The following is a 144,179-nucleotide window of genomic DNA, read 5'->3' on the forward strand; positions in this document are numbered from 1 at the left end:
GTCGGTGTGGCTGACGGCAGTTCCTCTGTCCTGCAGCTCTGACAGAGATGTATCTGTCCAAACACAGAAGAGCCTAGTATGAATGTACTATATGATGTATATGTACTTGTACATACACACCCCTGCAGACATTATAAAGTCACAGCTGACTCACTGAAACTACAAAAGTCTCTTTATGCCTGTTGGCATGACAAAGTCATTATTTGTTCAGGCTGTCCACATCAGAGACACAGGACAGTTAAAAGTTAGCATGTGCTGCTGCCTGTGGGGTAATATACAGCAAATGCTTAGAAGTGGTTTACCAATGATTAGATCTACCAGGGTAGTCTTGAGACTTACGCTTCATGTCGCTGTCCTCTGGGCCTGTGATAGCTGGAACATTCTGTGATTCATTTCGGACTCTGAGGGTAAAAAGAAACAAACATGCTGAATATAATGAGACAGTACATAATTATATATACTTTTGTTTTGGTAGACAGATCCTTGCAGTACTGTTTATTCTCCTCCAGAGCTCTTCTGGCCTCCTGCTCCAGCCTGAAAACCTCTTTTACAGTATCTTCCAACTCCATTTGCTTTACTTTGCTACTGCCAAGATCTTTGAGTGAAGTATCCAGCGACTGTAACAGAACAACAACAAAAACATATTAACACTTGTATTGTTTATGACAAATGCAAAAGATGCTCGAGAGAAATGCTTGTTCTGTGACTAAGTGATTATGACTGCAAAATGATTTGAGGCTCCAAGACAAACAACTCTCTGACCCCACAAACATATTGTGCAATGTCAAAAATACATGAAGTTATACTCTGAAAAAAGATCCCATTGCCAGCAGCCCAGAGGTCAGTTTCTAATGGACAAATACCATGAATATGAATGACAGGCCCTGTGACAAGAGTTACTTTTGACCCTTTGAACTGTGACTTAACTATGTAATGTTACATTACAAAGACTTTGTAAATTCAACTTTGCGCTAATGTTTCTCCTTTTAGAAGATGGAGACAGTATGAAAAGCAATTTCCAGACTTTGAAAGTGCCTGAGCTTGATAATCCATCAAAGTAAACATGAAGCCATTACTGTATGTTAAACTCGCTGGTAATCAGCTGACACAAACAGAAGGGGAGTCGAGGTTTTTGACAGGAAATGAGGCCAGAAAGTCACATCCATGTCTCAGATTATCTTCTTTTTATAGGTCTTGTGTATTTATTTGAATACATAATGAGTAGTGTGCTTTACCACGTCATGTAGTAATGGTTGAGAAGCCATCAAGTGGTTGACATACAAATCGTAATCTGTCTGGAAGAAAAAAGAAAACGTTATTTCAATCTTTGCACTTTTTTTTTAATGTATCTTTGTAGATGAAATTAAAACTGAAATAGTGGAAATAATAATATACTTTGATTTACTGCTCATGGGTTCGACACACTATTTTAACCTACACAAGTGTGAGGAAGCGCCAACTCCCTCACTATCTAGCCTTTTGTTAAGAAAGGTGGATCACACAGTTTTCTTTGTCTTCTTTATAGTTAAATAATACATTGACAAAGAATTGTACTCAGCATTAGAGTTAAGTTTATTTCTTAAAAATGTATGAAATGACATGCTGTAATAAAAATCATAACCTGTCAAAGTTTGAGGCCTTTCAGGAAGATTTTGAGTCCTTTGTGGAATCCATCTTGAGCTTAAACAGGGAGCACGCCTCAACAGTAGCTCTCTCATGTGGTGTGTGAATAGGCGGATTCTCAGGTTTGATTGGATATTGACTGTGTGATGAAATTATAGCTAATTAAGCTAAATACTGGATTATGTACAAATAATTTGTTTCTTTTGAATGTACCGCTTTTATGTCAATATACTGTAGGATTTATTGAGGCCTAGTTGGTAGAGTTAGTAAAGAAAACATTGTATATGTGTTGTTAATCCTGTCAACTCTCAGTTTTAAAGTTCTCACCTGATAGGCCAGTTTGAACTGGAAGGGAGGGCTCTCAGGTTATATCGTTTTTCAAAGAGCAGCACCAGAGCAGTTGTGAGCTTTGTGAAGACAGAGGATTTTTCCCTCCCTGTATTTTTCCTTTGTTTCATGTTTTTTGAGACAGAAAATGAAAGTCTGCCTTATTTTTTCCGCACACTTCCCTGCCAGCGCGATGTTTTGTCTTCCTAACATCTCACCTTGCTATTCTGCACCTCACCTTACAACAACAAGCTTGCATTACAGCTGATGGTGGAAACTGTTGATATTTATTATAAACGTCTATCATACATATCCAGCTACTGTGTGTTAAATAATACACATTTTCCAAGTTACTGTAATATTTTAGCTACTGTTAAATCATTTGTACATATTGTGTTTGTGCCCTCGTACACGATAATCAAAAGTACTCATTCCTGTAGTTTTATGCTGTCGAATAATAAACCAGCGATTTCGGCTGCATGACAACCTCACTGTTCGCTCATTACAACAGGATTGTCAAGCAATTATCGGTTTAATTTCTATTTTGTTATATATATATAATAGTGCAATGCAAAATTATGAACATGCAAAGCAGTTTTACTGACAGCGTGAGCAAAGCTATGTGCAAAAAAGAAACTCGAATGACCCTGAAACTTATGAATGAGCAGCAATGCAACCGTTGACCTCTGATGACCTGCCCCCAGACGCATCATGACCAGGTTCCAGCGGTTGCTCTACTTCCGCTCGCTACACCAGGGACTCACTCTCTCTTGGCTCTAATAGAACTGAAATGCGTCTGACGGCACATGCTAAAAATGTGCTAGTGGGTACAGAGGAAATGGAAAAACCTTAATTTCCCTCAGGATGCGTCCAAATACTGGTGAGCCTTCACATACATCATCAAAGACGTCACTGAACACCGCAAGGCGGTCTCTGCTGGGCCAGCTTTGCGCTGACAACCTCCTCAGCTCCTGGGTACGACAGGAACACACAAAACGTTAGCAAGTTAAGATGTGAGTGAGAATCTGTAAAATTGACATGTTAGAAAGAAAATGTAAAAAAAAAAAAAGTGCAATTACATTGTCATGGTTTTTGTGGCCATTCTCACCTTTTGTAGTTTCCTCTCGTGCATTTCAGCAACATTAACTATGAATTGCCTGCCAAACCGTTGTTTCATCTTTAGCTGGCCTTCAGTATTCAGGCCTTTCTGGTCACAATGCTGCTTCCCCTCCGGATCAGATGGAGAGTTGGACTCTCTCTGGGCGAAGGCTCTCGGCTGGACCGGCAGAGAGTTTGAGGACTGGTTAACTATCTTAGGTAGACTTATACCTTCAGGTTCGTCTGCATATGATGAGCAATCTGCAGCCTGATCTTGTCTTGACCTTGACCTTGAGACTTCAGACTCTCTTATCCGTGTCTGCCGGGGTGTCAGAGGGTTCGTGGTTTCTTCTAGGCTCTGAGGCATCCCCCAGAAAGACTGCTTTGTCTCCTCGTGAGGCTGACTCTGGTTCAGGCTGCGGGGCCCAAGATGACCTGAAGAGTAGGTCTCGATATCAGCCCTCTGACCAGCTTCAGCAGCCTGCAGCAGCCTGTGGATGTCACTCCTAAAGCACGCAGGCGTTGGCCTACTACTGCTGGACATGGCTATGACGGCACAAAATAAATCATTGCAAAGTTTGTTGAAAGACACACAAGGTGACAATACATTTCCTATATTAAGCAGCAGAATATAAATAAATAAATATAACCCAAAATGACATTGAATTTCTATAAACTGCATTTACTTAGTTGGCGCTTTTATCCAATGTGCTTCACAATTAGATAGATAGATAAATAGATAGATAGTAACTTTATTGATCCCGAGGAAAATACAAGTTTCCTGCAAAACATGTTAGTAAAAAGGCAGTAAAAAAGTTAGTAGTACAAAGTACAAAAAAATATGCCAGATATAAAAATACAAGGAGATGAAGAAAACTGTTAAAACTGAATATAGTGCAGGGTAACAGCTGTGATACACGACTATTAAAAAAGTGAATATAGTGCAGAAAAGACTGTAAAAAAGTGAGAATAGTGCAGAAGAGACTGTTAAAAAGTGAATATAGTGCAGAAGAGACTGTTAAAAAGTGAATATAGTGCAGAAGAGACTGTTAAAAAGTGAGTATAGTGCAGAAGAGACTGTTAAAAAGTGAATATAGTGCAGAAGAGACTGTTAAAAAGTGAGTATAGTGCAGAAGAGACTGTTAAAAAGTGAATATAGTGCAGAAGAGACTGTTAAAAAGTGAATATAGTGCAGAAGAGACTGTTAAAAATGAATATAGTGCAGAAGAGACTGTTAAAAATGAATATAGTGCAGAAGAGACTGTTAAAAAGTGAATATAGTGCAGAAGAGATTGTTAAAAAGTGAGAATAGTGCAGAAGAGATTGTTAAAAAGTGAATATAGTGCAGAAGAGATTGTTAAAAAGTGAATATAGTGCAGAAGAGACTGTTAAAAAGTGAATATAGTGCAGAAGAGACTGTTAAAAAGTGAATATAGTGCAGAAGAGATTGTTAAAAAGTGAATATAGTGCAGAAGAGACTGTTAAAAAGTGAATATAGTGCAGAAGAGATTGTTAAAAAGTGAATATAGTGCAGAAGAGACTGTTAAAAAGTGAATATAGTGCAGAAGAGACTGTTAAAAAGTGAATATAGTGCAGAAGAGATTGTTAAAAAGTGAATATAGTGCAGAAGAGATTGTTAAAAAGTGAATATAGTGCAGAAGAGATTGTTAAAAAGTGAATATAGTGCAGATGAGACTGTTAAAAGTGAGTATAGTGCATTATTATCTGTCCGGCAGACCGTCCTCCTTTGTCCCTAGAGATTAGGCCTAAATAGCATGAAATAGGTGAATAACAATGAACTCAGCAATATCTGAATAAGACTTTCCTGAAAAAAAAGACTGAGGTAAAGTAACATCAAACTAATATTATTCTTAATCCTAAAATCAGATTGCCACAATCAAGAGTCTTTGTGTCTAACAGTGCTTGATATTTAGCTTTTACATTATTTTAAAATATTGCTAAAAAGCTGTTTAAACTTGTGAACACAGCAGACATACAGAAACCCTAAATAATAACCCACCTTGTTATTGTAGGTCTACTTTTGTGCAGTCACCACAAAAAACAAACTTTCTTCCTGACCACAACAGTCTCTTCTTGGCTCGGTTGCCAAGGAGACCGACGCGCGTAATGCCTGCGTTGCGTTCAATGTCTTGATAATAATCGTACCCATGAGCTTTGAGGTGCTATGTCTCATTTAGAGGCATAATGAGGCAAATAGGTGAAGTTAAAGGGTAGTAGGCCTATACAGTGAATATAGTACTCAAACTTTTACATTTGACACATTGTGCGCTGTACGTTAAAGTCCATGTTTACAGAAAGCCAAACATAACTAGATACGATGTAATACCTCAATCATATATCTTATACTGTATATATCCTAATATGCCTTGTACAAAGTATTTCCTTTTATAATTGTAATATAACTTATTATTTTTAATGGAGCTTCCCAGCAAAAAGCATTCCACACCATTTTACCTGTATAACCGGCGTGACAATAAACATCTTGAATCTTGAATTAAAATGATAAGTATTGAAATATTCGGGAATTAGCTTGTTAAGTCATAAAACAGTTGTGCCCCATTCATAAAAATGATGAAAATAATGTTTTGTCTTTCAATTATTTGAAATGAAAATATTAATCCTTGCAATTGATTACAAAGATGAAAGAATTCAACCAATCAGAGGACGTGGAGTTAATTTTGAAATCCATAGTTTTCAAGTAGGAGTATCACCAACCGATAAGTTTTTCATTTAGTTTCCATGTTTCCTTCCTCTTCCTTTTTTTTCCTCTTGCAAACAAACTGTCAATATAATATATTAAGTACATGTAGGCCTATAAGCCAAGTATACTTAGACTTTTCTGTATACTTGTCAGTATAAGCCAAGTATACTTATGTATACTTTTGTCAAGTATATATTTGATAAGTACATAAAAAGTAAACTGAAAGTACATTATATTCTCTTATTTTAAATGAAAAAATTCTATTAGCACATAAACTTCTTCTTGGTAAAGATGTAAAGATTCATTACAAAGCAGGGGCGGATTGGAACATTTGGAGGCCATGAACAAAGGCAAGCAATTGGACTTTCCTGAATCCCAAATCCCAACTCATGTTAGCCCATCTTTTCCATAACCCCATTCCACTTTATTTTGCTACCCATTACCTTAAATTCTTTACCAGGGTAAAAAATAAAATCCAACAAATCCCCCCTATTTCTTCTGTTTTTTTATTTTATTTTGACATTCCAAAGTTTCCTGGGGACTGCCACAAATCCTTGCACGCAGTAACCCAATTACCAGACAAATTGTGTAAATTTGGTTACTGGGGAAATGTGGTTAATGCAAAACTCCTGTAAATGCTTTAATCAAACTATTATCTTAATCTGGTTATTCACAATAATTGGGCTGTTGTGTTCAAGTAAACACACAGTAGTGAGTCTAATCTACAGAGCGACAGAGAAGGAGGAGAAATGAGGAGAGTGAAACTCGGCCTCGGGGCAGGAACGGCCAGAATAGGAAAGCACCCAGATGGCAAAGCTGAGCATGAGGGAAGAGAAAGTGTAACATGTTATGCTTCATTGAAACGAGTACGGCTATGCAATGGAGTTTGTATATATTTGAATTCTCGTGTCCAGTAGCGTTTGAAGCAACGATGTTAAATAAAATGCAGTAGAGGATGGAAGATCAATTTATAAGAACTGGCACCGACACTGTGCTGCAAACTTTTTCATTGATGAGATCCTATGTTCAAAGACAACAATATCCACCATATATAATTTTAAGGTATGTTTTATGTAGCCTACCCCTCAGATCCAAGCAAACTCAGAAATACAGTAGGCTACAGTGCAGCAGGGATTTCTGAGAAAATCGTTCCGCTGCATTTCCGTTGATCATAAGATAGAACAGGATGGCAGCAGTATTACTGTATTTCCTGAAGCAATGAATGGATAAACTAGAATTACCGCCTTGTGGTTGTACGCCTCCGCCAACCAGTCAAGTTGCAGTTTACATCCATTTCTGTTCAAAATGTCATACTTCATCACTTTATCCTAATAGACATTTGTGTGAAATTGTCATAGATAGCATATGAATTCTTCATTATGGCCAAAAAATTCTTTTGTGAGGTCACAGTGACCTTTAACCTTTGACCACCAAAATCGAACCAGTTCATCCTTGAGTCAAAGAAGACATTTGTGCCAAATTTTGAAGAAATTCCCTCCCGGCGTTGAGATATCCCATTCACAAGAATGGGCCACACATGAGGTCAAAGTGACCTTTAACCTTCAAAATCTAATCAGTTCATCCTTGAGTCCAAGTGGACGCTTGTGCCAAATTTGAAGAAATTCGCTCAAGGTGTTCCGGAGATATCACGTTCACGTGAATGGAACGAACGGATGGATGGAAGGACAACCCAAAAACGAAATGTGTGCTATCACCAGCACGGAAGCATAATATAAAGAGTTATTAAGTACTAATAATGGAGGCTAAAAATGGGGCCAAAGTCATATTACAAATTTCTCAGATGATATTACATTATTGTATATTTTTTTAAATGGGGTGGTGCTGATTTTCATCAACTACTCTGCATGTACAACGTTCAGCACAGACTCAATATGTACAGTAGACTGCAGTCTTCTCAGTTTGTCCAGCAAGAAATTAAGGGAGGATGTTCTCACTATTGTCAGTGATTTGAAGATCCCAATTCATATTTATATTTTGACTTTCATAAAAATGTATAAATAATTGACCTTGACTTATCTCTGGAATAATTAAACAAATGGACCTGATTAAGTGCAATAACGTGTATGCATCAACAGTAAAATAAATAGGTCATTCAAGCAGGAAATAAAGGATGATCTGGCACAGAGATGTATTTTTCAGGTATTTAATAAAAGTCATTTGGGCTACTGCTCTTACGTTTACAGTTGAGACATTCCGCAATTATGCTGGGTAACAGTAACATGTCTAGACCGTTTTGTTTATCTTAATGTTTACTTTGTACAAAACAAAAAGGCCAACATTATTTTTCTTTGTATAAAAAATATAAGTTAATTTAAATTTAACTCTAATTAAGAAAATAACAATAGTAATAATAGCAATAATAATAATCATCAATAATAATAATAATGGTAAAGATCATAAGCTAAACATAGTGCAGACAATGGTATATAACTGGTGCTGAAAAGTAGAAGGGACAGTGCAGTGTTATGGACTTAACCATGTTCTCAGGTGGGGTCGGGGTGGGGAAAGAGACAGTCAAAAGCTTTCTCTCACTCTCTCTACCACACATGCATACACACACACTCGCACACAGTGTACACACCCAGTCTGAAAGTGCACAACCGCCATTCAGTTTAGCGCCATCAATCAGAGCATACAGTACATCTCAGTCTGTACAAACTAATTCCTAGATTGCACACAGTATACACCTATTACCGTATATGCAAAATTATATATAAACTTCAGTTTAGGTGCATGCTAACTTGTTGCTCTTGGTTGAAGCTTACTGGAAGCAATTCTGAAAAGTAAGACAGAGCACATCATGGAAATTGATGGCGCACTGAAACACACGCCGCCACCGAGGATCTGCAATCAACAAAACATTCGTCAAAATGTACATTCACACCATTGGGGGGGCCACAGTACCAGTTGTAAAACAAATTATTTGAGCGGTAATTTCAGTCTTGGAGGGACAATGTCCACTGGAATGACAGTTTCAGACAAAAAGAAATTGTCTTTTGGAAGATCTCGGAAACTCATTTGAAAGAGTCCAACTGTACCTCCTTGCATGGCGTAAAGGGGGATGATTTATTCCCTGCCACAGGCCACGGATAAGAGGGGAACTTCTGTTACACAACTGCAAAAAGTCAACCAAACATTCTTGAGTTGCAATCCCAGAGATAGACATATGATGCACTTTAGCTAAACAGGTTTGACATTATGGGAAAATATGAAGCTGACCACTGTTGAGACTTCTCTTGAGCTGCTGTGCCCGGCATCAACAGCAAAAAGTGTTCAGTGTCATAAATGTTTCACCCTATACGGCTTTAAACCATAGACCGTATATAAAGATGGACGACACGACAGCTCCCCAAAAGTGAAGCCAAAACATCTTGATCGCCCCCTGGTGGCTGGCTGCAGTATAGATCATAAGTCCCGCCCCTAAGTAAAAAGTCAAAGTTCACGTCAAATACATTTTTCCCAAAGATGGTTTCTGTCATTTTAGGTAGTTCTTATCACGCTGATGTATGTTCAAGTGTTGGTGAGACGTCATGATTGACAGCTGTGAGTCCCTCTCGCTGACCAGCTGTAGCGGTGCTCGGCTCGTGATTGGTTCTGCGATACAGCGGATCCACCGCCCGATCACTACTGCATAGACTCTGGCTCCAAATGACTTCATAATCTCAAGATGGCAGCTCCAATATCGGGATATTTTGGCTTCACTTCTGTACAGTTTGAGGAAGTGGAGATGCGTCGTCCATCTTTATATAAAGTCTATGCATTGAACCTGCGAGGATACCCGTCTATCTCAAAATTAGACTGTATAGCCTACGACTCATTCCACCCCTCACCCTATATTTAATTTATACCTCAATAATTCATCTATGCCTTAACCATGTGATATAAATTAGGATGCTGTCTAGACATTACATAAGGTAGTCAACATGTAAAAAGTTTGCTGTGTCACTGCAAACAAAGAAATCTTTAGAGAGTCCACTGGGACACTTAACCAACTTGTGCAGTATCCTCATTTTACTTGTGTTTTATTCATGGTTGTAGAAATTATTACTGATTAATGAGGAGAAACCAGATTGTTGTGTAAAATAATTCATGATGTGATAGTGGCGTGAAAAATGTTATGAAAATTCAATAGTATGCAGGCTTACGATACAATAAGCATGCATACTACTATACTATAACTGATGCTATTTGTGCATCTTCTTGTGACCTCCAAACTTAATTACTGCTGGCCTGGGGTCAGATCCTGTTAATCAGAAAGTAGATGTACTATGCAGCAGGTTCCTAAATGCCAGGAGGGGCCGGGGGCAGTGCTGCGGGGGTCCACTTCAGGGAGAAACATTGTGACTCTCTTGTGACTGTGTTCACAAGTGTCGACATTATCTAACTCTCTCCCGTCACAGTTCATCCACGTTTTGTAGAACATGCTGCGGGGGGATTTCTCCACGTAGAATAGGCTGTATGTCTTTATTCAAGTACTGCAAAGGATTTTTGCTCAAAAAGTAATAAAAAAACATTCTGACTTCCACCTTCTCAGTAAGGTGGCATTAAACCATACATCTGCTCTACACATTCCTTCTGTCTCTGGAAATACCTTGCTGAAGTAGTGTCGCCTACGATAAACCTACCACAGAAGGCAAACAGTACCATTTCAAAAAAAGCCTGAACCAACAAGATTTCACATGTCTAGCCTGTGAAAGGTTCAGAGTAAGGCCTCTGCAAATACAAGACCATGAAAGAATCAGCTCATAAAAATAAAAAAAAATCATAACATAACATAAAATAGCCAAAATAAAACAACCAAAACAAGTCCATTCTACCAAATGAATTCCCAAGCTGAGTGGATGTAGAGTGACGGGTCGAAGTCCCTCCCCATCGGCTGTCTGTCAGTCTCTGGGATCGGTGAAACTGTCAGTGTTGACACCTCCGTCACCCAATGAGGTAACTGTGTGTTTTCAAAGTCAAGTCGCCTTTAGCTGATCCGTCTCCTGCTAACACAGGATGTGGGTTCCCCCCCCTCCTACCTAGTTCTAGGTCTGTGGCAGGATTCTAGTTGTATTCCTTTGGTGGGCCAGCAACCCCTTTGGTAGTCAGTTGTCAACCTTGACAGGGCCTGAATCACACGGTCGGTTGGGCACTACGTCCTGTTCTTCTCCCCGTGTTATCTTCTCCCACTGGCCCAGGTTATCCCTGCAAACACAATATATCTCTATCAGATTCAGACTCTGCATGTTGAAGGTTTACAATCAGGGCTGTGCTACTAATGCAGACATTTCATTTCTTAAAGGTGCTTAATACAAAATTTAGAGCATATCTATTGCCTCCACACGCTCTCAACATGGCGACAGAGGGTGGTTGCTACACTTCCGCAACGTCTTATTAGCTGTTATTGCTGTATGAGCGCAGTACGGCAAGCTCACATGCACAAACATGCACCAAAAGGCATGCGTGACCGACCCGGCTATGTCAACAAAGCACAGAGAAACACAACGCAGAGGGAGAGTGACTTCATTCTCTGCTCAGGTAGACATTACTCCACTTTATCTTTACATAGCAAATAGTTGTTTGCTGCTATAATAATGCTCTGGATATACAATAGAGCAGGGGTTCTCTAACTTGTTGGGGCCAGGAACCCTTTACAGAACATTTTCCAAGGACCCCCCTCATAATCTTAACACCGTTTAAGCATATGCTTACTAACATTTATACTCTTAGATGACATTGGAACTATTTATATTTTCAAACTTTTCAACCTAAATACTTCAGACATGCTTCAAAGTGATAAACAGAAACACATATTAATTTAAATTATGTTAATACCACTTATATGCTTTTAATCGGAGGGTCATTTTATTTAAATTGCATTGGACTCAAACTTGACAGCCTACATTAAAAGTCATTGATCTTAAAAAGTTTCAGAAAATGAACGGTAGCAAGACTGGCATAGTCCTAATAAACCCAGCTATTTAAATTTACCAGTCTAAAGCTGACTTTCAGTAAGTGCTTCAACTTAAAAAATAATGAACTTATTGCTGAGTGTCACAATCATATCTGAGTTTCTATTTGCCCAAAGCTAACGTGGGTGGGAGAAATGGACACAATATCCTTGTTTTATTGGTGCAAATGGTCCCCATCTGTAGATATACACTTTTTAATGATACAGCACAATTTTGTAATTTATAGCAAATTGTTTCGCGGAGTCCCTGACAGAGTGCCACAGACCCCACTTTGAGAATCACTGATATAGAGCACCTTTAATGCAAAAACATGGCGAAGAATCTGAAATAAGCGGATAAAATCATGTCAGCATGAATCAAAGACATTAAAAAACGTCATCGATAATAGGAAAAATTATTTATGACAGTTATTTCAAACAAATGAATGAATGTAATCATATTTTTTTTTCTTAAAATGACAATTAGATTAGCTAGTAATGACCTTTTGATTTGATAAAGCTATCATCAGATGTATATTTGTTACTCATCCAGAGCTGTCAATCTGGAGTTGCCTTGTTTGAGTGAAAATGAAATGTACTACTGTAGCTACTGATGGGGCTAACTACTGTAGCTGGCACACACACACACACACACCAGTATAACACTTTGCTGCCACAAGGTGGTGCATCTGATGTTAATAATGGTATGGACATAATATTGTTAGAGACAGTCAGAACTTTAAAACAGATAGCTGAAATTACGCAACTGTAGCAATGATATTAAGACAGAAAGATCAGAATACCAGAATATAAAATTATTGTTCTGAAGAGATCCATATTAAATGTCAACAACAATACAAAAGCTGTATTAAACCAAACTGTATTAAACAACTAAACATAATTAATTTGTATGGGCAATTTATTCAAGAGAAAAATGTCAGGAATGATGCTAAAATTAACAATGGTCAAACGCATGTCACCACAGCCAGTGTGATTCATTAGTCATCTGCAGTAGCGGTCCCATCAGGTCTTGTTGTCATAAAGGTAACCTCTCCCCCCTGCGCTATAATCAAGCCTGACACACGGGTGCAGAAAGTGCTGCCCTTTGCTGCCATTCACTTAGCCAGCCTGATACAGTTTACACGTCTGTGGCAGATCCCACAACAAGCAGCCGGGCTCCGCAGGGTCTAGGCCCGCTGCCCACCCAGGGCCCGGTGCTGACGTACAACCGGGGCTTAAATATTACACTGCTCACTTTGTTTGCATTCCCCGCTGATCAAGGTCACAAAGTTTTAAAGACCAGCGGGTTACCCCAGAGGGGCAGGCAAATGGACCATATGATCCTGTTCAACAAGCAAAAATCATACATATAAATACATTCATACACTCTTATTGAATGTGAAAAGCAGACACACACACACATACACACACACTGATGCACCGTGGAAGAACAACCACGTCCTGTTAGTACACTGCATTCTGTATTGAAATTTATCTATGTGAATATTTTTTTTCAGAAAGTTCTAGCACGAGTTATTTTAATCCAAATCAGTGCAGTAGCATGTGTGTTTTGTTTTTTCCTTGGAACTGTTGGAATGTGCACCTATACACACACACTCCTTATCACCTCTAATCTTATTTGTCTGGCCAACTGCTGCCAGTCAGACGAGGCCAGCACACACGTCACTTGTTGCACTTCAAGCTGTCAGCACATTTATTGGCCGTATCAGATGTGAAATCGGCATGACAATATTGTGTGAAGTAACTTTTTGATTGTTTTGTGTTTTTGACCTATTTCACAAAAAAAAGTATGAATTAAAACACCTACAATTATTTAGTTATTTAATATTTTGTTGCTAAATACATACCCTAGATACATTCTCTGTCACCTCAAAAGCTTAGTTTTTTGTCAAGGATGAGACTTTCCCTCATACTTTAAAACTGTAGCTTTGAATACTTACTTGCAGGCTCTTAGAAGAGGACTGGACGGAGGGAATAGCTCCGATAGTGTCGTGTAACATGGAACCGCAACAGCATTGTAGAATCCCACCTTAAAAAGGACAAAAACTATAATTACGGCTGTCGCCGGTGCAGAGGCATAAAAACCCCAAACAGAAAAATTAACCAACAAAACAGAAATAATTAGGCAACAGAAGCAAGTTTGTATAGAGTCTGTACTAACATTTTCACAAATGTCATACATACATTAAAGTGGCAGTAGGCAGTATATGTTTGGCATCATTGGGCAAAAATTCCATAATAACCTTTCAGTATCTTTGATTTAAAGTAATTATTTAAACTTTAAGTCAACTACTGTACTAGTAACCCTACTTGAGCGAAACTTCAAACTTTTTGAGTGTGTGTAAAGTAGAGGGTGAGCCCGGTTAGAGACTCGTGAGTAAAAGCTCTGGTCTTACTTGTCCTTGGGGAACCTCGTCCTTCTTGTCTCTGTCCATCATGGGGATCGGCTGCAACCCAATCTTCTTCATCTCATCTCCCTGTGGAGGAACAAAATAAGGAGAGAAATTGCCTTTTATTTTTGCATACTGTGGCAAATCTTCTCACCACTAGACTGCACTATTTAGCACTTTACAAGTAGGACAGCTAGGTGTAGCAGCATTTCCAAGTATTAATAGAGTTCTGTTATACTGGAGGCACTAAATGACACTACAATTGTTTAAACTCCAGCAGTATCCCACTGTACCTCAGCCCAGAACTCAGCATAGATGTCGTTGGCTGTGAGTCGTGTGATTTGCCATTGCTTGGTTACAGAACACAGGTCACATGCTGTCATCATCAGACCAATCACACGGTCCCTGGAGGGGAGCAAAGCCTTGTTATAGCCATGAGGAAGAACTCAATGTGCCGTTTATGAGAGCACCAGGTCCATGTGTGATGCTATGAGACCTGACCTGTGTAAGTGGTTGTCCAAGTCCAGCGCACTCGAGGTCAGCAGCTCTGACAGCTGCTGGTGGTTGTTGAAGTACAGGGCGAGATCCGTGGCGATGATGGCCTTACGGATGATCTCCAACACCTGCTCGTACTCGCTGGAATTCAGGTTGGAGAAAATATTGTGCCCTTCCAGCTATGAGAAACAAAGAGATCAATAAAAAAGCAAAAGCTCCACTTATGAGGCGTTCAGCTCAGCTAGACCACAACAGGTTGTAATCTCACGTTCATCTCAGCTCCACGCAGATCCTGGACGTTACAGAAGAGGACACTCAGAACTAAATCATATGATCCTTTCAATAGATCTGTAATTGACAGATTGTGTGCGTGTGTGTGTGTGTGTGTGTGTGTGTGTGTGTGTGTGTGTGTGTAAGCATTAGATTTCTAGAAATTATATGTAAATGTAAGTTTCAAGGCCTTTCTGTGTGGAGTTTGCATGTGCTCCGCGTGTTTGAGTGGGTTTCTTCTGGGTTCTCTGGTTTCCTCCCACCATCAAAACATGTATCCCCCTCCCAGGCGCTGTAAATGAGGGGGTTGCATCAGGAAGGGCATCCAGTATAAAACCTATGCCAAATCAAATATATGGATCATAAAATCAGATCTCAGAAGACCCCTAACGGGAACAGCCGAAAGACGAACAACATATGTTAATTTAAAGGAACAACATGTAAGACTAACAGCTAGCGTTTTAAAGGGGTAACAGCAGTCCAAATTCAAAACATTGGAGCCGTGGCCTGTCCGCTCCTCCGGTGTGACTGATAGCAGTTAGCTAAAATTTTCGCAATTTGAGGGTTACCTTCTAGACAGGACCGCATTGGTCTCTGGCCAGCAGCAGTAGTTGGAATCACTTCACCGGCTGTTCGTCTCAAATACTCTTGACTCTGCCTTGATAACCCAGCTGCACACGGACCACAGAGAGATGTGCCGAGGCTTTTCAGGTCGGGTTGAATCTAACCTGATGTTATCTCTGTTGATCCAGTTCATTTGCTTGCTTCCATGGCTGCAGAAGACTGTGTTAGCATGCTGATTTGTTTCATACGTGGCAACGGGGTGTTGATATGGGCAGTGGACGGGATCACACCGACCAAAAAAAACAAAACTTTGTGGACGGAAATTTCAAAGAAGAACATAATGGTAGTATGTACCAGTATTTAGATTTAGCATGTTTCCTTAATCTCTGATGACATACCATGGTCATTCTATGATTTATTTCAGTAAATCTATTACATATTGGTCATTAATGTGAAAACTATCTGTTTTTCTTACTGCGATTGAACAAATTAAAAAATAAAAATTAAAGAGGTTGATTTTAATCTGTGTTATTTTAGTCTCTAAAAGTCAGCTCTAAGGTAACTATGAGGTTTTGAAGCATTGTGTGTTTTTTCAAAATTTGAAGGCATCGTTTTACTATGTTTTAAGTGACCATCTTTCTTTTATGGTGACCTGCTTTTGGCTTTGCTGATGGCGTTTGTCCACGTATGGCATCATTTTTGACATCCTCCCGTTGATACTGTACGTTGTATTATTTGGTAATGTCTGTGATTCTTTTGCATGTGGTATTCCCATTCATTTGCCCACCTTGTCTGCAAGTCTTTAGATATGCTGATATGCTTAAATAATGAAAAGGTCAAACATGTTATGTAAGGCACATCATTTCATAATAAATAGTAGAATTTAAACGACGATAAATTAATAAAAAAAACGTTGACTTGTTGAGTTAAGTTCTGCATAGTGGAGCTCTACCTGTAGGATGGAGACGGTCTGAGAAAAGTGGTGTTGCTCCATGGTGGAGGAGGAGTACAGAGCAGCAAGCGGATGGTCAAACTTCTGCAGGTATGTGTTGCTGTACCCCCGATGGTCCAGATCATGGCACAGGCAGGCGATCAACAGACCCTTCTTCTGTAGACCAGAGTGGAAAAACAAACCTTAAAACCCAAAAGGAACCCCAGATCTTGTTTTTATTTATTTTTGTCTTGGAGCAGTACAACCCAGATATCCCAATAAGGAGCAAACCTCTAGCTCTGTGAACATCCCAGTGGTTTTCTGTAGGATGGCGTACATACAGTGTACCACCGTCACTGCGTGCTTCCAGTTGTGGTAGGGCACACGCCGGTAGTTCTTCCGTACAGACATGGTGAACCGACACAGCTTCTCTAGCTCAAAGCTGCCCACGGAAAGAACAACAATGAATCAACCGGAGCTTTGATGAAGACACTGACATTGTCATGGCCCAGTGTGTGACACCTTACCTGGTCTTTCCACAGGAGTTATGAACCATGTAGATAAAGACAGCAGGCCAGATCTCCTCAAAGGGATTAATGTCAAAGTGGAACCTGGAGGAGGGAGGACAAGATGGGAGGAGAGTCTTAAATTAGCATGTGCAGAGGGATAGATGAGGGGACCTGTGAGGTCTGGGTGTGTTAAACTGACCCCTTTCTGTACTGTGTACCCCCCCTCCCCTCTTGCAAAGCTTCTGGACTCTGTCATCGTCACTTTCCCTGACATGTGGCTGTAGACCAACCACACTCACAGCAGAGATAATGCCCAAAACCTGAACCTGAAAGGGCACTCACATTTCAATCTCTTTATAAATGGGTGCAGGGAGGTTGAGCTGGGTAAGGGTCTTCCATTCCTCCGATGTGCAGATGCTGTGATAAGACAGTTTTTCCATCGTCACTCTGTAAATGCATTCAGAGTGCCGGATCCTGTGGTACATCTGCAGAGACACACAAAACAGGAATTAGCCTTTAAAATGTTGAAAGATAAACTATAAACACCAGGAGAATATCTTATATCTTTGTCGAATTCTTTAAGTATCACAGTTGGATTTTCCAAAAGGGGTCGGACAAAGTTAAATTATCCGCAACAGTCCCGTATCATATTTTATCCGTCTCCAAAAAGTGTCTCCACATCTGGTTTGTATCCCTGTCCCCTTCCCAGACAGACTGGAATAAGACAGGTACAGGCGCCAAGCCTCACACCTTCCACCATAAATCAGCATAAATCAGGAGGCGGCCCAAGTGAGTTTCCTAGAGACGCGAGGCATAAATTACAGCTAAACATAAATCCAGTGTCAGTGGACTGCTTGTCTTAAAATATTAACACGCCTCATCAATTTTAAAACCAACTGTGTGACGCTGCTCCTGCGTAAGTTTGTCGCACGAGATGACGGTGAGTCAGGCCCCACAGAGAGGGGAGGCTCTGACAGACGGACCACACAACGCAGGCTTCCACAGTTGATTCATGAAATGTCTGTGTGTTCCATGTAAGGGATAACCATCACTGCCAAAAAGACCCGTTTTTATTCATATTTTGGAGCAATGCACACTTTAAATAGAAGCTGTTGGCACTATCTTTGTCAACCTTGGATAAAAAATGACTGACAAATAGGGAAACCCGCAGCCTAGTAACAGCTGAAATGAGCCTTCCAGCTACAGTATGAATTTAGGGCAGTGATGAGGCCACTACGTCAAAGGTGCAGTTTTCTGAAAAAAAAAAACCCAACAAAAAAACAATCAAGTATTCATGGCCATGAAGTATTATATAATCTACCAACATTGCAAGAGATAAAGAGCAAGCTTGTGCAGACAGATATAAAGAGGATGGATTATATTTTTTGCTGTTGGAGATATATCCGTTAGTCGTTTAAATATTTTAAGACAAATTCACTTTACTCACATTTGCACAGTGTAAGGCCAGAGCACAAAAGACAGCAAACATCTTAAAGTTGTTCTCATCTGTTTTAGTGAAGGCACTTCCGCTTAGCTTGTTCACCATCTGCACCACGCCTATAACGGTCCCCCTGCTCACGATGGGCATGCACAGGATGTTCCGCGTGGTGTAGCCGGTTTTGAGGTCCACCTCTCTGTTAAGGAAGACGTACAAAAGTATGTTCATTCAAGAATTCATTTAAGTGAGTTTATAATGTGAACTATACAGTAGGGATGCACTGATACCGATATCGGGCCGATACTGACTCAAATAGCTGGATTGGGATCTATTCAATCCAATTCTATGTTTATTTACTATATACATTATAGACTGGAACTTTAATTCCTGTTTAAGTTTTGACCAATTTGTTGCTACATTGATTGCAACCAACTGAAGCCTGTCCCGTGTGTTTAGTGTTGGAGAGCTACGATGGCCAACGCAAAAATGTGAATGACCCTCTCTAGAGCTAGTTAGAGCAAAACCAGTGCGTAGAGTGTGTTTATGGGGGAAGTGAGTGGTGAAAGAAGAGAGAGAGCGGCGGCAACGGGGGCGAGTAATGTTATCAACTCCGCCCCAAGCAGGAAAAGTTAACAGAGTTTGGTTTGTCTGTTCTGGGCTACTGTTGAAACACGGCGGTGCGAGATGGCAGACTCCATGGAGAGGACCCGCTCCCTACGTAGATATAAAAGGCTCATTCTAAGGTAACAAAAACACAACGATTCTTATTATCAGGTATACACTAAAGAAAACAATAATAGCATATTCCATTTCTGCCAATAGATCCCCTTAAATGTTACACACTGGTCCCTTAATAATAAATAATTAAATAAATGTGTATTTATTTGTTACATTTTGTTTTATAAAGTTAAGAAAGCAATGTGTAAGTGAAGCCTGATGTTGCCTAACACAAAGAATGATCCCAGTCACTTCCACACAGTGAGGTATACTGATTATTAATTAAACACCGTTATCGGATCGGTACTCTGTATCGGCCGATACCCAAAGCCCAGGTATCACTATTGGTATTGGGACTGAAAAAGTCGGATCGGTGCATCCCTACCATATAGTAGAAGTGCAGCATGTTTAGGTCTTAACTCCTTGTGTACACCGAAGGCCTCTATTATGAGTATGACTACAGTGTTTTTATCCTAAATACAGGAGAATAAGCAAAGTCGGCTGAAGAAGACAGTTTATAGCTTCAAGACCATTAATCAGATTGTCGATAATCATATATAATGGAAAACATGAATCAAAATTATTCATCGTAGAGTCTGTTGGAGTTTACCGGTTGAACCGGGGGTCTGCATAGGCATCTGGGATATTTAAGACTTCCCCTGTCTGAGCCACTTGGCCAGCTATTCCCTTCTCTATAGAAAACCTACAGGGAGAGAAGAGAGGACAAGAGTTAGCTTTGTGGACGACATTTCAAGGCTTCTCAGTCTGTCGGTGCTGGGTGGATGGGTGAAAATCAATAATAAATCAATGATATGAAAATCCATGTGAAAACCTGATTTCACAAATGCAATTTACAGCTCAAATAGCACAGATGAACAATTTTTATTCAGAGGGTAAAAATGATGATGCTCCATTGCAATGGTACAAAATCTAGTTAAAGTAATTACATTTTTCCCCTGCTTTTCTATTGACTTTCTATTAGTGGAATCATTTCTATCTGAGCTTTCTTTGTCACAAGAGGACCTTGTTTACTGTTCACTATGGTGAGCAATGCAGGAAACACTTTTGGATGTGGTGTGGAGACAAAAAAGAAAACATTTGAAAATTAGTTTCAAGTGTTCTTCAAAATAAACTTCTCAATGAAAATCTGTATAGATTAAAAACTGAGACTTATATCAAAGAAGAACACAGCCTATCAAAATCAAACGAGTATACTATTTAGAGAAAAGGGTAAATCTTACACACCTAATTTCTTTGGTTTTCCTAAAGACAGGTTTGCCTTCTTTCTCTTCCCCGATATCGAACAGGTCAGAGTATAGTTCTTTGTTGTTGTGATCTACCTGGAAGAGTGCACACCTGTCCGCATTCACCAGGTTTTTTGCATATATCTGCAAAACAACACCAGGGACATAACTTTATTAGCAACACTGAAAAAAACATGAAAACGCATCTCCAAATGAATTAAATCAGATACATCGCTGCAGTTTTAATTGTTTCTTTTTGATGGAACAGTTAAATGTAGAGAATTAAAAGAAACACACAGTAAAACTACAGGTCATTACAATTCATTCCAGTGTTTGAACCTGATGACTTGAATGACCTGAGATGACACCACAGTCACAAGGCAACAAAGTACATACAAACAGAGAGGTGGATTTTAGTAACAGGAAAATCATGTTTTACACTCAACCAGATCACATTTGTTTTAGAATATTGCAAGCTGAAAAACTATTTTAGGTTGAGCCAAGTCTAAACATGTATTTAGTATGTTTTAACTGATAATAAATGAGAAGTAGTGTTACTATTATTATCATATATTATTAATGCCAACAAACATATTGACAGGAAATATTAGCAGCCTGTGTGTATTTGTATCACAGCAGCATTACTACTCTATTTAAACACACATAACACACACTCCCAGGATGTGTAGCCTTGAAGACAATGTGAATGAACACATACTTGCAGAAATCACACTCACCATAATATGTTCAAGTAGAGAATCTATTGCCACAATGTTATCAAAGTATGTTCTGTGCGAAAAGAAGAAATGGCGCATTGAGATGTTGACAAATGGGAAGCTCTGATGACGTTCACATTCAAGACATGAAAGCTAAGAAGTTGCCTAAAATGCAGTAATTTCTTTCTAGTGTGTGAGCAAAAAGTTGTATTTATCGTTTGACCTGACATGAGAAAAGATGCTAACTCACTTTACTCACTTATTTTATTTTGTTAACATGGTGTAAATACACTTTTAATATGTTTTCATCAGCATTATTTTAGTGTTAGGTGTACTGTCCCAAAAGCAGTTCTTACTTTGACACATCTAGTAGGAAGTCATTGAGCTCAGTCTGTTTGGCGAGGCCTCTGCACACCTAGAAACAAAGAAAAATAGGTCACGACCCGACACCCAGACGTATCACACATTTCTCAGAGAGCAGATGCAGCATCCTGCTTGTACTGTCAACAAACCCACTTGCTGTATACACACTTGGCTGTGGGCCACCCTTCATGAGTTTCAGTAACAACAGAGAGTGTTTTTGCAGCGAGTAGCTAACCCAGGAGCGCAGTGTGCTGCAGCGCTGCACCTCTCACTGAGGCTCAGAGGTCCACCGTGGCCAGCGCTGCAGTGGGACGCTGCTTCCCTGAGGTGTTATGCTATCTGTTCTTATAAAAACAGCGCTCGAGCGTAATGACGTCCTCGGGGAGCTGTTTGTTGAATCTGTGGCTTAGTTGATTGGACTGGGCCCAGTGACAACCCAGTTCCTGTACACAGTGGATTTCCCCATTAAAAACACCGACGCAGAACCAGAACAAACAAAGTCATCCAAGATCATAATAAGTGGGACAGGTCTCCTTGTTCCTCCCAGACAAGTCTTTAGTGAAATGTTACAGTACAGTTTGCTCACCTGTACTTGATGAATGGCAACTGATGCCCACGCTAAATTAGCTGTTGCAACCTGGAAGAGAAAGTGAAGATTAGCTCCAAAGAACTGCAGAAAAAAACAATAATATCAAAAAGTTATCACACATTTACAAGGTTTAATCAGTTCTTATCACAGTTCCTCTTTTGTTTATTTCAACATGATTATCTGTTCTGCACATCAGGCAGTCTCATAATCATAGAAGAGCCAGTTAGTCTACAGATTCAGAGACACTCACACCTGCAACACTGCTGCATCTGCATGTTTAGTATTGCAGATTAAAATTTAAGATGCACTAATAGATGGTTTTATCTGAAACAGGGGCTCAAATGACTATGTGTATTGTGACGGGCGTTGCTCTAAGTAACAAACCAACAGGGAATTATTGCATGACTCCGCAGTTCCCCTCAGCTCTGCAGAGAGTTTTAACGTCTTTCAGCTCATTGTTTTGGTTTTTACGACCTGCAAATTTAACATTTTTGGTTCACTCTCCACCGCTCTTATCAATCTCTTTTCCAGCAGCTGTTTCAACACAGTGGAACATTTACAATCTAAAGAGCCACATTATTCCTAGACCAAACCAGAGCTACAAGTAGAGTGAATATTGGACTATTGGACTCATCAGGTGGTTAGAAACACAACTTCAAACTAACTAAATGTTGCTCTGCGTCTGCTGGATGTGTAAGTAAGCAACTGTTTGCTTCATGTGAGCCATATCACCCTAAAAGGTGATGATATGTCAGTGTTGTGCTTGTTGTGCTGCCTGATGCAGGTTTGAATAAATTAAAGGGTAACTTTGGTATTTTTTAACTTGGTTTTGCTTACTGACTAATAGGGATGAAAAATTCTGAAATTTGTCCAGTATTGAGGGAGAGCGCTGTAGACAGCATCTGCTTATGGGCTGCAATGTGGTGCTATTGGGGCAAGCTGGCACCGTCATTTACGTCCACTAAAGTACTTGTTTTTGCCACTGACAGGCTCTGATTGTTATTATAAGTGTCTGACATTATGGAAAAAGTCTCGCTCAAGGAGAAGTCTTGTTCTGAAATCTGGCGAGGTGACGTGTTGCCGGAAGACGACGGTGGAATAGTGGAATACATCCATAGTGGAAATCTGTTTGGAGTTTGTTGTGTTGGAGTACAGAGAGCGTAGCTTAGTGTTTTCTAAAATGTTTTCAGTGTCATGGCGGAATATGTAGATGATTTCTACAATGTGGATGAGGTCTTTGAATTCGATGGCTGCCCGTATTTATTTGAGCCAGAGTATACGGATATTCAGATGCCACAATGAGACTTCTCCTCGAGCGGGACAAGCCGAAGGTAAGGAAAATGTTTTATTTCTCTGTAGGGTCTTTTCCATAATGTTGTCAGACACTTATTATAACAATCTGAGCCTGTCAGTGGCAAAAACAAGCACTTTTAGTAAACATAACGTTACATTGACGCTGTTCACTTGCCCTTCTCAGCTCGTTTCACAGCTCCCCGTAACAGCGTAAACCCTCAATACTGGACCAATTAAAAAAATTGTTGTCCCCATTAGTCCCCAAAAACAGGGGCAATCAGGATTGGTTGAAAAATACTGAAGTTACCCTTTAAATAAAATGTCACAAATTATTCTCAAATCAGTTATACCTACTGTATTCCGCTTCCCAATAGTGAATTAATTATAAATAAATAAATAAGATGTTTTTATAAAATAAAGTACAAATCTGAGAATCGTTATGTAATTTTAAAAATGCTGTCAATACTTGGTTTGTTTATAGAAAGTTTTGAATTTCAAATGTGAATCTTCAAAGCTTATTCACTGTGACTACTGTATACTGTAGGCTATTTGCCATTTTACTGAATGTATTTCATTAGCAACTAATAGAAGGTGCTTGGAGACAAAAATACAGCATCATTAAGTATTTTACACAATCAACTGAACCCCACAAGTCTAATAGAGATCTTATACAGATCCAGATTAAGGTGAATACCAGGCTAACTGTAGTTCTGTGAGCCTTGCTCCAGCCTCCCACTCTTGGTGTGTTTTGTCTGGGTCAGACTGACCTCCTGGTGGCTGAGGTTGAAGGGCTCCTTGCCCCACTGCCGATGCAGCTCCAGGATGGCAATGAGGTCCCCGATGGCAGTGATGATGGGGAGGCACAGGACAGAGTGAACATGGATCCCTGAGTCCTGCCCTGTGCCGTCGGGGAAGCGCTCGTCCTGCAAAACACAGATCAGTGAAGGTCATTATCACCTGAAAGTGCACACAGTAGTTTAGCAAAAGGAGGTCAGTGTAGCTGTTACATCAACTGATGGAGATGATGATGGAGACAAATCCTAACATATGACCCTCAGCAGAAAATTCAAAAGATTCAAATTGAAATTCAAAGTATATTTACATTTTCTTTTAAATTTTTAGCATGAAGGTGCATCAAACCAGAGGCCTGTACTATGAAGCCAGTTCAACATCCCGAGGGTATCTTTTCGTTATCTGGTTTAAATAACCCAAACAACAACGATTCCACTAAGCGGTCCTACGAGGGTGGTTATCAACTCGGCAAGTCAGCCCAGGGTTTCTCAATCTGGCTATGAGCGTGTTCACATAAAAGGGGCGGTGTTTGTAGCATATGACCAATCACGAACACGGATAAGTCTACTGTCAGCAGGGCGGCACATTTTAAAAAGGAAGAGCAAACTATAATATTAGACAAATACAAAGAAGTTAAAACATAATCCAAGCTAAAAGTAACACAGCTGAAGCTGCCAAAAAAATTGCCGATGTGTGAATGCATAAATTAACAGACTTATTATATCAATGCCCCATCTAGAGCATGATAGATCTGACTATAATTATGTATTTCATTAAATGAATACGATGCTTGTCGAATAGAATAGAAGATTAGAAGAAGCTTCATTATTCCCATTGGGTATACTGTGGCATGTACGACAATTTAACCTTCTTTCAGCTCCCCGACCCCGGCGGTGTGAAACAGATATGGGAGCAAATAAAAAATAAATATAAAAATGTAATTCAAAGCAGTACGCAGGCTTACCTTCATATCTAATAATCACCCACATCATTAAACTGTGTTGCTTTTAGCCTGGATTATGACTTCAAGTTCTTCGTATTTGTGTAATATTATCTTACGATCCTGGCACCGAGCTCTGATTGGTCAGTAGGCGCTGCTCCGGAGCTGGTTAGGTGTTCAATATCAGTTACCATGGCGATCTCCCCCGGTAGCGAACCATTGTCGTAGGACTGAAAAACCCAGGGTTAAACCTGAAGTTACCTCGCTACACCAAATAGTACAGGCCTCAACATATAATGAAATTACATAGAGGGCATAAAGAGATCTGTAATCAAACATCACAGCTATGCAGTGAAATGTTAGATGGGTAAATCTGTTACTGGTTGTGAGAAAACAGCCTCACCCCCATGATGTCCTCTACTAGCAGTGTTTTGTGAGTCTTGGCAACATGAGCGGCAATGGTTGTCCCAAATGCGATGGGGCCGGAGGGGATGAGGCTTGGAGGGCCATCCTTGGCCCCCGTTGGAGTGAACATACATAAACTCTAATGAGAAGCATAGATGAGAACAGAGAGGGAGACAGAAAGGGCGGAGGAAAAAAATGTCAATTACATGAACACAACTGCATTAGTGTATAAAAGCAAATGTCCTCTGCACCTACATTGTTGCATTCTCCCAAGAAGTAAAGTGCAAATCCATCAGCTTTAGTTGCTGTAGAAATAAGAGACACACAGGTTAAATGTGCTTTAAATACAGATGGACAGTGACGGTAACAACTGACATTAATGTATGTCCCTGTTACAATCTCTCATATAGATGTTTCCAACAATAAATGGCAGGTATACCCGAGAGGAAAAGTCTACTAAGGACATAACAGGCTGGTTACAATCTAATAACAATCTATTAACAATGTCCTACATAACGACAAGGGCACTCTGACCGAGGGCTTCGACTTCCATCCAGTTCATCTCATTCCCAGTCCTCCTTTCACACTCATATATAGGTCATGTTATCATACAATGTGACAACAGGGAGACATCAGTGAATACACGGGTGATCAAGAAGTTAATGAGTGGTGTGGTTTGGGTGAAATGATCCTTTAAACTCTAGTGTATTTATAAAATGCAACACATCAGACTTTGTGACTTTGAACTAAAATGCTAGGAAATTGAATCATCATCTAATATTTATAAAGAATGTGTTTATTGCAGAAAATTATACTTGTTTGATCATATGATTCAATTTTCTAGTTTTCTAGACCCTTTAGTCACTAATTTGATTTTTTAATTTACGAATATTTTTTTACTGCTTATGTATTTATTATTTTCATTGGAGCAGAATATCGGTGGAGTTCACCACATCAGGCGATTCAAATGGTGTCAGAAAACTACATGCGGTAGTTGCTTTACGGCACCAGTGTGACAGACATGACCTGAAGCTGAGGATCATGTCTACTTTTACCTGTTTTGATGATGTTGCACAACTCATAGAGCAGGAGTTTGTTGTCTCCTCCAGCGTCCAGGCGCTGCACCATGTAGCTGTTGAGTTCGTACACCACACCCTGCATATTTGTGTCCTGGTACTGCTGGACACAAGACGGACAGATATTGCAACTCCACAGCTTTGCATAAACACTGAGATTGAATTTCAACATTCAGCAAGAGCTACGACAGAGAAAAAACGTGACAACAACCTGCAATCTGTACTGCACCCGGTCTAATGTTACTGCAGCAGAAAGCCACTAAATCAAATGGGAAGATTTATTTTTTTTTGAATGAAAGAGGATTATCTTCTTGCCATTCACAAAGACAGAGCCATTCATCACAACATTACCCTCCACCCCACCGTTACACTCCCCTTCACTGTTGCATTCTAGCCCAGGGATCCCCCCGCAGTCCCGAGAGGAGGCCACCGGAGCCCCACCGCTCTGATTAAAGCCCTGGCAAGCTCCGCTGCTCAGCCTCAGCTTAAAAGTGTGGTTACGTAAGAGGCAGACCTCCTGCCTTGTGCGAGGCCAGAGAGCCGTCTATTTCTGCGCCTGCAGAGAGGGTGAGGGCAGGACGGCAGGGAGAGTGGCGTACTAGAAAGCCGCCCCCACGGGACGCCTTCTATCCTCCCACATCCTGTTTGCACAGACATATGGATGACGCACTGAGGGGTCGAGTGGCCCTCGTTTTTTTTTTTTCTCTGCGTGTGAAGTTCCTCTCCCCAGCTCCAGGGCCCTGCTGTGGGCACTGACACCCGGCCTCCTCGGGGGCATGGTGGTGTGAAGATGAAAAAGGTGTGAACAGACGTATGTGGAGCACAGGGGATCTACTCTTTGCCATAACTTGCTGTCCCACACACGACATGATGAGTTTACAACGCAGCAAAAACATTCATGTTGTTTCTTATTATTCTTGTTCACCATCTATTTGATGCTGCTGACCTGAATGCTCACAGAGCCTGGCCCTTTTCTGGACAACTCCAATGTTAACATCACAAGCATCCCGACTGTGCCGCATCATACGGAAGAATGCACAGGTATGAATTTGTAAACTATTTTCATGCTTTTTATATGAGACAAGGTCACTGATCTAAAGAAAGTAAGCACAAGGACAAACCAAACTGTTGTTAAAGAGCATAGTTTATGTGCACCTTAATGAAGCTTAGTGAAGGGGAATTTTGTCACGATCCCCTTAAGCCAATCATATAATTTCCGTCAAAGACTGTTCTCCTCCCTGCTGTCATTTTAGTACGAATGGACACGGCCCTCCTCTACCTCATTCACTTCTAGTCTTCATCAGTGCCCAAGGTTCCTTCCACAGCCATCACTCTTTACCTCTTCACCCCCACCACTACCAGTGTCTACACTCCATTAGGGGAATATGCCTGTACTAACGTTGGCATCACTAACCCCCTTAATATGACTATGTCACGATGGGGTCTAATCGCCAAAGACTCTCAACAATAAATGTATTTGTTCACTCTAAATGAAGTCTCTCCTGATTGAAATGAAGTAAACCAGGAAACGTTTGCAGCTAGTGAGGAAGGACAGTATTGAGTTCTGTGAGTTCTTGAATTAGCTCAGCCATACTGTCCATTCTTGAATAAGAACTCAATTAGTCACTAAGGTTAGCTTTGGGATTTGGGGGGCATGGTATTAAAATAATAATATATCTACAGTGTGTGAGGCTATTGAAAGAAGCTTCATGTGCCAGGTCACATAAATATAATATTAAGCAAAAACATACCCTGCTGACTTCTTTAGCTGATGTGTCATCTGTAAAGAGAAAAATCACAATGTTAAAAAATGACTTGAAACAAAATTAGATTCTATTTTTGGATCAGATCCGATATTATTAACAGGTGAACGAAACATGAAGAATCAGGTGGTGTATAAAATTAGACTTTTTGCTTGTGCCATTGTAGCTACCCAGATAGTTCTGCAGGGTTTAACGACACCATAGATTAAAACTAGATGACGCAACTTTTGAAAGATAAAATAAAACAGTTTTCCTTGCACAAATGAAAACATGAATTCATAAGCAATAAATTACACCATGTTCTTATTTTCATTTACAATTAACTATCACTTGTGGCCATGTATGGAGGATGGAACCTGCCAAGATAAAAAAATAAATATATAAATGACACGATAAATAAATAAATTTGCCATTAAATGTACCCAAAAATATTAAAAATACAGTAAATGTAGGCTTTATAAAATGGGACATAAAATGATATTTTAATATAGCTTATTTATTTATATAATTACCTTTGTTTTAATTCCCCTATCTATCTACTTTTCCATTTAATTCTCCCTTGTATTAATTATAGGCAAAAAGTTGACCTCATGACACACGTTGAATGACAGTCCACTCATTTGCATAAAGAAGCAGAAATGTATGAAGAAAAGAATACAGAAATAAATAAGTTTGGGGCAAAATGCAAAGGGAAAATCATGCAGTAATACAAATATATAAATATATAAATAAATGCATGAATAAATACATAAATATAATAATTAATAAATAAATGCAAATTTAAATAAATAAATAGAAGGGAAAATTAAATACAGTATATAGATAGGGGAATTAAGACAAGTTAAGTTAAATAAATAAAGAAGCAAAATCTAAAATAGAAATATCAATTTATGTCACATTTGATCAATTAATTAATGTCTAGATTTATTTTTGATATTATTTTTTGGTACATTTAATGGTATATTTATTTATTCATCGAGTCATTAATTTAATTATTTTTGATGTGACTGCTGTGAAAACTCTCCATTTTCACAGCCCCTGCCAATGTGCCACTGAGCAAAATACTTCATCAAATGGTTAAATGGCAGAAGGTAAATCTGTGTAACTATGCAAATGTAGAGGCTGTCATTGCTGAAAAAGGGCATACATGCACCATCAACTTTGTCTGCATTAAAAAGCTGAAAAGCAACACAGAAATCTGGCTCGGACATTCAAACGAATGTTGGGTGGATACTCTGCAGTAAGACACAACACCATAAGCAGCAAGTAAGCGAAACCATATGTTGTCCTCACAACAGTAGTCAGGTGAATGGTAAATGAGGACACGCAAAAAAAAAGATGCAGCATATAAAGCATTAATGTACGACTACATCATGTATAAATTATGTATGAATATATCTACTTTTGATCCCGGGAGACATAGGTTTAAATTATGTTCCTTTTAAAACAGAATTAAGAGACGTATTAATCTAACTTGACAAGTGCAAAATGTTGTGGCCCCGAGTGCAAATTCCTGGTGTGATTTCAGGCTCTTGGAGAGACAGTAGACATATGAGTATTTTCTTTGGACACTAAAGTATGTGATAATAATGAAAGATTTAGCCAAACATAACAGTTTCTGGACTTATAGTCTCGGCGTGCTACTTGGGATGAAAATAAAACCATTCACACCGCCACAAGCGGTTCTTCATTACACAAGGGGTCATCAACAGCATATGAGAACAGTAACTGCTCTGATCTCTTTGGTAACGTTTCATGTGATCAAACCATGCAAAAAGCTGGGCTGACTGAGGTGCTGACTCGAGCTGGTCCTCTTTTGAAACGAACATGTGAAGAAAGAAATTACAGCCAGCTACATTGTTTGTTGTTTTAAACATTCCTCCACTATGCTATGAGTTTCCTAACTTAGCCATGAGAGCTATTTTAGAGTGATCCCCTGGCCGGGCGTGACGTCAATCAGAGGACAGAGAGCTGCACTTGAAAAAGACTTCAAACCCCTTTGAAAAAAGGAGAAATACAGGCTGAATCTTTTTTTATAATGACTGTTGAGGCCAAGAGTATTTGGACATGAAGTTCTGTGAAGGACACATTTTACAAATACAGTGTGCCTATTACCTGTTAGAGAGTAGTCTACCTTTTATATACTACTAGAGAGTGGCCTCATACCACCTGTGTTAACACTATGATAGTCATTGATGTTGCTAAAAATGAGAGAAAACAACCTAATCATACTCTACCCTTAATTCAATACATGAAATGAATGTAACAGGAGACGCCATGTATAGTGACTATGAATAACAGACAAATTACAGTAGCCACATTTTGCTCCCTTTAAACGCTTTTCTTTGATGTATCAATTTGATGTTGTGTAGTGTAATGTAATGTGGTATATGATGTGTACATAGTGTAGGCTAGTATGTACAGTATAGTGTTGAATGATATGTGAGATAGTGAATGTGAGTATGAATGGTTGTTTGTCTCTATGGATCAGCTGGGTGTAGGGTGTACCCCGCCTTCGCCCAAAGTCAGTTTGATAGCAACATGTGCAGATGCCTGGGTAACTGCAAGCTATGAGCGGCATTAAACTGTTTTTTTCCCCCCTCCGTGACCTGAACTCTCAGCTCTCGGACCCCTCCTCACCTACTCGGCTGTCAAAAGAACAACCACCTCTCTCCTCGCCCAAAGGAGGATTGCACACTGGTGAGGAAGAGAGGGGGCCGGATTTGTCAGGACTGACGGTTCAAAACCAAATGCAAGCAGACAAAAACACAAACACCCAGGTCGACAGGTGATGCAGCTGCAGAAACTGCAAACATATAAGATGTTGTGTAACTATAGTGTTACCCACGATTAATTAATTTTAAGTAACAGAAGTGCAGTTCTTGTTGGGTGATGTTGACCCTTGTATGTTGTAAAGCGCGGAGGATTTCACCGCCCTGCCTGTTGATATAGTTTGCCATGATGCGGTTGTTGTTTCTCACCAACATATCATTGCCATTTGAAGGGACAGTGTGTAGGATTTGGTGGCATCTAGTGGTGTGGCTGCAGATTGCAACCAACTGAGTACCCCTTCGCTCACTCCTCCCTTTCCAAGACTGAGGTAACGTGAGCTGCCGAGTGGAAAAACCATGGTAACACCGTTCGCCTCACTCAGAGGCCATCCTTACCATAATAACACTACTTTAGGAGCAACGGAAGTCAGACGGTGGCTGGCGGTACCACGACTCCATGAAGAGGACCCGCTCCCTATGAAGATATAAACGGCTCATTCTAAGCTAACGAAAACACAGCAATTCTTAGTTTCAGGTGATTACACACTAATGAAAACATAGTTATGAATATTATATTCCATCTCTGCTAATATATCCCCTGAAATGTTTCACACTGTAACAATATTGTAAGGGGTTGTGACTCTAGCACCAATGATACAGCACATCATATCAGCAAAATAGTATGGTGATCTTAAAAATAAAATTCTGTTGTGCAAATGAATGATTCCACAAAGACGCTACAAAATCAGTCTGCTATAATGCACAAGAGTGGAACACAATCCAATGCATTGAACATCAGTTTCATTGTGTTATATATCTGATTTTGCATTCATTTTTGCAAAAATCAGATATTGGACAAATATTATTAGCAATATTTCAATCATATCACTCAGTCCTTTCCCATTCCCAGAGGTATTCCCGCTGCCAGGGCGTGTGGGTTCCCCCCAGTACTCAAAGTCCCTCCTGGAGGAATGATTCACCAGCCACTCTTTGTGGTGTTGCAGGTACAATTACAGTCTGGCAAACCACCTCTGCTGGCATCTCATGTGTAGCAGTCCCAGTGGAACCACAAGGTGAGCACTGTGTCCGCACACTGAAAATATAGGAGCCAAAAAGGAAACAGGAAGCGGTTGTACTTGTAGGCTACACACCCGGCAAGGTGAAATGCAGAATCGTCCTGTGCCTGGGAACCACAGAGATATGAAAGCAAGTGCCATTTAAATCTGTTGTGCTGAACCAGTTGCCTGGTTGGACCAGTTCCAGCAGTTTCTTTATGCTGCATGGCTTGCATATTCCTGGTTTTCCTAGAAACCAGAAAATAGCTTGAATGTACTGTGATGTATGTTTGGCTATGCTCTTGTTTCTTGCTGAAGAAAAGTGGGTGAGAAAATGTGTGTGGACTGCTCTGTTTTGTACGGCCAGCACATATCACATAAAATAGGCTCCAAATACATAAAACTGACAATTTGCCTGTCCGGTTTTGCAACAATAACACATTTGTTTCATCAGGTGTGTGTCTGGGGATTCACCCTAATGATACAGCTACCCCCTAGGGCTGAGAAAGAAGGTATATGTACGCGTGTGTGCAAGTCTGTGTGTTTTATCACCATACCATGTGGTCAGTCATCAGAGCAGGGACAGAGGCCTGTTCTAATGCCATCCCATATTTACAGGGACCTGCTGTTGCTTTGAGTAAACACAGGACGTTCTTAGAAAACATACTGCCAGCTCACTAAGCAGTGAACACTAAACACATCTGAGGCTGAACAGACCTCTTCTAGTAGCTTCATCACTCCATTCAAACTTTTCCTGAACCTGAACGACCTCAGTCTAAGTGTTTGTCAGGTGTGCAGCGCTGGGATCAGTTGTGGATATTTGCTACTCGGCCTTGTAAACCAATGCTTAGTTGGTAAGGTTACTTTTGTTGATAAGGTCAACACATACTGTACTGTACTGTACGTCCTGATTCTGTTTTGTTGCCTACAATCCTACATAAAATGTTAAGAATAACAACATTGACATATTTTGTTAACAGCGTGAGAGCGGCAGCATGGTTACTATAGTTAATCACAAATCATAATTTGATATTTTTGTGCATACTATTAGTTTTTTTTGTTAACATCAAGTTTGTTATGTTTCTAGTAGTAGGATAGTAGGATATCGGGCCGATACTGACTCTAATAGCTGGATCGGGTATCGGTGACAAGGGAAAGTTAGTAAACAATGTTTAAGTTAAGCCAGATGTTGCCTTACACATAAATGAATGATCCCAGTCACTTCCACACAGTGAGGCATACAGCTTATTAATTAAAGACTGGTATCGGATCGGTACTCAGTATCAGCCGATACCCAAAGCCAAAGACTGAAAAAGTTGGATCGGTGCATCCCTAGTTTTTAGTTTCACAAAAAGACCTGTTGTGGTACATTAGTTGTTCTCAAATAATTTGCACATATTGATTTCATGGTGAAAGCTTTTGCGTCAGTGTGGGACATTTAGTGCAGCAGACCAAAAACAAAAAAACACAGCACCCCCATTAGTTGCTGCAAACTTCTGTGAACCAATAAAATCATCATTCTGCAACAAGGAGTCAATCAGACAGTTTATATATCCAGGACAGAATCAAACTACAAAGAATTGTAGAATATTTTGAACAGATAAATGCTCTGTCATCTCTTAGCAAATTGCTTGATCAGATATCAGCCTGACGCGTTGTTTCTACTGCAAATCACTTTGTACATCAGACTAAAATGTCCTAATCTCAACAAAGCATAGCATACAGAGACACATTCTACTTGGGTTAATAGTCTACTGATAATTTACTCAAACAATTATATGAAAACATCCACTGCTGCGGCCGAAGTGTGGAGTAGTATCTGCTACATCGCAGTGGTGTGATGTGGTTGTAAGAAAGAAAAAAAAATCTACTGCTGTTACGTTGATATATACTTGATGGTTTGATAAATTCAAAAGGGGAAACACATCTAGCTTAACTCTGCACCTTAATTCAAGTACATACACACCAACACATAAAGCTTGCAGTACACAAGCAAGCACAAAGGTCTATGGTGAACTGTTTGATGAGACAAGGTGAGAAATGATCTGGAGCAGCACCCAGAACAGCAGCCCTGGGCTGAGGCCTTTCACTGGGGAAAAATCCCTCAGTCAGCTAGGTCTAATGTGCACGATACTCGATGGGCGCTGTATTGATCTGCCGCCACAGATACACAGCCTCCCACAGGACTGTCAGCTAGCAGTGACTCAGCGGTCAATGTGTGTCGACCTAGTGGCCGTTCTGCATCAACCTGCTCCAAAAGCAGCAGTTTTCTTCATCCTTCCTGTATCACACTACAAGGCCAGACACTCACTCACACGTCTTCCACAAAGTTCTCCATTACTAATCAGACAGGCGGTCCGACATGTCAGGGATGTACAGCTTTTGAATGATTTTCTGATCATGAATACTGACACATTTTGTTCAGATCGGTGCCGAACTGATTCGTCGATTTATCTACAGAATCAATCAATAATTGATTAATCACTTATGTTATTTGTCAACCAAAAATTCCAAATATCTTTTGTTTGCAGCCACTCAAATGTGAGTGTGTGCTCCTTTTCCCTGTTTTATATAATACAAAATTAGGAATTAAATTGAATATCTTAAGAATTTGGGCTGTTTGGACAAAACCAGTCATGCTGAGCTCTGGAAACATGAAATGGTTATTATTCACATTTTGTTAATCAAATGATTGATCAAAAGAACATAAATCAGCAATGAAAAAAAGTGTTAGTTGCAGTCATAGTTCAGATATAAGTTCAGATATATCTGGGGGAGTAAACAGGTTTTTGAATGCAGTGAAAAATGCGTTTTTGAAAGGCTAAACTCCAACAAATATGGATTGAAGCAGAATATTGTGTTAGATAAAAATATGTTGTGAATTCTATAAATGATAACATCTATCTTGCTATATGTGTGTGTGTTTGAGAGAGATAGAGGGAAGAAAAGATAGACGGTGATAAACTTTTATAATAATTATTACACCGCACACCGGGTTTGTGAGGCGCATTCCTAACCGGGCGAACGGAACGGACTCTGGGGACGTATTTATTTAAGAGTAGGGATGTTAATAATTAACCGTTTAACCGTTAACCGACATTAAGCATTTTAACCGATTAACGCTAACGGTTAAAAGGTTAAAAGAAATATTAATAATTAATTAAAATGCTGAGCGGCTCAGAGGAGCGGCTCGTCACTTTAAGGAGAAAAGCTGGTCCACCTTAAGAGCCCACGTTAAGAGGCGGTGCTGGAGTTGCAGGATACAGGAAGTTGGCTTCCGGTTTCTCAAGCTCGCTTGAGCGGTGCGGAGCGGAGGAGTTGTAGCATTTATTCACCGACAAATAAACTGTACACACACTTCTACGTTCACAGCTATAACCCCACCAACAACCCCACACTCACCGCCGCCACACACACGCGGTCTGTCGGACACTCGTTCAAATTTTGCTGCGCGTAATGCTACAGCTGCTCATGTAGCACAAATACACACACTGTTTGTTGGGCAATCGCTAAAGTTACGCCGGGCAGACACACAGCTGAAAACCTGCTAAACTAAACTAAATGTGCAGTTGAGATTTTTACTGGGAAAGTTGCTGCATGTCCGCGACACTACATGCAGCACCGTGGCTGCCGGACGGGTGAACTGGGGACTCAGCTGTCTGTTGTGCTCATACACTGCAGCTGGCGCACCGCTACATGCGAGGTACGAATCTTGTCGGTTAACGGTTAGTAATCGGTTAACGAGGGGTTGGTTTAAACTTAGACTAGTAGACTAGTCTAAGTTTAAACTTCTGTTTAAATGTCAGGGAAATGAGTCGTTCATCATCCCTAACATAGACACTGTGTGTCTGTGTGGGTGCATCGCAGAAGGCAAAGATGAGTAACGAGGGGCCTCTGGATGGGACCAGCAGACGCTTTGGGATTTATTAATTACCCCATGACAGCGTGTGGTGTGAAGTAAACATTGCCAGTGGGACATTGGTCAAGAGAGGTGTGATGGTCAAATGACATCAGTGGGGATCTGGGATTGTGTTCTGCTCACTGTGTTCAGTAACGGGCTGCTGTAAGAGCGATCTGCTCTGTAACACTGGGACAAACCAACTGCCTTGAAAGCCTAATCTTTAAACATAAACACAACTGTATCAAGCAATATAGCAACAAACAATAATACAAAAAACTAAATTGTAATTCAGTTATTATGACGAGGCACTTTTGTAATATTCCCACACAGATTCAATGCAAAATCAAGTGTGCAAATGTGAAGGCTTTTTCTGGAATCACAGACACAACCTCTACACAGACACACACTCACACACTCTTGCGTGTACAAACAAACTGATTTATGTAATCCAATGTAGCCCATCACATGATAAGTGAGAACGGGACTGGCTGCAGGGACTGCTTCCTGGAAGCAGCGGTTATCTCAGTGAGGATCACATGATGACAGGTCCTGCTGCTGCTACTGCTGCACTCAAAACGAATATCAGATCAATCTGATCTCTTAAAAAGTGTCACTTAAAAAAATGGACATAGAAATACATCTTTAGAATAAATGAGCTACTTCTATCAGTACAAATATATACAGGAGAGGTCCAGCTTCTTTAAAACAAGCGGATAAATGTGTCAAATAATTCCTGCCATAATCCCAAAACAGTGACCATTCAGCCTGTGTGATGAACCAGAAATGAAACAGTGATTGTCATTTTGAGTGGATTCAGTCAATGAGAGGCTTCCAAGCGGTACCTAGTGTCCGCTAACAGTGATCGAACAGAGAAAGAGGACTGGTGCAGTGATATTACTGATGTGATGTAAAGATCAACCCAGAGAGAGACATGTAACAAAGGCTGTCCTAAACAAAATAAATTCTTAGTCGACTAACACTTATACGATTTAGTTGACTAATCGATTAGTTGATTTAATCGACAGATCTGTGAAACTGAGAATCACACAAAAGCACCACTTTAAACGAGAGATGTGCTCAAAATATGTCATTCAACATGAAAAAACAACTACTCAACTGACGAAAACCAAAACGTCTAGGGCTGCAACTCACGATTATTTTCATTGTCGATTATTTTCACGATTAAGCGATTAGTTGCTTGGTCTATAAAATGTCAGAAAATGGTGAAAATGTCTATCAGTGTTTCCCAAAGTCCAAGATGATGTCACATTTGAGAAGATGGAATCAGAGAAGATTTACTTTTTTCTCAAAAAATTACTCCAACCGATTAATCGATTATCTAAATAGTTGGAGATTAATTTAAAAGTTGACAACTAATCGATTAATCGTTACAGCTCTATAATAGGGGACAGCCCTACATGCAACATAATGAGAGAGCTGTCAGGCTGATTGCTTATGTTTTGACTCCGAGTTCGGTCGCCTCTCGTACGGCTCAAGAGCCCAACTGCACGGAGTGGCTAAATATTGTGCCTGCATTTTGTCAAGTAGTATAACAACTTGGTTAAGACAAACTCAGCAACCCCAGTGTGAGTCTGGGGTGGTCAAGACAGAATAAATATACAAAGTCGTTTTAACTGCATGGTGTAAAACTGCACTCAACACCAAGTCAACATAAAATTTAGTAAGGAAATGCATTCAACATGTTTGTTAGACCTCTAGGATACAAACATTGCTTTTTAGTGAGAAACACTGAATAAACTGTAACCTTGTTTGTTTAGAAGAAAAATCCACAGGAAAGGAGTACTCCACCAATCTTAACGTGGCACTCTTTCAACATTGTCGGACTCAAAATGGAAAGTTTATCAGAAAAAAAAAGAAGATCAAAATTGATGAAGCGTAACCAGAGATATCGTCTTTTTTATTCCATGCATTCTTCTTCCTTGTCAAAACCTGGCGCCTACATTACCCACAACGCAACTCAACCGCCGCCTATTAGCTAGTAGGTGCTAATATAGCCTCGAGCTGCAAGCCTCATGCAGAGATGAGGTGCAGGCAAGCTCACTTCTTTCCAACTCCACACCCCCAGATTCCCCCAGACTGACTCAAGTGACATCATTTGAGGCGATTTATCAGACTTCACACAGCTCCCTCTGGAGCCACAAAAGGCTTTCTTCACATATGCAGTCATATGTTGTTTTACATATTAGGATTAATATGGTCTCCGTCAGCCTTTCATTGACAGGGTTTCTTTGAGTGCTAAAGTCTACATGCTGATAGCAGAGCAGCACATTGCATAGCGACTTGTGACCTACATTAATCAGAAAGTAATGGCAGCCTACTTAATGAGAACTACAGGTAGTTGGTCAAATTTGGCAAATGGCAAAGCTTAACAAATGTCTGCATTTCAACATTGAAACACTGCAGTTCATCCCTGATATTCTCTCTGCCACTGCATAAGAAATGTTGTTATAGCTGAAACTGTGTGTCCTCATCCTATACATTGAGGTGGGCAACCACTTTACCAGGAGCTTGATAGTGTGTACCTGTTTGCATTACTGTCAGACACACTTTCCAACACATTTCATTGCACTCTAGACAGTCAACTGTTAAATCTGAAACTTGCTTGAAACATGCAATCCATCATAATGAACATCACGTCTGCTTTTTTTTTTGTTTTTTTGTCAAAGAGATGTTATGGCTGAGTGGTAATGCAGTTCAGACTTTTCAAATCAATCAGTACTTGTGAGTTTCTGCGCACTGATAACTTTAACGTTGTTTACTGCGATGGGCAACCTGACCTGAGGGAGTTCTAAGTCCCTGCAAGTTGATTTTCCGACTCTACTGAAATGTAGGGGTGTAAGAAAATATTGAATATCGCATACTTTTTGTGATACTGTATCGATTCTCCAAAACACTGTATTGATTTTTAATGAATAATTTACATGCAAAGATTAACTCAGTCAATACTTTATTTCATTTGCAAAGAGATGCTCCCTCTCAAAGTAGTGCTATGATGTTGGATGTTACAGGGACTGTGATAAACGCAGATCCCGCTGTTCTGATTGAATAAAAAAGGAAACTTTTTTTACTCAAATTGTATGCATATGATGGTGCGTTCTTTATACTATGACAGTTTTCCTAAAATTAGATTTAAAAAATTGCAATTATATCGCCTAGCCTACAGTATCGCAATATATTGTATCCTGCATAAAAACAGTCAGCTGTCATGTAAGTATGTATAATTTGTAGTAAACAAATTGGTTTACTGTACATGGTCCTTTAAATTCTTCAGTCTTTGCAAAGCATGGGAAAACTTGACCTTTACACTGAGGGGAATTTAGTTTTATGACTCACATTATAACTGAAAACTGATGAAACACACAAACAATATAAGCCGAAAGTCTTTCTCATGTCGGCTCTGTGGTGGAGTTTTGTGAATCAGTGTTCTGCTTTGCATGGGCTTCACCTGCTCTGACCTGAAATATGTGGGTTAAATTAGTTCCTAGTTGGCGCCAGCAGAGAATGATTAACATGAGGGCCTCTATTTTGTATCTGTCAACCTAAACACACACACACACACACACACACACGCACATACTGTATACAGGAAACTGTTTCAAATGCAGGCTCAGACTTGCGAAATCGACATCCCTGCATGGCAGCAATGAACGCAACTGTCTGCAGACCTCATGTAGAAAGCAGCTCCAAAATGTGACAAATCCATCCTTCGCCAGTTTCCCTATTTCACTTCAACACACCCACACCCTGAGCCAGCGCAACCCCCCCCCGCACTTCCACCACCACCACCACCGCCATCCCTACCCCTCCCCTGGGCCCCCGTCAGCCGGCTGCATGTCTCTGGAGGTCGCCTCTGACGTCAGCAGCTCGACTGGGCAGAGTGCCAGCCCTGTGGGCCCTTGATGGATGCGGTTGGTCTGAGAAACAGTCTGCTGTGTGTGGAGCGCACGGAACAGACTCAACTCGGCCCGCTCAAACACATCTAATGACCCGTAAACACCCGACAGGCCCGTTGCCTCTCCCTCTCTTCTGTCTATCACACACACACACACTGGCGATTAAAGGAGACACATGTGAAGATGCATGAAGATGAGTGATTTGTACTGCAAACGGCCGGGATAATAAATACAACCCGCAGAGGCACACTCTGGGTCTTTAAGAGAAAAGGTTTTATTCAGCGCAATAAAAGCAAATGACGGACGTGGCTGCAGCCTGTATTTGTGGTTGACTAGTCGGGAACGCACATAACGAGATTATGTGTGCTAAAAAGTACAAACATTTAACAAAATCAAAATATCACAGAAATTACAACTGTGCGTCAATATCCTGGAATCCGCTGATCCAATCATTATGTCACAGCGATCCAGAGAGCTTCAGCATGTGTGTGTGTGTGTTTCCATGTTTGTCCCTGCTGTGTGTGTGCGTGTGTGTGGGAGTGGGTATACCTGCAGGCCTGCTGCCGGTCTTCCTCTTCAGCCATCTGTCCAACGTCTCTGCGCTCACACTCTCCAACACAAAGTCGTCCAGCATCTGCGGGTGCAGCGAGAGGTAGGCCTTCACTTTCTCATCTGTCAAGCCTGGAAAACACAGAAATAAAACTTATTTTAGCTCACGCACTGCACAGCCTAGACTAAGCAAAATGTGAAAATAAAAAATATATTCTGGGAGATGTTGCACAAAATAATGCTAGAAAAGTATGGAGGAGAGAAACATAAAAGATATAAGAGGATGGAAACGTCATATTACACGCTGCCAACGGCCCACGGTGATCCAGACAGACACCCAAACAAATGCACAGGCTATGAAGGTCGTCTCGTTCTCTTTACTGCGAGGTGAGAGCGGCAGCAGCGGCGCCTATGTTCCAGCTAAAGCTGTCAGATAGCCGGGTTAGCTCGCTTATGTTTACTGTAAAGCTGTGTCTCCAGGGATAGGAGCCCCCAACAGAGGCAGCAGGATAAAGGAGGACTCGATTGTGCTTAATAGGCAATTAGGTTCTTGAGAGCTCGCTAAGTGCTGCTGTTTACTGTCTTTGTTGTCAGGGAAAAAAGCCATTTGCCAGACCATCGTTGAGGGAAAGTTGTTTTTAATACACCCGCTGGCGTCTGAGAGGCCGTCATGATGCACTAGGAAACCATCATGTTTGGGTCACTTGCGCAAATGGAGTGTGTGTCTAAAACAAAGACCTGTAGCTGTCTAAATTCAGCAGTGAGACGTCATCGCCTCATGAGACCGGGAACTCAACGCTGACACGAAATGCAACCGAAAGTAGTAATTCCTGGAGAAGAAAAACAAGTCCTATGGCCGTACTAAATTTACATTTTATGGTTATTGCACACAGTAGTTATATCTGTTATCAGATAAGAGTAGTAAGCAGGCCGTTGATTTCAGACAGCCCTGATGGTTTTCATTTCACTTTTTCACAAAATGTGTTTTTATCAGCAGCATCTGTGTAGACTCCCTTCAAGTATGAATCACAGGAGGACAAGCAGCTGGAAGGCAGGTGTTCTGCCGTCAGACCATAGACTGTATAAGAAGTGGACGTAGCCACAGTGATGTCACCCACTGGATTGTGGACTGCCGTTTTGAAGCCTTGAGTTCGGCATTTTTGCCGTCGCCATGTTGTTTTTTTGCAACCAGAGGTGATACGAGAGGGTGGAGCTAAGTGCAACCAAATGCTGAAAAAGACATTTTCAGGCAACCAAAAAGGTTATACTTAACTTTCATGAACTGAAAACACATTGTGAAAGTCAAAGAAGCCTGCTTTATGGTCTATTTGACTCTAAATGGGACCATAATTTACTAAACAAACACCACGCTGTATTGAAGAAGACTTGAAACTAGTGATTGAGACCATAAACTCATGTTTACAATGTTTACTGAGATAATAAATAAAGTGAGGAGTAGGCTCATTTTCTCATAGACTTCTATACAATCAGACTTCTTTTTGCAACCAGAGGAGTCGCCCCCTGCTGGCTATTAGAAAGAATGCAAGTTTAAGGTACTTCGGCATTGGCTTCACTTCTCAGACCCGTACGTTGCCCACTGCGTCAGCCACACAAACATGCAAACACACTGCACGAAAATATTACAAAGTGGTGCGTCTATCTAAAATCCTGATATCAGGGTGGTGAATGGCTACAGACTTGTGGGCAACAGAACTGTATGTGGAGGGTGGCACTGTTGTGCCAGATGACAAAATAAAACCAGATGGTGGAGTGAGAAGCATCCACTTCAGCTGCAGGTAACTCTTGTATGTCTATGTATGTTAAAAATTTGCATTTGAGGAATAACTTTTAATTTGAATTTAATTTTAGAATCAAAGTGCTCCTGAGTCTGGTAAACAGTCTGAGCAGCTACCCGCGACCTTTGATCTACTCTCCCAGAACAAATAATTTGATCTGCAGTTACGATGGATCATCTGCTCAGTGTGCGAGTGTGTGTGTGTAGGTCGAGCAGGCTAGTGGTTGCAGGCAAATAAGGCAAACAGAGGTGGGGGTAAGTTTGGGGGGTGGAGGACGCTGCGGTCTGACGCTATCCAGACACGAGACACAGATCTTCAGGAGCGGAGCGCCTCACGGGACTCCTGGCCAGCTCTGACGCACATCGGCAGAATACGGCTTAATAAATCAGAGAAAGTTAAGGGGGTGGTGGATGGAGCTGCAGGGGACAGAGAGACACACAGAGGAGTAAAATGGGAGCGCTGCAAATACCCTTACGACTTTGTCCTATTTGAAACAAAGAAGGCACTGTGATTAGTGACACTAAAAAAATAAAAACACAAGGAGGCTGTATCATTTTATGAATACAGGTTTTGTGTTGAGAATTTATTTAGCTATCATATGTGTGAGCACAAGAACAGAAATAGTCAAATGTCCTATTACCATGGGGCAAAAACAAATTGCAGTGCTTAGAATTTTACAGTGGGCATATAACGGTTGCTAAAATGGTGTTCTGGGTACATCAAGGGAGTTGGTGAAGCCTCAGGGCGCTTTCACAAGCTGTAGTCTGCTTGGCTAGTCCCAATCAGAGTAAAAATTATACATTTGGTTCGTTTTTTATTTAGTATGGTTCGGTTTCACAGTGCACAAATTGAAGTGGACCAAATAGAAAATAATAATTTGCTGAGGGGCTTGTACGAAGAAGCAAATTTGTCTTTTTCGTCTCAAGAGCTGCCACTTCTATGAAGGGAATCGTAGACTTTGACTCGGCACTGATCTACTGTGCGCACGAATCCCTTCTCCTCCAGTTTATCTCCAATGACTTCACAAACGTCACTATTTTTGTGGACATTATTTATCATATTCTGTATGTTCTCTTCAGTCCTGAGGTCAAGCAGGTCAAGTCGTTTACCTGTGTCCATCTCAGCTAATGCCCGTGCAGGCAGTCTGCGTTTTGGTTTACTTGGAAACGGTCCGATACCACCTCTCGCAAGCGGTCTCGGACCGGTTGTTTTGTTCTGCACCAGCGTACGATTAGTGCATTCACAACTGTCCAAACAAACCGCACCAGAGTTCGATTAAAACAGACTAAATGTTGGCTTGTGAGAGCGCCCTTATTGGTAAAGAAAGAGCAAACCATGGCTCTCTAGAACAGCCACTGTTCATTTCTGACCCCTGACTCAACCCTTAACTTTTGCTTCAGCTGATGGACTTTTGAAAAGTACAATAATGTGGAATGAAAGCATGACCACATTTTAGTTTTTACTAACATTCATTTACTATCTGTCAGCAAATCAGTATCAGGCCAATAATTGCTTAAGGCTGGCCATAATCAATATTTTTGTTATCCGTTTGTTATATATCACATAAAATGACCGAAACCAACAAAGTGTTAGTCCATGCCCATTTGAATATATGCTTTCATTCAAATAAAAAAAATAAAATAAAAAAGGCTAAATCATTTCCTAAAACAGCTGAGCATTTTAGTTTTGATCATACAGGATTCAAACAGGAGTAAATACTGCATTTGTTGGGGACTATTTTCAGCTGCGGATTAATACATATTTGGTGCTCTTGTGGTTATTTCAGGTAGCAAGACATTTGGTTGGTTTTGGTCTTCTCACTGTATTTTCTGACAATATGAAAAATCACCAGACATATCCTACTAAACCTTGTTATGATGATCCAATGTAATACAATATCACGATGATGCATTAACGGAAGCATGTGCATACGACAGGAAAGCCTTCGAGGGTCGACTTCCTCTTGAACAAATGTAAGAGCAAATCAGTGTTACATATTTTCAACAAGTGAGTGCAGACAGTTTTAAACAGTATCGGTACAGATCCTGATAAAGCTGTGTCTGCATCTGCTCTAAGCATCACAGTTAGTTCAGGTGGCAACTAGAAACATTAAGTATTTATCTGTATCAGTTTAGAAGAAGAAGAAATCACTGGTTATTGTAAAAAGTCAAAGAATGACCGGTTGACCCACTATATTGCAGCATGATGGTGATCGATGGCACTTTTTGTCCTGCTAAAATCCTGCGTCTTTCTGACGACCTTACAGATTTCCCCTCTGATTCCTTTCTGAAGTCTTTTCGAGCCACAGCTCAACCTAATGTGACCGCAGTGACACTCAGAGCTGTGGGATATGCGTCAGTGTCCTGGGCCTGCGACTACGACGGCTAATCAAAGGTGCAGCCAGATCTGTCCCACATGCTGTGGTCCAGAATGGACTGGGAACCACATGTGCTCACTCAATCAGGAGAGAGAGAGAGAGACTGCTGTGGTAGAAGAAGCAAACGCTTGGTCACTGGTTTGACCAGAGTGTTTTTTTCTTTTACCTCAGAAAAATGTTCCTTCCCTCTGGAGCCAACGCTGCTGAAGACAATGGCGTCATCAAGATAAGATAACACAATGTCTGACACGCTGAACATAAACAAAAAAAATCCCCATCATCTAACAGGCTCTTTTTTAGATTCGTTCCATTTTCAAATTTTCCGAAATCTTGAGCCAATCCATGAACTAACTTTCAGTTTTGTCTTCCCATGTTTACATCGTTAAATTGTCTCTATACTGTAGGCTGTGCAAAGGCTGCAGCAGGGGATAAACGCCATTTACTTAAAATGATTACGCTTAAACAGTGGTGGAAGAGGTATTCAGATAATGTACTTAAGTATTAATGTAAAAATACACACAAATAAAAGTCTTGCATTCAAATCCTAGTGAAGTAAAAGGTACAAAAGTAGTATCAACAAAATGTACTAAAAGCATCAAAAGTAAAAGTACTCTGTAGAAAAAAAGTCCCATGTGACATGTGATATATTAGAATATATATTTTTGATTGTTAATACCGATACATTGATGACTAAGTAGCATTTTACTGTTGTTGCTTGTGGAAATGGAGCTAGTTTATGTACTTTATATACAGTAGTTTAGTCCAGTGGTTCCCAATCTAGGGGTCAGGATCCCTCCAAAGGTCAAGAGATAAATCTGGAAGGTTACGAGATGATTAATAGGGTAGGAAAGAAAGTTTTGCTTTACAAATTTTTGTATTCATAATTTGGACGTTTCTCTAAATTGTTTTGGTGAAAAATTGGGCCTTGAATGGCTATTAAAATGAAAACATCTGTCACAAGCTAAAAAGGTTGGGAACCACTGGTTTAGTCTTTCACAATGTGTTCTTAATCTTTATTTGCTGTCAGATAAATGCAGTGGAGTAAAATGTACAATATCTCCCTCTGAAATGTAGTGGTGTAAAAGTATAGCATAAAGTAGAAATACTTGTGTTATGTAGAAGTCGCATAAAATTATACTTAAATACAGTACTTGAGTAAATGTACTTCCCACCTCTGTGCGTAAATGAGTCGAAATGAAGGCGCCCATTCAGACAAATGTATAGGCGGGAAGCAGATTGTTGCGCAGCATGTTTGTGAGCGGCTGAAGCCCAGTTGGCAGAGATTTTTGTGCCTGACTCAGACTTGGGCTTCCTGTGTAAAAACTGAAGCCTGAGTTCATGTTCAGTGAGCTATTGTTGCATAACACTTATCTTGACTACAGCACAGCACAGCGCAGCACACCACACCCTGGGACTGGGAAGGGAAGGCCAAACCAGTCACAGTCTGTCTGGGTCTCTACACTCTCAGTGTGAACGGGGAATGTGTTTACAGCCAGCCTGGGCTGGGTATCTATATATTGTGTCTGCAACAGTTTGTGGTATTTATGTGGAATTTCAGGCATCAAGCATGGTCTGATTTCATATGGAAAAGTAAAATTCTTGTAGAGATGCTGTAAACTGTAAGTAATTCATTCCATCCATATAATAAAATGTGTTTTCAATAAATATTCTTTCATGCTTTGCAGTAAAAAAGCAACTTTAAAGTATTGAAAGAAGCACCAGCATTGAAATCTGATGCTGAGTCAGTTGCGGTGAGATGTCATATATGAGTCGCAACGAGTCTGTATGATATCTAACGAAAGGTTGTTCCTCATTTTTCGTGCGTTTTCCTACGAATGTCCAGCAACACGTGACACACGTGTCAATTTTCACTCCAGTCTTTTCAGAATAGACTTCAGTCTTCACAGGAAACAACTTGGTTAGGTTTAGACAACAGACTTAGGTTTAGGAAAAGATCATGGTTTGGGTTAAAATAACTCCAGAAGTGCGTTACTTAAGTACGGACGTTACGTGACAAATAAATCAACGTTGACTTCTGGTTTCACACGGGGTACAAACACCAGTCTCCTGGGCGTACCCACCCATCCACCCCGACCTCCTCCCTACATGGCATTTGTCCCTCTTTATACTTCCTGGTTCATAATTACGTGGATTACATACAAATTGATTTCATGGGATATATACGAATTACAGTGCTTTACTTTTCGTAGGTATATAGGAATGGTGTATGAAAACAGCCTGATGAGTCACAAGTCATACTAAAACAGGTCAACATTTATCAATGACACACGAGAGGGAAAGCGTCAGAGAGAGTATTTCTGATGCTGCATCTCTTCATAGGAAGCTCCTTCAGAGAATAGGGAAAAAAAGAAACTCCTGTGAAGCAAGGCCTTGTTTCTCTCTCTGTATCCATTTCACAATTTACATTTTGTTTGATTTAAACCTCTCTCATCACTTCAGTCTTCATCTGAGAGCGACAGAGGAACAGAGATGACTGCGCTGGACATCCTCAACTGCTGATCAACTCCCTCTTTTACTTCTTTTTAACTTGATTCTATTTTAAATTCTGAATTCCTCAATATAAGTGTCTGTGATGAGAGAAAAACCATCCACATATCACAAGGTATGCTCTGTAAATCCCATAAAGGTTGCACTGTAATTTAGGTGAACATAGTAACTTGATGACGCGAAGACAGAAGCCTTAGCTTTCCACTGCAAAAAAATGAATGCTCCGCCCACGATAGGTCCGTTTTTAAAGGGATAATCCGTCAAATTACTTTGTTGATTCATCAAATAAACATTTAGTCAATAAAATGGCAGTAAATAGTGGACGATTTTCAATCTCCAGTGGTTGAACTCCTAACCTTGTTGCAGTGATGCGCAGGTGTACATCAGGACACTGTGACATCAGTGGTGAGTGTGGTTACAGGTGGAACAGCCTGGTGTTGAGTAACTTTTTAAACAGTCATGGTAATGGTGATCATATTTGTTGTCCAACGTCCAATTACATCCGTAAAATGGTTAGTTTGAGGTGTGAGGGTAGAGATGGTTAACTTTAGGGGTCAGAGATGGTTTGGTAGGTGAAGCTTGTTGGGTGCAATAGGCACATTACACACCTTGGGGGCTGTTTAACGTCTTAGCTAATAGAAAATTGATGAGGCAGTTGGAAGGAAGGTGGATACTGTAGTCGAGAGTGAGGTGTGACTTCATTTGACCTGAGCTGTTATTTGGGTTACCAGTATTTTGTGCAGAAAAAAGGGATATAAATATGTAGATTTACAGCAAGAATTAGACAAAAGTGTAATGTAAGGTTGCAAATTCCTGGAGGGACTGCCAAAGGAAAGTATTGCTTTAATTGAAACAATAAACTCACATATACAGATATAGGGACATTTTAAGAGCTGCTAAAAACAACAGCCAACTCCTCCTTATCTCCATCACTCATCTCTATTTCCCATGAAGCAGTCAGCCTGTGTGAAGGCGCCTGAACAGAAGTGAACATGTGTCTTCAGCGCTCCTGTCAGGCGATGCCGGGCGGCGATGTCAATGGCAGAGGCCGACCCCGGCGGCGGCGCTGATGTTTAGCGAGCAAGATGTTCCTCCCCGGCAACACATGGATGAAAAATGCACACGAGAGAAAAAGGGAAAAGACCACTTCTCTTGAAGCGCACTCCTTCTGGCAGAGAGTCAAGGGCAAACTGCCAAGGTACTACTTTTCACTTTCCTGACATGAGGCTGAGGCAGGAAAGGGGAGGGAGGGGAGGGGGAGTGCGTGCGTCAGCAGGTCCGCCTGGGACTCCCTTTGCCAGGAGGTGGGAAGAGCATGTGGTTCTTATCTTATCTCTGGGAGGGCTGCAGCCCAGCGTCCAACACTGACATTCAGTGAGCGGCAAAGAGGAGAAAAAGATGAAAACGCTTTGACTCCTTTCCCAATGCTCACCTCACTTATTCATTGGGCTTGTGCCGCTGAACCCGAGTATGTACATATGCAGGGGAACACACACACACACACACACACACACACACATATACATATATATTCTCACACGCCCCACATTCCACAGCAACCAAGGGTGAGGTGACCGGTGCGGCTAAATCAATAGTCAGTCAGTGAAAAGGTGTCAAATTAAGAAAACGCTGTTTCACCCTGAACTTCAACTGCAGTCCGATCACTTCCAGAGACACGCCCCCGCATGGCGAAAACAAACATCGCTGCACAAACATGCAAGCTCACACCTCACACTCAAGAGAGAGAGAGGGAGAGAGAGAGGTGGAGATTTCCATGGAAATGTAATTTGCATTATTTCCACTTCCATGGTCCAGGTCATTAGACGTAAAGGGTAAGGGCTATAAATGGCAAACTGAGATGTAGATAAGGCATGTCCCTTGATCCACGGCCTAATAGTGTCGTCACAGGCAAGCGGCAACACTCTCTGACTGCAGTTACAGACACACAGCAGGTCAACCTTCACCTTCAACTCAACTCAAAACTTTCTTGTGCATTCCCCGAACGACAGCCAGTCGGTGGTCGATCACACAGCCTTAACAGTAAAGCTGGAGTTAACATCCCACCCTAACTGGTGGTTTGATGTAGCGCTGCCTCCGTTCCCCCCCTAGAGCCACATCAGTGATCAGGGGTCATGTTCCCTCCGCTCCACATCTGGACTGATGCTGAACTCTGCAGCCGCTCTGCAGAGGGGCCAACAGGGACCCGGTAATGAGAACCACAGATCTGTGCATCTTCTCCAGCGCCCTGCTCTTTTATGAGCCTTGACACGAGGACAAGTTGTAAAGAAATCTACACGCATGTGGCCTTTTCCCATCCCCTCAGATACCAACCCACGACAAGCTGACGAGGGGTCAACGGACGCCTTGAGGAGAATGTCATCTGTTTCGCCGCTCAGATCGTGCACTGTGCCCTGGCACCGATCCAGTCCTGCACAGATCTTGATATATTAAAAAAAAATGGGTTCAAACTGCATAACAAGCTAATTTTCTTTGGCTTGAAATTCCTGAGAGTTTAAATAAACACTCAAGACAAATCACAAAGAGAGACCGTTTAGCATCTGGAATTATTTAGCCATTCAAATTTCAATGAAGCTTTAATTTTCATATTAAATCATATTTAACACTATATGTATATATTCAGTGACTGTGCCGAGAGGAGTCCTCGCAGTGAGAGAGAAGGCATGCGGTGGGGCAGGAAATGTCCAGCGTGAACACTTCCTGCCTGACAATGCAGCCTTCTTCACCGAGTTAAGCAATTCGTCGACAACCAATTGGGTTTGAAAATGCCTGAGAGATCACATTAGGGCTGACCCTGGCTGACCTCCGAATCTGACCACAGCTATCCACAAACAATGCAAACGCTTCTATATTTCCCCGCAACGTGAGGCTACAAACATCTATTTATAATATCCCCAGGACTAACTCATTGCTTAGTTAGAATCACATGAGCAACCAGAAAGTGAATGAGCCAACACGTCGTCTTACAAACTGGAGTCTGTTGGACAGTCCAGCAACCAGAAAGGACAAACAATGACGAATTAACAGTTGCCAGGGAACAAAACAGAACTTTTTAACACAAAAAGTCTACGTGAACAGTGCTATAAAAACAGAAATACATGTGTGCGTTCATGTGTGAATAAAATGTAATCAAATTATTCTCTGATCCCAGACCAATCACAGGGAAACATGCAGTGAGAAGGCAAACAGTGTGTCAAATTAATCCTACATTTAATCTAGATTAATTGACAGCTGTACAGTGCAACATTTAATGTGAGCTATGATACTCACATAATGACAATTATAGCAAAAGTAGAAGCAGGCAGTCAATGTTGAACCTTTTCTCTGGTTAACATATTTGTGAACGACTTGTTTATAGAATTAAAAAAACAGTATAAGACAGTTGAATATTCAGTCAGCCGCATCTACTGTTGTTTTGTGAGTTTGGAAGCTTTGTGAAATCTCAAATTCTTCTCCTTTTTTGGTCAGTCCGAGGGCGGGATACCTACATACTGTACCTCAATAATACATTCCACGACTGCAGTTTACTGCTATGTGTGTATTTTGGCGTCACTCAGTATCCCAGGCCCCAAACTGCTAACTTGTTATTACAGGGTTGCCACTAAAGGTCACTTGAGGTGCCACTTAAACAGCTGGAGCCACTGATGGAGTTATTCATGTGGGCATACAGACAGTGTAAGTTACGATCACAGAGATTATAAATGACAATAACTCCTAAAGTAGAACTTCCCACAGCAATATTACAAAAATACAAAACCAGATAAAAGCACGTACATGCTAAAAAATATTAAGTAATAATAAGTATATCATGTCACCCGATGTATTTTATTTAGTTTAGTTTAGTTATTTAGTTTTATTTCTCTTTTGTTTGTTTCTGTTTGTCTTGTCAAATTTCACCTGTTGTGTCTTGCTTCACTAAATAAAATAAAAATTAAAAATAAATAAATAAATAAAATAATAAGTATATTATATGTGAATATTTACTGAAAATTACAAATGCATTCACTTAACTTTCTGAATATTTTTCTTATGCAGGCACTAATCATTTCAATATATTTACTTTTCTTTTTTTTATAAAAATAATAATAAAACAACTGTGGATGGTACCTGCCTCTGACAATAAGAAAATATCTAAAATTAAAATCAAAATTAATTAAGTTTCAAGTTTCAAGTTTATTTGTCATATGCATTTAAAAGTACAGTGTACAGTGAAATGCAATGAAATGCATTTTACCCAGGCTCTCTCTCAGCCCTTAAAATCTATAAATAGTACCCTAGATAATTAAATAAATAACAGCTGACATAAAAGCCATAATGATTTTTTTGTAGGACACTAAACATTTATCAAAGCTATGGAATAAGAAACCTGTATAACTTATATGGATATATAACTAGCTTTAGAATATATATATATATATATATATATATATATATATATATATATATATATATATATATATATATATATATATATAAAGTATTGTAATAAATATGAAAAATATTTTTTGGTATAATTATAATAATAAACTAATTTCTATTAACCCTGAACCACAGCCCTGAACTCAAATTTCTACAGGAATATATATATATATTTTTAATTTTATTGTAAGTTAAACTGTATGTACACAGTCTATAATCACTCCGGTTCAAGCTGCAGACTTCTCCTCGCTTTTTGATGTCATGTCTTTTTTATTGCAGCACTGCTGACTGTCCTCTCCATCATAGACCATGCCAGCTCATCATAAACCAGCTCGATATTTTATTATAAAGGATTGTAGAAACGCACGCTACATTTTCCAAATCCTGCCCGGTCCCCCCTTTCAATGAAGTCCCCACCCATCCAGATCAGCCATCAATCTGTCATTCATAAAGTTGGGTATAGACACATGGGCACATAACGCACCGCCTGCAGGACTTGTGCGTACAAATTTCAGTTTTTCATTTTTGTTTCACTCTTTAAACACTGTTAGTCAAAAAAACACCTACTTGCACCCAGGAAACAGTCCGTTAACCTTCTGAAACAGCTTGTTGAAGACGGACCATCTTCCATGTCGGGATAGTGAGCGCACAATGAGAGAGAGGAGCTCCGGAGATAAGTGCGCCTCTTGCAGCTGCAACTATTGGTGCGTCTCGGGCACAAAAAAACAACAAAAACAAAAAAAACTATTCCAGTACATGCGTTGATGTGATGGTGATGGTGTCCTCAATGCTTTTGGTGTGTGTGTGTGTGTGTGTGCACGGTTTAGTGTGGTGCTGCCCCCCCTCCTCCTCCCCCTCCAGCGCTATGACCGAGCACCGCTGGCCGAGGTGTAGCTACAGTCGGCCCGCCTCCTCGGCGTGGTGGCTCCGCTGTGGATGTGCAGCAGCAGCAGCAGCAGCAGACTGGAGGAGTGGAGAGCACGGAGCATAGAGACACGGGGGTAAACACACACACACACACACACACTCAGAGAGAGAGAGAGAGAGGAAGACAGGAGCGCAACTGTGTCAAGTCAGCCACAACTATCTAGCACGACTTCTGCTCTAGTTTTCAAAATAAAAGCCACATTGCATGATTATGTAGGGTGCCTTCAAAATCAGAAGCAGCATCAGAATCGTGTTTATTGCCAGGTGTAAGAGGTATACACTAGGAATTTGCTTTGGTTTTGTTGGTGCAAATAAGCAGTATAATAACAAAAGAATAGATAAAAACGTTAGACTAAAATAAGAATACAAAAAAATTCGAAATTCTACCAATATGCAATATACAAAATAAGCTATAAACAAAAATAAACATGATATAAAACAGATAGTGCAAATATTGCTTGTTAGGAATACTGAACATAATGTTTTATCAAGAATTTTCAAGAATTTCCTCTAAACAGAGTTTGATGCATATGGCTAACTTGGCCTTTATGCACAATCTTGATGTGAGATATTAAACTGTTAACATTCATAAATACACCACGACAGAGCGCTTAAGAATGTGTCTCATCTTCTAAAAAAAAAAAAAGTCGCTGATTACCAATATTTCCAAAGATTTCATCCACTAAGTTTTTTTTCTATACACCAATCTGTTATTTTGAAGGGTAAATCGTGTTTATTTCCGGTGTTTTTACGCACTTGACGCGTCTGGTGAGCGCACTCTTGACGCTGTTGAACTGCTGTTCCTGTTCCTGACTTTGGCTGCTGCGTAAAAGGAGGCCGAGCCGAGCCATGCGCAATGCCCCAGAGCTCTCCAGAGACACGCGGCTGCTGTTTCTCTGATCCACGGCTCAGTGGTCAAGGATGAGACGACAGACAGACCGACCTCCACATTTACAGCATGGCAGGACAAAATTAATGGAGCGTCATGCAATGCAATGCATGCATGCAATGCCTAAAAAAGGTCCAGCAGTGTTTAAAAGCATCTTGCTGCATCTTGCAGACAGAGCCAATCAGCAAGACACTGAATTCCCTCCAGGTGTAGAGTAGACCCTGACCTCTGACCTCCTCAGGAGAGTTAAAAATAGGGATCTGCAGAATTAAGTTGGTTAATACCAAACTAAAACTGTGTGCACCTTCATTCAGAAGAACAGTCTTTCATAGTTAAAAAAAGAGATCTGTCTGGTAAAAATAAATTTTGATTTGAACAAACTTTCATTATGATGCAGCAAAAGAAAAGCATATTTAACATACAGAACACTCAAACAATGTGTGCATGTGTGAGAGGGAGCGAGCGAGCGAGCGAGCAGGGACAGTCTAAAGTTTAGACTCTAAACTTTGATCATGCCGAGGTCTAATTCGTGTCTTATCTATCTTGAGCTTTTACATAAGGTTCTTTTGTGATAAGTAAATGAGATTTGTCTTTCTGACTTTTTCTGGACCACCGTTGATATTTCAGCCCCCTGACTTCGAATATCTGCAGAGACTTGCATTCACTACAGGAATGCATTCAATTGATTTATTTCACCGGGCGCACATTTACATAAATTATAATTGTAAATATCGCCTTGAATTGGCACGATGAAATAAATCAATGTAGTCTGTTCCCTTCAGCAAAAAGCCCAACTCTGCAAATGACTGCAAAATCTGCACATCTGCAGTGCAACTGAAATATTTAGACCAGAGAGTTATAATCCTATATACTAATAATATCAAATCCTATAATGATAATGATAGAAAATAACCTAATTAACCTCAAATTCAGGTCAACCAGATGATACATTCTGCACTGACTGGAGAAAAAACAATGGAAGCTGAATACACAGATGCACAATTATAAGAATGCTGAACAATCGTTTGGTTTCTACAATTAAGACAGAATTACCCCCCTCTTTTTTTTGCTATTTTCAGATTCACATGTTAGTCAGAGGATTTCCTGTAACAGTTTGAACCGCCTCTGACGTCTTTAAGGCCACACTTAGTTCCTGTTAACTGTACAGTTTTTTTTGCTTTAAAGCTAGCCACGCAATGCATCACCACTGCTGTTTATATTTCCACTAATAATGTCCATGTGAAAAAGAGACACATTTACAGGAAGTTGGTAGAGAAAAACAATCCTGACGGGGAACACATTATTTGTTATAAATTGCAAAACTACACATAATATACAGACTACATAAAGATCTTAGTTCAGATTAGTGAATGATTCCTGTTTAAATAGCTAATCTTTTTTGTTTCTGTGCGAATAGTTTAAGTGAGGATCCCACATCAAGTTCCAAATGAAGTGCGCTCCCTATCTCCGCGACCTTTGTTAGATGTGTGCTTGTGTTATCAGCGCTCACAGTGCACCTCAACAGCTCTGAGTCTGCAACATGATACGGCATACGGCGTGCCAGACTCCCTCATGGCCGCAGCGTATACTGATCATATCGGCAGAGAGACAGAGAGAGAGAGAGAGGTGTGGGAGCTGTGGTGGGTTGCGTCAGCACGCGTGCTATCAATCACAGGCATTCCTACACTCTCGAGCAGCTGGTCCATTCAGAGGTCACGTATAACATAATGGATTCTCTCTGACACACTCTGTCGCTTTTCCCTCCATTTTCAGCCCGATGAGAAAAGCCCTTAAATGAGGAATGCATCTTACAGAGACACGTCTGTTTATTTCACATGCTGCCTTTTGATTATGTGAAGTGTAATATTATTGCAATAAAGCATGCATCTAGTAATATTTTCTAACGCACAAGAATTTGGGAGGTTGAATGCTGAAGGGAAGTCAATTCAGCCATTTAGGTGAAATAAAACAATTAACACGCAACACATTGTCAGCCTTTCGTTGGAGGATAGATACACATTTGAATCTGATGAATTCACATTTTCGTTCATGCCTGTTAATCAGAGAGCTCCTTCAGCCCCTTCAGGGCTCACCTCTGTGCATCCTTCCTGCACTTCAAGTAGCTTATGCATGGAAATTTAAGATGGAAAACAAATGCTTTCAAACATTCACAGTAAAAGTTCATGACTGGAAGTTTATGAGCTTATGTGAGACGGTTATGGATGAGGAACTTATAGGGAAATGCGGTAGATCACAAGGGACGCCACAACTCTGCCTGTGACCCACCAGTAAACCCTTCTGATCCAGCAACCACTTCAACGTTTAAATGATTATTATTACATAACAGGACGTGAACTGACCGGCTTGACCTGAATCAAACTGATATTTCAACTATCTTTAGATTGGTCCAATTGGTATGAAATAGAAACATAAATTGCACGAAAGTATTGGTTTTATCTACACAGAAAGTTGTATTTTTGCACACAGTGGCGTAAAATGGTATTCTGTTTGAATGTATATGAAACACAGGAGTCTTATCTTTCAAAATGGCACAGAAGCAACAGAATGATCCAAGCAAATCTTGAGCCGTCACATGTTGCCCGTACTATTTTAAGTACACAAAGCAAGCTGCGTTTTGTTAGGGACACACTGTTGGTTGCTGGGAGCCGCTTGGCATCTCTGGCGGGCAAGTTGACGGACTAGTTTATCAACTCGCTGTGACCCTTTGACCCTGACATTTTACGATTTTGATGAATGCATTTCTAATTACTTTTCATTTCACAATGTGATGATAATGTAGTCCCACTGGAACATTCAGTTGTATAGCTTCTCTATTGATGGTAACACAATTTAGTATGTTGCTCCTGACAGTAAAAGTCAAAAGTCTTGCATTGTTACTCAAGTAAAAGTTTGTGTTATTATCAAAATGTATGTAAAGCATGGACCATGGAAGGGACCATAATTTCAAGGCACGTGGAGGGGGTAGGGAGCATTTGCATTGAAACAGACACAGACCTATATTACTGATGTATGAGTAGTTAGTAACATCACAGAGCACTTTTCTTAGTGCGACAACGACACCAAGGCCATGCACCAGGATGAAGAGGGGGCTGTTAAAAATGAATAAAATTAAATTTATTGATTTAACCATGCAATAGCCTCAGTAAGGTTAAGTAACTAAAAAAACATGAGAATACTGTTTGAAAATTAAAGAATACATTTATTAATCAGAGCACTTGTATACGAACGTAGCACTAGATAAAAGATTAAATCAGCAGGGGGAGGCGCGTGGAAACAGCTGTTTGCTGTTTGTTGTTTGCTGTTTGCAGCTTTTTCTTGCTCTCTTTACAACCACGCAAAGCAACATGACGTGTTCCGTCTGTCTATCTGCCTGTCCATCTCCTTCGCTCCATTTCAGTACTACGTTCGGCGCCGTAAATGTCAAATTGCATCGTAGCAGTCAGTGGGAGTGGGTGACGCTAACAATATCGTTTAGCTCTTTTAAAGTAAAATTTTTGAGAGAAAACAGCAATACAATTCAGGCTTTTATTCCTAAAAATATAAAATCAGACTCCAAAAGTCACCCGGGCCGCGCCAACCCCCCTCCCTGACCCTGCTGCTTCCGCGGCCTATGAAAAGGATCAAAGGGTTTATTATCACTGATGCAAATTGCAAAGTAGCATTTTACTGTTGCAGCTGCTTGAGGGCTGCAACTAATAATTATTTTCATTAAAGATTTCTTTGCTCATATACTTGACGAGAGCACAAAGTGAAATCTTCAAATTGTTTTCTCCAACCAAGCTGCAATTGTTTCAAGTGTAATTGTATTTACTGTTGGGTAATTTTATTTATAACAGTGCATCATATAATATTTTATAAGCTCATCATATGTTTTGTATGTAAAACCTTAAATTGCAATAAAACTAATAACTATAGCTGTCAAATACTTGGAGTAAAAAGTGCAACATATCCCTCTGAAATAATAATAATAATAATAATAATACATTTTATTTGTAGCACACTTTACATTTGAAATAAACCTCAAAGTGCTACAAGGTAAAAGCAGGTGCAAATTTAATCGAAATTTAGTCCAGCAGAAGAATAATGTAGATTTGGAGTCCCTTAAATTCGTACTTAAAGTAAAGTACTTGAGTAAATGTACTTTGTTACAGTCCACTATTGGTCCCTGTTGATTGTGCTACATTGAGGATAATGTAAAAAATATATATTTACAGAAGAGGGCAGACAGACAGGTCAACAGATACATGTTGTGGCTAAATCTGCGTCACAGTATCTTTTTTATTTATTTGGATACCGTTGGAATAAAAGCACCACAGACCCAATCAAACCTCAAAATGTCCGCCAGCCAGGACTCTCTCTGGCTTGATCTGTATCAATCTGGACAGGCAGTGCGCACTCTTTTCTCTGTCAACAATATCCTGCCACCAAATCCCATATCCATCTGTGAATGGATAGCATGTGCGTTAAAGAGAAATTTATGGAAATCAAAAAGGTGATGATGAAAGAAGCTGAAATCTCATGTGTCTTAATATGGCATGTGTGTGTGTGTGTGTGTCACATGCAGAAGGTTCCTATATGGCTGCTGCTTTACTATCGTCCGCTGGGGGATCAACAGCTGACCTATAAGAGTGAAGTGGTCGGCAGCCATGCTTAGCTGTTCCCCCCTCTCTCTGCCGTTTTCAGCAAACATCCTCCTCGCGACTATACGGCCTCTGTCTCCTAACGTAAGAGCTGCACATCTTCAGACGTGTGTGCGCTTGTTCACACACACAGCCTCACCCCCCTACCCCCACATTACAGACCTCATCCACTTAAGCACATTTCTGATTCAAGGCACTGTACAAGCTTTTTGCACTCTGCACACACACACACGCCCCAGATGTAAGTGAAACATTTACAGATCACATGCGAGCACACACAAGCATGAACACATATACACACAGGAGCACAGTTACATCCACGAAGGCACACACACACACACACATCACATGCGGCAGACACACACCACAGAGACTTCCAGTCCCCTCCCCCCCAACTGAATAGTCTGTTCTGACAATCCACAGGACAGCCGGAGCATTGACGTCAGAGGCAGGCCCATGAAAATACAGGGTCCCTGGGGGGCTGAGGGAGTTATGCACATCTTCACAGTTTGGCTCGCAACTAGTTCAACAACCAATGAGCATATTACTGCCTCTGTTTACTCTTATTGGAAAATGCAATAATGAAAAAAAAGGAGTTCCACATTTACACAAAGCCTGGCATGCGCAAATTTGCATGCGACTGCAATGCGGATCGTCTGAAACGTGACGTCAATGGACGTCATTGCACTGTGATCCATTAGGACAAATGTGAGATAGGTGCATAATTTAGGTTAATGGAAATGCAGCATATCGTCGCCTGCCCTCAGTCCTCTTAATAATTCCCATTTTGAACAACTGCCGTCAGATTGTGGTATATTAGAAGCACCCAGAGGAAAGGTTTGTTGCTCGCTCAGACGTCCTCACGGTCCCAGGAGAGAAGATGACATCTTTGTTTACCGCTCAATGTTCTGAACATCTTTCTGTTTTTTATTTTCTTCTTCTAAGACATCATTAGGACATGCGATTCATTGATCTCATTGTTCTCTCCTGTTCTCCTTCTCTCACCTTTTCTGAGATTGTCTCTGGCACATTATGTAACATTGTTCATATTTGTCTGTATAACCACATACAGTATGTGTTGCTGTGGCAAAAAGAAATGATCCTACACAAATTCGAATTTAATCTCGGTCTGTATCGGTAGAAAGCCCTATAGATTATATGAGGCAATGTTAGTGATACAGTAGAGGATCATTACATTAAAGGAGTATGTATGTTTAGGTGTGTGTTTAGATTTCACAAAAGCAAGAAGAAGAAATAGCAGGGGATAAATATAGATTAAATATTGTTATATTTTGAATACAGTCATAATAAATAAAAGTACTCAAATTAGTTAATGTCACAAAATACAACGAGTTCTTCCATGGGACATACTTTGTAGCAGATTTTATACTGTAAATTTGGATTTCCAAAATGAATAATGAGATAATAAAATATTAAAAAGTTGAATTTCTCACTGAACTCACTCTGATTTAGAAAACACAATTGGCCATATAACGTTTGCTGCATTTAACCAATTAAATGAAATTAAAAATAATCAGCATGGTCATTAAATTGCTGTGATGTGAAAAGTCATCATATCAACCTGCTGTCGCTGTCGTTTCTCACGGAAAATGGCAACCAAGACCAAAATGGAGAACACAAGAGGAAGCATGAAGGCTTTTCTCGGCATTACATGTCCCCTGAGATTATTCCTCACTCAGCCTGACTGGGTGCATAATATATAATTGGTGTGATGTCACCACAATGCATCAAAGTCTTGGCTTTCATATACAGCCAGCCACTTGCTGAGAAAGTCCATCCAGAGGGGTTGGATTATCAAAATCATGACCATAATCTTTATTGCCTGGTCAAATGGATCTGATCTGGGTCCACTATGAATATACAAGAGGTTTAGCGTCCATAATGCTTCTGACTCATGGACTGTATAAAAGAAGTGGACGTATTCACAGTGACGTCACCCATTGGTTTGTGGACTACGGTGTTAAAGCCTTGAGTTCAGAATTTTTGCCCATCGCCTTCTTGGTTATTTGCAACCAGAAGTGACACGAGAGGGTGGAGCTAAGCACAACCTAACGCTGAATAAGAAATTTTTAGGCACCCAAAATGTTATAATTAACTTTCATGAACTGAAAACACACTGTGAAAGGGTTAAAGTTGTAAGACGAAAACACAGACAACTCCCAGATCGGACAATGCCGTGGTAGCGACCTGTCAATCACAAGGTAGCCACGCCCTAAAGCATACCCTGCTTTATGGTCTATTTGACTCTAAATGGGACCATAATTTACTAAACGAACATCATGCTGTATTGAAGAAGACTTGAAACCAGAGATTGAGACCATAAACTCACGTTTACAATGTTTACTGAGGTAATAAATCAAGTGAGAAGTAGGCTCATTTTCTCATAGACTTCTATACAATCAGACTTCTATTTGCAACCAGAGGAGTCGCCCCCTGCTGGCTGTTAGAAAGAATACAAGTTTAAGGCACTTCCGCATTGGCTTCACTTTTCAGACTGAACTGACAACAGTGAGGAGAGAGGAAGGTGAGTAGAGCAAGTAGAGGTTGGTCTCAGACTCTCAGTTGACTTGACCTGTATTTCATGTATATGTCCTCTAAAGTGTGAACATTTGTTGGGTTGAACTAGATGATTTTGTGTTGAACCAGATGATTCCTGGAATCTTTCTATTGCCCAACAGAAGCTTTGATGGTTTCCTCCTGTTGCAATAAAGTTGAATCTGGATCCAAGCTCTCAATGAGATCCAAATGTACATGTTTGTAAGTGATGCTCCACCCCGCTCCCAAATCCTAATGAGAAATTGGCCAAAATAACAAATTCTGTATAGTAGCTGCTTTGAGTTTGCTAGCTCGCGGGAGTCTGAGCTTCTCAGCGGACATGTAGGCCTGAGCGCACAGTTTGTGGCCTGTCACATGTACTGACTCATCTGTATCCTGGAGGACTTCCTTCCACATGGGAAACATAGAGTCTAGTGCAATGGAACCATTAAAGACTGGATTTTTTGCCGGCATTGCTGCATCAGTGTGTAGATTACACAGCAGGGATTACATTTTGTGTCCCCAAGGGCCCAAGGGCAAGTGTCCACCAATAAAACTTGGCTCTTCAGCTGCCTGCATGTCCCTCCAGAAGAGGTGCAGCACTGGCTTGTCAACAGGAAACGGGCTGATCTGGGGAAGGTTGCCTTTTATGGACTCCCTGACAGTAACAGTGTGTTCATGGAACCTGAGGAGGATGATGGGCCTAACTTTCACTTGGGGTGGAGCTGGTTAAATGACTGATCTCTGGCCTCTGTACATCCAGCATCTCCAGTATGACAACAAGCCTCTTGCTGGGAGCTGTGTTGCCCTGACAGCAGGAGCATGAAGATTGGCTGTCAGGGTCCCAAAAAATGACAGAGCCTCTATCTACCAATGGTGCTCCAGAGTTTAAGGACAAGGAATGATGAAACGGTGTGACTGGTCAGTAGGCAGGATGTAGACCGACTAACTGGATAATCTAACCCAATTTGGTGCAGGCCATATACAGTGTCCCTTCTAGAGACAGTTTGTTAAACTGATCTTTCTGAAAGGCCATACTGTAAAGTGATGATATTGAGGTATCTTATTTGTATTCTGGTGGTTAAGTCAAGTCTGACATCTGGTCAAGACCCCAAAAACCATCAATGGTTCAGTCAGTCAAGCCACTTGTCATTGCACAATATAATCCCTAGTATGGTGAATGATCATGTCCACTGCTCTAGCGACTCTTACTGGTTGGTCTTGGGACCCGCACAGCTTTGAAGCTCCATCAATTTAAATCTAAAGCAAGGAATATCTGTCTGTGTCCTTTGCATATCTCAAGAACCACTCATCCGATCTACTTCACATTTGGCGGGTGCATTGCTGGGGACCAAAGGAGGTGCAGTGTCGAAGTTGGTGCAATTTCAACACGTGACACGTTTAGTATTATTAAACTTTGAATAAACAAGCGATAGCGCTCTGTGCAGCAGCGGGGGCAGGGTTTCAGGGCTCTGCGTATAGCATGTCAGCCGCAGCGGGCCTTTACAGTTCACTTTTGCTGCTAGATGCTGTGAAGCACCAGACAAATGACACCTCTGATAAAAATGTTTCATTAATGCCAGTTCTATTAGCAAATTCTGAATGATTAGTTATGTATTCCCTGCAGGGAGAGTCTCATATCATTTCTCATTTATCTACATGGAGGTCAAAGGTCAGGGCAAACTGTAGCGCCCCTGGAAGCTGACGGGTATTCTTGTGCATGAAGGTCACTCTAGACAGTAAAAAAGCATACAAACATCAGCAACGTAGAGGTTTGTAAGGCAACACTTGGAGCAGCATAGCTTACTCTGACTGCAAAAATGAAGTGTTGAATGAAGTCAGAGCAGTGCCAGAATTCCTCCGCCTAAATTCACAGCATCAGACACACTGTTAGCAGACAATGTGGACAGCTGTGCTACAACTGTGGCTAAATGGTATCATGCTAAATGGCTTGTACAGTATAAAAATACAGTTCTTATTCTTCTTATTAAGGAGAGACTGATACAAAATGTAATGTGTTTTTCAGTTTCCCTTCCTATATTACAATTTACACCTTTGAGATCATATTACATTCTTTTAAGTTATTTAATTTTCAATTATTTTAGTTTATTAATAAATTTGTCAACAGAAAAACTGTAAATGAGACCTAGAGGGATACACTTGATGTACAGTGTGCAGTCGGTGGACAAAATGTTATGACGTGATCCATGCTGAACATATTTTATTGCACATTTCAACGGTTTTAATGCAGCAGTTGACTGAAACAGTGGAAGCCGTCGTCTGCTCTTGTGCCACATGCTGACAAATTTAATGTGACCATATAACACCTCTAATGCTCTCAGTGGCTCGCCATGATTTAGACCTCATCACACTGCACAATTAAATTAAAAAAGGAGAGAGGATTAACGTGGGGTAATATGGCGAGAAATAAAATGAAAGAAAATGTTTCTATCAATGCACAAGAGACAAAACAGAGAAAGCACAAAGCGCACAACGGTGCAGATATGTGATGTGGAGCGCTACAGTAGGAGGAGGGAGCTGCAGAAAGCACATGAATCAAAAAACATTTAAATGGGTGAGAGAAAAAAAAAACGTGATGAAAGAAGTGAGCGGTGGGAGGGAGGGGGGTTGGTGCGTGTATCTGCGTCAGAGCTGGAGCCAATGAAGTCAGAGATGGGGCAGGCTCGAGCAGGAGATGCTGTTACTGCCACTCACAGCACCCACCTGGGCCTCATGTCCTCTACGATGTCACAGAGCTGGCACACATTATGCCTGCCTGAACGTTTACCACATGCACACACACACACACACACACATACACGGTTAGATGTAATTTATGTGCATTAAACCCATACAGTACCGCACCATTCAATGACATTTAATAGTGCACCAGCAGACGTGTATTTTATTATTTTATACCACAATCACACAAATACAGTGCTGAAAAAGGAGGAAGCTTTTTACATGTTCTCACAAAGCAACAGCTTAGCATACATTATTCTTTGCATCTTATACAGCATTATGTATTTACGTAAATGCAGCATATATCATAGCTGATGCAACTGCCGATTTTTCCAGAGTAACCAAATGGCTTTCAGTATCAAAGGATGCATAGCTAATAAACCCGCCCAGAATTATATTATACATTATATTTAATGCTATATTATTATAGCATTAAATAGTATTTAATAGCTTTAACATTAAGGGATTAATTAGGGATTTTTCTTTCTATTCTATTCTTTCTATAAAATCCTAAAGAATGTAGTTTTGAGCAAATAAACAGAATTTTCTTTCACAAATTCAGAAATAAATTCATAAAAATATATATTTAAATACTTTTTCTCTCTGATGCACACACACAGTCCGATATTTACACACACACACACACACACACACACACACACACTCGTGCATCTCTCACACATGCAGATCCTGGTTATTTAGATTAGCGGACAGTGTTTCCTGTTGGCACCACTTCTGACCTAGATTATCACATCTGTAATTCTAGAGGATGACTATGATGATGATGATGAGCATGTGGTCAGAGGTCTGTGCAGGCGAAAGAAAAAAACAAAACAAACAGTGCTCATTTTGCTTTGCTGACGTCACTCGGCCATGTGAAACGCTTCACTGTGCAATCTTGTAAAACTGCATGCAAAACAGGAGGTCAGATGTGTCTCCTCAGATGTGCACAAGAGAGCGAGCACGTGTGATCACGTGTTGAGCACACATACATGTATAAAAAAAACATATCGTCTTAATAGACTAAACTAAAAAGAGAATGTAAAAACATATTGTTTCATTTTCAGAGAAATTTTGCTTTCCACTGCAGGTCTGCTGGCTGGCGTGATGATTTTTATCAACATGTGGGCTAAAATGTGGTTCAGATTTAGGGTTTTTCTGTGTCTCTCTGACACTGTTAGAGCAACGAGAGCAGCAGCTGCAGCTCTGCTAGAGAGAGTCACATCCTATAGATGTGATGACGTAAGCAGGAGACATGAGCCATGACCTCATCAGCTGCCCATCAAACCAGTGGTGGGGTGTAACTGAATACACTTAACCAAGTCCTGTACTTGAGTACAATTTTGAGGTGACTGTACTTTACTTTGGTATTTTCCATTATATAATATTGTACTTTTCACTCTACTACATACAGTGTATATGACAGCTTTAGTTACTTTGCAGATTCAGATTGGTAATAAAAAATATAATCAACTAATACATTATAATTATTTGTTATAGATTACACTCCCCAGCAGTATGTCAAGTTGAAATTACTTAATACTAAAAATGCTATGCGGGAATGCCCTAATATATTAATATATATATATATATAAATATAAATACAAAAACAGCAATATCTGTCTGAGAATAACTAATAACAATTAATGTTTAATATGAATAATAAATAATGTTGTGAGATTATTCCTTATGTCATGGGGTATTTTGGGATTCATACATTATTATTATATACCTATATATGAAAAATTAAAAAAGAAATGAAGCATTCAAATAGTGATTTGGAGGTTGTATACCATGGCAATGGTCGAAGCTTCATTCGGGTCAGCCCTAATAAATATATAATATATAATATATATATAATATAATATATAACATTTTATATATTTATATATATATATATATATATATATATATATATATAATTTTTTCTGAAATGACCCATTCTGCATAATGAGTACTTTTACTTTTGGTACTTAAAGTATATATTGATGCTAATATTTATGCACTTTTACTTATTTAGGATTTTAAATGCAGGACTTTTACTTGTAACATAGTACTTAAAAAAACTTTAAACTTTCATTAGAATCATCATATACCTACATACAGGTACATACATGAAATGTGACCTCTGCATTTGATCCATCCTAAACATTTAGGAGCAGTGGGCCGCTGTAAAACACCCAGGGAGCAACTTGGGGTTCAGTGTCTCGCTCGAGGACGCTTTGACTTTTAAACTGTGGTATTACGACTTTTATATACTCAAGCAAAGGATCTGATTACTTCTTCCACCGCTGCATCAAACCATCACTCCGCTCTCTACCTCGTACACACACACACACACAATGATGAGTTCCTTCTGGCTTTACAAAAGGTAAACACCCTCCCTCAGTAAAACGATGCATGGCTGAGAAGCCAACAACGTCTTGGTCCAACGTAAGCCTTTTAACCACCAAACACACAGATCGGATTGTTACTTACAGCTGAGTGATGTCACACAGCTTGTCAGAGTGTATTTCTTGTGTGACGCTGTACGGTGTGTATACAGTGAGGCGCTGCTGACTGACTGTTTGACTCTGCTCCTTGTGCAAGCATTACACATGGACACACCAAGAGGAAATTATCTTTAACACCACAACACGGCTCACAACATTTACAAAATAATAATAATATATATATATATTATAAATAATTTACCCAAAACCTGCCTGATGTGCTTTTGTCATAAGGACAAAGAAGAAGAATTATTACTTCTAATTGCATTGTTATACAAAATATGCAAACATCGTGTTTTTCATGTAAAAATAATGATCAAATATTTATTTATTTTTTTTACTTTTATTTTTGTTCAGTCCCATTCAGTACTAACAGAACTACATGGTAAAGAAGCACATTGACTGATGCAAGAATAAAACAATGAAATGTAGCTGGACTTTATCGTTAATTTGTATAGGTTGATATGAATCAATTTTGTGACTTGAAAAAAGAAACACTTTAAAAAAAGAGAAAGAAAGAGAGCTCCATATTGAGTTCAAAGATTTTGGGGAGTGGCTGGGGGGGACGAGTGGTAGCTGGCCGCCTGCAGCCCTCATCAGAAGCCAAACACAGTCAGTATGATCATAGATGAGAAATATGGGTGCTGACGTACAGGCCTGTCAATCTCTCTGCACAGCAGACATCAGGAGGCCAAGACGGCCGAGCAGCCAGACGTCAGGTCTGCCTGTTTACTGATAACACATGGACACAATCCATTCATGAACTAAACACACTTACGCGCACACTCTAGCCTCGTCTAACCCTGAAACTATAGCATTTTTTCTGATTTATTGTAGTTTAGAATCCAATTGTTCTACAAGGAGAAGCCCTAATCTTGTTCAGCACTGCAGTCCAATTGAAACAGTAAACACTGAAAACCAATAACTTCAATGTTTAATTAACAACAATGATTCTATTGATTAAACAATAGAATGGATTTTTTTTTCTGCCTTCTGCTAGTTCATATAAAAAACGGCGCCATTGAAACATCTTTTGATATTAGAGGATCATATAAATCTATAATTTTGTGGAACTTTTAAAAGGTGATTACCAAGACTGCAAATAATAATAATAATTTTAAAGAAAAGCATCTTCATGCAGAGTTATGGTTGTCTGCTCCGTGGTGAATTTCTCTGACGCTGCTCCCTGCGGTTCATCTTTATACTTTAGCTCCACCTAGTGTCCGTCCGTCTGTCTGTCTGTCTGAGGACGCTGATGTAGACATCTTAAAGCTATTGTCAAATTACAGAGAGGGCAAAGGTCAACATTTGGTATAAATGTAAAAAATGTAACAATTATGATGAAATGAAGACTTTTTATCCTTTGATCCTGATCTTTGTGTGCACTACTGTGACCTGCAATACACGTTAAGACCACTAAGTGGTATTCTTGTAATAGTTGAGCTTGTTCCAAACAGTCTGCAGCTACGGCCTTCATAGACTGACGCTGCGTCGAACAAGAGAACAACACAGATGAGGAATATTCATGAGGATATGTGAGCGTTTGAATGTGTGTTGCATGTGGTTTACACACTAAGTGCTCTTTGGTGTCACGAGAGTGCTGCACTTGCACAGTCTTTCAGCATCGTGGGCACAAAGCCAAGCTAAAGACACACACATGGTGCACCGCTGGAAAGCCATGACGGTGTGTGACGTTGAGCTGCTCCTCACTTTAATCTATGAGGACAAACCAATCCACAAGATCTGGAACTATTCTCTCAACAGTCTGAATTCAAAATGAAAGAGAAACTCTAGCTGGCATTTCCTGCGTCGATCTTCTGTCTCATAGGAACAGGGCCTTTTTTGTTCCTGTGAGTGGAGACCTTTTTGTAATGTTCTTCTTGACGTATTGTCTAAGAGGTGGGAGCACCATCATAGTTACTGTGGAGAAGATCTATGGCAATTATTTGCTCTAATGGGTCAGATGCAGGAAAACAAAGAAGACACAGTAAAATTGTTATGCTTCAACCCATCATATAAACTTACTTTTTTTTTTTAATTCTCCTGGTTTTATTAAAGCGCTGTGTAAAGTGTTATATTGATGCATATTTCAGTAATTTTTATAGCTATACTTGAGCTGTTTCATAGACTTTTTGTTTGTTTTGTTCAAACTTGTATTGTGCTCGTTATGTCCTATACTATTCGTATAAATGTGCATATTAATAGCACATCCAATGATATGAAAATCCTCAAAGCTGCACGAAAATCAATATCTTTATATTAACAATATAGGTTCACTCTCACCGCTCTCCTCAGAGCTGTTTTTCTAAAGCAGCGTATTGCTGCCACGCCGGCAGGGCTGGGCGATATGTCCAAAATATTCTACCATGATATAAGTCATTTCATATCTCGATAACGATATGTATCACGATATAGCATGTTTTGTGTTAATTCAATAAATAAATAGTCTATATGAAATAAAAAAAGCCTATTTTTGTATATACCTGTGTGAATTAAATAATTGACGAATGAAGTACTGAATATTTTCTCATTTTAAGAGCTTAAATGCAAAGTGAACATTAGAGTTTTAAGTAAAATTATAGATTAAAAAAAAGGCCCGGTATTGCGATAGAAACAATATCGAAAAACATTTAAGATAGATATTTTTATATTGTTTTGATATCGTCATATTGCCCAGCCCTGCACTCCAGAAAAAGAAAAACGGATCACATTATCATGAAAATGATATTCTTATAACAAGATATTTTCCCCTTATTATGTCATACAAACTAATACAGTTATAACATAATCTTTTCTTATTATAATGTGAACAGCAAAATGCTCAGATAAAGACAAAGTTGGAGACCAGCTGGTGAAGACAGTGGAGCATTTAACTGCTGAAGAGTCGGTGGAGACCAAAATAGAACAAAAAGGAGAAGTATATTGGACTTACATTCACAGGGTTGCCAGAAACATGACTCCAAATGAATGCTAATATTGCTGCGTATCTGCTGGAAGTGTAAACAGGAAACAGTTTGCTTTCATTTTTGCCAAATGGGTCAATGTTGTGTTTACAGGTTGCACCCACTGATGCTGCATTGAATTAGCCAAGCAGTTTACTGTAGTTAAGAACAAAGATACATCTTATCATTTTATTATTTGTAGGATGGCTTTATTTAAAAAAACAACAACTACTGGGTATCTCAATATTTCTTAAAATGTCCAGTGTATTAGTGTGCATAGAAGCAGAGCGGCTAGTCCATATTAAATTTAGCAATACATTCAGACATCAAGGTTCATGCCTAGCTTTGTATCTTACTCATCACTCACAAAGCTGAAGGCCTGTTGACCAGCGGTGGTGGTGGTTGGTGGGCAGGGGGGCTGGACGGAGCACCCAGGAGCGGCCCTGTAATCGACAGGTCCAGGCTGCACACACCGAGAGGCAAGACAAAAAATGCTTTGTGGTCCTGATATGAATCTCAATGCCCCTGTTTCTACACCTCCCCTCCTGGCCTTGCCGGGGATATCTGAGCGAACAAAAACGATCTCCATGAGAAAATACGAGCTCAAGCCCTCAGAGGCCACAGTGAATGGAGCAGCGACAGTAGCGGCGCCATAGTGACTGGTTTCCAGATTTGGTTCATGATGCACAAATATATCATGGATTTATTGTATTTCTCTGCTTTTTGTAACAGTAGCCATTCACAACTGTATCACAATACTGTTCGCTTATGCACTACTGCCTGATTTTTTTAGTAAGAAGTTACAGTTTATTCTCTGGTTCCTTCATAAATCACTCCTTAGAGTGTATAATAACTTGGTTTAAAATCTTCATTTGCTATGACAGTGTGCTGTACAACATAGCGCTGCCATCCTGCATCAAAGCATGCAGACTCTCGAGTGGGAGGAGTTCAGTGGGTGTTTGTACCCCCTAAGTAGTCACAGATGCCAGGCACAGTCGGGGATGGAAGCGCCCGGCTCTCCTTCCATGTTAAGCAAGGGAAACTCTCATTTGGGCATGCACCCAAAAGGATACAGAGCCAAAGACTGTGATGCAAACAGGTCACGTCTCCAGTGAAAACAAACAAGTCTGCCGGCCTGAGGAAGCCATAGTGTTTACCGTAAATCCTGCACTGCATCTAGGAGTTTATATTGAGGTCTTAAAGGGTTGGGTCAGATCCACAAAAGTTACACAATAACACAAACAGACTAACCGGTCGAGGCAGCGGTAGACCAGCAACTCCTGTGTTCTGTGAGGTAAAATTTTGTCAAAGGAGTCTGGTGGCTTTGAAAAGAGCAGAGATATCGGCTTCAGTTCACCGTCAGAAAGGGCTGTCTGATGGCAAGATATTCTAAATATAGCGAACACTTAAACTGATATTGTTTTTTTTTTAGGTGGGTTATTTTTTAGGTGGCTAAAACACATTTTGCTGCTGGATGGGGCACCAGTACATTGCTTTCCTTCCGTGCCGGTACTCCTGCCTGCTTCTCCAAACTGGGGGCGTGCCGATCGTCATCTACTATAGGTAATACACCGGCAATGGATGAGTACCTCATACAACCCTAATTCAAAAATCCCTTTAAAGTGTCAATTCACTCAACTTACAAAAAGCTTATACTCCAGTGGTAACCATGCAGATGAATGTGATTTGATTTGTCCAGGTATCAAGATTTCTGCCTCCACCCTAATGCAATGGTGGTAAATACAATTTTGTTCTTGGTGCTGACAGCGTTGAAAAATTACATTAAAAATGTCTTTTTTAGAATAAATGCTTCTCCACAGACGTCACTGCTAACAGTGTTTAATGGACCTACTTTCTACCAAAGAACTAGTCTTTATGAAAACTCTTGTTCTTTGGACACTTGACACTGTTTCTGGAAAGACATGTTGCAAATAACATTTCTAGAAATCATTTTTCAACGCTTTAAGCAAAACAAACTGAACTTCATTGACCTCTGTTGTGTTAGAGTGGAGGCAGAGATCACAGAGATGGATATCTCAAAACCGGGAAGGTAAAAGCATAACCATCAGCATGCCTTGGTGTTTATTACCAGAGGTTAGTTTTTTTGTAATGTGGGTGAACTGATCCTTTTATGAGTCAAATTTTTAAGGCGTCATGTGGCACAAAACAAGAGTAAATTCAGTAATTTTCAGAGATGACTGATCTAGTCTTAGAAAGAGATGAAAAGTAAAAGACAAACAGAAATGTATGCTTAATTAGGGATACGTATTTTCCAAATCTACAAATGACACATTCAGTGATGCAAAGGAAACAGCCCACACGTCTAGTCCTCATGTTTCCATTGCTACAGGATTATTCATGCAAGCACGCACGACTCTCTGCTTGAAGGTGATGCGGTTCTTGGCCTTGAACTTACAACCCATGTCATGTGTTCTCCAGCATAATAGCAGCCACACTGACGATCGAGGTATTTCAAAAGCTGCCTCCTGAAAAAGAGAGTTGTGTTGACTATTGCTACTCAAAGCCAATGAGTGATTGCTAGACTGGGTAAAAAACTAGTTTGGACGCGTGCACTCAACACAAACAACCTCTGTCGCTTCTCTAGTAATATAACAATACAACAAACAATAACGTGTGCATGGCTACACGGTCATAAACTGTGTGCTCATCCCGATCTCCAATCACTACACACACTAACTGTAGCAAACTGGGTTGTTACAGCTAAGGACGCTTTGAGATTAAACACCCGGAAGTGGAAGGATTAATCCAGTCATGGGGATGATCTCAGTGATTTAGTGAAAAAAATATAAATGTGGGCAAATTGTTGCTAATCTTCAGGTGGTAAATAAAAGCCAGTATAAACAAAAATCAGTCCTGTTTTTTAGACATGTAATGCTTTACTTTCCTCAAATCTGTGTAGTTGATAATGTTGGTTCTACTTCCAGGTGTTTAATCTCAAAGCGACCTGAGCTGTAACAACACAGTTTGTTACAGTTATTGGCCTCGTTTTGTGTCTGTTACCTGATGCAGACAGCAGTAAGTAAGCAGCTGTGTAAAATAACACTTTTTTACTCAACGCAGGATCCACATCCATCAATGAGAGCCAATCAGTGGCCAATGCCTCCTGGACTATAGAGCCTCTGTATGAGGTGATTTCTTGTTGGAAAATCTGTCAAATGACTATAAAGAGACACAAAACAGTTTTGCGCCTCTTTCAGTCTGGGTGTCTTCTTGCTCCTATGTAGGAGGGGTGGGAGGTCTTTTACATGTCTGTGTCCATTGACTCATAATTTGTGACTGCAGGCTTTTTGGAGTTACAAATAACAGCTTGTAGGAGCTATTTATTTGTTGTTTCAAAAGTAGTATTGTTTGATTTATTATTCTAGATGTTTACTTTATTTGGACTCATTTTTTGATAGTGTTTTCTTTTGATAGTTATTTGTTTAGTTTAATTATTTTCTTGTTTGGTAGCCTATATTTAGTTTGTTGCATAATTGGTATTTTGTTTTCTTTTGTTCATGAATTGGGTAAAACTGTGGGCATCCGTGGTTGTATAGGTAAGTAGGCAGGTAGGACCAGCATGCACCTGAGTGGGCTTATGTTTTATGTTTTTGTTGTTGTTGTTTTTTGATAAATAAATCATCAGAAACACATACATTTTGCATGGACAATGGACTCTTTTGCCTGCGTAAACTACATACCCCCTGGTGTGTCAGTGGCCCTCTGATTTAAGTTTGATTTAGATTTTTCCGACAAAATGGCCACTACACAGCTATTTATTGATATGTTTGATATTAGAATATTTAAAGTTGTTCATTTAGCATTCATTTATTACACTGACTAACAATATAACTATTAATAATGTTCAGCTTATTATTGCCAATCATGGCTCTGCTTTTATTTAAAGAAAATGTGTTATTTTATTTTGCTGAATTTACCAATGGATAATGAACATGGAGTGGTGGTTCTGTGCTGCTGGGTTGCTATATGTATCCACAGTATTTAGCAACAGTTTATTTTTATTTTCTCTGTGCACAAAAGTTAGCCCAATAGCATGCCGGGCCTCTGGATGCACACCAGGGACACCATGATGGTATCCCTCTGAACTCACACAATACATATCAATAAATCAACCCCACCTTTACAACTGGACTGGAGATAGTAAATCTAGGTGAACCACCATTCATAATGTGTATAATGCAGTTTCTGAATCAACAGGTGATGACAGTCATATACTATACCAACAACGCTTCTACGACTAATGCCACAGTTTCTATACTTCCTTCATGTAGCTGAGAATGAAAGTCTGTTCTGCAACCAAACCTGATGTCACACAAATGTGACTCCACTGAGGATTGATGAGAGATTATAAAGAAGTAATCCGCAGCAACACACAAGATTGTTTTCTAGGGATCAAAGTACTTATTTTAGTGGAGAAGTGATTGCATGGCAACATGTCACTGTGCAGGTTTAATACTGTATGGGTTAAATGAGTTAACACAGCAGCTGTAGTGGCTGTGCATGACCAGAGTGCTTCTGACTTAGAAATAAATATGTGGTTCCTACTTAGAAATGGTCTTGTATTTTTGTATTATTATTGTTGTTGTTTTTTTTTTTGTTATGTGTGTTTTTTTTGTTTGTTTTGTTTTTTTGTTTTTTTAACTCTACTTTTTCTTTTTGTCATTATTATTATTGGTATTTCTTTTCTTGGTTTTGATGTGGTTTTGAATGTTGAGTTTTTTTTCTATAAGTGTACTTAATGGGTTTGTCTGTAAACTCATCTACTTAAAAGTTGGTTTATAGACTGTTGTAATTACAAACAGTGGATTGCACATATGAAAACAGCTTTGAAAAAAGGGAAAAAATTAAGTATAAAAAAAAAAAAAAAAAAAAAATGGTCTGTAAAAATATGAAGTCATCAAACAGTCCCTGAAGACAACACATGGCCGCACAGTTCAACTAGTACTTATTTTAGTGGAGAGGTGATTGCGTGGCAACATGTCACTGTATACAGGTTTAATACTGTAATACTGGGTTAAATGAGTTAACACAGCAGCTTTAGTGGCTGTGCATGACCCAAATGCCTCTGACTTAGAAATAAATATGTGGTTCCTATTCAGAAATGGTCTGTAAGTCACCAAACAGTCCCTGAAGACAACACATGGCTGCACAGTTCAACTTTGGCTCCTACCTTGGTCGCTGCTGCATCCTGCAGGAGGAGATCCCTCAAAGTCCTGCAGGTCGTCAGGACTTTTCCTTTTCTTCGACATTTGCTGCTCCCCTATTCGAGTGATGGATCTATCCACCAGCTGAATCGATATCTGCTGATAACGTGAGACACCTTCAACCGGCAGGATATACACAAACACATACAACAGTCTGTGGAGGGGAGAGGAGGCAGGAGAAGAAGAGAAATGCGAATCAATCTCAGTCCCATTCATTCAGATCCCCTTTTCTCTATTATGCCCTCTTTCTTTGCAGCGTGCTGTGTGCGCAAAGTTACCATGTGGTGGCCAGCAGCCGAGCACCTGGAGACGCAGCGAGGCATGGAGAGGTATGGAGATGGTAATCCAAGATGCGTCTCCTGTCTGCAGGACAAGTCTGGAGCTTATTTCTCTCTTGACAAAATGAGAAATATTTGTAGATGAAGTGTCGATCACGTGCGTCCTGGATTATGCTCAGATGGAAGTTACGCACTGGAGAGGCAACTTGTTGATCCGCGTCTTAAGGTGAGCTGCAAGGTGCTGGTTGCTTTTCTTTAAATATCAATTCTCAACGTTGCATGAGGTGTTTTTTTGCTTGAATGGTGCCTCGGCGGCGACGTCACACTACAAGTCTAATCAGGCATGGATGACGCACAACAGACCGACACAACAGGAACTCTTTGGTATCTTGGAGAGCAGAGAGTATAGAGGCCAATGTAAACGGAGATTATCTTCTGCGCGCTAAAGTGCGCCAAAGCGCGCGTCCATTTGGCAACATTTGAGCTGCGCACTAAGTAGAAAACGACGCTCTCCGGCTGCAGCAACATCTGTGAAGGAGGAGGAGGAGGAGAGGATTCCTCACACTGTATACTACGACAGCCTACCTTCTTCTCTTCTACAACATCATCATCAGTCCAGCAGCGACGAGGAGGAGACAATAACACTCTGTTTGTCTGTGACGCTTCTTCTTGCGCAAAACCGCCTAATCCAGAGTGTGCCAGAGTGACATAAATGGAACAATCAGGCATTGTGTTCATGTAAAATTAGATTTTTTTTTTTTTGTCTGTGCAACAGGATCCACTTTTATGCCTCAACTCAAGCCTATAGGACAATTGAAAACACCGATAATCAATCATCACTTCTTACTTCATATATCACTCCGCACAATCTTAATCATCTCAATCATCAAAAGCCAAATTATATAGTTCCAGATATAATTTAAGGAGCAGAATACAATATGTGTATACTGTATAAAATAAGTCTTTACAAAAATAAATCTAATCTTACATTATGATCACCAGTCTTTGCGTTTCACATCAGTGTGCGTGGAGCCACACAGAGCAATTTGAGAATAAGATGTGTGAATAAATGCAGCAGGAGAGTCGTGGTGGTGGTGTTGCGCGTATATAGGTTACTATAGAGAGGAGGCAATGACGCCACCAGTCTGGCTTTTACAAATTGCTCGATGGTAGTTTCCCCCTCTGGTCGACTCAGAGAATTAAAAAAAACAGCGCTCTTTAACTATAACACAACAACTGTGCGCATTCAAGAGATATCCACTTGGATAAAACTGCACAGAGTTTCTCAGATTATGACTTTCACATATTAATTTTCCTTTTCACAGATGGATGCCTGACACCAGTTGAGCAACTCCTCCTCCTCTCTCCTCCTCCTCCTCTTTCTCCTTTCTCCTTTCTCCTTTCTCCTCTCTCCTCCTCCTCCTCCTCTCTCCTCTTCCTCTTTCTCCTTTCTCCTTTCTCCTCCTCCTCTCTCCTCCTCCTCCTCCTCCTCTCTCCTCTTCCTCTTTCTCCTTTCTCCTCCTCCTCCTCCTCCTCTCTCCTCCTCATCCTCTTCTCTCCTCTCTCCTCCTCCTCCTCTCTCCTCCCCCTCCCCTTCCTCTCTCCTCTCTCCTCTTCCTCCTCTCTCCTCCTCTCTCCTCCTCCTCCTCCTCCTCTCTCCTCCTCCTCCTCCTGTCTCCTCCTCCTCCTCCTCTCTCCTCCTCCTCCTCTTCTCTCCTCCTCCTCTCTCCTCTTTCTCCTCCTCTCCCCTCTCTCCTCCTCCTCCTCCTCTCTCCTACTCTCTCCTCCTCCTCCTCCTCCTCCCTCCTCCTCCTCCTCTCTCCTCCTCCTCCTCTTCTCTCCTCCTCCTCCTCCTCTCTCCTCCTCTCTCCTCCTCCTCCTCCTCCTCCCTCCTCCTCCTCCTCCTCTCTCCTCCTCCTCCTCCTCTCTCCTCCTCCTCCTCTTCTCTCCTCCTCCTCCTCCTCTTCTCTCCTCCTCCTCCTCTCTCCTCTTTCTCCTCCTCTCCCCTCTCTCCTCCTCCTCCTCCTCTCTCCTCTCTCCTCCTCCTCCTCCTCCTCCTCTCTTCATTCTCTCATATGCTGATTTATTAATGAACACTCTCGGGTCAGTGGGATCATATTTCATTTACTACATCTGGTTTAGATTTCCAGGTTCAGCACCTTTATACTGTTCCTTCTCCAAAATGTGTCACTTGGATGTCAGGCCAAATAGTTTAGAAATTATTTTTTTCTGTGCGTCTATATGCGCAGAGAGCTACCGTTGCATTCATGCCAATGACGCTGGTATTTCGTGGTATTTTCTGAAGGCAAACACGCCTCCCTCTCTCTCTCTCTCTCTCTCTGGCTCTCCCCCCCTCCCATCCCTCATTCACTGCAGCTACTGACGTCAAGACATGCTTGCGTCAATGCTCCCTGCTTTGACAGAGCTTTTTTTTCATTGGGATCATAATGGGATTATTAGGCTTAGAGAAATACCCTGCCTTCATGGCTTTTTAGATTCTTTTTTTGATAGATGTCCCATTATCTTTTTCTCGCTTTTATACATAATTCCTTATTATAAGAACAGGACATATAATTGGCTCTTAAAGGAAAATCACAAGCTGAATGATTGTATATCATTCTACAATGCATTGATGCTTTTTTCCTTCAATTCCTCTATTACATTTGTTTATAACAGACATAAACCTCGAAAGAACCTTATAAAAATACCAAGACAAATAGTGTTTATGGGCATGAATCTGCACAAAAAATATATTTTTTTGGTGTTATCCTGTCTGTTTTGATTGATTTGACACTGATATGCATTACAGTAATACTTAAAGCCATTGGACACACACAATAGTATACACACATGGTGTAACCGTAGAGACAGAGGCCATTTCATCCACCAGTGAGATGCAGTTGTGTATTCGATTTAGCGGATTAGATGTCTGTTCCTTCCTGTCAGTCTGTGGTTGCTACTTGTACAAGGGGGAGGATGTCATGATGTCCTTATACACTGACCTTGATCTTCTGGGCTGAATGGGCTCTTGTGCCTGTTGACTGGCCTCGCTTCCCTTCAGCCACAATGCCTTTCTTTACACTGTCTCAGCTCAACCGCTCTGCGCTTTGTGTCACTCTGCATCTTAATATTCAAACACCATATGTATTCTGCACATATTACTGTTGTTGAATATTCTTTTTTAAGTAACTGTGCTTTATTGTTCACCTAAAAAATCAGCTTAATTAAGCACAAATGCAAACTAAAAGATGAAACAAAAGGTCATAATTTCACAATAAAATCTGCAGTTACACAAATGGAGGTGAATGAAATCTTGTATAGACACTGACAGATTTTTTTTTTTTATGACATTTTAAAGGACAATGGTTGTTTTGTACTTTATGACTTGGATTGTTGCCCTGACCTCGAGAGCGACATTTCGATCTAATATGCATGTTATTTTCCAATGTTTACTGAAAAGCTCATCCACAGCTAACACATGTTCAGTAGCAAAAAAATCAGGAAGGTCTGATGAAATACGTAAAGGTAGTGCTTCATTCCTACAGCTCACATTAGCTGGATGAGGTCAATAGCTGCACAGCTGTTTCCTGTTTGCTGACATTGGCTATGTATTCAAAGTGTGAATCCAAACTATAGCAAACATCTGACAATCTGATTCTTTGGGTTATCTGACTTCCTGTCACGCAGAAGAAGTTCTTGCGTCGAGGATCTGTCCCCCCCATGCCCCATCCCACCTGTCAATCAATCACGCGTTTTAAATATCAGTATGATCCACGATTAGACTGTTATCAGGTCATTAAATGTACGTTATCAGTGGTTATAAGCCTCATAGATGTGTGTCAGTGGGGGCCTGCTACACCTACTAGTAGGTTTTATTATCCATCCACATAATCGATCACCAAAAGTAGAAATAAAAGAAGACGACAGTGACCTCTATCGACCGTAGTAATTATGACAGGAGCAAAAGCGGCAGTATAGACAGCATTGAACTCCATATGGGGTGGAGGTCGGGGACAATGGATGGGCTTTCACCCAGGAGGCTGGGGTTTGCATCCCATGTGAAACCAACAACATGTAGTTGTCTTTGGGTTCACAAGTTTCACTTTCACTTTTGAAATGTAGTTATTATAAGCCAAAACACAATGTTTTTCCCTGAACTTAACTAAGTCGTTTTGTTGCCCAAATATAAAGAAGTAACAGTTTTGTTGCCTAAACCTAAAAAAGCTTTTTTTTATTGTGTTAACATTTCATGCAGTTTTACAACGTGTTAGAACATGTTGGTTTTAAAGGTCCAGTGTGTAGGATCTGGCGGTATCTAACGGTGAGTTGAGATTGCAACCAACTGAAGCCTCTCCCGTGTGAAAGCTACAGTGGCCGATGCAAAAACACGAATGGCTCGCTCTAGAGCCATTTGGAGCAGAGCCAGTGCGTAAAGTGTGTGTATACGTGGGAAGTGAGTGGTGAAGCAAGAGAGAGAGAGCGGCGGCGACAGGCGCAAGTAATGTTAATGACTCCGACCCAAGCAGAAAAAGTTAACAGAGTTTGGTTTGTCCCTTCTGGGATACTGTACAAACACGGCGCTGCGACATGGCATACTCTGTGGAGAGGGCACCCGCTTTCTATGTAGATATAAACGTCTCATTATAAGGTAACGAAAACCCACCGAAGTGAATATACAGAAAACATACTTTTGAAATGATATTCCATTTCTGCCAATAGATCCTTTAAGTTTCGCTTTCACTTTTACAACGTAGTAGGCGTAGTAGGTCCCTAATGACCCACATCTATGGGGCTTATAGTAACCGATAAAGCACCCTTAATGGCCTGATAACGGTCTAGTCGGGTGGCATCCTGGTGGGCTTCATCATTAGTACAATTGAGTCTACGAACAGGAAGGAGACTACCTCGTATCATTATTACCTGTTTGATAAAAGGATTACCTGTAAATAACTGAGATCATGGATTCATTACTCTACAAACTTACCTGACCATCACCACTCGAGGTCATATGAGGTACACCATCAGCAACACATGAACATCTCCGGCATGATGTCCTTCCTGTGGCAGTATGTATCGTCTGTGGAGACAGAAGTTAACAGCAAATTAGGAATTGTCCACAATGTATAAGTAATTATTTTGAACATTTCATCCAGTTTACTATAAAAATCTTTATAAGGAGGATGCTTGTGAGCCCTCACTGCAAAGACGGGAAGCTGGTCTGATGGGTTCAGAGACTACCCTTCACTGAATTTAGCCTTTATTGCAGCACTTTGTTTCTAGCTGAGTACAATCCACATTTAAAGTTCCCCCGTTAAACACATTGTTATGTTTAGATGTAGTTTATAGGTGGTTAAGCTTAGCGTTAGGTCTGTGGTTGTGTTCAGGATCGCCAATTGAAGTGAAAGAGGTGGTCTGATTCTTTTCTGGTGGTATAACTTCTGAAGCTTCTCATGCGATATTGCAGATGTGGAGGCCCAGATCCAAAGTGGAGGGTTGTGAGTGCCCCTAAAGGAAAAGGTGAGTTTTCTTCAGGTGTGTCTTGTTGGTTTTGGTCAATGAAATCTGTAGTTATCTCGCTTACAGCAGCTTTACAAAATATGCAGGATGAAGAAAGGTCATACCATTTTGAATTAGAACATGTTGTTGGTCGCCAATTGCAAATTTGTAGTTAAAGATGTTAAAATATTCCTGTGAAACCATTTTTATTTTGAAAACCTTTAAATATGTGCCAACGGTTTCAGTTCAATAATGTGGGTCAAACATGAAAAAACACATGTCACAAGGTAATTTTCATGTCATGCCAGTACTAACAAGACTTAATACATTTTTCTCACCTAATTAACAACATGCATGACTGGGCTTGCACTATGACAGGATGGTGTTAAACAGCTGTGCGCATACTTAAAAGGGGGATAGAACAGAGTTCAGTTCTGCAATTTTAATAATGAAAACACTATTAATGAAATTTATCCTTGACTAAAGGCCTCAAGTGATAGTCCAATGCAAATATTTTTGTAGGTGGACATTTAATACATTCTATTAACTTTATTTGAAATTCTATTTATGATCAAAATGTTTCAAATACGTCCGGAACGGATGGTTGAATCACAAGGACGCAAAAGCTTTTAGCAGTATTTCATATGACGTAAATAGAACAGCCATGTGATTCAGTGCGATTTAGCTTTACTGAATCACTGGAACATGCAGATACTGAAGTGTCATTTGTCAAAGGTGTGAAAAACATGTTTTATCCAACTTTGAAGTATATAATGAACTTTAGAGTGTTTAACCGGATGGTTAAACGGAGTATGAGATAAGTTGGTCAATTTCTGAGTAAATGCACAACGCTCACAAGATCCCTGACACAGGAGACAATCATAAAGTCAACAATATCTTTTAGGAGCTGACTGCCCTCATGTCAGGGAGATGTGAATGGAAACAGAGTGAGAGGGCTAAAAGTTGAGTGTTGGTTTCTGGGGTTTCTCACGTGTTGGACATCTGCACACTGTCTATACAGTCCCAGCAGCCAAAACCCTCCTTCAGATGTACCTGGATGTAATTCCTCACCTTTGTATGAAAAACACTCATTCTCTACTCTCAAAAAGGGAGCAGGAGGATTTGAGTTTTTAAGCTAACGTCACAAATTTGAACTCTATACAAAAATTGTAATAACCGATGTTGAAATAACAAACACTGAACAACCCTAATCAAATGTGTCCTTGTCATTTTCTCGTATGAATGAATATTAAGATCAAACGTGTTGACAGCAGTGTGTTTTTGGAAAGTCAAGTTCATTTTAGGTGCATTTTCTAATTATGTTCTATTTGTTTTGTTCTTTTTCAGCAGCTGCAGCACCAGTACAGCTCATTTTTATCACAGCCTTACTACTGTTACACATGAAGAAAGACAAAACTAACAAACACGCATGGGAAGGCAGGAATTGGGATTTTGGGATGAGTTTTGGAGAATTTTTAAGAGTGGGCCTTTAATATTTTTTTTGGGGGGGTATAGGTTAATTATTCAACAAAACAGGTGTTGTGGACTGAACACCCCGTGATTTCTGTAGAAATTATTTGAAATGAAGATTTTATCCAGAACCGCAAATTAGACTGGAATTAGACCACTGACCCAATTTTCTCTCCCAAGGAACCAAAGAACAGTCAGATCAAACTGTCCCCCATGTTGCTGGGGACTTCCGTTAATCTACAGAAACCCTGGAGGTCCCTGGACCGGACCACTCGTGTAGATTATAATTTAAAAAATGCTCACAGGAGGATAGTACATAGCCAGTATATAAGGTTGAAATAAATGGGCCAGACATCTGGTTCCATCCCATTTAAATCACTCATTTCTAATGTTATCAGCTTGTCACTGTGACCACGGTGAATGAATCTGGACAACTTAAACAACAAGAGCAGTGTAGTGTGCAATGAGCAACAGGAAGTAAAGCACATTCAAGTCTTTATTGTCATGTAGATGGCCTCAAAAACAGCCACTTTAGAGACCATGACGTTTTTTTTAATGATATGGAAACTTGTGTATCGTCTGCATAGCAGAATATTGACATTAGATGTTTTTCATTTCATTTTTAAAAACATCTGGAACATAATATCTCAAACGGTGTCATTGTGGTACAAAAAGTCATTTATCTATTTACATGGTAAACCTCCATTATTTTTTCATTTACACTATAAATAATGTTTAAAATCATTTAACATTTTTCAACTGTACATTGTTGTTTTGCTGTGAATATCATGGAGCTACCGTATTTGCTTAATATAAGCAGGTTAGAATGGATTTGGGTTCACAAACATTAAAATACATGTGTTTTTCTGGTTTGCTGAACAAAAACATTTGCTGAATTCAACGGGAAAGTCAACCAAAAATAAAACATATTCATTTAGGTTGTTTTTTTTTTAGTTAAAAACAAATAGAAACATTGATTTTTTGAGACCAAAGCACATTTTGAAGGGTTACTTGAAGAACTCAAAGTCTCTGTAGATTCTTATTAGTACCAATTAAGTAGTGAAGAATTCTTTCTTAATTAATTCAGGGTTAATTCAAGTGCCCCAAACCTGAAAACAGTCTTTTGCCTGTGAAATGTGATTTGGAAACAAACAAAACCTTTTTAATTCGGGGTTGATTTTTCTGTTAAGTCGCAGCAGATCAAACATCCTGCAGACATCATTTCATGACCGAATCTGTCCAAGCTTTCAGAGACACATCCATCAGAGGGACGGAGGGGTCACAGGAGTCCAGGCTGAAGGCAGTCGCCCGTGTGGAGAGGCGTCGTACTGAGCTGTGTCATGCACCTCTGTGGCTGTGCTGCTGTCGTACATGGGAGAGCCAGAGGAGGGCACTGTGACTGAGTGAGACAGGCTGGGGTAGTGGCTGCCGGACCCTCGGAGGAACTGGGAGCTCAGGCTGCTGTTCATCCCCCCGTTCTGGGACACGGGAGTCAGGGGCGAGTTACTCACAGACCACGGGCTGGTGTACTGACTGTACAGACACATGGATAGAAAACGTCTCTTCTTAGGATGTTTTAGATCATGCAAAAGTTCAAGAAACAGTATCCATAAATGATTTTTTGTGTGTGAGATATATGAATTAGTTACAGAATCTTCAGTCAATGTTTCCATAAAGTGCAGTGAAAAAGACAACATGGAAAGCCAAATTAAAATGAGATCACATAGGTGGAGAATTAAAAAGAAATGCACATATCAGACAACAGATTGCATTATGCTCTATTAAGGATTTTAAATTTAACAGAAAAAAAATGATCACAGTAGTGAATTAATATGGTTTATCTGACGGAGAAGGTCACAACTGATAAAAGAAATGATGAAACTCCTGTTAATCTGTTTTTAACTTGTGAAGAAACATTGAAATTTTGTAAAGGGGCTCAGTCTTTAGTTTTGTTTTCCAAAGTCAACTCCTCTTTAGCCTCTGAGATGTGCATAAAACTCTTGGACTCATATAGTTCTTTTTTCCACAAACATCTGATATATAACCAAGTTTATTTCATATTTTGGCTCATATATGTTTGTACTTTGTACAGTTGTTCTGTTTTGCAATAAAAAGAAGCTGAAAAGGAAAATATTCATGGAGAGACGGACACTGCTTTCACAAGTTATATGCCAGAACTATGTGCCTAAAATTAAAAGCATCCCAAGTTATTGTTTTCTAATTAGTTATTTTCTTTGATCATCTTCTTTGTGTTTGCAAGTCGTATTGATATGTGCTCAGGTGGTGCAATAAAAATAAAAAAAGAGGAACTACACAAACCTAGAGTTGGCACCAGAGGTGGAATTGTGTGCCATGGGCATCATGCTGGAGTGTGATGGCATCTGTAGACTGGACCAGTTATCGTGGCTCGAGAGCATCGACAGACAGGCTGACGAGTTATCGGAGTAACCGACTACAACACAAACAGACACTGGGGTTTAGCAGGTACACAGGTGAGTTCAAATATATTTGTCAGAAATCATGTTATCCTTAAACTTGTTGTTTTCTCAGTATGATTCAAGACTTTCTGTCCCTCTGATATCAGTACGACAGTTAAAGGTGTGAATATTCCCTCCATACATTCCTCGTCTGAAACCCAACCATTTACGGCTCTGTGGCTCCACTCAACACAAAAGCCAGAGGAATGCAAAACATCCCGCGCTCAGCAACATTTGTTTGAGTTTCTTGTTAATAGCCGGTGGAGGAAGTGGTGTAATTCCTGGATGTCTGACAGTAAAGGGTGGAAGGAGGATACTCACTGGGCGAGTTGGTCCGATGGACGTATGGACTGGCGTAGGGGGAAGAGCGGTGGTTCCTCAGGGTGGAGTAGCGTTCACAGCCGTGGGATGGCGAGAGGGAGATGGGACTCCCAAACTGGCTGTGAGGACTGGCAGGAGGGCAGAGAGGACCTGAGCCTGGAATAAACCAGCCACCTACTGGCTCCACAGATGAGAAGAGACATGATGAAACCATACGAGCACCATACGGCTTCCAAAGTGTGACATGAAATCAGAAAAAATAATACTTACATTGAGAGTAAGTCGACTGCTGGTTTTCAATGGCATCTTCTCTTATGTCTCTGAGATCAGTTCTGAAAAAAAAAATTAAATGACTGATTATATATTTTACACAATGTTTTTTTTCAGAATTATATTTATTGGGGTTTTTTTTATTTCATTTTGAAACAACAGAACAAACATTCACAAACGTCCCAAATAATAACATTCTCGGTACAAAGAAACTTAATAAACCTAATATTAATATAAAATAAGCCAGTATAGATACAGGAAAAACATATTATATACAAAAAATAGATATATAAGTAAAAAGAATATACACAAGTAAAATAAATAAAATTTAAAACACTAAAATAAAATAAAATCTATTTATACATACATATATATACTGTATACATATATACATACATACACATATACGCACAAGCAGTATATACACATACAAAAACACATATACATATAATCAATTAAAAAAGAAAATCAGTGTACAATTCAGTCATCATCATATTCTATCTCCCTATTCACAATCATCCTGCTCCAGCAATGATACAAATTACAAGCTACCTTGGAGTGACATTTTACACAATGTTAAACTAAACCTTTACACATCTTAAAGACATCAATACAGTGTTGAAATGTGAAAACAATGTGTATTCTTACCTATCCTTTGCATCTAGGAAAGCCTTGGCAAAAGGGTTGTGCTTTATTTTAAGAGCAGTTACCTAAAATCCAAACATAAATGACAAAAAATAATCAGGACATAGAAAAAGAAAAGACATACTAAATGCCGTGCGTAAATGTTGTGCGTAAATTACACACACGTTTTACGCGCAAACAAGTAACACTTTTGCTGGGTTAATTTTTAGTAATATAACTTTTAAATCTTTTTTATACATATTTAAAAAAAATATTTCATTGCCAACCTCTTCGTTTTGGTACGCTGTTACTGCAATGAACTGCGTTTCAGGGAAAGAGTGGCTGGTGATCCTCCTCGGGCCTCCAACACGCACTATATGGGTGCGTGGCTCGTACTTGTGTAAGGAATTTAACATTATCTGGAAAAACAACAGATCATCAGGAAGCTGGTTAATTCATATGCCAGAGTTAGAATTTTCACATGTATTTTATTTGTATTATTATTATGAAATTATAGGGACTGTTTGTAGCTTCTGTTCAGACCGCTCCTCTGCCTGCTTGTCTTCACTCACACAACGCGTGCGTTCTCGCTCCACCTCACGTTCATGCGCGCACACTACACACTGCAGAAGAGTTCGTAGCTCTGAGAATATCGAGTGAATATTTATATGGACGTTTGTGCTGAAATAACTGCTGCAGCTCCTCCGGACCAACAGAGGTTCCCCGTGTCTTGTGAAGTGACGGGGCTCTGCAGCGAAACGTTGTCGTCTCCAACCGGTTGCCGGCGTCTTCCCTGTTCCCTCCGGCCGCGGTGGGAGACGATAACGTTACTCGCTGCGGAGCCCCGCTGCCTCAGCCCCGGAGGCTGAAGCAGGAAAAGCCAACATTAGTATCAGCAGTGATTCATGGAGAGACCTTCATCTGGTCAGCTAACATTACTGCCAAGCAGGTGAAATATAGAGTGATATTGTGGTTTTAGCTGACGTGTGTCGCCTCACTGTTTTGAGCGATGCCCGTTCATGTCTATTTACAGCGAGCAAGCGCGAGCCCGACCCTGACTTTTGTTGACTTAACGGCCACAGGTGTCGCTGTTAACAAGCATTTCTGAAAGTTACAAATAGTCCCTTTAAAGCATGGGATTTGGAAAAAGAACATGAAAAAGACTGAACTGTTTTATCTGGACAAAACAACAACAAAGAAAGTACAATATCGAGCATCTTCTCCTTTACCTGACCTCCTCCGTTGAGTTTATTGGTGAGTTTGACTTTACTAAAGGAGACTGGAGCTTTCATCCAGTGCGCACCGAAGTTTGGAGAGTCCGGGTGAATGTACACACAACTGGGTGTCTGAGGTTCAGGTTTGCCACCAGGGATCCACTCTCCGTTCACATATTTCCACCTGTGGTTGTCTGCAGATACGAAGTCCAGCAAAATAGAATACATGGCGTTGGGGTCCAGTCCAGACACGTTCACTTTCATCACTGGAAACATGCGCCTTGATAAGAAAAACAAAACAAAACAATGATAAAAATCAGTGGTGATGATGGTGGTATGATTTAATGCAAAAACAAAGTAAAGGTATCAAAAACACATTACTACTTTAAATAATTAACAATTGCTTTATTCCAACAGGAAGAGTTAATAATGCTTTTAAAAAACACAACAGTATAAAATGTACTCAGTGGTGGAATGTAACTAAGTACTTAAATACAATTTTGAGGTGCTTCTACTTTACTTGAGTATTTCCATGTTCTGTTACTTTCTACTTCTACTCAACTACATCTCAGAGGGAAATATTAGACTTTTTTTACTCCACTACATTTATCTGACAACTTTAGTTACTTTACAGATTCGGATTATTAATACAAAATATAATCACATTACAATCAAATTACACATGTTACTGGGTGCATTCCATATTTAAAACACAAATATTGACCATCCATCTGCATAATTTGTATTATTATCATTATTATTATTATTATTATTAGTAGTAGTAGTAATACACTGTTAAGAATTTCCCAGTAAAATAACAGTAAAGAGCTGGCAGCAGGGTTGCCTTTATGTTACTGTAAAATTAACATTATTATACTGTCGCTGAAATTTACAGCTTTGTACTGTTAATGAAAAATACAGTTTGAACTTTTTTTAAAAATTAATTTCACAGTATTTTACAGTTAATTTACTGTTTAAAGATACATTATATAGCTGTTTTTCACCTTTATTTTACATTATCTTACTGATTTGTTTTAATGCACTATTTAGGTTGTATTTTTTTTACATACATTTTAATAAACATTATTTTTTGCCTAGATGAATAGACTTAGCAGGTTACAGACATAGGAATAGTCACACTAAATACAATTAAAGGCACTTGTTAGGAAAAAGGCTAAAATAGACTTTTCCCAAAATGTCTGTCTATAGCTGGCTACAAGCACAGAATGCAAACCATAACAACATGTGAGTGAAGAACAGAGCTAATTCACTGATTTTACAATCATGTACAATGTGCAAGCCTCACATGTGCAGATCAGGTCCCAGAATTAAAAAAAATACTGCATGAAACTGTTACTGATGATACTTTAGACAGTTGATCAGCAGTAAAGTGCTGTTTTTTAAGAATGCATTATAGTTCAGTTAAAAAACGGCCTATGAGCGTAATTTAACAGGTTTTCTTTTGTGTTAACAGTAAAACACTGTTTTTAGCAATAACAGGTAAATACTGTTGAAATCCTGCTGTAAATTAACAGCAATTATTTACAGTGTAGTAGTTTTTTGTGTATAAAATAAGTATTAATATTCAAAAGTGCTGTATTTTATCTGATTGTTTTGCAATTTTAAGCTCACCTGCCATTCTTTGTAACTATCATTTCATTCGTCAGATCCTTAAATTGCTGCCAAAGCTGGTTCTCATCCAGGGACACTTTCAGCTCTTTCTCCGTAGGGTCTCCCTTCTCGCTGCCGGCCTGCTGCTCACTCTGCACGGCACTGAGGAGGTGCTCCACCCGGCTCTGACTGGCTCCTGTGGCCATCCTGTCCAACAGCTCCAGGGCTGAATAAATGTACTAATCTTACTAGTCTTACTGGAAAAAACAAACTAAATGTCTTTCCTCTTCTTGTGCATGCAGTTATCTGCTGAACTTCATGAACAGCTCCTTCATATATAGGCCCAAGAGAAGCTCAGGATGGGTGTTTGGAGCAGAGGTGGTTGGCTCATCTCCTCTTTGATCTTTGCGGGCTTGCCACTGATTGGCTGGGAGAGGTCATATCATTGAGGTCCACACACTGTAAAAAACAACAACATTTTTTTTACAGTTGTTTTCAAGAAATTTTACATTTTTTTTGTCTGTATTTCAAAATGACAGAAAAAAATGTAAAAATGACATGTTTCATTTGTGATTTATATGTAAATGGTCTTAAAGTTACAGTATTTTTTGTAATCACAATCGTAATTATCTGTGTTTAAGCTTTTCTTGACCATTTTTAAAGATAATTATTCTGTTTTTTAGATGTTTATGACTCTATTTTAACAATTAATTTATGTTAGAAGAAAAGGATTTCATGGAATTCTAAAAATATTTCTTGTAAAAATACAGATTTTTTTTGCAAAACTTCTGAGAGTTAATGTAAATTTGGGCTTTTGCAACGTAAAATTACATGTTTCATCTGTGATTTATATGTAAATGGTTTTAGATTTACGGTGTATGACTATTCTAACAATAAATATATGTTAAAAGTAAAACATTTATTGTAATATTACAGTAATAATTTTAAAGTAATTTTTATTTATGTTAATTAACGGACAGTATTTTTCAGTTTTTTCACAGACATTTTCTGGCGCCCCTGCTGCAGGAAAATTTCCGTTATTTTACACAGTTTTTTTTTACTGTGCAGGATGACAAAGTTTTTTTTATTTTTTTTTATTAAACAAATTCAAATTTACAAACAACATGGCTCATAGATCATTGCATTAGAGTAAAGGGACAAGGTGCATACAGAACAAGAACAGATAAAATATGTAAAATTATACATGAAAATAATAATAAATTAAATTAAGGGCTATAGGGCTGTACCTGTAATTCATATTCTTCTATTATACTAAGAAGTTTCAATGCATTTTTTGTTTTTCATGACTTTAAGGGCTTTTATGTAAGAAAGAAACTCAGAATGAAACACATTAAACCTATAGGTTTCACTACTTGGATTTGTGCAAATAAAATTTTCCAAGAATGAGAATGTTATTCACCAGAAAGTCATCTTTGTTATTGTCCATGACAAGTCCATAATCAATGTCCTTTTGAGAGAAGTTTCCCAGATGAGAAACTTTTGGGAAAAGCCAGTCATGTATATCAGAAGCCATAAAGCTCCAGAATACATACAATGAAAAAATAAATGATCAGTAGTTTCAGTATCATCACAAAAAACACAGTCATTGGTTTCAATTCCAAATCGTTGTCGCAACAAATCACTGGATGGATACACTCCGTTTAATATTTTAAAATGGATTTCTTTTGCTTTGGGAGTTATGGGGAATTTTAGATATTTAGTTTGTAACCAGGATGACAGAGTTTTGAATAAAGCAGTTTAACCTACTTTATTACATCAATCTGCAAACATTGACACGTAGATCAAAGCCACACCTGCAGAAACCAAACCACTGTGGGGGCGACTGACCATGGTTGGTCTTCAGCCCCTGAAGGCTCACATTTATATCCGGATTTGTTGAACTTTTTATGAGAAATGTTGCCTTAATTGTTATGATAAAAAATTGTCAAATTCTTTAGGAAATTTTCAAGAAACCTGGAAGCTTTTCAATCCTGTGTTTGTGGGTTACCACTGTTCCAATTAGCGGGTGACAGGAGAATTTTTTAATAAATAAACACTAACAAATAAATGAAAAAAATCACACTCAAGTGCAACAACCTCATCTTTAATAATTGTATTACAAACTTTTGAATTGTAACTTAATAGAAAAAAACTGCATCAACATCACACACCAATTCTTATCACAACTCAAATAGTTGAATGCTATTATAGTATATTAAAATGATTTAATGATTAATACAAAATATAACATAGTATTGTTGATATGTATTGTTATATGACAGTATACAAATATATAATAATGGTTAACTTGTGTGACATGAAATAAACACATGGTTGTAATGTTAAAAAAAAAAGTAAAATGTATCTTTCACATATTTGAGACATTAATGCATCCATAAACTGAACATACATTACAGATAATTTGCAATAAAGAAATGCTATGGTGGTGATATCTTCAGTGATCTGTGTTTTCTGTATAGTTCCTCCATAGCTTGAACCCACAGTCAATTATCTAAAGAGAGAATAAAAATGTATATTAAAAAAAAAACAATACAAGCTTTACATAAATTAATCAATCTGAGAAATTATTATACCTCTACGCTCTTTTGTTGACACACATCTTCAATGGATAAGGGATCAGGTGTTTTACGGCAGCACACTGCTGCGTCCCAAACCAGATGGCTGCCAAGAAAACACACAATACCAAGTGACAGTCAGTCTTTTGTCTCCAACTAACAAATTAAATAAATATGATGCATGTTTGTTTTCATGCACCTGGCCGAGGTCATTCTGCTCGGCTGCTCGGGACATGAGGGTCGGCCATCCCGGGCACTTTTTGGCATTGTCTTCCTTTGTTTGGAGTCAATCCCTGGAAGAATCTATGGAAGAACAAGGACGCTGATAACTTAATTCACAAAACACATGAAGTCATTTACATCCAGGCATGTGGTACCGCAGTGTCATGCTCACAAATAACTACTGTATTCTGGTCTTTTTATGCGGTGTGACCTGTTGCCATGGTGGCTTCCAAAGGGGAAAAAAACACAAACGTTAAAGGTGTGTGGCAGCTACGTGTTAGCTTCCATAGAGCTCTGTGGTGTTGTGTTGTGTTGTGGCTGGTTTGTGTTACTAACCAAATCTTGGTTGCCTCGCTCCTCCTGCCAGCACAGTGAGTCTGCCTCCCTGTCCAGCAGTCTGGACCAGAGTTCACAGCAAGCAGAGAAAAACAAACCTCACTCAGTTTAAAGAGCAGTTGAAAGACGCTTCAGATCTCCTCATTGGTTTCTGAACAGTGCATCATTTCCTTTATGTTTCTGCCTGTTTGCTGAATGACTAACCTTTGGGATGCAGCCATGTTGGTCAAACAAAGATCATGCATTTGTCTCAGCCGACTCAAGTAAATCTCCGCTTTCCTGCTCTTCTCAGGAATCCCAGGGATAATCTGTGATTGAGAGAAAGTAGTAAACATGAGTGCTTCTCCTCTGTTGTAACTAAAAGAGGCAACAGTAACGGCTGACCTACCAAATCAGGCATCTTGCTCTGGAAGCTCCTCATAAAGTTAGGCTGCAGGGTTGCAAATGTGGGGGCTTTCATCTGTGGGTGGCACATATTACATTCATCTATCATTTCCTTGTCCATTAATCATTTTGTAATATAAAAAGAGATGTCCCCTTGTATACGAGCTGAGGTAACCATGGTGTAAAAGGTGTCATAGCCAGTGTCATTTCCCACAGTCCTGGTGTCCCGTTTGGCGCCTCTCTCTCCTCCTCCAACACCCCACCCAGCGCTAACTGTCACACCAGGCCACTTCCTGGTGTGGGCCTGCAGCGCTGTGAATTCATGTTATTGATCTATATGGTGCTATAGAGATCAGCCCCAGCCCATTCATCTATGTATCCTCAAAGGATAAGATGCAGGTGCAACTCAAATAAACTTCCCATTCAAGTCTGCATTTACATTGCTTCTTTTTAAAGCTTAAATAACTATAACAGTGTTTTTTGCATGTTTGATCCCATTTACTACAAATCATTTCACTTTACTGTGTTGTATACTGGATTAAAAATGATGGCATTCCCCCTCCAGGACACCACTGACATCCATTTGACCCAGTTATGCTATGAAAATCAACTTTATGAGGCACAAACTTGCTAAAGTTATGATGTTACTGTCAACATCTTCTTTAATTGTACTTATAGTTTGGCATTGTTGTGTGATAGTGTAGTTTATTTGAAAAAAATGTAAACTTCTATTCAATAACAAAGTTTTAAGTCTCGCTGATTTTAATATTGAAATAAATGGAAGCCATGTGACCACCTTCATGTTGTGAAAAAAACATTGAAATATCTAAAGCACTTTGGAAAACAGTCACATAAACTATAGAATTTGTAGTAAATAGGCTAAAGATGCTGAAACACTGGTATTATCCTTTAATACATTCTCATTCATTTATCACAGTGGATTAAATAATTGAAGAACATGACAATATAATGTAATATTATTCAACCAAAAACAAAAGTATGACCTCAAAAATTACCATAGAGTTGAATTATTACTACTCATACTGTGCAATATAATATTTTCAGGTGGAGTTTAATTTCATTCTCACTGTGCAATATCATTTTCCACTTGTGCAATTTTGTTAATAGTCTGTTTATTGTCAATACTGTAGATACTGCTCCTATTTTTATACTTCCTTCTATTTAAATGGTTCATATTTTGTTACACTTTGTTTAGCTCTTCTTTTTTACTGTGTTAGCTGATGCATCTTGTTTTTTGCACTATCCCCTTTTGCTGCTGTACACTGCAAATTTCCCCACTGCAGGACTGATAAAGGAATATCTTATCTTATCTTAACACCTCACTGACGCTGTTTTATAAGGTTAGAAAGGAACATAGTTGTATCCCTTCTCTGTAATGTGAGGTAAACAAGAAAGTTAAGTGTTCCCACACATACTGTAGGTGCCTCACAAACACTCAAAGCCTGAACCCTGGATCGACACCCCTAAGGATGTCAACAGGGGTGGCAGGCCTCTCCGGCAGCGGAGGATCTGAGGTGTCAGCCTGGAGCTGCGGTGAGTAATGTTCCTGCATGTCTGCTGACTTTCACCGGTCCTGTCTGACCACTGTTTGCTCTCCCTCCGGTCAGGCTCGTCCTCTGTTTGCTCAGGTCCGTTTTGACACAGAGGTGAGAAAAAAATGAGTCCTGCGTGTTTGTTCGTATATGCTCGTCTCAGCACCTGAGCATAACCTCATTCTCCAAGGTTCTCACTTTTCTGAGTCTCTTCCCCGGCCTCTCTCCTGATCTCTGATATCACTGTAAAGATTTGAAATAATAATGTTCTCTAGGCCTCTATCACCTCTTAATTTATTTTTCTGCCTCCTTTAAAAATCGCTAAAATGTCATATTAGAAGCATTAAACTTAAAGCCAGGGTTGGTAATCTTAAGAAACTAGCAAGAGTATGCTACATTTTTAAAAAATGATCAAACCGATAATGACTCAGCTCAGTGTTACCAACTCTTTTTCCATGAAAGTAGCTAGCAGCACTATAGCTCCAAACGTCCCTAAAACTAGCGAGAAAGTCGCCAAGTCGGCAACACTGACAGCCCGTACCTTCAGGCCTCCCTCCAAAGCCACTCCCCCAAAATTATCATAATGAACGCAAACATATCATAATGAATGTGAACGGCAAACATAGCTATTGTTAGTACCCACAGCTGTCAAGCTATAGCAGCTTGTGGAAGACTCTGGTAACGCACAATGAGTGCACGCCAAAGTGCACACAGGCAGGCAGGCAGGTAGCCGTCCAATCATATCATTCAGGCCGAATTAAAGGATTGGACAGGTTGATTACAGTCCTGCCACAGCCACAGATACCATATTGTTTTCTTTTTTTCATCAGAGCATTTGATTTATTGATGGCTGTCGGGATTCAATAATTTTCTAAAGAACTTTTTAAAGAATTTCAACACATATAACAAAATATGTTTTTGAAGAAGATTACCAACCCTAGCTTTAAGCAAGTCTTCTGTTCGCTCTTTGGGTAACAGCTCGGTGAGCCTTTTCCGTGACACAAGCTACAACCATACTCTGATTTACTGCCTAAATATTTAAAAGAATAGTTATGTTAGTTAGATGTGAAGAGTTAGATTTGAAGATAGATACCACTCTCTGACAGAGCGGTAGTCTATCAATCTTCTCATCTAACTCTCAGCAAAAGAGCAAATAAGTGTATTTCCCAACATGTGAAAACTAATACTTTAAAGGTCTTACTGATAACAGTTTTATGTAGACGAATATTAAAAAACAAAACAAAAAAAAATATCCATTGAGCAAAAAAGTATGGCTTTTCTGAAAAACAAAACAAAAAATATTGTAATTGTGAATTAATCATTTAAAAAAATTTGGCGGATCCAAAATGAATGTTTTGTTTATATCTGTGAAAGATATCTGATGGTTCCCACTTCTAACAAGGCTTGTGAGCCAATAGTAAAACAACGTTGGTATCACGTGGTATCTCTGGGTCGTCAGTTAGTGTGGTAAATACAGATAAATGGCTGAGATTGACGGTAAGTGCCTGGCAACGACTTGTTGTGAAGTAAATCTAATTGAACCGGGGAGGGAGAATGCAGCATCTAGTGGCTGAATGTTATCAATGTTATCAATAGCACCTTTGATATTGTGCTTAAGTGTACTGTGTTTCTTACATATGGTGAGAGAAAATAGAGGAACTGAAAAGGAAGCTGGATGCAAAGAGAATGAAAATATATTATCAAGCCCACAATGATGTGTGTAACTGTTGAGTGTTTTCTATCAGGGTGGGTTGTTGGTTTGAGGAGGCAGTTGTGTGATCACTGCTCCAGGTGCGTTTGCCTCTCACTGCCCTTGTTAAGTGGGATTACTGCCCCTGTGGTTTTGACACTAACCTTGGGAAACATTTGCTCAGTTTCATCCTTCTCCTGGCTGCCACCGACTCTCAGCTCCGCCGAACTCTCCCTTGAACCAGACCCTTGCTCTAATAACCTACACACACACACACATATTAAAAAAAATATTACATTTTACAGTTGGAAGAAAAAAGGGCCATCAACAGGAAACCATAAATCCTCAATTTAACCTAATGGATAATGATTGAGGATATTTATCGTCGGGTCAACTTGCTGTGATGTCTGACCTGCACACAAATGTCAGGTTGTTAATATATTCCTAATGGTGTGCTACTTCTCAAGAGTAGCACATAGTGTGGTGCAGCTCACACCCAATAACACTGCGCACTCAGGTGACAACACACTTTGTCTGCTGGGTGCAAACTGGCTCCAGGGAGGACTCCTGAGCAAGGCAGCGTTTACTCACAGCACAGTGCAGCAGGTAACAGATCCATACAAACACAGCAGGAGCTGCAGGTGGAGGAATGAGGATGTGGATCATATATGTACAATATTAGTGCTGACATGGTGGCGGATGACACTGCAGAAGCTTGAATATAAAAACTAATTAAAAATGTTTCCTAGCAGGATGCTACAAAATAAGAAGCAACCAGACCTCTGTCTTATGTACATTTTCCACTCATTGAAGTCAATTTATAGTAATAGACGTGGTATGTTCTGGTCAATCTAATTTTGTAGATCTGTGAAATTCAACATGTTGAAGAGACCATGACCAGATGGCCACAAAGATAGCAAATTACAGCCTCAACTGTTCAATAAATCATAGCAGCTAATAATAAACGTATAAATAGCCACAAAGCAGGACAGATTGGATGAATTGGCTCATTACTTAAAAGCACAAACAAGGACTCCATATTGGCTTCAGCTCTAATTGCTTTTATTTTGGGTATTTCTTATGGATGTGGGGAATGTGCCTGTGGCACAGTCGGGTTGGGGGGCATAGGGGTGGCGCTGTCTTGCCATGTTTGTCTGTAGAGCGGTGAGATTTCACACCGATGGAGGACCTGTCAGCGCTATCCTTCACTCGCCTTCTTACCGAGCTCCTAATGTCCCCAAGCCAGCGTGCTGTTTGACGGTGGAAGCCTCGTGCTAACATCATACATGCTGCTACTAAACAGAGTTCAGCCCTAATTAACAAGGGTGACACTGTTCTGTTATACATTCACAACATGTAAACACAAAGGACACTGAACAACGTGCCTCTGAGATCACTTTCTTTATGTTAAAAGCAAAAACACCGGCAAAGGATCATTTGTGAAATTTGCATTTCAGCACTTGCATTAATCTCCAGTTGTTGAGTGTTATGTTATAAAGAGACAACTGCAGAGATTAGGGGAAAAGGGAAGCTTTTGAGAGTTTTCTTATGTGGAATATACTTCAAAGTGCTTTTAATGTGTCTTTTTGCTCATGACCACTCAAGGCCACTTCAAAAAGAAGTAAAAAAAAAAAGGAATACAAGCTGGGAAATTAGAATTAGAAATTAGAAATTAGCTGGGAAAACTCATTTTGAGGTATATGTCACTAGTATTAGGAAGTGCTGTATACTCAAAAGTAGTATTTTTTCACTTAGCAAGATATTCAAAATACATTGATTAAAAATAAGTCCCTATATCTCACTGAAATGTTACTTGTTGGTTGATTGGGTCTTAAGTGTTATGAGATACTTTGTCTAGTAATTAGACAATTATACTTGGTAAGATTTTGTGGTTTTGCAGTAACTTAAAACAGAAAAGGCAACATTTTCTGACATAACTTTGCGTAACTTCACTGCTGAAATGTATGATTTGAAATACTTGAAATAGTTGAACAAGGTTGAAATAGTGAAGTCGTAGTTGAAGTGGCAGTCTATCTACAGTTACAGAAAAAAAATGTTAAAATGGATGTGCTAAAAGAAGCTTAAGTTTCTGTTTAAGTCTAAGCACTGAATGAAGTTGAAGAATCAATTCAAGTGTAAATGCAAAGTGAAGTCAATGTGCTAAAAGGAATTGAAAAGATTAACCACTGTAAGAAGTTGAAATGTCAGTTGATATAAGGTGACAAATTGAACTGGAAGCATCAGTTGAAATGGAAGTGGCGGTTCAAACGTATAAACTGAAAGACGAAGTCAGTTCAAGTGTCAGCTGAAGAGTAAGCAAACTCTTCAATAAAGTTTCTTAAAACTCTAGCGTAATGCTCGTATAACTAGTGATGAGTGGAACCACAATACAAAGTCTAACAGGCTCTCAGATAATCTCTGTCACTTCTTCGTTAAATGGAGATCTGTTTGCCTGGAAGCCCAAACTGGAAACTCTCCAAACAGTTCAACATCTGCTCGCAGTGCTGGCATGAAGTGACACCACTGGCCCAATTGCTATATCTCTTTTGTGGTGGACATAATTACGACATTTTCCCCTGGACGATGTTTGTCAGAGTCAAAGCGACCGTCCGAGGAGGTGAGTCTCCACAACAGCGGGGTCAGATTGTGTTTGGTCATCTCACTTGTACGTGAGTAATCAGCTCTCTCTTCCAGGAGGGTCCAAGCTAAACAAGCCTCCAGTGGAGTCGGTGTTTGTTCTTAAAGGCAGCGCAAACACAGATCCAGAGTGCTCACAGTTTTAGACCAGAGGCCTCAACAGCTGAGCACCAACAACACTACCAGCTGTATCTTTGACACATAAAACCTTGAATATACAGAATATACTGCAGGTCTTAGTATATTGTTATATGTTTATATTGTTACAATGTTTCACGTTATAACGTTTTATGTATGTTATAACAATAAGTTATCACGTTTTAACATGAAAAGTTTCACGGTATAACAAGATACTAATCCATTTTTGTTTTTTTCTGGAGTGGCAGTAATACGCTGCCGTAAGAAAGCAAATAGGCTTATGTCCCAAACTGTCAAACTATTGCTTTAAAAGTACTGAATGTTGCAGGTTTTATAATGAAAGCAGCTGAGATAATTAATCGAAAATAATAATTAGGCAGGGGTCAATACTCAAGCAAATTTAAAACAAATTCAGACTTATTACAGTGTAGGTAGTGTCCACCTGGAGTGGTCCTCATGTCCTCTATCTTCAGCGGTGCAGGGATGTTTTTCTGATGTCTTGTGTTGAGTCATCAAATCAGCTGCAGGTCTGCTCTCCAGCACTGTTAACATTGCACATGCAAAGTCATATCTACTGCTTTTTTTCCAAAATAGATATATAAAGAAGGTTTTGATATCAATCTGTAACTCAACTCCTTATCCTGACTTCCTCCAAGATTTGATGTAACTGTGATGGGTGACGGTTATACGTGATGCACCTATAAAAGTCCTCCAAGTCATGGTGGGTTTTCAGGTGTCCACGCTCAGCTAACTGCTTCTGGAGGTCAAATATCTCAGAAAAGACACATTGACAGAAAACTATGATGACTGTCACGGTGAGGGATGAAATATAAATCAATGACAGAGTGGATTAAAGTCAGGTGTTTCAGTGCTGGGGGCAAAACCTACCAGGTAATAGCTGGTTTTTGGGAGGGACTTCAGGTAGGAGTCATTGTGCTGCAGCTTGGAGAAGGACAATTTCTTTTGTCTCTGCAGAAGAAAAGAGGAGGCAAACAGTCAGAGGAGGACAGAGACGGAGAGCTGTGGGAATAAAGATTTAAAGTGAGCCTCCCTTGTTTCAGGGGCTGGGAAAGAGAGTACACAGAACAAATGAGAAGTAAACACGCAGCCACAGGAAGCCATTAACAGCAGCACGGACCAATTAGGCCTCAGCAGGTGTCCTTGCCTTTGCCTGCTTTGGTCCTGCCTCACCTCTGTGTCTGTGACAGAGTCTCTCGATCTGGGAGCTGAGGAAACAACGGGTAGTTTCATTTGCTCAGCAATTTGAAGCAAAGGAGTCCTACTGGAGGGCCTCTATAGTCCTTTATTGTGCTCTTTTTGTCTCCTCCCCACCAAGTGCAAGTCATTAGAGAGGACAATTACAACCTCCTAAAGAAGCTCCTCTTTTAAGAGGAGATAAGACAGGATCTCTCTCATGTTAGACCCCCTCTATGCAGGCACTCTCTAAAGCTTATTGCTCTTTTCACACCCTGTCAGAGTACAGACGAGACAGTCAAAATCAAAGTCAATCAGAGCAGCTACGGCAGAGGGAGAGTTAGACACAAGAACAGGAAACTACATGTTAGAAAAAAAAGAAAAAACATAAAAGGAAAAAGAAGTGAAAGAATGTTAATTTGAGTTTTAAACAACTTAATACCTCATTGTGAAATGTCACCATTACTAAAACCTTATTGTTGATATTTAAATACCTCTGGAATCATAGCATTGACATATTTTACTTTGAAAATCAACTTTCTAATTTTGTGGTTTGAATTTGCACTTTCAAATTTCCAGAGGGTACATTGTATGGAGGACGGAACCTGCCAAAATAAAAATTAATAATAATTAAATGATTCGATAAATAAATATATATGTCACTAAATGTAGCAAAAAGTAGTATTAAAAATAAATGTAGCCATTAATTAACTAATACAAATGTGTCATGGATTGATATTTATGATTTAATGTGCTTCATAATTTATTAGATTAACATTACATTACCTTTTATTTATTCATACATTTGTAATAATTCCCATATTTATTTACTCTTCTATTTATTTTGACCTTTTATTTATGTATCTATTTTTATTCATGTTTAAATGTATTTATTTATTTTATTTATTTATTTTTTATTTTTGCAGGTTGCGTCCTCCATAACTTTCAGGTGGTGCAATTTCAAAACATGATTTTTCAGTATTTTCAAGGGTTCACCAATTAAGAGAGAAAATTAAAATGTCCAATTTTCAAAAAGCGATTTATAACGCGACTATAACTGATATTTTTATAATGAGAATGTGTCAAATGACAATGTGAAGACAATGTCACAATGTGAAAGGGGTCACTTTTAGTGATGAATTTTTTGAAATGGCAAGACAAAATTACTTAATTCAAACAGTGTAATCTCAAATAAGATGGTTTTCAAAATAAAATATTTCAATGCTATAAACTCAGTGTTTTTTTTACATTTCAACATTAATTATTCCATAGTTATTAATTTCCACTATTAGGTATTCTGCTGTTTTAATTATTACGGCCTTTCTTTGCTTCCATAGATTTGATTAAATGCTCAAACATCACTTGCAAATTATTAGTTTCATCTGCAGCAAGTTATCATTTGAATAAATTATAACAATAGTTGCTACGGAAGTCACATTCATCAACAGTGTTACTGTGCAGGACTTAAAAACTCACAGGATTAAGTTGTAAACAGGAGCTGCATTTGTTTTAATGATATGCATGTTACTTGAGGAGTAAAAGAGAAAGTGGAGGTGTTGTAGAGAAAACAGGGAGGCTTTGATTTACATGGTTGTGTATTTGAACCCAGACACAGTGGTAGGCAAACAGCGGCCTGCGGGCCAAATCAGGCCCTGCAGCAGAACACAGGCCCCCCGATGAAAGCTGAAGTTTTGACTTTTATCGTTTACATCAAAACTTTTCCTCCCGAAGATACAAACTCATGAAAATCCCAATAAATATGACCTTGTTACACCTACTACTGCCCCCCCCACATGAAGAGAGACATCAAACCACAACTCTGCGCCTGGCTATTTAAACAGAGCATGCCATGAGATAAAGTCTCAAAACAAACAATTTTATAAATACATTTTATTCTTAAATTAATGAAAAATAAAGAAACAAACAAATGTTGAAAATGTGGATGGATGTAATCACTGACCCCTGGTTGTAGTGTATGTAGAACAGATATTCTCAACCACTGGGCCGGGGCCTACTGGTGGGCCTCAGAGCGCCATTTAGTGGGCCGCGGAGGTACTGTAAATGGTAAGATTAACCTCTTAGAAGTCCGACAGCCGCTATTCTGTTTTCAGAGGTCGTAGTGGGCTCACTACTAAACCTAAGGAATCCATTGGTCCTAACCATGTCATGCTAGGTTGTCGGGAAGAGCGTTAAATTACGCTCCAATGTTACGCTAAATTTTGGCAAGGAAAAACTGGCATGGCCATTTTCAAAGGGGTCCCTTAAAAATGGGTTCAATTGGTGCCCACAAGTCTCAACTTTGACAGAAAATGGAGCGGTTTTTGAAACGAAAAAGTGATGTTGGCGACAACTGCAGCAGTAAAAGCTCAAAGCGTGTGGTAGCCCAGTTTCTCATTTATTTGGGAAGTGGTCCTTGGACATTTTCTAACAATCAGAAGTGGGCCTCAAGTTAAAAAAGGTTGAGAACCCCTGATGTAGAAAAACAGGAAGTATAGTCAAGACTGGAAAGCTAATTAATTTCATATCAGATTGTTTTGGGTATTTTGGTTGATTGTAAATTTGTTAAGGATGTTACAGATTTTTACCATAAAGTACAATATCAACTAATACTTGAAGAAGGGCTCTGTGTCAAAATCTTAATATTAAGACTTGTATTATTTTTATTTTTATATTGTGCTCATATAGTCAATATTTCTAAATTAATGTGTTTAATGAAATTACCACAAACTAATTTAGACCCAGAATCTTGGGCCAAGCAGATCAACACGTGGCCCTGAAGCTGATTTCTGCCCTCTCAGGTTGAAGTAGGTAGTAATGGTGTGACACACTCTGCAGGCAACCAATAGAAACAACAAACTGGGATAAAAGTTCAACACGGTTGGAGGATTTCAGGGGCAGCAACGATTAAGGTATTGGATATTATGAGTTTAATATATCAAAAAAAGATAATATAAGTTGTGAAACCATTAAATGTGAATGTCAGACAGATTTTGACCTCTGCAATTCATGCACATGACTCACAAGACAAAACCCTCAGTTTTGACATTAAGATTTAATGATTTACCTGCTTAGTTTCAGTCTGTGACTTTGCTCTGGCTGTCTCGTCTCTCTGCTGCTGCAGCAGTAGTCTCTGTGAGTGGACCTTGTCTTTGAGCAGGGCAGCATAGCGGCTGCACAGAGCATCCCGGAGATGGTGCATGTTCCTGTAGGCCTCTAGATGGAGCTGGAGGACAAACAAAGACACTAACTGAAGGGGAAATGAGGTAAAAGGAAGCATCACTTTAGTATGGAGGCAGAGAGCAGAGCTTCAGTAATGATTACAGATGATGAAATGATTGATTACTGATCAAAAAGCAGTGGATATTTCTTTATACAATGTTCTCTCAGTACATTGTTGTGTCTTCTCTGCTGATGACTGGCAGCAGAACAAGTGTCTTTATGACTATGAAAGTGTGTTAAACATTTTATTAGTATTTATCAACCTGCTCGAGGTGAGCATGACGCCGGGCCTTGGCCTCTTGGTCCGGGTCTGGACCTTTCTCGTGCATTCCCTTCCTCCTCCGGTGCTCAGCTCTGACTTCATCCCCTGCCTATCAACAGTGAAAACCCAATTTAGATGCTGTGGGAGTGAATCAGTCAGCTTGCCTGAAGATTAAAAAAAAGAATGCATTTTTGGTAATCCCTCTCGTCTGCCAAAAGCAACCTCCCACACAACAGCCTGACATTGTGTTCTTGCAATACCCAGCTAAAAAAGAAAAAGAAGATACGCAGGAGGAATATGCCCACCTCCTCTCCTACAAACCATCACCTTATTTCCTGCATTTCTCTAGAAATCTATTTTGTAAGGCTGTGATCTGCCCTAAGCAACGGTGTCCTTATTTAATCCTTATTTAAGACTGATACCCAACAGATGTTGCAGAGGTTTTAGAGACAGATTTCAACTAATACGTCCGAGGCAAAATGTTGTCTTATCCCAGAGTATAAAGAGAAAATATAAGATGAATGCAAAATGTGGAGCATGTTATCAAAGAATGCAAGGCTAATGGGAGTTAACAGCATGCATGCCAAAGCAGATTAACTGCACAGAAATACACGCTCCCTGTTATAACCCTTAAATGAAGAATGAAACATGCTTGAGCTTTTTATGGGAGGACTGCGCTCTCTGATCTAAAGTCTTCTCTCTGAGGTCAGCCTGTCTCTGGGAAATGCCTTGTTCCTGCCACTGAATGACCACATTACTGAAGTTTTATGGGCTGAGTCTGGTCAGGAAGTGTCTGCTTCGTCTTTTCTCACAAGAAGCTGCTGGAAACGTGGGATTTATCAGTTCCGTTGCCACAGCGATGCTGTCGTGGCAGAGCCAAAAGGGACCTGCCGTTCTTTTTTTTGCTCTCACTGCTGTGTGCAAAGTGTCAGTGACGGGGCGAAGGCAGCGTCCATCTGCGCTCCCTGCTACGATAAATCAGTGGAGGATAATGCAGCTGTCCTGCTGTACCACGTCACCCTGCTAGACAGTGATCAGGACACTGCAGAGAGGTGGACAGAAGCCTGCAGCCGGATCCATAGAGAGAGAAGGGAAGAGACATTGCAGACAGAAATAGAAAAGCCATTACATGTTTCAGGTGTAAACAGTTTGTGGGCAGAGGATGAAAAGACAGAGCTGAAAAGAGAGACCTTGAGTTCGGATAAAGTGTTTCCACTTGTAACCAAGCCGACCATCTCAACTTGTTGCCAGCTCTTTAAATTCTACTTTTCCCTATTGAACACAAGTATTTGAGATACTTCAGACGTAATAATGCAGCTCTCACCCCCAGGACAGACACGGCTCATGAATAGCTCGGCTTCAGGCCTCTAGACAGCAGTGAATACCAGAGAGGGGCACATAAACAAGGCCACAATTGAAAAGACACAATAGGAGGAGGATTACACAACATTCGGTCACCGAGCCAGTAGATAATATCATCACCGGAGCCACGGAGAACCCAACGGGTCTTGGTACGCACTGTACTGTATTGGCTTGGCCATGAGCTCAGACAATAATGCCACTTAATGACACTGAATGGGAACATCTATTCAGGACGAGATGCTTCATTCTGGCAGCTTGTTTGTTTACTCACATGACAAGCGAGAAATCTGTAATGTCATGTACCGGACCACAATAAAAACTTGTTCTTGACACCTGATTCATTCCTGAATAAAATGTCATTTAACAGGATAACAGCAGGATAAAATAGGAAACTCCCAGTGCTGATGAGTGGATTATTTAAAGTACCTTTCTGACATCAACAGGTAAGAGGTGTGCATCCCAAATAGAGGGCAAAGCGCTTGATTGATGAGGGCACCCAGGTCTCATGACAAATCCACTATTGAGGTAACCTTTAGAGAAAAGATTGTTGGCATAAAAAACCCAAATAATATCAAACGACACTATTACCTAAGGATATGAGACGTTTAAAAAAAAAAAAAATAGCTTACCAGTTGTTGGTGTGTGGGCTTTTCGAACACACTGTAAAGTCTGATTGTCCAACTTGAGGCTTTAAAGTGCACCACACACCGAGTAAAACTTCGGTTACCAAGTTACAGAGAACAATGGAAACGAGTTAAACCTTATTGCAGGGACACACACATTTTAAATATGTTTGTGACCCTGCATGAAAGTGTAATTTGTGTCCAAGGCTGTTGTGGTTTCCTTTAAAAAGTTTCCCTTGACTGGTTTAACAGCCAATACAATAAAACACAGGCAGCTGAAGAGAACCAACAAAGGCTTAATTTCTCTGTAACTCTGGTTTATTGCATTTTGTTTTTGGTTCGTTTCTAAGCCCTCAATTGGTCCCTGACCAGCTGTTTCTCCCTGAGCAGTAATATAAAGTTAATTATAGAATTAAAACATGGTTATTTGCAGCTCAGTAAGAACCACAAGAGCATGGGAATGTCAGGATTAAGCCCTCATTTCAAATGTTGCAAACCGTATAGCTCTGGCACGTTTTGTCAAATTATCTCCCAGATATTTACTTTTTATCATTAGCTACATGTGTAATATAACAAAAGTAAAGACTTGGAGGTAATTTCCTGAAGGGATCATGCACCTGGGCCCCACAGACACACTGGTCAACCCTGCTTAACAGGAAATCTAAGAGGCTTAGTACACTAATGCCCAAATGGCCTCAGGTAGCAACAGTGGTAACAAAAGATCCTTTAATATAAAGTCTAGGTAAGTGGCCAGAAGTGTAAAAGAAATCTAAACGACTGCAATTCAGCATCATGTAACATAATTATTCAGGAGGCAAAACATAAATGAGCTTTTTAAAAGACACTCGTGTAATTTAAACATTTTTTACTTCAAATGGCATAAAATCATCAAGCTGAGAAAACAGTACAAATATTTAGTCAATATTAAATACTGTACATCGCTGATAAATCCCTACAAAGGATATAAGCCTCTTATTAGAGGAAAAATAAACAGTCCAGTTTGGTTTCATTATCTATAAAACCCTGTTGTTGACGGTGTGTCTCCAACACAAAGGAAACAGGTTCGGCGTCGCTTTTACGCAAAACCACTCTGCCAATCCACTGAAAACAAAACCCCATGTGCAAAGGACGACAATATTAAAGTATTCAGTTGAAACTTTAACCAAACATTGAACAGGCATTAAACTGGCAAAGCAAACGTCCCTGTGAACCATAAGAAGCACTGTTGGCTGCAATCAAAAGCTTTAAAATCATATGTTTTTTGTTGAGGAGAGTGAAAGTCAAATGTCCTCTTATTCCAATTTACTTTTCATTTTCTTCAATGAGTGCCATTTTTGTGACACTATAATAAATAACTCAAACAAATTGACATTCCTTATAGAGTGGATTTTCTTTCTCCCCTCTCATTTGCAAATTTACAAGACTCAAATTTAAGATGCCATTGCAGGAGGCCTACACACTTTCCATGAGTCCATCATCATCATCATCTCTCCAAGTCTGCTGTTCAAAAAATGTATTCCAATTTACTCATCTATTTTTCATTTTCTTCAATGGAGTGACATTTTTTGTGACACTTGTTTTAGTAAATAACTCAAACACAATTGACATTCCTTATGGAGTGGATTTTCTCCCCTCTCAAATTTAAGATGGCATTGCACATCGGTGCACACTTTGACCATGAGTCCATCATCATCTCTCCAAGTCTTACTGTTCAAAAAAACAAACTATCAAAAAGTCAGGGTGTCAGCAGCCTTTAAGTGCAGAAAGTTTGTCCACTTTTCCCAAAGCAGCTGCGTTTTCCACCCCTTTGAGCCACTCTTTACATTTCCTCACAACAGTCTCGTCCACGTCTCCGTCCTCCTCTTCGTACTCCACGTCGTCGTACTTGTACTGATCGTTCAACAGAGAGATCTTAACGATGGCTGTGATGTCCTGCTCGGCGCTCTCCTGCTTGGCTCCTGCAGCAGAAGGAGCGCTTGCTTTGGTCGCTCCTTGGTGCGTCTTTTTGATGGATGGAAAGACGCGCCTGGAGTGGCGAAAGTCCGCAGACGCGCAACACTTCTGCTGCTTTGCCATCATCTGCTTTTCCAGATTTCGTTTTTGGATGACGAGAATGGCTTCAGGGGTGAGACTGAGGGTGAACTGGATCTTCCCTTCCTCTTTGTGGAGGTGTCTGGATGAGTCCATGGAGCTGGAGCGCCTGACTCCTTCGGATGAGTCCTGAGGTTTGGGTATGGACAGCCAGGAGGAGCTTTTTCCCTGGGTCTCCTGACCGACACCTGCCTTCTGAGGGGGGCTTTTACTCTTGTCTTTTCGACCCAAATTCCTTAAATTCGCTGCTGTCCAAGAAGAGGACTGTTTTTCCTTCTCCGACCCTCCTTTCTCTCCTTTGCTGGTGATCTCAGTGTGAGGAGGAGGCACTGCCATGGCTTTCTTTTTCCCGAATAGATCCCTGCCTGGAGAGGAGATCCGCTGGTGGAGGCTGATGGGCGGAAAAGGCATTTTTGTGAAGGTGATCAGGATAGAAAAACGTGCAAAAAGTGCAGATGATGATGAGGAAGCCCTGCGCAATTATTCAACAGCATTATCCAACACAGCGAGGTGCAGAGAGAGAAAGACAGACAGAGAGAGAGAGAGAGAGAGAGAGGCTGCTGTAGTGCACCTGTTGTCCTGCACTGACTGGAGTTCAACTGGTGTACAGACACACCACACGGCCTGCTGGCTGCTTTATGATGGAGCAGGCAGGAAGGAAGGCGTGGTCAGGACAAGCACCAAACAAAGCCAGGAAAAAAAAAAAAACTGTGGTGGGTGATGTCATTTCATAATTTCCCAATAATTTCCTGAAGCGATGAGCGACATCCAGCTCATGTTTCCTCCTCATCTTTTTTCTCACAGCGCCTCTCTGCTGGTTTACAGTCATTGGAAAACATCGGTAATTAATCAGCCTGAAAAATGTTAATCATCTTCCTCAGAATTATGGTGTAGTGAGTCCCCAGATGGATATATTTCTAACTTAACAGTGACATCCGAACAGTGGATTGCATATATGAAAACAGCCGTGAAAAAAATGACATCTGGTTTTCTCAAATGTGACTCACTTTTTGTCTATTTTAAAGAATTACATTTCTAACTTTAAACAGACAAATTCATTGGAAATGAAGCAGAGAATACTGCATCTTCTTAAAGGTTCTCTATCCAGTGGTTCCCAAAGTGGGGTCCGGGGACCTCGAGTGGTCCATGAGTTGGTTCCATGGGGTCCCTAGCAAAAAGGGGAATAATTAATTTTCACTATAATTCCATCCTTTAAGGGACTGTATGTACCTTCTTACACGTATAAATCACCCGGGTCGGTGTCCGATGCGCGCTCACATGTGGCTACGCCGTTCAGGCAAGACTCCAACACAAACTACATGGAAGCACCAAAACCGCAAAGTTATATCTAGTGAAGCCCGTCTATCAAAACATTGGAAATCAGCCTGAAAAATGTTAATCATCTTCTGCAGAATTATGGTGTAGTGAGATATATTTCTATAACTTAAAAGTGACATCTGGTTTTTCTGAAATGTGATTTTAAAGAATTACATTTCTAACTTTAAACAGACAAATTCATTGGAAATGAAGCAGAGAGAATACCGCATCTTCTTAAAAGGTTCTCTATCCAGTGGTTCCCAAAGTGGGGTCCGGGGACCCCCGTGGTCCTTGAGTTGGTTCAAGAGGGTCCCCAGCAAAAATGGGTATAATTAATTTTCACTATAATCCCATCCATAAGTAACACAATCTTCCTCGCGTCCAGCCATCTTCTATATCACGTCTTTCCAGTGGTTGGAACAGGCGAGCGCATCGGCTTTTGGTTCGGCCAGGTCATCTTTGGTACATTGTGGAGCTTGGCTACATCTCATGATGTGTGCCATGGTGTGGGATTCGCCACATACACATGCACAGTAACACAATGATCAGATGGGGGACCATAGGACACAATCTTATCAAATGGGGGTCTGCGGTCTAATATGTGTCAGTTCCCACTTCCGTGGGTTGGGACGGCGTTATCAGTGGTAACCGCCGTATGAGCCACACAGTGTAGAGCGGCGGCGATTAGCTAGCCAATGGGGCAAAACAGAGACTCCCATGCACTAAAATGCACACAGGGCCGGCCCAGCTATGTAAACAAAGAACAGAGAATAAACTCGGATTACAACACACACAGAGGGCGAGATACTTCATTCTCTGCTCAGGTAGACATTACTCCTCTATATCTTTACAGAGCAAATAGATGTTTGTGGCTATATTAATGCTCTGGATATCACATAGAGCTCCTTTAAAACACTAATTTTCTCCTATAGCATACAGTATGTTACTACAAAAATGCACCTCAACCTATGCATACTTCCTCTGTAACTCACATTCTTCAGTTAAAGTCCTGCTATAGCTGTGAACATACCTCCGTATACCTTCTGTGTATAGGGTCATAAAGATACTGTTTGGTCCTCGGTGCTGTAAGATAACCCCGTCTGTCCTTGAACAAACAAAACATGTCACTGGCACAATCCCTTCAGTCAGTCGATATAGGCTCAAATATCAATTAACTGATGTATATAGATGGTCTGCCGTTGTTCTGTCAGCCATGCAGCCTATGAAAGACATCCAAAGGAATACACAAATAGTATACAATATTGATTTCTCCTTTTTTTCTGCTGTTATCTGCACTTTCACTCAGACAGTTCCACAATTGATCCCGTGTGATTTTGTTTCCCTCAGTGTAGGGTGTAAGAGAAAACCAGTACTTCCTTTCAAATCTATCGTTTATTTGATATTGCCTGAGGATGTTGAGATTTTACAGTTTTTTAATCATTATTTAGTAGCTCTGGTGATTACCATATCAATATGAGGAATTTAAGCGAAAGAAATAATTTACATTATAGTGTACAAAAGAAAAGACAGGAAATAACATTGAATGTGTGTAACAATTGGCACATGGCGGGTCTTGAGTTGTGTTTCTGTAACTGAATATTTTGCAAAAAAAACAAAAATCAATTTAGGCCAACAGTCCACTGACTCACCCTCGGAATATAAAAAACATGGCATGGAGTGTTATTTATTCATTTTTACGAGATGAGCTGGACCATTAAACTGAAGGGGAGTTGTTTTTTGGTTTTTATTTTGGTGGTTGTTGTTGTGGTGCGGGATCCCTCTCCTCTCTGACATAACAATGGATTAGATGTAATAAAAAGGAAACAGTTGGGAGACTAACAGATTGCTGAGGTCAGGCTACTTCCCCATCATCCCCAAACTTCGCCGTAATCCAAAAATAGCGGGTAAAGAAAACCGATCACAAAAACAACCACTCTCCCTTCACTCAACAGAATCATTTTATCCCTAAGATTAATTGCTTAAGGATTTGCTGGGTCTCTGCCAGGTTAGTTAAACGACTAGTACTGAGGGAGGGGAGATTTTGTCCAAGCTAATCCACCACCAACACGTTATACAAGCGTCTAATGAAACTATGTGGGGGCTGCACAACAGGAAGTGCAATGTTGTTATTTAGTTGCATCAAGCAGAAGAGAAAACCTGGAGGCATGTTTGTAAAACCTTGAGCAAATCCTGCAGCTAATACACAACATAAACAGGATGCGCTGGGACTTTTCTATATTAATTATTGCTATTCATGCCGTTTAAAATCATGTTGTCCACAATATTGTAAGAGATCCATGACTGACTGCCTGTCCAAGGTAATCTATAAAATAAAAGAAGCACACCTCCTCATCAGGATAATGTGAACATCTGCACCACACATGGGGGGAAGGCTGAGGTTACGAATCTTCCGGAGGAGGTTGTCATGACAACCACATCCTCAAAGGCTACGCCATCATGCCGGAGCAATATAGGGACCTCGATGCAAGCTATTCTGGGTTATTAGGTCACATCAAAATCACAATGCTCAGAAAAGCGTAATTAACAGGGCCCTTGCTACATCTGGCAGGAAATCAAATTTGAAAGAGGAGAAGCAATTTTAATGCAATTTGATGAGCTGAGGGAGGCAGGTGTGCTCAAACAGACACGCAGACCAACAGGAGACAGGAGCAGATTTTTTTTTAATCCATTTAGCTGGAAAGACCTCAAAAGAGCTGTGGATATCATATATTCCAGTGCGTTATCAGTGAAGCAGTGCCTAAATTGCCCAAGGGAAAAGAATCATATATAAACATGGAATAGCATCTGAGAGCCTGTTTATACATCAGTGCCTCATACAGAAAACAGAAAGACAATCTGCTTTAATAATGCTTTGTTTGCAAGAAGTCAGAGCACCACTTCAAAACCCAGAAGAAAAAGGTTCAAGATGTAGATATGTATACACTGTAAAGGCACACATTTATACTGAAAAGGTACTTGCGTTGTAAATTATAGCAAAGTCAAAATAATTTCCCTGCACTTCAATGGTTTAAAATCCTCAGAAAACATTGGAATATCTTTAAATATATTAAGCGTTAAAGGCACTCATTTCTCTCACATCAAAAGCAAAAGGTGTTATAATCTGATTATAGTTCTAGACTTTCAGCTAGACTTAAAAAAGCGAGGATTCACAGTACGAAACAAGCCATAGTAAAAATCTGGAGATATAGTGTGTATAAACAACATAGATGCATATTTTACAGAGCCACTGTTCTTACAGTTTGCATATTAGGACCAGTCTTCACACATATTGTGGGCTTAAGGAGTCCTAACTCAGACAGGTTGTGAAGCATTTCATCACAGCATCCCTGTAGAGAAAAAAAAACAGAGAAAATGTATAAATAAAAGCCAGAATTATAATTAATAAAGAAAAGAAAATGGGACAAAAAGGAATGTTGTTCTAAAATAAATAAATAAAGTGGAGGCACAATTTTGTCATGCGTACAAAATTAAAAGCGACAAAAAAAGCACTTGCATCCTTTGTTACTCTGATTTGGGTGGGGCTCGTCATGAATAAGTGAGTGTGTTTTGGCGGGGAAGCACCACATGTGCAGAGTGATGGGGGCTCCCTTTCTCCAGGTACTCTGTGTTGAGGGATGATGCAATACGAGCGATCACCATGGAAACCACAGATCGTCGTTTCCCCCCACACACCGTTTGCTCTTGCCATCGGTGTGTTGCTATGCAGACTTCGCCTCCAGCCACGGTGAAATTTCGGCGGAGGAGGTGTGAAACCAGTCAAGGTTAAAAGGAGAAGGGGGGATCGTAAGCAGTCTGAGAGGGAGGAGGGGAGGTCGGCGGACAGACGGGAGACTCGCTCCTTTAAATGCTCTGGTTCGTCCCTCTGATGTATAAACAAAAACACCAGAATCCTCATGTTCTTCCTCCCAAACAGCCTTGTTTTTGTTTTTTATAATCACTTGAGGCTTGAGGTTATTTTTTCTCAAAAACTGCATGAATAAATGATTTGATGAGACTTTCCCCCCATTTCTGATTAAATATCAGAGCAACAGTAGCGTTAAAGCACTGTGGGAAGTGCACATACGGCAGGTTTCAGTACCTTGGTCTGAGAGGTTATAAATAGGCAACAAGGTAAAATACATTAAAGGATCAAGTCCATTAGCCATGTGGTGTTGTGGCTAGCCAGGTATCACTGTTTATTTGCCCACAGACCGGAATAGGGAGAGACTGCAGTCTAATGCTGTTTAATGCTCCACTCAGAGTAATCAAAATATACACCTCTCTAACAACATGGCAAACAATAAAGAGATAAATGATCAACTCTAAATTAAATGAAAAATGGATTAAAGTAAGAAGCTTAATAAGAGAGGACAATAATGTGTTGACAAACATGTACAAAATATAATAACAAAGCAGTAACAAATAAGTGATCATCAGGATTGGAATAGTAAGCTCCAAGGTCTAGCAGTTAAATTTGCATTTCTCTCTATAGGAATTTGGTTTTTGGGAAGGGTGGCACGGGGAAAACGTCTTTGTCCCAGCTTTGTATTGTTGTTAGCATTCGGGTTGGGGGAGGGGGAACTCTGGGTGGTTATGGGACGTCTCTCAGCTGTCAGCGTGGATTATAGGGTCGCCCAAATACACAAGGCACTTAGTGGGCGTCTGCAAAGGGGTCCTGGACTTCTCACCAAATGAGACATAACCCCGCTTACAGCTGGACTGACAAAACAACATCACACCTCACGTTCGGCTAAGGGGAAAGCATTTAAGTGGTACAACATATGGGACAATTTGTGAACATCTGAGTATAGGGGAGTATTTTCTCTCAATTTAAATTCTTCACTGTGCTGTTCTTTGAAGAAATTACAAAATCAATTGCCGTAAGATTTCAAAGCTCTATAATGCGCATTATCTACAATAAAGACAAAGCAAGTAACCTGATATTGTTTTTATCCTCTTCTCTTATGCAGGGCGGCCTATTTGGATCTTGATCTAATCAAAATGTTGCACTGTGCTTTAACCCTATAGAGCTTAACATAAGCTCATCACAACTAATATAAAAGCTACATTGGGAGAGAAATATTTTGGTAAATCTGGCTGAAAGAGCATTATTCCACGAGGATTGATTTCATTTAGATATTATGGATGAGGCAAATAGCGTCACGAGGCTGAAGCACAGATGAGTGTGAAACAACAAGCTGCCATTTGCTTGACACTAAGTGCCTGCACTATTCGTAGGGGGGGATTACGGCCATATGGTGGAGGCAAACAGTGTTTGGAGGTAAATGAAAACATGTTTTCATTGAAGGGTCAGTCCCAGAATTCTGGCAGTAAAGGTTGGAGACAGGGCATTGTTGAGATATAAATAGTAGCTCTTATAGATTCAGTAAGCAACACATACAGCTGAAAATAATATAAAGGACAGATGCACCTCAAGGTCAATGCAGACAAAACATAAATGATATAATCACGTTGTCTTACCTGGCAAATGGAATGTAAGAGATGCTATACCTGAAAAAGGAAAAAACATAAATCAGGATCTGGATCTAACACATTATGAGACTGAGCATGTCAAACTAAACCCAGGCTGAAGAAAGACATTCTTAAAATACATTACCATTAGTACTGATTTCACATTATGTGATGAATGTAATGTTTCCCTTAGATGACTTCAAAGTTGGATTTTGTTTTCCACGCTGTACGGCCACATTAGTGAAATATTTGAAGCAAAGCGGTCATTTTTCAAAAGGTTCATCTTTCATAGACAGTTCAGGATGTCTTGTAGATTACTGTCAACACATTTCCTGTAATTCAACATGTATTTGGCATCAGTGGAAATCCCAGGATCTTTACTTAAACGTTCCAGTGTGTTTTAATAACACTGGGCTCGTTTTTTGGGGGGAAGAAGTGTCTTTGCTGAGACACCGTATGGAGCAGACACTTTCACTTTCAGTTCGTAGTGCCCGTCGTCTGACTATGTATTGATAACACGGCACTGATACGCAAAAATGAACTAAATAGGTTTTATTTCTGTATAAAAAAAAGCAAAACGATAGTGGGGGTGGTGGGTAAGTAATGTAATCGGTATGTGCTCGACCACCGTGTAACACCGGTTACACCGATCACCACGGCTAGTCTCCTCTGAAAACAAACTAAAACTAAATCAAAATTCAAAACTATTATAACCTTGGTCTGCACATCATGTGTTTAATGATGTGATGTCTAAGAGATTAAAGATTAAAAGTATAAAAAAAAAAACGCCACAAAGAACACAGGACCTAAAGTATATTTAGGTTTTATTAGCAGCATAATAAAAGCTTTCCGATGAGCAACACACCAATATGTAAAATATGCGTTCAAATGCTCCATCAAGCAGTAATCATTGGACTAACGGGTCTTTCATGTCGCTCAGCGAGGGGATTAACCAAATGTGATTGTGAATGAATTGGATTCACTGTAATCTTTGCGCTAATGATTGCAGACAGATTGGTTGCCAAACAACAAAAACACGATACCCTGTCCTGGAAATGATTACAGCTTAAGTTTAGCTCCTGATGAAACACCTAATATCTTCAAAATATGTGAGGAATCTGGTACAGCAGTTGAATGATTAACTACAGACCAAGTCTGAGCATGAATGCCATCTTATTTGACCACCAGTTAGAAGGAAACGCTCTTCTTTGAGGTTGAGCAGAGCTGTAATAATTACTATAAGTACTGTACACGTTTATAAAGTGAATGTTCTGAATCTCCCACTTCCTGCTACGCTTTATATTGAGTCAGTGTCAGTCAGTAGTGATTCACCGTCATATGGTCACTTCACAGATCTCAGCCTGAGGACTGGACTTTGCCCTCCGCTGTGTGTGGATCAGTGGCGACGTCTTATTACAGAACCACCTTCACACAGACGTCTGAGTGCCTGCGTGGGAGCGCACTATGCCCCCCAGTCTGTTAAGAATGAGCTCGATATGTGTGACTTGTGGTTGCCATGGTGATGCCTCCGAGAACGCAGGCAGAGCGGAAGTGAATGTACAACGTGTAGGTGCAAAAGCAGTCTGGTTATGAGGCTGACACAGTCCTGCTCAGTGATGCAAGGAAATTGTCCGTTCCCTTCCCCCTGAGCTGCTGTGGGAGGGAGGGCGGGGGGGGGGGGGGGGTTGAGTTTCTGTACACATTCACACCCGGAAAGGCTTTTGTGTAACTGCTGTGCAAATATGTTTAAATTAATGAACATACAAGTGCCGACATGCCCATACACATTACTCACAGCAGGTCTTAACCCCACTGACCTTATTATTATATGTAGTCTTTCCTCAATCTTCTGCAGGATTCAGAAAGCCAAATTTAAAACTAGAATGAACACTAGGGCTGCAGCTATCAAATATTTAGATTATCGATTCAGTCCAATATTTTTATGTTTAATAGACTGATTGTTTAGTCTACAAATTATCAGAAAACAGTATAAAAAAAAAACAGAGGTAGCTGGCAGGGACTTTGTGTTGTGTGTAAACAACACAGACGGTAACACCTCCCGTCTGTTTCTACGTCTGCAAGTGTGTCCAAACTGATCCTGGCACTGCTTCTTCCTCAATAGGCCAAACATATACTGACCTACTGTACCATGGCACCTGGCAACCTACCTGGCAGTCCTCTTGCAACGTGACTCAACAGGTATGTCAAGCTGATGTCACTGACTGCTCAGGGAAACTAGGGCAAACCAATGCAGTCACAGTTTCTGTATTACCTTATATGGGCATCTTATTATTGTTACATGACACTTATTTGGTATGACATTTATAGTTGAGTTTAAAAAAGCTTGAACCTCCCTGAAAAGATATGTTGCTCTGAAACAATTCAGGTAGAGTGTGTTTGAATGTGCAGTGTGAAAATGATTGCTTAAGTTTAAAGGTGCTAAATGCGAGATTGGGAGCATTTCTATTGCCTCTGCACAGCTGATGTTTCTGCTCTGGTTATCGTATAGAGAACCTTTAACCATTCATAGATTTAGCTGCACACGTGCCAATAGCAGTAAGTCAGCTTAAAGCAACAGCAGTGTGATTAACTCAACTCACGGACATTTACTGCAAGGCAAACCAGCTGGGGCAAAGTTTTCCATCGCGGAAAGACTGCTTCTTCTGAGTAGGTGTGTGAGTGATGAGTAAATAAAGTGCCAACTGTCACACAGTGTAGAGAGATAGCTGGTCACACTTACCATGTCATTGCCAAAAACTGCATAATACAGAAGATGATAGCCAGCCCTCTTTTATGCCACTGTAACAGAAAACACAAAACCGTTATTCTAATAAATAATTCAAACAATAAAGACTGTAACTGGCTTTAAAAACTATGTACCGGATTTTATCTACTTACCCAAAACACTGCACAAAGAGTTAAGACAAGGCAGAGCTGGCGGAAGAAGAAAGAAACTGTTATCTTCTTGTACGCTTGCAGAATGACGTTTGCTATCTGACATTTGATTTTCTTTCAGTATTTCACAGAAAATGTTAAATTCTAATGGAGTAACTACAACAAAAAGTAACTAAATCACTAAAACATCAACAGTGTCAAGCTGAAATGTGTTGTCAAGATAAGTTACTTTATCCTCGCAATCCTTTAAGATCAGAAAATGGGATCTTTAATTGAACCCGGCCTTCTGATCCAAAGTCAGAAGGCTACAGACCTTATACTCCCTCGAGAGTAAGAGAAATCAGACACTGTAAATGCATTATGGCCTCATGTCAAGGAGGAATCCGAGAGAAAACTGCATCTAACACCTTCATGTAACAAGGTATGGACTGCTTTCCAATGTACAGTAAGATAAAACATGAAGATCCAGTGAAGCATGTGGCTCAACTTCAGGTCCAAAGTAACACGTGGTATTTACCAGCATAACAATGGTGGCTATCAGTCTTTTTGGTTCAAACATGCGCTTCAGCTGTTTTAGTGGTCCCATTAGGAAGCAGGTGCTTTAGAGGAACAAAAAAGAAACAGACAAATTAATAACACTTTTTAAACATTGGCAAAAAGGTACATTGACGTTGTTTAAAAGGTTAATCCATGAAATTATTGCGATCATGTTTAGTCTTCATGTCAGGTGCGAAGCATTCATCACCGTGGTGTATTTGCATTGCTCTTTCCAGAGATAACCCGTTAAACAGTGCAGCCGAGGCTGTGTGACTTTGTCTGTTCAGCATGGTGGATGTAGTGCTAATGCTTGTTACCAAGGTTATGTATTCAAAATAGCTTTTGTGTTCTTTCAGTAACACTTTTGAAAATGATGAACTGTACAAATAGCGTCTGGGTGGGTGAGCTACGACAGACAAAATACACACGCATTTTGTTACACTTCCATATCTATTCAATATTTTGGGTTGAAGATCTGTGTTTATTCCATAATTTTAACATCAGAAAATGAATAATCTGCATATAAACATTGTGGATTTCAGAATAGTCTTCATACTGTATGTGCGTACACACACAAGTAAATCTTTTCCGAGTGACATCAGAACTGTGTCGCTACCATAATCAAACTTACGCTAAATGTTGTAATTATAAGGGGGTAAATATTTCATGCCCAACACCACGATGACACATTCAAAACCTCCTACATGATGCATGTGTGACGTCAGCAAATGTAACGAGACAAAAGGCTTTCCCCGCTGACGAGGCACGCAGCTCTGGGCTCAGCTGAGCTGAGTGGGTAGACGGAGTCTGTGTAGCGTCACATCTGCTAGATGAGACATCAGAGTAGTCTGTGTTGACGCAGGCTGCTAGTCTGCTGAGAGGGATGGACGCTTTTTATCAACTGCTCAGTATGAAAGACACTAATATCCACGCACATGCTGCTACAGCTGAATGGGGAGCAGGATGATAGCAATGTTAATGTCTGGAGAATCTGTCTAGGAAAGTAGCTTTGATAAAAACAGTGGGAGTTGTCAGTTTATGTCTGATTTAAAGCTAAATTATTTCTGGTTACAAAAGAAAATAAAAATAGAAAAGACACCCTTTACCAGCCTGCCGTGGTAGAAATATGTAGAAAATGAAATTTGTCTTATTGAAGTGACTTTTTCAAAGCCAAACACTTTTATTGCTTGTTGAATGGGGCTCATATTATTGACAGAAAAAAACAATATACTGTATTTGAGATATGTTTATTGTTTTGTTACTACAACATTTGAATGCAACTCCTCAAGACCATGACTATTTTTGACATAACCTTCCACTACTGAAATTAGGTAACCAATCTTATTGCAGTCAAAGTCACATACAGTTGAAACTTACATTAAGCTCCTTAAAATATGACACTGTGTTGCTTTGGGTCGGTAACCTCGGCTATGAAAGCTGAAGGTGACCCAGTTTCTTGACGCATCTAAACCTTCTGGACATATGATACCTGAAAATAGAGACTGCACTGTCTTAAAAAAAATCCCTCATCAATGGTTCACTGTCAAAGAAGTCAAAGACATCATGATTAGATTTAGCCCTTGGATCATCTAGACTAAATAATCCATAATGAAATTGAAAACTTCAGTAGGCCGCTGATTTCTAGTGATGGAAGATAAAATTCTAATATTACTTAGCCGTGACATTAAGATAAGTATAAACAATAAGGGTAAGTCAGCGTGTATATGTCAGTGTAGCGGTAGCAGCATTATTACAGCGTTATTAGAGCGCACAGCCAGATCCTACAAATACTAGCTGAATTAATGACACACTACAAAAAGGAAACTTTTAGTTTTTCCGAGTTACAAGTTTGGTTTTGTGTAAATTAGAATAATGTAAAAAGAAGGATTAGCTATTGCCTGTGTGAGGGCACTGTAATGACAGAATTGAAAGTATGGCGTCCTGTTACTGGGAAGGAATTAACCTTGTATGCTCCTATGCAAATATTAATACGAGAGCAAACGCTAATGTCTGGGCTACTTGTAGAGACAGGTAGCAAAACAAACAGGAGACGCAGACAGCGCTGTTCTCCCTGACCATTTTCTCTTTATCCCTAATCATTTCCTACTGACTTTCAAGCAACATACAATTAAGCGCTGGAGAATTAAGGGGCTGCAGAATAAATCATATAATAATAAAGATCACGATTATGAAACTAAATAAGGTGCAATATTAATCCTTTGCAATTAGAGTGCTTGCTCTGATCAAATTGTATAATCCCTATTCCCAGGTAAGCCTGCCTAACCAATTATTGTTATGCATGTAGTCTCTGCTTCCCAAACAAAGTTGCAGCTGCATGCTAGAGCATTCTCACTACACCTACATGACTACACCTTTATCAAAGATATTTTATATTCAGGTTTACTAAGTGCCATGTGATTGCAAAGACAGTTTTCTGTTAATTTAGATTGTAGTAAATACTACAAATTTCTAATTATACGAACGCTAATCTGATTAAATAATGGAGATTATTATTTTATCTATAATCCTATAGTCTGGAGCAGAACCAGTAGTAATATATATCATATAAATCAGAATGATAACATCTCATGGTTCCTCAGGCACTGAGCTCCAAACTCTGAGCAACAAGTGATGAGTGCACAGAGGATAGGAAGGTAAATTATAGGCATGATTACAGATGATGTGTCTTCTCTATAAACAGACTACGAGCAAAACTTGAAGAAATGTGTAGCTGTGCCACGGATAACTGTAACAGAGTAGACATCAGGCAAAATCATTTCAGAGTGTATGAGCCTGATGCTCAACATTTGTTGTATTCCTGTAAGTGCGCCATACTGGTGAGGGAAGACATTACAATTCTCTGACCTGCCAGTTTGAGCTGGACTGAAGACTCTTACCTGGAAAGAGCTGCGATGTTGCCTACTGTGTAGAAGACGGCGAAAAGCTTGATTCCATTTGGAAGAAACAGCAATGCTGAACCCTGATAAAAACAGCAAAATAGTCTGTCAGCTACACAGAATAATGTCACCACACTTTAATATAGGGCTAAATGCCAAGTAGATAAATTAATCCTGGACTTTAATGAGATTGAAGGCTCACATCTTGTGTTATTTTTTTCTTGGAACAAACAAAACAGACAAAAACATCGAGGACTACTGCGGGCTGTCTTATGGTTTTACTGAAACACGATGGGCTCCCCCTAGTGCCAAAATACCATGAGACTTTGTTTAAGAACGGCTGCCTGAGTGGTGTTACAATCCACATGCATGTTCATTATTTGGATCACTTTCAGTGACGAGGACTGGTGAAAGCAAAAGCAAAAGAAGAGATCTCATGTTTGTTTCTTTCATTTCTCCTAGACACAAATGAGATATTCTAAATACTGAAGTGAGGCTTTTTCTCCTACTTCTCAAATTCACCTCAGGAGAAAGAAATCACATATAATCTCATCTATGTCGTCTTACTCTGATCAAAACAAAAATGAGTCTGATTCAAGTCTCCTGAACATGAGACCATGACATCAGAGAAAGAGCTAAAAGAAAACTCAATTAGGACTTCTAGGATCTCATGATTCTTCTCAAATGTTTCAGTTTGCTCAGTGACCTCACTTCACCCACTTAGTACCATCAGGAGAAATAACAGCATATAAGCCCATCTAACTGATCAAAAGAAGAGATCTCTAATGAAGCTTTCACAAGCCAACATTTAGTCCATTTTAATCGAACTCTGATGCGATTCAACCTCTTGGGCGGATGTGAACGCAGTAATTGTACTCTGGTGTGGACCAAAACAACCGGACCGAGACTGCTTGCGAGAGGTGGTCTCAGACCGTTTCGAAGCGAACCAAAACGCAGGCTATATATTCACAGCAATATATCAAAGTCTGTGATTCCCTGCAGTGAAGTGGCAGCTCGAGACGATATACATTTTTTATTTGGTCCGCTTTATTTTGTGCACTGTGAAACGGAACCAGACCAAATAGAAACCAAAAGTATCAATTTCCCTCCGATTTGGACTAGCCAAACGGACTATGGCTTGTGAAAGCGCCCTAAATTATCTTAAATATATGTAATTTAAGTCTCCTGAACATAGATCAGAGAAAGCTCCAAGGAAACTCAGCTATGCATTTCACCATGGGAAGGATGACATCTAGAGAACACTGTTATGAATTAAGCCTTTAAGAAGATGCAGCAACTAACATTTTAAGTAAGCGTTATCATTTATTGGGGGCTGTATGGATATTCAAATAACCTGCAGCTAATAACTGCATCTCATAGAAGGAGCAAAATTCTGGATATTGCTTATTATTACAGAAAAAGGAGCATGGGGCACCGCTGTGGCTTTGGGGTAAAAGGTTAAGTGTTTTATAATGTATGAATGGAAGAGACATTAAGAGACTTTCACCTCTTTTACCCGATGAACCGGGTAACGAGTTCGGCTGAGCTGTGCGTTAAAACACTGTCTTTTAAAAACTTCATAAAATGCTGACGTGGTCTTTTTTCCGAATTGTTTCTAAAAGACAAGGCCTTAACGCTACTAAAACATTTTGTCCAAACAATGTTTGTTTGGCAATGATTTCAATATTTTAGTTACAAAATCAATGCACGAATTGATGCATCAATTTTACTTAATAATATTTTTGACCGTTTTTTTATCGAATGTACAACACTCGACTTTGGATTATTTTTATCTTATTTACATTGTTATTGATCTTATTTGTTATTATCTAAGATTTACTAGATCATATTTCATTATTATAATAAAACTACTCCATTTGGAGACAAAATTATACGTTGTTTTTATTGATTTTATACTGAGCATAATGGTAGAATCTGATGATGCACAGGGTAAATGTTATGGCCAAAGGCTCCATTGTGTGCACATAGCCTCCTGTAGTGGATATCAGTATTATTTTATAGCCAGATTCCCTTTCAAGAGGTAGAAAACTATTTGGCACACTTTGGTGGCCAAATGGAGAGTCCGCCTGGTCCTATTCTAACTAAAACCTTTTGTAGAATCCATGTGCTTTGTGTTATTTATATCTGCTTTGGCACAGTTGTAGTCAAGGAGTTGCTGAATTAATTCAGTGGCATCTCTGTGCATGGCATCATTGCTATAATGGTGTTATCAACTGTCTTATCTAGAAAACATTTTAGGCGAGGATAAAAATTAAAATGTTTTCCTTTGTTTCAGCACAATTTACCCAGGCATAGTAACAGTCACAATGTTACTTACACTGGGGATGAATTATCTGTCCATAGAGACCGAGATCATGCATATAGACCTGGTAGTTGTGGAGATATTCTTGATTTATTTTGGGTATGTATGTCTAGACGAACCACACCTTCCTACGGCTGAAGAGGTTAAGGATTTACGTAATGTTTGACAGATGCGCAGCAATATCTCAACTGTGAATTTCACCACCCGGGCCTACACGGGTTCTGTTAGGGCGGCTTTGTCAGCGTGAATTATCACAATGTGGTGGCTTCAATGTGTTATCAGCAAGTGCCGCCTGTGACAAGACTTCCTGATATTTGAACTGCAAACTACACTCTACAAACTTTCAGCTCTTTCCTGACAGCAAGCAACCTTTATGTGGTAATAAAGTACATGGGTCAATCACTTGACTGTGCAAGTGCAAGAGAAGAGGAATTTGTCTTGATGGTATTTGCTCTGAACCATGTTAACTGGATCGTTTTATAGTGCCTTCAAACCAAACATAGCACAAGAGAAAACTAACTTGTGACCATTGCTAATAGCATTAATGGGTGTTATGTACGCTCTGCGTGCTATGCATTCCTAATGTCAGTATACACAATCAGACAGAACATAAAAGAAGCCTTTTTCAACATGAAAAGGAAGAGACACTCACGAGTATTGAGCACAGGATGCCTCCAGCAAAGCATATGACGAACCATTTCACCCTGGTGCTGTAGCTGAGAGTGCTGGCATCAAGGACCTGGTGAGAACAATGGGAGGATGTCACAAGACAGACCTATAATGACCCGCAGTAAGACCCACAGGCTCTCTCTCTCTCTACTGATGATTTAACCATGGAGCCAAGCAGATAAACACCCTGCTAACAGTATTATCTTAAAACACACACACACAGCACAGGACATTAAACTCAGTACACACTGAAAGTAGGCAAATTAACCAATAAAACCACACTACGAAACCCATCTGGGGTCACATGATAGAGTAACAAACTGTACAGTAACATCTGCAAGGAAATGCAGAATTGCAAGCATGGCAGACTCTGGTGTGTGCCATGGTGAAACTTTAACTGTGCAACACGTTAAAAAAGTACATGCAAGTATTATGAAAACACATTGTTCAAGTCAGCACCTTACCCCATTTCCTCCTCATCGGGAATGCGTGTTAAAAAAAGTGTAAATAAACAAACAATACAATTTGATTAAATGCTGTCAGAAGAATATGATAGCAAGCTTTATTTTAGATATGCTAAAAGACACATCATAATGAAACTGCTATGTTTGGATATGTGCAATAACATGCTGATCACTCTGTGCAATAATTATCTGATGCTGTGCAATAATTAGATAATTATCTGAAAGACACTTTGTGCAATAATTTGGCAAAACTGTCATCTCATCAATATACATATTGTATTTTTATATTGTATTATCTTTTATATATTTTTTTATATTTATATTGCACTATCTCTTTTTTTGTATTATTAATAAAGGGCTGTTATATATATCTTGTCCTAATTGTTTTATTATCACTATTATGCAGTCATATTATTTCTTTATATTAATGTTTTCTCTAGGTGGAGGCTTCAGATAAGCCCAGTGTTGTTTTTTTTGCCTTTTCCTGCATTGTATATTATTATTCATTTATTTATTTTGTTATGTTGTATAGTCTTTAATTGTGCAAAACAAATAAACAATAAACTGTCATACAGTAAGTTAGCTGACTAGACTACAGAGCTAGAATAAACTGAGTTTGTGCTACTAATGCTCACTAAACTCTAAAGAAAACCACTTTAACATTAACATCAGTGAGTCTCAGACAGGAAACGAGACGAGCACAAGTTGTACTCATTAAACCAAACACAGCGTTAGCATTAGCATTAGCATTAGCGTTAGCAGCCTGTCAGCTGTCACACAGTAGTAAAGCTAGGCTAGGCTAGGCTAACGTTACCGTGTCAGTGAGTCCCAGCTCTTCATTCTCCTCTTGTCCGCTCAACACACGACGAAGCTTGTCCATCTCTAGACGCTGTTATCTACTCTATATCCTCCCTTAACTCTACGTCCGTCTGTTTAATGTGTGAGAGTTTGGTTTCGGTGGCAGTAGTTTGACTTCCTGCCTCCCTGAAGAAGAGCTGACCTGGAGTCGGTTAGTTCTCAGTCAGTGTTGAACAGAGTCTGTAGTCACGTGTTCACATAACAGACCGCAGATCAGCTGGTGACGTCAAACGACTTCCGCGACAACAACTTGTTGCTGCGTTTAAGTGCTGTCGGAAATAACGCTATTACACTAGTGATGGGAATCCCGGCTCTTTTTAGGGAGTCAGATTATTTGGCTCAGCTCACCAAAGAAGAGCCGGCGCTTTCGGCTCCCAAACGGCTCTTCAGTTTACCACTTCTGCCTTTTTATAATTCAGCCAAAGTTAGCGCTGTTTTAACCTATTTATTTATTTAGCGAATGCAAAGTCCTTGAGCCATGCAGTTGCCTCCTGGTCTGCTGCATGGAGGGTGACTAACCCTCCTTTTAGACTGGAGCGGGCAAGCTTCAATGATGTGTTCCATTGTTTGCACCTCTCCACAGGCACACAATGGGCTTGGGCTGCTGCCCCATTTGTGAAGGCTGGCCAAGCAGGGGCCATGTCCGGACCTGAATCTATTAAGAGTTGACCACTGTATCCTTGGCAGGTTGGTGCCAGGGACCTGTTGGGTGGGGTCTGACACCAGATGTTTGTTTGGGACATCCTTGGACTCCCATTCCTTTTCCCAAGCTGATTGGGTGAAGTCGGCTGGTGGGGTATTCTTCCATATCGGTCGTCTAGATGGAAGACGGGCAGTGGGTGGGTTGAAGATGTCTGCATGGATTGGTAGATGGGGAGAGTCTTTGACCTTTTGAAGCATCCTTTGAGTAGATGCTACTCGCCGGATATGTGGGGGGGTTATATTGGATAGGACAGGGAGCCAGGGGAGTGGTGTTGAACGAATAGTCCCGCTTATGATTCGCATGGTTGTGTTGAGCTGGGTGTCCACATGGTGTGTATGGGGTGACCTGGACCAAACAGGGGCACAGTATTCGGCTGCAGAGTAAGCAAGGGCCAGTGCCTATGACCTATGATTAGTATGTGTGCACTAGGGGTGTGACGAAATATCCTGCCACGAAATATCGCGATATAAAAACGTGACGATATGCATCGTCGAGACGAAAAACTGGATCGCGATATCAGGGCATAATAGGTACTACGTACATATGGGGCTCCGGGGCTGAAGCTGCAGCCTCTCGGGGTACAACTCATGCGCAGTCAAATCTGGTCTGCCCTCGCCGAAATTGAACCAATCAATCGTAATGCACGGCCGCAGCTCCTGTGTCGGAGCTCCAAACACATCAACACACAGCGCAGTCAGTGAACAGCTGATCAGAGAGGCCACGCTGGAGAGAAGAGTAGTGCAATAAAACTTTGCAAGTGTAAAGCAGAGATATTATTAGTTATTACACCTGTTCAACAAGCATAAACACGATGAAATGGTTAAACATGGGGGAAAGCAACGTTTCGAACTGCTCTGTCCGCTGTCTCTCATCCACCGCTGCTGTTTACACAAGCACAGCGCGTTGGCTCGGCGGCCAACAGCGCGTTAGATCGGCGGCCAACAGCGCGTTAGATCGGTGGCTAACAGCGCGTTATAATATCGTATCAAGATCGTGAACCCAATATCGTGTATCGTATCATATCGTGAGCTGAGTGAATCGTCACAACCTTAGTGTGCACATATATCACTTAAATGATTCAATATAATTATACTAAACCTTGTAATTTCCAGAATACCATAATTTTACATGCTGCTTCGTTTCCGACTGTCACTCATCTTGTCTGCTATTCGCGCACCGCACCGCACTCCTCTCTCTCTTTCTCTCCTCCTCTCCTCCGGCTCTGTACCTGTAGACCGTCAGCGCGTCGCACCCTGCACCCACCGCCCCTCCTTGCTTGATGGTATGATCCTTGTTGTCATCACCTGATTGGTCGCACGGACGTCTTTAACACAACATTCAGTCACAGTCAGTGCATGGAGTGCCCGTGGCGCGGAGAAGATCATCCTATCATTCTGCCTTGAATCAATAAAAAAAAAAAAGAAAAAGAAAACGTCTCTCGGATGGGAGCCAGCTCTTATCGTTCACTTAAAAGAGCCGGCTCTTTGAACCGGCTCGTTCGTGACCGACACATCACTAGCTCTCACTGTTGATACTGTAATATGATGGGACATGATACTTCATGTTTTTATTTTTATTTTAATTTTATTTTTTTATATATATACATTTAATATTTGATATTGCAATATATTGTTGTTAATTGTTTTTTATTTGTTTGTTTGTTTTATTGACACAACAAACATAAATTATTTCCCTATTGTTTTCTACCATTTCCATGTTCTTTTTAAATATCTATATATTGTAATTTGCTTAATGTATTGCATATGTGTGTATATATATGTTTTTGTTTTTATTTTGTTCTTTTTTTATTATTATTATTGAATTGAGGCTTTGGCAATATTGTTCACCTAACATACCAATAAAGCATATTGAATTGAATTGATGGCATTTCGGGTGTGGTTGGTTGTTGGTGCTTTATAATATAGGTTAAAAACCAAAACAGGGACACACTCATTGATTTAAATTATATATACATTTTACGTACTTTTTTTAGACATGAACAGACAAATAAGTAAAAATAGTGTTTATTTCCACTGTTTTATGCTTTTTGCTGTTGGTTTTCTCCTGCTTTTATCGCCATCTAGTGGAGGTGCAACGACAAGGCAAGAAACACTGGGCACTGTCAGCACAGTGGGCTACTTGATGTCATGATGTCATGACCATGCTTGGTAGTTTTACTATCTTATCTTGTGCAGACTGCAGAGAATGTTTTGACTAATTCAATGCATAACTTTATCATTAGCTTACCCATGTTAAAAGACAGCTACTGCATGTTAAACAAAATTATATTTAATGCATTTTGAAGGGGAAAAAGATGAAAATTGTACACTAATTAATTATTGAACCAAATTATTTTACCTTTTTTCAACTTAAATTGATCAGATAATTCCTCAAAGGCTTATGTCTACACATTTAACCGTTTGGCATGTCACCCTATTGGAAATGAAACAAAGTTTTGTTGTTTGTTTCCATCAATCCTGTAGGCCTAAGTGCCATGTCTTCAATTTCAGAATGGAATAAAGTCTTTCAGCATGATGTGTGTTAAAGGATTATGCTTTGTGTCAAGGCTATATAATGTTGCCTTGCCCTTATCAACAACATAACCGGTGCCAAACTAGATACAGTTATGTGAGGCTTTTGACTTTGGGTCACAGTGTTCTCCTGAGGGACATAGTCATTGACATGGCTTTTTATGAGTATGCCAGCAGGAGTCTTCATTTTAATTATCCTTAAATGCACAGCAATTACAGACAGAAAGGGTGGCACCGAAAACACAACAAATACAAATTATTCTGACAATCCTCCTCAGCAAAGGGTGATCGGAAATCACAGATTATATGAGCCTTAAAAGGTTTGCTGTGTATTTGCAGACATAAACAGCAGACTATTAAAACTGAGCTATTAAACATCTCACAGCTTGCGAATTCACAGAAAACGTGAAACAGTATCTTTAAATACATTTTTTTTTTTTAAAAGGAAAACTTCCATTCTCAGACTCAACAGTGAGATAATCTTTCTAACTCTTATAATAAGCGTAGTGCACATTAAACATCCTGAAGACTGATCCTTATCTATCACCTTTGGAGCTGTTCACTGACGTTTCTTGTTCTTGGGTTTGAATACCTTCACGAACAGTTACGAAAGGTGTAAGCTAGTATCTAAATATTTATGAGCTGTTAAGGAACACATTAAGGTCTAAAGATGTAACCTTCAAGAAATAATAACAAAATCAAAGTTAGATACCAGCATGCATGGAACATGCAAATATTTTGCCCTTGTCTCTAGTAAAATTGAAGCACCTCCTGTCTACATGTTGAAGTGTCCTTGGGCAGGACACTGAGCCTCAAATTGCTCCTGATGGTCAGATCAGCACCTTGCAAGGGAGCTTCCTGCCATTAGTGTGTGCATGAATGATTAAATGAGAGGCAAATTATGAAGCATTTTGGATAAAAGTGATGTAAATGCAACCATTTACATTTAGTGGCTCAGTGGTACCTCACTTTTCAAGCAGGTGACCCAGTACAGTACAGTACAGTACAGTACAAAGGGTGCAGGGCATTATTTAAAAATGCCAAAAATCAGTAAGATAATGTAAAAGAAAGGTGGAAAAACAGCTATATAATGTATCTTTAAACAGTAAATTAACTGTAAAATACTGTGAAATTAATAAAAAAAAAACAGTATTTTTCATTAACAGTACAAAGCTGTAAATTTCAGCGAAAGTATAATAATGTTAATTTTACAGTAACATCAAGGCAACCCTGCTGCCAGTTCTTTACTGTTATTTTACTGGGAAATTCTTAACAGTGCATTGTTGTGAATACATCATAAAGCTCAGAGGAGTCACTTGATAAGAGGTCGAGTAAACCAAGTGGTGGAGATTCCCTCTGCACTGGTTAAAGGATGACAATCTGCTGCAGCTAGAAGAGACTTTAGGAAGGGCAACATATCTAAACGAGCAGCATTCAGAGGACATCTGTGTTTTCCAGACAACACAACAATGTGGGCATCTCTGCCAGCTAGGCTCTTCTTGTTCCTCTCTGTTTTATTCCTCTATGGATGCAAGTGCGCTTCTGGTTTCGCCTGTCCGAGGATCTGCCGCTGTTTCTCCAACACAATCCGGTGTAACAATGTGACAGAGATGTCAGCTCAGACGACCGACCACAGAGACAAAAGACTGTAAGTTGCATGACATGATACATTGAGTGTCTGTCTTGACTGATCGGCCTATCTTTGTTAATTTGGCACTATGATTATAACAATTATAATGCATTTATGTCTGTTTATTTGTGCAACTAACTCCCCTGATAAAGCCAGTGCCAAGACTGTTCCGTGCGTACTTACGCATGGAGCGAGGACGCACCTGAAATGCACGCGCTTGGTTACATACTTACTTAAGTGACTTACTTATCTCACATGTTTTAATATTTTTTTGCTCAAAGTCCTTTTATTGGTATTCTGTACAAAATCCAATAAATTGTATAAACAAATTATACTCCCATCATCCCTATAATAATATTACTGCACCATTAAATAAGCAGAGTTAATTTCATAAACAATTACATTTATACATATCGATGCATTAAATCCGATAGCAACATAAATGAAACATATACCAAACCAATAATAATAATAATAATAATAATAAATAAATTAAAAAAAGGAAATTAAATTAAAAACAAAAACAAATGTAAGTTGTGAATTGTATGTAATATGGGGTCAGCAGTTTAAAACTTCAATGTCAATTGTATCCATTTTTTTATATAGATTAAAAAGGGTCTCCATATAGCATAGAATTTCTGAGCACACCCTCTTGTAGTATAGCAAATCTTCTCCAATACCAGATGATGTATGAGATCTTTAAACCACATCCTAAACACATGTTTTAATATTTGATTAGATCATATTTTTTATAATTTGTTGTGATGTAATCGTTTTGAATCACTTCTATTCTGGTACAAGTTATTTGAAGTCAAAGCACTCTGTCATACAATAACCTTTAACGAGCACTGACTGTACTTGGTTAATTTGTTGGAACATTTTCTAAGCTCTTCTTCCAAAAAAGTGGCACTGTGTTGGAGCAGTAACTCAGAAGGTAGTTTGCCACCTATAAAGCAAATTCTGGTGTCAGTTTTGACACTAGTAGCCTTTCATCACAACTCAGCCATTACATTTACATTTATCTATCAAATAAGATGAGGTCTATAGTGTCTATTCAGGAAGCCCTAATTCATGTAGTCTAAATGTAGTACTAAACCATTTTACTTGCAACTTCTTTTCTGCCAACACACTGGGGAGGCACTCCAACAAATTTCTCCTAATGTTGAGATATTATTTGTTTCTCGTCATGTTCTGATTTAGTTTATTTTCCAAACCATAACCATGGAACATCAATGGTGCTAAAGACACACATTTACCCTGTCATTATAAATGTATATATACTGTAAGCCCAGTATATAGTCAAGTTGTTTGCCCAGTGTAGTAACTGTTAGCCATTATTCTTTAGCCATTGATGTACACCTTGTTGTAAATTCATTATAACAACATTCAAATAATAAAATATGGATTGACCTACTGTATATTGCAGACCAAAGGACATCTGAGTAATGTTGATATTTCCTAGTTCATGTTTTACCTCATTTAGTGAAAATTACCACAGCATCACACTCTATTGTTGAGAAACAGAGGGACCTGCATGTGTGCAACTTAATTACCTGTGAAGAAAATGTCAAGTTGATCTCACAAGGTCAAGTACACAGTGCATGCTCTCTAGTCTATAGGGTTTCTGGGCATCAGTTTTACCAGACTGTCACAGGCCTTGAAGGTGGAGAATCTTGACCTCTCCCCTGCTAAATCACAGAGCCTTGAGTCTCTCCTGATAAGTGTCCTGAAAACACCAGGGCCAGCGGCTCCATGCATGTGTCAAACACTGCCAGCACCCTTACTGTACATGCACACTCCAGGGACTTTGGGATTTGTCAAATGATGAAATTAACAGTATGTCAAAGTGTTTTTTTCATTTGTTTATCATGTTAACTGTATGTGACAGTTGGAAGGGATCAAGTGAAACGGTTGATGATTGGTTGGATGGATAAAACATGTTGCTGTATGGCAGTGTGAAATACAGTGAGAACCCACCACTTAAATGTCATGTTATATAGGCTGAAACTTAACTTAACCTGGAAGTCATAAAATTGATTTCAAAGTGAATACAGTTTATAGTTTATATATAGTTTGCCTCCAAAAATATTCACCATTCACCATTCAGATCACTTCACACTTAAAATGTCTTTTATTATTAGATATTTTGAAATTAAATGTGGATCTCCATGTTCTTTTTTCAGGTTTTTCTATCACTTGACTTTGCACACTATTTCAAGCCATTCTTTTGAGGGTTTGAAAGGAGTCCAGAGGATGTAAGTATCAATTTCCCCCCACTGACAAACTCTGACTTAATTAATCTGACACTTTGTCATAGAACTGCAGTTATATCCCTAACTTTATATTGTATTTGTGGCAACACTCATGACATGACCCCTTCACAAAAAGAAGTCAAGGTGTTTGGCGACACTTCCCTTCAAACAGCAATCCGCTTTTTTTTCAGTGTCACATGCTGTAAAGGTACATTTGTGTTCTTTGGATGGACTTAATTGCTTTGTTTCTGCTCTATATACTCAGTGAGATTACTCAGAGTGTAACCCTGGAAACCATTGAGGCTTTAGCGTTTAATAACCTTCCCAACCTCTCTGAAATGTGAGTCTTTTTTCTGTGATTTTTTTAATCAAAAACAGTAATGGTTAGCGTAATGCAGTAACTTGTGTTTTATAATTTTGCTTTGCAGCTCAATCCAGAACACCAGGAGTCTGATGCGCATTGGCAGAAGGACATTTAACAACCTCCCCAAACTACATTACCTGTGAGAGACCTCAAAATATACAATTTAAATGTATATATTTATTTAATTTAAGATTGAAAGGTTTGTTTTCAAAACAGACATTTCTGTCAATTTAAATCAGACACACACTAACATAAACTGCACTTATAATATCTTTTTCATTGTATTAGATACTCTCCAGGAGCAATCGATTTACATTAAAAGACACATTGTTGTTTTTTCCTTTGCATTAACAGAAGCATCTCAAATACTGGGATAACCATTTTTCCTGACATTACATCCATTAATTCTCTTGAATCAGAGTTTATCTTGTAAGTACATCTGTCCTTAAAGTCTTAGATGGCAAAACAAAAAGCACCATACACAAAATCACATTGCATTGCTATGAACTGTCGTGCTATTGCAGGGATATCTGTGACAACCTGTATCTACTGGAAATACCTCCAAATGCTTTCACTGGAATGACAAAAGAATACGTCACAATGTGAGTGACGCAAGAAATTCATTTTTAATTGCTTTACACTGTCAGTTATAGACTCACCTGTAATCATAACAATCTTGTGATTGCAGGAACCTGTACAACAACGGCATCAGAGAAATACACGACCACGCCTTCAACGGGACAAAGATAGATAAACTGTAATGTAAACTGAATGATGTAAGTTGAGTTTCTGTTCTCACACCATTAAGCTTTTGCTCCATTGCCCTGCGTTTTATAATTTCAGGGTATTAAAGAATAATCGGAACCTCAGAGTGATCCACAGAGATGCTTTCAAAGGAGCCATGGGCCCTGGAGTTTTGTAAGTGATATTTTAAAACCTCCTGAAAGTCACTTAATGCAAAATGTATAGATTTATTTTGGGGGCGGCAGAGGGAAGAGGTCAAAATGACCATTCAATTTGCAGACTAGCTTTTAATGTCTTGATAGATCCATTGCTTGAATTCTGTGTTGAGACTTGAGAGATGGTAAACAAGATAATGCTTCATGCCGTACATTTCTGAGGAGTTTTCCATCATTGAAAGAAATGACTTCTTGTGTGTAATATAGGCTACTAATATAATAACAGTGGGTTATATTTTACTGATGACATACTTGCAAAAGTATCAGCTGACTGAGTGAAGGCTAGGCTTGTGATTTACTTTATCCTCAGTGTATGACCAGCACAATGGTCACAAAGAGGCCTTCACATCCCCGTGCCAGTCTTACAGTTCATTGTTGTGTTATGTTGTCTTGTCTGTTATTTCACAGGGACGTGTCTGCAACAGCTCTCGCAAAGTTACCGCCACAGGGACTGGAGTCAGTCCTGGTGCTGTTAGCTCAATCAGCGTACGCCTTGAAGAGTCTGCCTCCTCTGCAGGGACTGTGGAGCCTACGAGAGGCCCACCTCACCTACAACAACCACTGCTGCGCTCTGTTGAGCTGGAACACCCACAGGTGAATTACACTGGGCCTTTTTAAAGGTCGATCAAAAGTAAACTCTGCCCCACTGCTGTTCCAGTGTACAACAAAATGTGTTTGTGTGTCCCATATGTGTCAAACAATGCTAATCAGGCAGTATTAAAGCGGTGGTGACATATTATTTGAATGAGTCTTTACATGATTTCCTTCCATTTCTCCAGGGACTTTCCCATTAATTCTGCATGGAATAATGGCTCTACATATTGTGATGAGAGTGACCCATCAGCAAGGTAAAACTTCATTATGCTTCCCTGTCTGTAATCTACTTCTGTACTGGTTAAATTAAAACCTGGTTGTTAATGAAAGGCTTTATTGGCAGCACCGTTGATTTCAAATGACAAACCAATCCATCGGTCTCATTGTTTAAAGAGGAGCTAATATTTTTATTTTCAGGTGCATACTTGTATTTTGGGTTTCTACTAGAACATGTTTACAGCTTTAATGTTCAACAAACGCTTTATTTTCTCATACCGGCTGTACTACAGCATCTCTTTTCACCCTCAAAAAAGCCCAGTCTGCTCTGATTGGTCAGCTGGTCCATGTTGTGATTGGTCAACCGAACCAAACTCTTCGGACTCCGCTCAAGCTCCCCTCTAACTAGCTTTGTTTGAGGGTGTGCCAAACTAACCGCTAGGCAAGTATTATGCAAATGTGTTACTTTGTGACATCACCACGTTACGGAAGAAAAGGCAGGCACACTAAAGGAGAGGGAAAAGCACGAAAGCATGATAGGTCCTCTTTGAGTGCAATGACAATATCTTTCTGTTTGACTTCTGATGAAGAAACAGGAATGATTTCCTCTCCTTTCTTTCTTCTCCTTTGAAAACAGGGTCCAGCATGTCATCGGAGGCTCAGCAGACAACACCCTAGTTATGGATATGCCAGTTTTCTCAGACGTTGATCTGCTTGTGGAGGACGAAGTCTTCGGAAACGTGAATTTCCATTATCCGGAGCTGGACGCCTGTCAGACCAGACCAGCTTTGGTTTGCACGCCTGAAGCAGATGCTTTCAATCCCTGTGAGGACATAGCGGGATTCAGTTTTCTCAGAGTTGCCATTTGGTTCATCAACATACTGGCCATCACAGGTAACCTGACGGTGCTCCTGGTCTTCTTCACCAGCCGGAACAAGCTGACGGTGCCTCGCTTCCTCATGTGCCACCTGGCTCTTGCAGACCTCTGCATTGGGGTCTACCTTCTGATGATCGCTACCGTCGACTTGCGCACACGCGGTCACTACAGTCAGCATGCCATCGAATGGCAGACAGGGCCTGGCTGTAGTGCTGCAGGCTTCCTGTCTGTGTTCGGTGGGGAGCTGTCAGTCTACACACTCTGCAGCATCACCCTGGAGCGCTGGCACACCATCACCAACTCTATGCAGGTAGAGCGCCATCTGGTGCTCACACAGGCGGCGAGTATAATGGCGGCCGGCTGGCTCATCTGTCTGGGGATGGGGATGCTGCCCCTGGTCGGCGTGAGCAGTTACACCAAAGTCAGCATGTGCTTACCCATGGACATCGAGACACCTCTGGCTCAGGCCTTCATCATAATCATCCTGCTCTTCAACGTGGCCGCCTTTGTCGTCGTGTGTGTTTCTTACGTGCTGATCTATCTGGCTGTAAAGAACCCTGACATCCCCGGAAGAAGTGCAGACACCAAGATTGCAAAGCGAATGGCCGTGCTCATCTTCACTGATTTTCTCTGCATGGCGCCCATCTCCTTCTTTGCCATCTCTGCTGCATTCAAGGTTCCCCTAATCACAGTCACCAACTCCAAGATCCTGCTGGTCCTCTTCTTTCCCATCAACTCTTGTGCCAACCCTTTCCTGTACGCTATCTTCACCAAGGCTTTCAGGAAGGACGCGTATCAGCTCATGAGCGCCATGGGCTGCTGTAAAAGAAAGGCCAGTGTTTATCGCATGAAGGAGGTCTACTGCCGCGAAAATGCAGTCAGGAGCAACTTGGGATCCAATAATAAAGGATCCAGCGCAGGAATGAGGCTGGCTGACATGCCACAAGAGAGCCATGACATGTTGACTGGTCATAACAGGAAAAGGACTAATAGTAGGCCTATAACTAATAACATTGATGATGGATCTGTTGAGGAATGAGTCCTAAAACCGGGAAATGAGTGCATATTTGTACTTCCAGTTCCCTCGTCTCGAATTCAATGGGTTTTTTAAATGGGTTTTTGGTCAGTGCCTGATATAAGGTCTGTGGTTAACACAAGTTCAAGAGATTTTAACGTTTTGTTCTACGATATAAAATACATCAGTAAATATCCTACTCGTGAATTTTGAAACCTCTTAAAAAAGGCGGTTGCTAACAAGTGGCTGAATGAGACTACAAAACGTCATCACGCCGACTCATCCTCCTTTACTGCCTCGTTGTGTGTACTTGTGTTCGTGCGACTTGGTGTAGTTCGTTTTTAGCCTAACTTTAGCTTTTTACTTCTGGAGATTGCATTCACACTTCAAAAATCATAAAAGTGGTGTTCGTTTGTGGAGATTATCTTGCTGAACAAAACTTGAAAGTATCATAAATGTATGTTTGCCACAGAGCTTATTTTCTCCAATAATCCAAAACCCAATAGAAAAATCCCATTGGCTTTTTGTTGAGGGAACCAGGGCGATGCTTACTTCCTGGTTGGCTTACAAAAATACGTCATCCCTGTAGCACTTTATTAAGTGTCCCAGTAAGACATGCCAGTAAGCCCTGAAGCCGGTAAGCCTAAATGGAATGGAGCCATCATTCATGATATTGGTCTCATCTAGGGTGACCAGGTGTCCAAGTTGACCCGCGTCCCACATATTGAGACGATGTCCCACATTTTCATTGGCACTAGTTTTCAAAAGTCAAACCACTGCAGGACAGACACTTTTTTAAAAATCTGGCTTTCATCCAATGACTGTGAAGAAAGATACAACATGAAGTGACACAGTACGTGTGAGTCTCACAAGAAACGTGTGGCTCAACAAGAGATGTGCCGATCTATGGATGCATTCAGGCAAAGCATATAGAGATGTTACCAGGTAGGTAAGGGGCAGAATAGATAGACATTATATCAAACTTTAAGACTACCTCTCAGCATTGGCAATTTGTTCCACATTGTCCCACACAAACATACTCTTGGTCCCACATTTCATTTGTTGGGCTATAACAAAAGAGCCAGGGGTATATCACAGTAAACAAAAATATCAAAACCTATACATATAGGCCTGTTGAGTGTCTTAATAGCCTTGTTCTTGGTGAAATTAGAAAGTGGTTTCACATATTGCTCAACATTCTTCAAGAAAACAACAAAATATGGTATTAAATGTTACAGTTATATTTACGAATAAAAGAAAAATCATATCAAATTTATTATAAGAAAATATTGTTGTTTTTTGAAGAAACCAAACACCACATTTTCCCATAATAATGTCTTTAAACAAACCATTTATTTATTTATTTAAGATACATTGTTTGGTTCATTCTGAGGTTGGGTACATTGACTTAAATGAAGAGTGTCTATAGCCATGGTTAATATGGAAAGTTGTACAGTAGTTGACCACGTGGTGGAGTAGTTGGACAGAGCCACCAGGGTTTTTTGTTGTTCTTCTAATGATTTTTGAGATTGTGTTATTGAATATAAAATATAGCCTATTATTACATATTGTGCTAGTCTATGTGTTGTTAGACTACATACATATGCATAATGATTGTTGTAAGATAACATGGTAATATTTGTAATATTTCTCTGTCTTAAAGAAAGACTTTCAAAATAAAAGCCCCAACTGATTTGCTGCCATGGCTCTTCTAGTATTTTTTATATGTTGAGCCCATTTACTCCAAATTTCACAGATTTGTAATTTCACAGACAGCCATTATTCAAAGCATGCTGCAGTGCTTTAGATTTTTAATGTGTTTTTTTCTTCCCTCCATCACTTTCCCCATGGCATTACAGTAAATCTTCTGTATTTATTTCTTTTTTTTTTCAACATATTTTTATTATTTTCAGAACAGAAGGCTCACAGCAATGTTATGTTCAACAGTTAATAGGCTATATTTTATATTTATTGAATATAAAATATAGCCTATTATTACATATTGTGCTAGTCTATAAGTGTTGTTAGACTACATACATGTGCATAATGCTTGTTGTAAGATAATATTTGTAAGGTAATATTTCTCTGTCTTAAAAAAAAGAGAATAAGAAAAAAAAGGTATATTGGGGAAAAATAAAAAAATATATAAACTTGTGTAAAATTGCAACAGTTTTGTTGAGTATCTGTGCCTCTGTTGTCAAAATATTTTTTTTTTAAGTCATAGTACAGCATGTCGTCAAAATAGAAGTCATAATAGTATGTCGAAAATTTTTTTTAAAAAAAGTCATAGTATAGTATATCGAAAACTTTAAAAAAAATTATAGTATAGTAAGTCGAAAAAATAAAGTCATAGAATGATATGTTGAAAAAAAGTCACAGTATAGTATGGTGAACATTTTTTAAAGTCATAATATAGTATGTAAATTTTTTTTTTTTTTTTTTAAAGTCAGTTTGTAGAGGAAATAAAAAACGTCATAGTATGTAGAAGTATGTTGAAAAAAAGTCATATAGTACGTCGAAATGTTTTTAAAGTCAGCCTCTGTTGTTTCACTGCTGTATTTTGGTTGTTTTCAGTGTTTCGGTGTATTTCCACACTCAGTCCCGCCTTCATGGGATCCCTCCTGTGACGTGGAGAAAAGTTCTTTTTTTTTTTCTCTCTCCAGCTGAATTGTGATCAACAACTCTTGAGTCTTCACACGTTGAGGCCACTCTAGTGGGTGATGTTGGTTATTGTGGGAGTTAAATTGTCCCGCACAATCCTCTTAGAATAAACTGCGTTTCCAGCTGTTGCGGGACAGAAAAGCAGCAGTGAGGAGCTGCTCGGACAGGTCATCATGGCAAAGCAGTCAGCTCCAGGCTGGTTTGGAGTTTTTCTCTCGACAACGACCATAGCCATTCTTGTGTGGAGTCCGGTCAGCGGTGAGTTGTTTATTGTTTGTCGGAGGTTTGTGTTTTCCTGCACTAACTTCATGCCCCTCAATGTGGCATCTAACTGGGTCTAATGTGCAGCAGCAGCTCTCCTCTCTGCAGCTGCAAGAGATTTAAATACTCATTTAAATGTGCATATTACTAGTTTATTTTTAATTATAGTAATATAAACTGTGGCTTACTCGGTTGTGGACTGGAATGCTGACAGATAACACATCAAAATAAGCCATAATTGCTAAAAAAAAAAAAAAAAACATTTGAAAACATTTGAAAACATTCACAGAATAAACTTTTTTTTATTATTATTATTTATTTTAAGTTGTGACCTAATTTCAATATGCATGCCATTTTAGAAACATATATTGATTTATAAAATTAAATCTACATTTTTTTTTTTTTTACAATACAAAAACTGATATTAGTGCTCAAACTAACTGATTATTGACTTATTTTTAATTATAGTAATATAAACTGTGGCTTACTCGGTTGTGGACTGGAATGCTGACAGATAACACTTCAAAATAAGCCATAAATGCTGAAAAACATTTGAAAACATTCATAGAATAATTTTTTTTTCATTATTATTATTATTTATTTTAAGTTGTGACCTAATTTCAATATTCATGCCATTTTAGAAATATATATCGATTTATAAAATTAAATTAAAATTATTTTTTACAATAACTGATATTAGTGCTCACACTAACTGATTAGTGATGACAGAAATATATATTTTTGTGAATTATTTTTTATTGAAATAAGTATGAACATTAGTTTATCAAATAGATAGGATCTATATTATATTACAGAATTATATATTTTTTTTGTTTTATTTTACTTTTTCATCAACAACATAACTTTGCAATCCATTCAGTATTGCCATCTATTTTTGATAATCTATTCATCTTTAAAGTCATTTTTAGGCACAAAGTCCAAAAAAATCATTCTCAAATGGTGATTTTTTTCTCTATTTTATATCATCTTAATAGGAATATTATTTAGTTCCAAGCTATTGGTTGAGCAAAAGCAGCAATTTGACTATATTCTAACATTTTACAATGATTATAATGATTAATTGATTATTTAGACATAAATCTCTTGTGAAATAATTCGTTGCAGCCCTAAAACTGTCAAACACTCATGATGTTTGAGTGCCACTTTATTTATGGTGGTTTCGTGAACATTTTGGATGTAAACGCATGCTCAGTTCTTTCACTTTGAAAGAAATCTTTGATGCTTATCATGTCAGGTAGAACAGATTGTGCTGACCTGAACATCTCCCTCTGCAAAACAGCTCAGCATCCCAGAGGCCGCTTCCACCGCCCCACCAGGACGTCTGAGCCTATTGTGATACCGGGCCGTGTGTCAAGGGTTTATCTGAGCCCAGATCAGCTCAAACGGCTGCACTTCAAGCCCACTGTAGGCTCCATCCAGCTGTCAGAGGGCCATGAGGCTAAATTCAACTGCTCCATCGACATCCCCGATGCCAGGATGGAGCCCACCATCCTCTGGCTGAAGAACGGCCTGGACCTGGCGGAAAACATCCAGGTGGTGATCAACGAGCTCCAGACTGTCACAGACGGGGTCATAACGCTCCTCTCCACTGTCAGGTACAGTATGTAACACATGGAAGTGATAAATAGTGTGCAGGGCTGATTACACAGATTGACAAGTGTCCTCTTGTGCCTTATTACAGCATGAACCATGTGCAGCGAGTGGATGCTGGGGAGTATCGCTGCAGACTGCAGATCAGCACCAGAACGGTAGAGTCTCAGTCGATCACCATCGAGGTGGAAGGTGAGTTTCAACAGAATTGTTAGCTTCTCAGGGCGTCCACATTTTACATGACGCATCTTTAATGTGTCTGTAGGTCTACCGACGTTTATCCATCAACCAGAGGACACGAACGTGACAAGAAACTCACGTTTCGTGCTGTCATGCGAGGCGGTAGGACCTCCGGACCCTGTTCAGATCCGCTGGCTCCGCGATGGATTACCTGATAGTGTCTTTCATAACTCTTCCAGCAGCTTCTCTGTGTCAGGTGAGATCCAGACCTCACAGTCTCTTTCTCACACATACACAGAATATGTGTGTCACAGTGATCTACTTAATAACAGGTATACACATTCCCTTTTGTTGCCTGTTCCGGCTGAGGAGGCCTCTAAAGAGAGGTGTAATTTCTTTTCTGTTCTCGTCGTCCAGTGAATGATCAGAATATGCCTCGACACAACTCTGAATGACGCCTTGAATCAGATGTGCTGACATAAAGATTTGTTCCCTTATCAGTCTGAAATGTGTCAGAGGAGCTGGAGAATTCATTTCATTTAAAAGTACTCCATAAAAGTCTGTTTCATCTGTGTCAAATCATTGAAAGTGTTCTTTAATCAAACATTTTTTTTACTAGAAGAACTTTTGGCTTGTATAAAAAAGTTGTATAGTAGAAAGAACACACAAGCTACAGCTCATTAAACCAATTCATTAGTTTCACTTTGGTTAACTTCCTCCCGTGATTGAATGTGGAAACATTCAGACGTAAAGGGACATTTCGCTCTCTGATAACGGTGACGAAGTGTGGAGCAGGTCTTACTCAGCTATCCTCACTTTGTCGTTGGTTTCTATTCTGCCTCGTCTCTGCTGCCTCAGCGTCTGTACTCTGCTTACTGCAATGAGATTTATAACCACGGTCGCTCGGTGTCACTGGGGCCTCCTGCTGCACCGCTGAATGGTTAACAGCGGTCATTCACGCATGGTCTGTGCTGTATACTGAAGACAATGCTGTCTGATTAAAGCAATGCAGTTTGACATTTTGGGGAATTTATTCACTCTCTTGCCGAGAGTTGGATGAGAAGTTTGATACATCACTCTCATGTCTGTATGGCAAATATGTGGCTGGAGCCAGCAGCCGGTTAGCTTAGCTTAGCATAAAGACTGGGAACGGGGGGAAACAGCTAGCCTGGCTCCGTCCAAAGGTAATAAAATTGGGACCAGTTGCCAGGTAACCAGGACAGAAGACTCCAGGAATTTACTGGTCACGGCAAAGAACTAGTCCAGCATGTAACCACTTAACAGAATCATTGTTTTGCACTCCAGTTTTTGTACGGATAAGTGACCTTTAAGGGGCTGAAAGGTGGATTTTGTTTCCTTTGAACACAGCTAGGCTCGACATGTCCCCCCGTTTCCAGTCTTTTTTCCAAGCTAAGCGAACTGGCTGCTAGCTCTAGCCTTACATTTAACAATGTTCTCTTCTAACTTTCGGCAAAAAAAAGCATATAAGCGTATTTCCCAACATTTTGAACTGTTGCTTTTAAAAGAGGGCTGCAACTATAACAATTATTTTCATTGTTGGTTCCATAAAATGTCAGAAAATAGTTAGAAAAATACCCATCACAATTCCCCAAAGCCCAATTGACATATTCAAATCTCTTGCTTTGCCCGATCAACCCAAATATATTTAGTTTAATAACATAGAAGAATAAGAAAACCAACAAATATTCACATTTGAGAAGCAGAAACCAGGGAATGTTTGGCATTTTTACTAAACATTAACATTTACATTTAAGTTAATACCTATGTAAACATGATTAATTTTCATGAATATGCTGGATATAAAAGTCAAGACTAGATATAAGAAGATCAGCTCATGTTTGAGTTTTAATTTCATGTTATACTCTAAGATAAATATGGAAATTATACAGCCTTCTTTTCGACGTGGACTCTCCCTTTATGGCCTCAGCTGCTCTGTTCTTAAAAGAAAACATTTGTTATTAGAAGCATAACCTTTCTGCTCTCTATGCTGCAACCCTTCATTTTCTGCTTGCCGCAGGCTATAAGCACTCCTGCTGCAGCGAATGAGTGGAGATACAGACCGAAGCTGAGGGGTTAAGGTTCAGAGCTGGTGCAAGGGCCTGGGCAGTAAGGGGATGGGGGGCTGCACAGGGAGTGAGTTCGGGGGTTGGCTCCGGGGACAAAGACCTCATTCACGGGACGGCCCACTTTACCCAGCAGGGAGGGGCTGGACACAGAGGCTGGCAGGCTGCAGGCTACCAGAGCTCTCTACAGGACCAAATATTGGCACAACTAGACAGTGTAAACCCACTCTCCTGCACCATATATGCATACTATGAGTCCAGGGGCCCTTTTTACACGACAGCTTGGATCCCATGATATTATCAGAGTGCTTTTGTTTTTGTGAAATGGTGCATGATTTTATTTTTGCAAGTCGTGAGCACGCAATTTAACAGTTAGATTGCTTGAACTCGGGGCATTAAACCTTCTTAAAGAGATAGAGAAGTTGATGGAGATTTAATTTAGGCTACGTTTACCACCCGAATATAAAAATGGAAAAATAACGGCAGCTCAGTAAGCCGGAGAGCTCCCCTCCATAATTTGTGATGTTTCCATTTGAGTTGCCAACCCATCTATTTTTATTACAGTGTTGCTTTTTGTTTTCATTTACTTGCCAAGTACAGTGAAAGCAGAAATGCGAGTGCTTGACCGTTACTCATTTCCTTTTCCAAAAATGATATGATTTCAGAAGAATTTGTGTCTTTAATGAGCCATGAGCTGATATGATTGACGCTCTGCCGTAGATACTGGGTGGAGGGTCAATTTATGAAACCACTCCTGCAGCTTAATCCACTCCTCTGTTGTCATATATTATAGCACAGTATTATGGAAACAGTCATTGTTTCACCAAAATACTGTTAAATACATGCAAACACAAGCTTCCATGTTGCCCTGTAACACTCCTCAAAGCTCTTTTAGAAGTTGTTTGGATCATACGTCCATATATACTGTACGGTATGGACAGCACGGAAGTGGATTATGCTAAACGTGTAATTGGAGAAGTTTCTGTGGACATTATGATACTTTTATCCACCAGGAAAACTTTGTAATCCATCATAGCCACCGCAAACTGCTGAACTTTTAAGACTCAAAAGATAGATTTTGGGAATATCACTTTAAAGTTTGTCCCTTTTGCTCTTTGGTGAAATTATAAAAGAATGATCAGTTTCATTCGGATCGACAGACAAACCTGCTCAGAGCCCACATTGCCCCGACCATCTGTTTGCCGTTCAGGTTGAAATGAGGCATGTGGTGGTTACATTTGCACAGCTTGGCTTGAAATGTGCTAATGTATTTGTTTCTCTCAGAACTTAAACATCAGGTTTGATCCACGTGATACAAAGTTTATTTTAGATGGGGTTTTTTCACGTTAACAAAAGTATGAATGATCCAATCCGACCTATTTTAAGTCAGGCTCTATCTTTGTGCAAACAAACGCACTGTAGTCAGGGTTTGTGTGAAAAGTGAAGCACTCTTTCTTTACCCTGGTGCTCCCGAGCAGACGAAGGCAAACTAAAGAGGACGTGAGATTCTACAGAATGTAAACAAAACAGCCTAAGTTGGTTCCAGTTATCTCTCGCAGGCTGTTCTGTGATCAGCTTTTGTGGAAAGGTTTCAGAGTGAGAGAGAGAGACACTGGAAAACAGAGCACAAAAGGGACATTATTTAGCAGCTGTCCCCGTCCTATTCAAACTGGGCAGATCTGTGGCTGTTGAAAGACGGGGGGAATTGTGCGTCCGGGAAAAGAGACCCAGCAAAAGCATTGTTACCACATCACACTGGAGAGACTCCATTTGAGCTCACTGCATGTGGTGCTACTGTGTGAACTTTTGAGGTATAAAGACGTGAGTCCTCCCCATATGAGTTGTTTTGTATCAGTTTCGCTTCTCTATCGAGGCTGACATGGCACTTTTTGCCCCAGATTCACCTTTCACACAAAATCTGTTAGTTTGTCCAAACGAAGAACCTGACCACAATGTGTCTGTTTGGCTTGAACTTAAAGTTTTTCCCATGTATTGAAGTACAATAACACCATTAACCGAATATTCTGCTTGACCTTGACGATTGGTTGTTTTGAATTCATACAGCATTGAAGTGCTACATTGTCCCTTCAAATGTGTCAATTGCAGGTGTGGACAAGTACACCCGGTTCAGCTGCGAAGCTTACAACAAGAAGGGTGTCACCACCTCCAGAGAAGCAAATATCAACATCAAAGGTAAAACTGGGACTTTTTAAGGGGCTGTTAGACATTCCTAGAGGTTTTCATGCTCTGCAAGCTGATCATATGCTATATGCCTCCACGTTAGGGGGTTAATAAGGGGTTTTCTTTATGGTGTTTTGTAGTGCTTCCCGGCCCTGTGTCTGATTTAACTGTGACGGAGAGGCAGTCCAATAAGATGATGTTGAGCTGGAGCCCCGGATACGATGGTTTCTCACCACTGACTAAATGCCACATCAGGGTAAGCCCTGCATCTGCACACACACAGTGCTGTCGCTTAACGTCTTCAGATTGATCCTCACACGTTCTTTGTTCCATCTAAGGTCAAAGAGGTGAGTCGGAGGAAAGGGGAAGTGATGACCACCAGGTTCATCAATGTCACAGCGCCCCCTTTCCAGTGCGAAGTCCCCGGGCTGCAGGCCATGACGTGGTACAACGTGAGCGTTTCCTGCAGCAATGAGGTGGGAGCCTCTCCTGTCACCATGTGGATCCAGAGCAACACCACAGAGGGAGGTGTGTGAGTACTTAATAAAGAACCTTGAAACGGTTTGCACGTTGAACTTTGTTGCCAGTTGGTGATACAC

At 39.8% G+C, this 144,179-nt stretch overlaps 8 protein-coding genes across 12 annotated transcripts in view; 2 read left to right on the top strand and 6 right to left on the bottom strand.

Moving 5' to 3' along the window:
* Nucleotides 1-5,192, bottom strand: part of LOC141774008 (uncharacterized) — a 5,967-nt gene extending 775 nt beyond the window's left edge. Inside the window, exons 1-7 of the mRNA XM_074646265.1 lie at nucleotides 5,069-5,192; nucleotides 3,059-3,594; nucleotides 2,799-2,921; nucleotides 1,236-1,295; nucleotides 493-617; nucleotides 340-401; nucleotides 1-53 (exon numbers count right to left, since the gene is read on the bottom strand). The exon at nucleotides 1-53 is cut by the window's left edge and continues 132 nt beyond it. Of these exons, the coding sequence (XP_074502366.1) occupies nucleotides 1-53; nucleotides 340-401; nucleotides 493-617; nucleotides 1,236-1,295; nucleotides 2,799-2,921; nucleotides 3,059-3,592 (957 nt within the window). The 5' untranslated portion in view covers nucleotides 3,593-3,594; nucleotides 5,069-5,192. The remainder of the gene's footprint in view (nucleotides 54-339; nucleotides 402-492; nucleotides 618-1,235; nucleotides 1,296-2,798; nucleotides 2,922-3,058; nucleotides 3,595-5,068) is intronic.
* A 2,728-nt stretch (nucleotides 5,193-7,920) lies between these two features.
* On the bottom strand, nucleotides 7,921-74,482 carry pde10a (phosphodiesterase 10A). Of its 4 annotated transcripts, none has more exons than XM_074646266.1 (22): nucleotides 73,948-74,482; nucleotides 40,430-40,561; nucleotides 28,228-28,256; nucleotides 26,456-26,579; nucleotides 25,656-25,705; nucleotides 25,399-25,539; nucleotides 24,031-24,186; nucleotides 21,968-22,018; nucleotides 21,375-21,433; nucleotides 21,040-21,091; nucleotides 20,304-20,446; nucleotides 19,669-19,761; nucleotides 18,351-18,537; nucleotides 17,246-17,388; nucleotides 16,922-17,005; nucleotides 16,686-16,836; nucleotides 16,416-16,571; nucleotides 14,636-14,808; nucleotides 14,428-14,539; nucleotides 14,141-14,221; nucleotides 13,685-13,773; nucleotides 7,921-10,978 (listed from the first exon to the last, which is right to left on the bottom strand). In XM_074646266.1, the coding sequence occupies exons 1-22, from the start codon at nucleotides 74,195-74,197 to the stop codon at nucleotides 10,879-10,881; spliced, it is 2,556 nt and encodes an 851-aa protein (XP_074502367.1). In that variant the 5' UTR covers nucleotides 74,198-74,482; the 3' UTR covers nucleotides 7,921-10,878. The 4 variants fall into 4 exon arrangements, with proteins under 4 accessions (XP_074502367.1, XP_074502368.1, XP_074502369.1 ...); XM_074646267.1 differs by having other exon boundaries at nucleotides 26,456-26,576; nucleotides 73,948-74,465; XM_074646268.1 differs by lacking the exon at nucleotides 73,948-74,482 and adding an exon at nucleotides 52,115-52,570.
* A 6,918-nt stretch (nucleotides 74,483-81,400) lies between these two features.
* On the bottom strand, nucleotides 81,401-88,096 carry tbxtb (T-box transcription factor Tb). The gene is made up of 8 exons (XM_074646271.1): nucleotides 87,764-88,096; nucleotides 86,147-86,411; nucleotides 85,205-85,336; nucleotides 84,942-85,003; nucleotides 84,294-84,355; nucleotides 84,024-84,200; nucleotides 83,545-83,677; nucleotides 81,401-82,758 (listed from the first exon to the last, which is right to left on the bottom strand). Exons 1-8 carry the CDS (start codon nucleotides 87,946-87,948, stop codon nucleotides 82,488-82,490), a joined length of 1,287 nt encoding a protein of 428 aa, XP_074502372.1. The 5' UTR covers nucleotides 87,949-88,096; the 3' UTR covers nucleotides 81,401-82,487.
* A 1,864-nt stretch (nucleotides 88,097-89,960) lies between these two features.
* LOC141773501 (uncharacterized) lies at nucleotides 89,961-103,756 on the bottom strand. The gene is made up of 12 exons (XM_074645363.1): nucleotides 101,955-103,756; nucleotides 101,537-101,695; nucleotides 98,167-98,247; nucleotides 97,912-98,050; nucleotides 97,721-97,820; nucleotides 94,668-94,764; nucleotides 91,265-91,336; nucleotides 91,081-91,184; nucleotides 90,877-90,937; nucleotides 90,518-90,621; nucleotides 90,337-90,424; nucleotides 89,961-90,254 (listed from the first exon to the last, which is right to left on the bottom strand). The coding sequence occupies exons 1-12, from the start codon at nucleotides 102,018-102,020 to the stop codon at nucleotides 90,198-90,200; spliced, it is 1,128 nt and encodes a 375-aa protein (XP_074501464.1). The 5' UTR covers nucleotides 102,021-103,756; the 3' UTR covers nucleotides 89,961-90,197.
* A 1,030-nt stretch (nucleotides 103,757-104,786) lies between these two features.
* prr18 (proline rich 18) lies at nucleotides 104,787-107,454 on the bottom strand. The gene has a single exon (XM_074646274.1). It carries the CDS (start codon nucleotides 106,438-106,440, stop codon nucleotides 105,682-105,684), a length of 759 nt encoding a protein of 252 aa, XP_074502375.1. The 5' UTR covers nucleotides 106,441-107,454; the 3' UTR covers nucleotides 104,787-105,681.
* A 2,554-nt stretch (nucleotides 107,455-110,008) lies between these two features.
* sft2d1 (SFT2 domain containing 1) lies at nucleotides 110,009-123,737 on the bottom strand. Its single transcript, XM_074646275.1, has 8 exons — nucleotides 123,418-123,737; nucleotides 122,123-122,209; nucleotides 119,148-119,230; nucleotides 116,231-116,312; nucleotides 115,717-115,752; nucleotides 115,559-115,617; nucleotides 112,828-112,857; nucleotides 110,009-110,693 (listed from the first exon to the last, which is right to left on the bottom strand). Exons 1-8 carry the CDS (start codon nucleotides 123,481-123,483, stop codon nucleotides 110,654-110,656), a joined length of 483 nt encoding a protein of 160 aa, XP_074502376.1. The 5' UTR covers nucleotides 123,484-123,737; the 3' UTR covers nucleotides 110,009-110,653.
* Nucleotides 123,738-127,745: 4,008 nt separating this feature from the next.
* On the top strand, nucleotides 127,746-135,420 carry lhcgr (luteinizing hormone/choriogonadotropin receptor). 2 transcript variants are annotated; one of them, XM_074646272.1, is made up of 11 exons: nucleotides 127,746-128,343; nucleotides 130,509-130,580; nucleotides 130,843-130,917; nucleotides 131,006-131,080; nucleotides 131,296-131,370; nucleotides 131,466-131,543; nucleotides 131,630-131,698; nucleotides 131,785-131,859; nucleotides 132,309-132,494; nucleotides 132,680-132,748; nucleotides 133,348-135,420. In XM_074646272.1, exons 1-11 carry the CDS (start codon nucleotides 128,165-128,167, stop codon nucleotides 134,624-134,626), a joined length of 2,232 nt encoding a protein of 743 aa, XP_074502373.1. In that variant the 5' UTR covers nucleotides 127,746-128,164; the 3' UTR covers nucleotides 134,627-135,420. The 2 variants fall into 2 exon arrangements, with proteins under 2 accessions (XP_074502373.1, XP_074502374.1); XM_074646273.1 differs by lacking the exon at nucleotides 130,843-130,917.
* A 1,818-nt stretch (nucleotides 135,421-137,238) lies between these two features.
* Nucleotides 137,239-144,179, top strand: part of mertka (c-mer proto-oncogene tyrosine kinase a) — a 16,628-nt gene continuing 9,687 nt past the window's right edge. The window contains exons 1-7 of the mRNA XM_074646276.1: nucleotides 137,239-137,521; nucleotides 138,825-139,140; nucleotides 139,227-139,327; nucleotides 139,401-139,571; nucleotides 143,506-143,592; nucleotides 143,721-143,836; nucleotides 143,919-144,108. Of these exons, the coding sequence (XP_074502377.1) occupies nucleotides 137,437-137,521; nucleotides 138,825-139,140; nucleotides 139,227-139,327; nucleotides 139,401-139,571; nucleotides 143,506-143,592; nucleotides 143,721-143,836; nucleotides 143,919-144,108 (1,066 nt within the window). The 5' untranslated portion in view covers nucleotides 137,239-137,436. The remainder of the gene's footprint in view (nucleotides 137,522-138,824; nucleotides 139,141-139,226; nucleotides 139,328-139,400; nucleotides 139,572-143,505; nucleotides 143,593-143,720; nucleotides 143,837-143,918; nucleotides 144,109-144,179) is intronic.

Source organism: Sebastes fasciatus, chromosome 9 (genome assembly GCF_043250625.1).
Source record: "Sebastes fasciatus isolate fSebFas1 chromosome 9, fSebFas1.pri, whole genome shotgun sequence".
NCBI classification, from domain to species: domain Eukaryota; kingdom Metazoa; phylum Chordata; class Actinopteri; order Perciformes; family Sebastidae; genus Sebastes; species Sebastes fasciatus.

Coding starts and splice junctions, on each gene's coding strand:
- pde10a (XM_074646266.1), bottom strand. CDS start 74,197: ATGAATGGGACTGAGATTGATTCGCATTTCTCTTCTTCTCCTGCCTCC. Junction 14,809..16,415: donor AGACCGTCTCCATCCTACAG/GTAGAGCTCCAC, acceptor TGTTTCTCATAG/CTGGAAGGGCACAATATTTT. Junction 14,222..14,427: donor ATGCTGAGTTCTGGGCTGAG/GTACAGTGGGAT, acceptor GTTCCTCCACAG/GGAGATGAGATGAAGAAGAT.
- tbxtb (XM_074646271.1), bottom strand. CDS start 87,948: ATGGCCACAGGAGCCAGTCAGAGCCGGGTGGAGCACCTCCTCAGTGCC. Junction 84,201..84,293: donor GCAGTCGACTTACTCTCAAT/GTAAGTATTATT, acceptor CTGTGGAGCCAG/TAGGTGGCTGGTTTATTCCA. Junction 83,678..84,023: donor CCATCGGACCAACTCGCCCA/GTGAGTATCCTC, acceptor TTTGTGTTGTAG/TCGGTTACTCCGATAACTCG.
- LOC141773501 (XM_074645363.1), bottom strand. CDS start 102,020: ATGCACGAGAAAGGTCCAGACCCGGACCAAGAGGCCAAGGCCCGGCGT. Junction 98,051..98,166: donor CAAAAACCAGCTATTACCTG/GTAGGTTTTGCC, acceptor GTCTTTTCTGAG/ATATTTGACCTCCAGAAGCA. Junction 91,185..91,264: donor AGAGCAAGATGCCTGATTTG/GTAGGTCAGCCG, acceptor TCTCAATCACAG/ATTATCCCTGGGATTCCTGA.
- prr18 (XM_074646274.1), bottom strand. CDS start 106,440: ATGCCTTTTCCGCCCATCAGCCTCCACCAGCGGATCTCCTCTCCAGGC.
- sft2d1 (XM_074646275.1), bottom strand. CDS start 123,483: ATGGACAAGCTTCGTCGTGTGTTGAGCGGACAAGAGGAGAATGAAGAG. Junction 116,313..119,147: donor AACATCGCAGCTCTTTCCAG/GTAAGAGTCTTC, acceptor GTTCCTCTAAAG/CACCTGCTTCCTAATGGGAC. Junction 115,753..116,230: donor TAGCCACCATTGTTATGCTG/GTAAATACCACG, acceptor TTCTTCCGCCAG/CTCTGCCTTGTCTTAACTCT.
- lhcgr (XM_074646272.1), top strand. CDS start 128,165: ATGTGGGCATCTCTGCCAGCTAGGCTCTTCTTGTTCCTCTCTGTTTTA. Junction 130,918..131,005: donor CTTCCCAACCTCTCTGAAAT/GTGAGTCTTTTT, acceptor TTTGCTTTGCAG/CTCAATCCAGAACACCAGGA. Junction 131,081..131,295: donor CTCCCCAAACTACATTACCT/GTGAGAGACCTC, acceptor TTGCATTAACAG/AAGCATCTCAAATACTGGGA.